Raw genomic sequence first — 140,826 nt, forward strand, 5'->3', positions numbered from 1 at the left:
GTGGAGAGGTGGAATATACCCACTTCATCACCCCAAGGACAGAACCTTACTCAGTGCCAGTGACTTGGCATGCAGCGTTAAAGGCTTTGCAACGCGACATGGAAATACAACACATGTAAAACATCACTGTTATGGGTTTCTGCTGTAAGATAGGGAGGACAAGGGAGCAGTGAGGCTGGACTGGGTCTTTGAGGCATTTTAGGGCTCCAGCAGTGATGCCCAATTAACACAAACAGCCAGTGCCAAAAGCACTCCCAAAGCAGTAGGTGTAGATTACTCTGCAGAACACAGGCATCATCTTACCAGCTTCATGTGGTGTGTTTTCCAGAGGCTTTGAGCATCTTACTAAGTAGAGTTGTTTTCTTAACCTACTGCTGTAGGCTATGGGTTTAGAAACAATACAACAGGAGGAAAAATGAGCGTAACCCAGAGAAAATAAACCTGCATTTGCTCTCCAGGAAACTGCTAGCTCATTCATCAGCTAAGAATTACATGGCAATAGCTGTTCAGCTTGGGTTTTATTGTATTGCCCTATGAAATGAGAACTTGGAGCCTGAATTCACTCACTCTGCATGCTGGGGGGTGTGCATTATTGGATTATTGATATATAGTTGACAAAGGGCAAGTGTTTTGAGATCCACTGAGCACTCCTGCCACAGTCTAGGTCCCCGCACACATATGATGGCTTCTACCTGCACCAAGTCCATAGTGCACTGTGTGCTTCCCCAGATGCCAGCCTCGAGCTGGGACCTCTGTGCCTCTCATTGCTGTCATATAAGGGAGTTAAAAGCCCAATGCTTGGAGTAGCAGCAACACCAGTGTGGTATTCTCAGCTTGAACTTGCTTATCTTTGAAGGCACAAGTAAGAGCTGCAAGATGAGGCACCTTCATGCTGCACAAAGCACACCAGCCCATTGAGGTGTGTACAGTCAGCTGCTACATGGAAACAGACTTCTCCATCCGGTATATAATTTGACCCTAGCAGTCTACATTCAGCCAATCCTGCTATCTGCCAGTGAAAGTAAGGAGGACAGGAGACATCAAGGAGAGTAGGAAATCAAAGATGCTTCCTCTGCATTTCAGAGTACAAGAGTTGGGATAAGTCAGTAACCTTGAGAGCTCTCTAAGTGATAAGCAGGAAAATGAGTTACAAAGCATGCTTAAGCAAAGAAATTGCTCATGGCTGTTGAACAAGCTCTTGTAGCTCAGAAGATGAGACACTGTTAAAGCCCAGTGGCACTGCTGAGCAGCTTTCCATCTCCTGCATTGCAATGTCTCTTCATGCTGAGGTTAATGGATCACAAGGATGGAGGCTCACATCTCTAGGTTAGGCAAGGTGCTTGACATCAACTTGAGATGGGAGCAGATGGGGCAGGTCTTTGGGGACAGCTATGCTAGCTGGCCTTCTCAATTCTTTCCCATTTTGTACTGTACCAGTGCAGTGATCTGAGTGACAGTAGCTGGCAGCTGAGGAATAAGGGTGCAGGACTGCCTTGTCCCCATGGCCAGGATGAATATTTGCTGCAAGAACATCAGGTGAGCTATTAGGTGATAGGGAGCAGGAAGGGTTAAAGGCAGACAGGTTTGTCATTGCAATAGGGTAACACGAATTAGGACCACAGGCTAAGGGACAAGAGAGGGACAACCGGTCTAAGACCCAGCACAGCAGACAGCTCAAGCCAAACTGCTCTGGTTTACAGGGACTGCTGATCCCTGAGTCCCCAGGAACACAGAGCAAAAGGCTGAAAGGGAACTGAGAAAATGAGTAAGGAAAGTAAGTGTGCTAGAGATGCAGACCATGTAATTACCAGCAGACACCTAGCTGGCTTAGAGGTAATTTAACTGAAGTTCATTAAGGGTCTAACACAAGATGGCCAATGACCTCAAGTGGCAGCACTAGAGTGGAAATTAGCTCTTCAGGTTCGATACCAGTCTGTTTTGCATATCAGGATCTCAACAGAGCAGCTGGGAAGGGAAGTGAGCAAGAAGGTTTTTCTATAAACTCGTCTGGAGAGACCAAGGAGAACCAGGAGCGCAGCCAAGGCACTCACAGCAGGAACCCGCAGTCACAAACCTCTGTCTTAGCTTTGCAGCAGCTGGGAAATGCCTCTCCATGCAGCAGCTCCAGCTTATTACGCCAGCTTTGTACAGTGCTGCACTCTTCCTGAAGATGAGTCTTCCTCGTATCTCCTGCAAGCATGGTCCACAAGCACTAGGACAACGATATTCACATTGTACCTACTTTTGGGCCACCAAAACCATTTAAGAGCAAAGGGGACCACATTAAGGGCATCCCTTGCCTTGAAAAGCTAGGAAATGCCCTGCCTCCTGCCATGTGACACTGCCTTGTGCCACCAGCTCCACACTCAGAAAGAAAACTGCCTTTTGAGCCCACAGCTCAAAGCATCCATTGACTTTGTGCTGTCCAACCCCTACCTGATGTGTGAGTGGGGACAGCGCAAGGCAGAAACAGAGAGTTCAGAGAGGCACTGAGATCCAGAAACACACTGGGCTTCTACTATCATCTTCATACTATGTAACATTGCAAAAAGGTGGAGAAAAAGGCACTTTCCCGTATCTAAGCCATTGGCAAAGACAAAGGGAGAACAGGAACCGCCTCCTTGCAGGAGATGCTGAACAAACAGCAAACTGTGCCAGGCAGCGAGAGCACTGAGGGCACCAGCTGCTTTGTAGAGCTGGACAAAGCCATTTATTGCCATCCCAGCCTTGGTGGCACCTCATGTCCCAGACCCTGATGGCAACACAGGCACTGCCTCACAGCAGCATAGTGACACACATAGCACTTGAGAACAAACTGCCTCAGGCAAACAAGAGAACTTGAATTCCTGCCCAGCAAATCACGCCCTAGAAAGGGAACTTTGGGATCAGCGTTTATGAATTCCAGAGTGTGGGATTTGGTTTTTTTCCCAAGAAACTTTGTCAGCTGTGACAATAAAAAAAAAGCTGGTTTGGCAAAGTTTCTGTTTGAGGATTCCAGTGACAGCACAAGTGTTGTGCTGATAACAATAATACACGTTTGTTTCATAGTCACTGCTATTTGCTGCAGACTATTTATGGGATGTACAAACCTCCTGTACACTCAGCACAGCCCAAGCTTTTCCCCCAGATAGGTCTTTTCCCAATCAGATGTTTTGTCTGGATAAAGTATAATGTTACCTCCCAGAGATCCAGACTGGCGCTTCTGCTGCACACGTGGGCCAGCTCCCCTGTTCTCCAGGGGACCAGGACTGCCCAGGGGCATTAGACAGTGCAGGTAGGAGCTGCACAAGACATGTGCTCATCCACATCCACCCAATCCTGTTAGCTGGGGGTTCAACAGTCCCTGCAGGCTAAAGTCAAGGAAGCAGAGGACCTTTCAAAGGGACATCAGCTAACAGGGCTACTGCTGCTTCAGAGGCTCTAGGTTCACTCTGGTTCCTCACAGAGCCTCAGTCCAGGCACAGTAGCATCAGCCAGAGCCCTCCAGTCACATCATTACTTTATCCAACACACAGCAAAACCTTCAAATAGGTCTCACCCGGGAAACCGAGCTGAAGTTTAGTTTAGCCAGAGCAATCACAGTTGTCCTGCTCTTGTGCACAAGGCACATAAAAGCCCACTTAACAGCTCTGTTTCCCTCCTATATTTCAAATCCAATCAACATTAGTGCAAATAGATGCTCTCATATAAGCTGTTTCCAGGCAGCCCAGCTTATGACTGTTTTATCTGACTTGAAAGTCTTTGCTTAAGCACTCCTTGCAGTTGAGACTGGGAGCATAAGGCAATCTCCCACGTTGGCTCTTGCCTCACTCAGTTTGCCCAATAGATCTTGAGGCAAAGCTGCCGATTACTTTACTGCTGCTAGATCTCACATTGCCCCCTCGGAAAAAGTGTGTTGACAGACACTGATGACTGTAGGTCAGAGCAAGCAGCTGGCAAATGGCTACTAGCGCTCCTGTGGAAGAAGCAAGACTATCAAGCCTGGAGTATTTATCAGGCTGCAGGAGAGCTGACTTGCCTGCTAAACAGGGTGGGCTGTGTTTTTAACTCCATTCAGATGAGGAGGGAGTAGAAATCTCATACAGCTGCTCACTGGAAAGGAACAGCTTTCTTGTCTAGCAGTAGCAGCAGTGCCTGAATTACCACTGTCCTGACAGCCAGGATATATTGCCTTACTACTCTAACAACAAAAGTCACAGATTCGCAGCTCCAACCCCTACCATTAATCATCTAGGCCCAGAGGTTTGACTTCTGTGCATCTCCAGCAGAGCTCTTTGACATGCAAAAGATTGCCCAACCCTATGTGATGGCTCCAACACAGAGGTGTCAAAAGCACCACCAAGGACCACGTTTCCCTTTAGACAGAGGACCACAATACAAGTGGGGGGCACTGTGACGGGCCTGGACAACATCTTTGATACTTGCCTTTCTTAAGGACACGCACATGCTGGAGATGCGGAAGTCTTCAACTTGGTTGGGAATTGCAGCCTACATACACAACACCAGGATTCCCTGCTGAGCTGCTTAGGTCCAGGTTTGCCAGGTAAAAGCATCCCAGGTACATGCAAGACAGTGCATTGCTCAGGAGTTGTGATGTATCTGCCATCATTACTGAACACAGCTGGTTTCCTTCATTTCTCAGTTAAGCTCATCAATCCATAGAGAGGCTATTACTGTTATTGATGTGCCTTAGACCCCAGGAATCCTCAGACTTCCCACCCCAAGAGCTTTAAAGTCATGAAATAAGCCCTAAGAGTCATTATTAAAAAAGCTCCAACCACTGCATTATTTTCATCTGCCGTCTGTTTAAATGCTTTAGGCTATACTTAGCTCAAGGTTTCCATCTACAAGAGCTAGAAATATACTTGCTTTTCATTAAAAAAATCCAGTTGTCCTGGAGTTCAGCAAAGATTTGAAGTTTTCATTATTGTGATATTTGCAGCAGAGGCAAAACTCTCCAGTGCTTCCAGCCTGCCTTTGAGAACATATTGCTCAATGCGGGAAAGAATGAAAATCCAGGATCTGGCCACAGCTCATATCACATCATTTGTTCACACACCCCTATGGAAGACAAAGTTAAGACTATGCTACAGTTTACATCAAGACAGTGATTTTAGTGATTTTCACAGGTGTTTGCCTGCACTCCTGGTGACATAAACCAAAACACGAGATCAAGAGGAACTTTGTTTCCCTTAACTTTTCCACTTGGACTCATTTTCAAGCCATGAGAAGTGAATTGGAAAGGAAACCACACCTTCAGTTTCCTAACATGTTCTGATGGACTCACCCCACTCTTCACAGAGAACAGCCTTCATTCACCTGCTTTCACCAAGAGCAACAGGAATGGTAACAAATGTGGGAAAGAGAAGAATATGTGCCCTCAACAATCCTCTTTACTGAACTCCCATTTCCCCCAGGTCCCAAAGAGGAGCAAAGCCCAGCTACAGCCTCTTAAAAGATGCCCCTTTCAGCAGTTACAGCATCTGAAGTCCACCGACCTCAGCCAGAAATAGCCCATTTAGATTTTAATTACTACTTCTAATTCACATAGTAGAAGTTTGTGGTTACAAACCAGGATTCAGTGCTCCTTGGAGTCAGTGAAAAAAATGGCACCGAGATCAATCAGACTTGGCCTTGTAAGGGGAAAAACTCTTTAAGAAAAGCCTAAATTTCTATATCCAGTAGGAATTCAAGAAAAATCCAGTATGCTTTTCAAGCTGAACAGCACTTCAGTTTATTTTCTGCTTTATAAAATAATCCTATTGGAAACATCTCTGTGCATACATTCAGTAACTATTTCAACAGAAAAGGAAACCCAACCCAATACTGCAGATAGGTTTAACAAATATTGAAAGGACTGTTCTACAAATACCACAGCCCTGCACAGCACCGGAATCACGAACAGCAGCTGGAAGGTGAATGCATCATCCCCATACATAAAGCATCCCACTTTCCTTCCACAATACCCTTGCTCTGCAATAGTCCCCTCTATATGGGTATCAGCTTAGTCAATAGCAATATAAAGCAGATTTATAGCAAGACATCCACAAAAGAAAACTGTGAGGAACTCGTACATTCACACTGCTGATAAGGTAATTGCTCCAGAAAGGAATGAGACCATTCACTGAAGTCACTGGAAAAGGTCTTTATTTACAAATGAGAGCCCACAAAAATAGCTGTGCCTTGTACTGTGCTCTGAGCAGCTTCATTTTGCATGGACTGACTCTTTGGAGGATATGAACAGACTTGGACACCCATGGGTCCTCACATTATTGATAAGCACCACACACTTTGCACAGGCCTCACTGCCTTTTTGAGTGGCTAGATACCAATACAGAAAAATGAAAGCAAGAAATTTCTCTTAAGACCCTGAATAAGTCCTAAGTAATTTGTGATGCAAAACATACCCATCCTGGCTGAATCCATTAGTATTTCCTGCTGCCAATACCAAGATCTCCTTTCTGGAGAGCACCAAGCACTCTAAAGCAGCTGTATCACTCACAAGAGCACTAAATTCTTCTAATAAGTAATTTTTAAACCATGTACCACACTCAGCCATTCATGTCTTCAGTGCTTATCTGCTGCTCTACTGAGGCCCTTTGTTAAGGCATGTGATTGACTGGAAGCTCTCTAGGGTGAGCCTATTTTCATAGAATATAGCTTTAACAAATTCTATGTAGCCAACTGGAAAATTAAGAACTGTTGCTTTTTCTCTGGGATTTATTAAGGTTGAAGTGATCTTTATAAGTGTCTTCTCAACATGCCTGTGCTATCTAATCAGTTGAAGAGAAATTAAGGGTTTGATCAGATTTTCTTTCACAGGAATTGACCTGATGATTAGAGACCATGCCCTGTGTGTTACTTCATCTACTGCAAGAAGGAAAAAAAAAACTGTAGCTTGCTACAAGTGGCCAATTTTGGGTGCTTGAGGCAACCTCACCTCCTAAGCATCACTTGCTACTACTAAGAATGTCTGTACAACGTACTTGCTTTGCATTTGATTTTGCAGAACTGTCACAGTTATTAAATAGCTTCAAACTGTGACAGCTTGAAATGCAGCAGGGCAGATTGGACCATGCAAACCCAAGCAGCTCCACACAGCTCACTGGGTCATGACAATGCCTCCTCTAAGCCTTCCTGACAAGAGACAGAAGAACCTTCTGATTTTCCTTCTCAAAAAGAAACAAAAGCACAATCTCCAAGCAGTGAAGGGCAGTTAACAGTGATTAAACCCAGATCCACCTCCATGTATTCAAATTCCCATGTCAGATAAACAGCCATTTCCTAAATCAGGTAAATAAAAAGGCCAGGAAGCCCACACCAACCTTCCCACCAAACACCTGCCCACAGGGGGAGAGAATGAGCATCACCATGGAGGCATCTCCCCAGCATCTATACAGTAATCATTCAACATCTTGCCATTCAGAGCAGCCAGACACCTTAGCACAGCTGCTTTGACTTGTTATCAAGGCATCAGATTTGCTGGACAATATCAACATGTTCAGACTGATATCCTTCACCCTCTCAGTTGCAAGAGATGCTTCTCAGACACACTGTACTGATGGCTGCAAGTCTGCCACGTGCCTGCAGAGATCCTGAAACCAACATGTATTCATTTCAAGGAAATTCCTGGGACAGGAATAAAATATAACCCACAGGAAAAAATAGTTTCTATTTGAGTGTAACAGATAGCCCCCGGGAAGATGACAACCTCTGTGTATTTGTTGATAGAATAAGCCGATGATACGGCTAGGCCACAAGAGAGGCTAATGAGTTTCTGTGATTATTACAGAAGGTGTGCTCAGGAGAAGCTGGAGATTAGTGTCATTGCTCAGGTAGCAGTAGGGAATCTGAAACACAGGATGAGCCCAGGCATCCCAATTCAGTAAAACCCTAATTCAGACTGGAACAGGTACAAAAAAGCCATGTTGTTTAGTTAATCTCACAAAAAGAGACTAAAAATAGCTCATTTAGGTTTGAAAAATGAAAGACCAGGCATACAATTACAGTCTTAATAGATCAAGGAGATTACTAGCATCAGACCCTGCCTATTTTTACCCTGAGAGCTGGAGTGACCCCTGCCTCCACCAACAATGTGTAAGACAAAAACCAGTATTAGCACAAGAGGAATTCTGTATTTAATTTCCAGCACAAACTCAGTTGTTAGTTAAGTGTCTAAGTGTTAGATGAGGGTAAATCTGGAAAAGTTTTCCTACAGGATAAGAGAAAGAAGCAGGCATCCCTCATTCAAGGCCATCTTGTCTTGTAGACAGGATGACACAGTGGCACTGCCAGTAGCAGCCTGGCCTGGACTTTGTTTGCTCTTGCTTCAACAACATCTTACTTTTTCACCGATGACCATCTTTGCCCTGGGATGCTGCCCAAGCACATCACAACAGCAGCACCTGCCTGCAAGTTCCCTGAACAGGACTGGGATTCTTTCTTTGAACCAAGACAGTTAAACTTTCAGCTACCGCCCTTTTTCCCCTGACCCTACACAGCAATTTGTGTGGATACCAAAAGCCTCAGTAACATCTGCAAAGCCACTGATATTTTTCAGTCACCTTCTTACTATTTCCATGAAGCAACTGCAAGGTTTTAAGAAAAAGGGGAGAAGCAGCTTTAACATATTGAAAAATTAAAAATTTAGAGGGGCAGGATAAAACTGATAGAATCTTACATTAAATTATACAACTGCAGGAATGCTAATGCAATTTTATCATTCATATTTAGTCTAATAAAACCCTCAGGCCTTTATCTCCACTCCAGCACCATCCTGCATCACAAAAGGGTTTGGCCAAGGAGCAGAGGTCAGGTGCATTGTAAGGTGTTTAAGCCAGGGAAGCTGCCATCCTCAGGATTTACCCAGCCTGTTCAGTCCAGTCCCACATTGCCTATGAAAGGGCAGGGCTGGGTACCAAATAACTGCTAGCAGGACATCTGACCCCAGGAGATAGAACAGCTCATGCTGGAGTTCTCATAACCTGCAAGACCTGCTGTACTTTAATCCCCAGATCTGTAGGGATATGACAGATATTTTGTGCATCTTCCAGACCACGGATTTATTGCACAGCTACCAGAGCTCAGTGTGCCATTAGCCTCATGTCCCTGTACTCCTCTGAAACCCTGTTCTGAGCTGATTGTCACAAGATCGGAATTCAATGTGTTCTCAAGGATCTGTGTGCCTGAGACCTGGGTAGATTTTAATTTCACACATTAAGTTGCTCACTAAAACCTTTCTACTCGATATCTATTTCCCAGCAGGATTCACAGGACCTTGCACTTGAAGGACTACTGATCCCTTCCAGTCACTCACCCCACTCAAGCCCCAAGCTCTGCCTGTGCACAGTCACCCCAAACTGAGCACGGCATGATTTCCACAATGCACTTTAAGGAAATTTCAACTATAAAAAGCCAACAAGAAAATGAAGAGCTGACTGAACTGCAGCAGAACTGACACATTGCACAGTTTTGAGGAATTATTTAATTTCCCTTATTGATACAAGCTACACATTCGTAAGCAGCTCAGTGCCTCACCAGCCTTGTGCCAGACTGAATCATTTCACCTGAAAGACGACAAACCACAAAAGTTCAAGGTTGCCACAACAGTGATCAGGTTTTAGGTGTGGAAATCCTATAGACAAGCAAAACCTGCCAGTCTCAGGACTCTGCATCATGGGCAGAGAAAGGCACACACTGATGCTTGCTAGAGCAGTAGAGCTTTGCAGTGGCCCCAGCCCAAAATGACATAGCAACACAGCGATTTAGCACCCATGGGATGGAGGGGACCCACCAGGTTCCAAAGGGCACCTTAGAGAGATCAGTACTTTCTTTGCTGTAAAGATGCCCTATAGGCAGTTCTTGCCTTTAAAGTTTTAATCTATCCTAGGATGAAAAGGACCATCAGAGCATCTCCCCCAGACTGAGAAAGGCAATGTGACTGCACTGTCTTGCTGGTCTACAGGGACATCTTGGCCAACAACTGTAGAGCTGCCCTAAGTATGCACATATGGTCAGGGACCACCTTCAAAACGTAGCTTTATTTTTGTTCCCATGCCAGACATATGGCATTTTACCTTTGTTTTAAATGCCATTAACTTCCATTGCCAGATTGTTCCTATCCAAAAATTGTTCTTTTTTTTTCCTTCCCTTTAATATTTTAAACTGTAATGGAACTAGATTTTTCCAAAGGAAAAGTTTGTAGCCAAACAAATACATCCATGTGATAAGATGAATGATTACAGCTAAAGCAGCTATGCTTTCAGGATTAGTCTTACCTAAATATTTCATTTCTTCTTGAATCATCAACCTCTTTTTACATAAATACTGATAGAGTTTATAGATCATTCCCGTATGAAGACAGGCTGAGAGAGTTGGGGCTGTTCAGCCTGGAGAAGAGAAGGCTGCGTGGAGACCTCATAGCAGCCTTCCAGTATCTGAAGGGGGCCTACAAGGATGCTGGGGAGGGACTCTTCATCAGGGACTGTAGTGACAGGACAAGGGGTAATGGGTTCAAACTTAAACAGGAGAAGTTTACATTGGATATAAGGAAGAAATTCTTTACTGTGAGGGTGGTGAGGCACTGGAATGGGTTGCCCAGGGATGTTGTGAATGCTCCATCCCTGGCAGTGTTCAAGGCCAGGTTGGACAGAGCCTTGGGTGACATGGTTTAGTGTGGGGTATCCCTGCCCATGGCAGGGGGGCTGGAACTGGATGATCTTAAGGTCCTTTCCAACCCTAACTATTCTATGATTCTATGAAAGCAAAGTTTGATTAGAAAACCACTGGGGAAGAGGACTTCAGTGTTATCTAAAGGACAGCTTTTGCTATCAACTAAAGAACCCATGGCAAGATGATAGATAGGTCGCTTATTTTGATAGTGTTTTTATTTTGAATAAGAGGACTATCATAAGCCTTTTGCTACTTTTGCCATTGCTGGATTACTATAATGAGGCATTTACATGAGTCTAAAACCATTAGGCATCGTCAGGGACTCTCTGTAACCCTCTGTTCTGCAAGGATTCGGCACCACATGCACCTCCTGTACTGTGGAATTCATTGAGAACTGTCAATACACACTTCCTTCAGTAAATTAGAAAGTATAAGAAACCCTGTGGCAGGCAAGATGCAAGACTGATGAGCTGCAATCAGCATAAATTACCACCTGAAAAGGAGATATATCCAATACACAAGGAAAGAGAAAATATCTATTATGACTATCGGAAAAAATCCAGGTGCAACATGAACTTGAAGTCACAAGATTGTTATTTACAGCAACTGGAGCTTTGCAATAACACAAGACTCTGCTCATGCCTAGACACCATCAAGATGGGCGTACACCATCACAGCTAGGCAAACCCACTCCCTTGTGCACCAAGCTAGCTTTAATCTGCATTTACAGACTCTTTCTGGCAGAATCACACACCCATAATAGATGGATGTATCCAAGTCCTGAGCAGCACCTATGCCAACTGCTAAGGGCAAGAGCTGGCTGTAGCACTGTAAGACAGCAGAGTATCTGTGTTGCCTGTGTGCTGGCCCCGTGCTCTGAAAACCACCTTGTCAGACCCTGCAATGACCTGGGATAGCATTAGAACTTTGCCTTGCCTTAATGATCCAGCTAATATGGAAAAGTCTCTCCCCCATGCTGCTGCGTTTGCCTGGTCCCCAGGTCCTGTCCATGCTTCTTGCACCAAAACCATATGCTCAGCACCCAACTCAGAGGCTGTTGGAGGGCTAGATGGAAATAAAAAGGGTTAAAACTTCCAAAGGAGCAGTTCTGCAGGAGGTTTCTGCATCTCGTACAGGTCCAGCAAGGTCTGTTTTTCTCCTATGGACTGTTGTGCAGCTAGGACTGAGACCCAAACTGGACTGAAAATGCTCTAATAACCCATGAAGATGAGAAAAGGAGATTGGTGACAGGGATAAGAGCAGCCCAGTGTCACCAAGCATCCTAGTGGGTGACACAAATCATCCAAGTTATGGATTTCATTTAGATCTCCCTGTTCTTACTACATGTACACAATTCAGGTAGCAATCTCCTCCAACAGCTCTTGTTAACTGGGTGATAAGTACCACTGGTTACCAGCAGCCCTAATAACATCTCCTTTCCCTACTACCCCAAGTGAAGATGCATTGATAAAGCTCCCTCTTGCAGGAGGAGAGATCATATCTGCGAAGTGTTAATAGTCTAATGCCACTTTCAAAATAGCTTGTGCCAGCTAAGTATATCCTACCTGTCAGCACGTTAAAAACAGCAGCTCCAAATATTTTTCCCCTACCAATTCATCAAGATTTAGATCAGATTTGGGCTCCCTGTTCCAGCTTGACTTGCCCAATTTTTCAGCATTCTGTAATCAAGCCCCGGGAGGCCCATGACTCCTGCACATGACATCATCTGCTTTCGAGATGCTCCTGTGCTCTGAAATGAAGAAGTAAGTGTGTCAGGCAACAAGCAGAGCAAAAATATTTCATGCATACAAAAGAAATAATTAAAAGTCAGCAATTTACTTGGCAACATGGATGTGCTGTTGTTTGGTGGGAAAATGCCATCCCTGGCTTTTTTAATCTCAGGATGCGCTGATGTATTGTGGCACTTTGTGCTTTTTCAGTGCTGTGCATTTCCATCCATTTTCTTCCCTGAAGTGGGGCAGGCTTTCCAATGGATTACCACCTTTTAGTAATTACAAGTATAAATGTCACTGCTGTCAAATAACATAACGCACCTCACGCATCAGGACACAAGCTGTTTAAAATCAAGCTATTATAGTAAAGCCATCGCTGTGTGAATACTCCTTGATTAAAAGCGTAGACATTAATCATTTTTAATAAAAACTGAATTTTGTCAAGGCAGCAATGAACTTTCCAGAAGACAGGAGTGGAATGATGTTTCCAGAAGGCACTGTTCCTCCAAGCATCGCTTCAGCACTGGAATACAGCTCAAGTACATAGTGTATAGCAGCAAGAAGCATTACTTCAAAGTGACTTCCATACAGCAATATTGCAACAGCCCTGAAAGCTGCAACCCTCAACATATGGGAACCGCTCACCTGAGTGCAAGCAGAGCCACTGCAATCAGGAGTGTTGTCTGCATAAGCACAGCCTTGGCAAACCAAGGCTGGGGTCCATGGTAATTGGTTTTACTGCCCTGTCAATCCCACCCCCAGGAAGAGGTTTTCCTGCCAGCCCTCTCAATGCCAAGACAGTTCCTATTTTCCACGCTGTCAGTCTCAAATCCTACCAAGTTTCAGACTGTAGAAGATAGATTATCTCAGCAGCAGCATGGCAGAGGCACTGCTGAGGATGGCCAGTTACTCTAAGAGAAAAGAGTAAATTTTTTCCCCCATGCTTTTCTATCTGTGTCAGACCCATCTGCTGTCCACTGCTGTGCTCATCTTTGTCACGCCTGGGAACCGCAACTCCACCAAAGGGTCTGCAGCACGCATTAATTAAGCGGAAACGTGGCTCAATGGAAGGATTTAGTTTCTTTATCTTTCCAGAGAAGGAATATTCTGGGAAAACAAGCTATGATTATTTCCCCTATATATTAAAAGAGTTATTTCGCATCAGGATCAAATTACAGTCACAGAGTGGAGCAGCCGCTTGGCATGATGATAGATTGCTGTATCAGTTATACCTGTGAACCTTATTTACAGAAGCATCACAAAAACATCTGAGCTGGCAGCCGCTCCATTTTGAGAGCAAATACAGGAAAAATGTTTTCTATTCCACGGAATTTACAACTTCTTAAAAAACGCCCATGTGCAAACCATGTTTCCCTTCAGTCCCTCAGCTCCTGCTGAGTTATTCAATAAAGAGTCTTAAAGGCATCCCCCACTTCAAGCCCAAGGAGAGCTCAGAACCCCCACATGAACTGGGCACAGCCAGAGTGACACCCAGCCCCATGCTGCTCCCTCTACAACCCCAGTACAGCTGCACATGCAGCTGCACAACAACAAGAGCAGACAAGGAACTGTTCTGGGCTAAAAATAGGGGCAACTCTTTGCAAATAGTCTCTTAAATTTAGCTTCAGAAGATGCAGCAAAACTCTGTTTGAATGAAGTTGGTCTGTTAGGGGCAAGATGCATCCTGGCAGGCAGTACCCACCATGGCAGGCTGAGCTCCTCCCGGGAGACATGGGGTTTCTCTGTGGTGCCCTTGTGCACATCAGCATCACACACTGCAGAGCCCAGTGTCCCGGGAGACACCATGGTCCTCCCCTGGGCCACCCCATCACAGGCACAGCCAGCCCCACCAGGCAGACACAAAGCATCGCAAGACACCTCATCTGACCTGCTCTGAGGGTACCTGATGGCTTTATCACAGTCTTAGCCAATAGAAGAAGCCCCTAGATGCTGGGGTTTGCTATTTCATATAAGCTTTCCTGATCAGCTGAAACATGCAATTATACATTCCTCAAAAGTTATATCTCTGCATCCAAAAAGCATCAGACAGGCAAAACGCAAAGAAGGAAGAAGTTGTTATAAATATTACAGCCAGAGTGCACAGCCCTTCCTCTTCCAGGCCCCCTGCCTCAAGTCAAGCACATGAACCAGCACTGCAGCTCAGCCTCCTCTTCCCAACATAAACACATACCAGAAAGAAAGCACACCAGGACACACACCACATTGCCACCTACCAACAGAGCCAGTGCTGCACTTTATACTTGTAAATAAATCCCTTCTGGGTGGTCACTGCAAACTCAGGTCAACATCTGACCTCCCTGGCATCACGTGGAGCAGCTCTACTGAAAGCTGCTTCAACTGCAGGAGTTCAAGCACAGCCCCTTCTCCCCAGGTTTATTCCTCGAAAGACCAGAAGATCGCTTCATATTTAAGCTGGCTTTGCCCACGTACAAGCCCTCTCCTGCTCCTCAGCACCCCACAACTAGAGATTGAGCCCCAAAGGGAAGCAGCTATTTCAAGCAGAAGCAAAACCAGAGCAGTCCCCACCCTGACCTACCACCCCTGGTCCCAAGCTGCTCCTCTTCCCACAGCTACCTCCTCCTCTGGAAAGGCTCTTCATCCTGCTAGCCTTCAAGACAAGCTCCTCGCACACCACAATCCACCTGAGCTGGGGTGGAGCCTTTTATAAACTCATGATGCTTAATGACTATCAGGTGGTCTGGATTCAAGGCACCAAAACAAAGCCTATCTGTTCCACCTGAGGGCTCTTCCCCCAGTCCCCTGGATTACCCAGGGAGGAAATGTGTGACTTCATGACAAATCATTTGTGGTCCTTCATGGAGAACACGTATGGAGAGGCCAGCCCAGAGAAAAGAGCTGATAGAACATCCAAGTTGAAATACTTCTGATGGTTTATGGCGTTTTTACTTTCTTTCTGAACAAAGAATCAAACTTTTATATATGGTAGAAATATAGAAATGTGAGGGGGAGATTCAGGACCAAAGCACAAAAATTAGTACATGTGATGAATACAAGCATCTGCATCTCGCTCTGCACTTCAGTACCAGTGTGGATGTGTCTGCCCATGCCACCAATGACACCCAGCACTGCTGCTCCATCTGTAGAGCCAGGTCAGTGATGGAAGAACAACCTGGAGTCTACTCTGCCTCATAAATCACTGACAAAATTACCCGGTGAGGAAAGACCCTGCTGGAAGAGGCAGAAAGAGCAGAGCCTGATGTTGCCACTGAGCTGTGGTGGCCAGCAGGGCTGGTTGGCAGCCTCAACCTGTCAGAATGGGGTTTCAGACCATGGTGTGCTGCCTTGCCCATCACTGCTCAGCCCATTTTTAATGTGCAGATGTTAAATTCGTTTGTTTCAGAAGAGAGAACAGGTCCTCAGCAGTCTCCTGCACCACAGACCTGTCAGTGCTTGATGCTGGTGTGCTATGAGGCATCCCTTATTTTTACTCATGCATGATGAATGAAAGCCAGAGTGACAGCCGTGCTTTACAAGCAAAGGGAAGCTTCTTGTGGGCCATTGCAGAAATCATGTTCTGCAAACACATGGGTTTACTCTGCATGTGCGAATGTGAGCTCACAGAGATCACACAGGCATTACTTGCAGGAGCTTTGAAGCCTGTGTGTGGCCAGCTCAGGGCATGCACAGGGGCTGAGATGTGCTACAGCATCCAAGGTGGCTCAAACTTACACCGGGGTGGATGTGCACCCAGATTTTCCTCCCCATAGCAATGCAGAGAGCACAACATCCTCCTCATCTCCATAACCTTTGTACAAGAGCAGAAGGAGTGAGTACTGCAGGGGGGCTGGGAGAGGTATGAGGAGGTGAAAAGGTCCTTTTGCCAAAGTGATGGCCATACAGTGGTGACGCAGCCATAGAACTGAGCTCCGATCTCCCCAGACATCATCCTCCTGATCTGAATCTGAAAATCTTTTAAAAAGCCTTTCATACACCTCAATTATCTTAACCACAAAGACATCACATTCCAGCATCGATTTGAACACACACCAATTATTTAAGTCAATTGCCTATTAAAATTCATTTTTGGTGAAAGGTCAAACCTGCAGATTGAAACCAGAGGCAGTGCTTTATGGCTATCAGGATTGTGATCTGCACACAAGTTCATTGTCGTGTTTCTACAGAAGTAATTTCTCTTGTCAAACTGCTCTGTGTGCAAGTGTCGCTGCTACAAGCTCTATTAATTAAGAGGGCTTTTTACTGTTATTAACAGAAAGTTTTAAATACTGCAGTCTCAAATAAGATAGATAAAAGGCATTGAGGCTTATAGCCAATGGCATGCTGCTCCTGATATTCAAAGAGAAAAGGAATTAAATTTGCAGCTGGATGTTCATTTTATTCAGTTACAGAAGATCTCAGGAGCTTTAAGACTCCCTATGGAGAATAACAGTGCTAAGTGGTATCCTCTTCCAAAGCTGCTGTCAACATCCTGGTTGCACAGGCAGGACTGCATCGCTTGTAAAGTGTGGTGGCTTCTGTTAATTCACCTGAAGCCCACCAAAAGGAAAAGGCCACAGCAATGGCCTCTCTGTGTCACCTTTAAACTTCTGTCAAGTCCTGATGAAAGGCAGCAGCAGAACAGCAAAGTAGCCTCAGAGATTTACATTGCTGTCTCCCTTAGCAGCCAGAGCTGGGAAATCCCACCCTGGCTTCCTTTGTTTCCTTAAGTTCCCATCTGATTCTAAGCTCCTAGGAAAATAAAGGCCAGTTACTCATGGGTTGCTCCATCACTGCTTGCATGTGTCTTCCCCCAGCGCACCTGCTTCCCTTTGCATCCTTCTTTTATGTAAAGGGATACAAGAGGCTTATGCAGTAGAGGGGGTATTGGCACACAGGGGCAAACACAGCATTTCCTTCCAGTCTCAGAAGTGTTTTATTGCTTTCGATATTGACCCTGTGACTTTCCCCAGAGAAAAATTAATTTTCTTCTGAACTAAACATCATTTGAAAGGAAGCCAGCAGTTCCAGTGGGAAAATGCTGGCATTCCCTTGGGAAAACTGGAAACAAGCCAAAAGGGAAGTTTTCATCTTAAAACGCCAGCTTGAAATACAACATTTGCATTTGTGCCCCCCAACAGCAGGCATAGCTTTCCTCTTAAGATGTTTTTAAAAGGTTATGTTTTGGTGGAAGGAGGAGGTGTTTGATACTTCTGATAGGAAAACCTGATCTCTGACTGTCTCTGAACATCTGAAAGTGTTTTGAGCTCTTTGCAACACAGCCTACATTATCATTTCTGGGTGCTGCAAGTTGCACAGATCAAGTCAACAAACTGTAAGCATCTTATGGGTAATTCTGTTCATTATGTCTCTTCTCAGCCCAAGGTAATCACTTCACTTGCACATGGCACCAACACAGACCAAGGCTGTGCTTTAATTACAGCTAATTTCATAGTTCTTCCAAGATTTCCTAACAGCTCTTTAAGCCAATCGCCAGGGAATAGTGGAACAGAAGCAAGGGGAGCACATAGGCGTTGCAGGGAGGGTGGGTGGGTGAGTGGGTTCATTCCCATATGAGTCCTTCATCCCCTTATCTTTCACCATGAATTGACTTCTTGTCTGCTGTTGAGCCCAGTTTGGTTTCTTGTGGCATTTGCTGCAGCAGTGGCATGGTTAAATTTACTGGTTCTCAGCAAAGGTAAAAAGAGGGGACATTTGTTGGCATCTCCAAAGTGACCCCCAGGAAACATCTGCTGCTGGATACAGATGAGAAGCCCATCCAGCTCTACGACTGGCTTTATGCGCATAACCAGGAAAGAAAATTCACAGTAAAAATGGGGTTTTTCGTTCCCTTGCACCCACCCCTCTGCTTAAAACTGGGATAAATGTCACTGAAATGAAATGAAAAGTTTTCACTTACAACTAATGTTCGGAGCAAGCGGAGTAGCCAATTTCCAGTTGACTTCTCTTCCCAGCTACTCATGCCCAGGACGGTCTGGGATAGTGGGATTTGCTTAACTCAAAGTGCATGTTATTCTTTATCCTACCAACACCTCCCTTGAAATTAAGCCCAGGGAAGAACATACTTTACAGACGAGTTGGTATCCTAAGTGAGAAGTTCTGGAAAGGCACAGGTGAAGGGGCTGCACCCAGAGTAGACCTCTCTCTGTTGCACATCTCATGGGAAATGAGAAGGTGTCTCCTGAAACCAGGTGCAAACAGCCACACAAAAGGAGATTGAGGATGGGGAAAGGCATCTAAAAGCAAAAGTCTTGTTTGAAGGGATGCAGTGCTGGTCCTGCTTCTGGTTGGGCTGGGCTTGACTCCTCTCTTAAAAATTGTTTGAAAATAGCTCCGTGGACACAGCCTCTGGAAAGGACCAGTGGAGGGGATCAAGCTGCTCTTTCAATGCCCATCATGTTTCCAGTTCAGCTGCAGTGGCTGGTCTAAAGGCAGGTCGGGGCTTCTCTCGCAGTGCGTTTTGTGATACAGGCACATATATGCTGCGAGGAGAGGGGCATGGCCAGGCCAGCAACATTAGCAGATGGTGAGCATCTTCCATCTCAGCGCAAGCTGCAGGGCCATCTCAGGAGGAGGGAAGGCTCAACACCTGCTCTTTGAGCCTCACACAGCTCCCAGCAAGCAAAGGGATGGTCCAGGAACAGGAGGTGCACTACCTAGAGCATCAACTCCCCAGCTGTGGTCTCTGGAGGCCATGGCAAGACGTCTGCAGGACCACGGCTTCTGAGGACTGAAACTGCTCTGTTTGGCTGAAAGAAACCATAGGAAGGGACAGGGCCTTGGGGCTGTGTAACCCAGGGGTTAAATCCCAAACTCCAATATCCTCTCTCCATCTCCCTTCATTCCTTAAAACAGGATAAGTCCTGGGCAGCACTTCACAGTACTGCCTTTCTGAATGTGAGTGGCAAACGGGAGGCCTCTCAGAGCAACTTCCAAATGACCAGCATGGAGGAGCTACAGCAAATTGGCTGAGCTCATCCCAGTGCCAGTGTGAGATGGTCCCTGGGTAGGGTACACAGCTGATGTGAAACTGATGCTACACTTGATCTTAGCTGAAAGGCCATTAAAAGGAAATCAGAAGAGACAGGCTAAAAGCAATTTATAGGGTTACAAAATGATGTATTACATGCACCATGGCTCCAGGTTTGCAGTAATTTAGACTGGTATTGATTGAGGAGCAACTGGGGCATATTCCACCACCTTTTTAATTTCAGTCTGATTTGGCCACTGCTTGCAGGTCAGCAGGCAATTTGCTGAGACAAAAACAAACCAAGCATTAGAGCAGCCTGAATCACCCTCTTCTACAAGTACCTTGTAAATAACTTTTAAGGCTGAACAAGGAGAAGAAAATGAAAGAACTGGTTAATCAAGACTGAAGTTTCAGGCTGAGAAAAAATGGTTTTACTGCATAGTTAAGAAGGACTATCACTCACACATAGCATCATTGCCTGCCTTTGTTTTCCCAGACAAATACACTGTCTATTTCCTCATATTACAGTGCTAATTCCGATTCAATGTGAACTGATTAGATACCAAAATAAAGCCAAAGTACACATGGCTTCTCACAAAGGCCCCTAATCGTATCATTGCAGCAATGGAAAGGATGACTTGGTGGGATTCCAGATTATTCGAACCATGTAATGTTGTAGGATTGTCTCTACACCATGTCTGAGGAGAGGAACAAGCTGTGAATCTGTGTCTAAATGTCCTATAAGGATAAACCTGGGATGACTTTTCTCCTGGAGGTAGTGATTACAGCACTAAGTGTACTGGCACGTGGAAGGTGATAGTGAATAGAGGAAACTCATCAGTACCTGAGGTGGGGAAATTGCCCATCGACTGACATCAGGGAAGAAAACTTGCCACGCATCAGGTGATATTCAGGAGACAAAGCACAGGCAGAGGAAATTGGAGGAAAAGGTCATTTAATTCTTCATTATGTCCCTTTGATTCTGGGGTTGAAGTGGTCCCCTCCTCACAAAGCTGCATTAATGTGCATGAAATCTCAATCCTTTTCCCTGCTCCTTGCTAGAAATCTGCCCCATGTAGGGGCAGAAGGTGGAGGAGGGACGTGGAAAAAAGGGGAATCACTTCAAACCATGGAGTGTATCTGACTGCAAGCTGCCTTCAGCGTCAGCAACAGCCCCAAGCTCACCTCTGCTGCGTGTGCGTATTGATCACATGCAGGTCATAGGCAAAGGTCTAAGTAAAGAAGATCAATTGCGTAGCTTATACCAGCAATAACGTGCTGGATATAAATGGATTCTCCAAGTTTACTGTGACTATCAAAAGCTTGAACTCTGATATGCACAGGTAAAGAGAGATAAATCTCCGATTGGACTAATTAGCACTTTCCTGAGAGAAAAGCTCCTCTGATCTCTAATTGCATGTTCATTTCAGTCTTTTAATATCGTGCTTGCGAGGCTTTTTTCTGCTTCCTACAGGTAAAGGGAGCTGTGTCGTCATATTCTGTCACATGTGTTGGTGGAGAGGCAGATGTGATGTCCAGGTTTGTGGAAGCTTGGGAGGAAGCAGGAAAACCCTCTGCATTTACTTCAGACCAAGCAATTGCTAAGGACCCATTTCTGGCTAGTGAGGTGTTTGACCTTATAGCATCCCAGGCAAGATGAAGCGCCACAGTTTTGGCTCATAATAAAATCAATTTGGGTGAAGTGAGGCAAGATAACTCCAATGGCCTTATGGAAATGATAACCTACTCCCAAACATCCACCTGTGTTGGGAAGGCTCTGATGGGCCCTCACAACTAGCATGGAAACATGCTCAGCTTCCAGTGAACCTAATCCCACCCTTCTAATAAGGAGTTGTATAATCAAATGAAACCACCTGAGCATCTCATTCCTTTGCCTCAACTCCAGAAGTCAAAGACCTCAAAGGTTATTGGCAGCTTTAATTAAAATTAGCTTTGAGATACAGAGCAACCTATAATGGTTATGGCTCATTCTACATAGCACTGTAATAACCCTCTCCCATATTAAATATAGCAGCAATATTGTTCACCAGAGATGAGGACCTTAGCACAAAAAAGCAGCCTCGTTGTCGTGGGGAGGGCACTGAAGCCAAGAAGGGGTCTAAAATGAGTGCATTAAAGGCATTTACTCCTGAAAAAGAGGTATCCCACAGCTCCCTGCCCTCTTCAGCATCCTTCCCAGAGTCTCCAGCAGATTGAATTCAAACTCCCCTTACTCTCAGCAAGGTGCTGCCAGTAGGAAGGCAGTTTCCAGGTTCCTGCCCCTGCCTGAGCAAAGGCTGCATTGTCTTTTCTGGAGGATCTCATTCACATGAGCCATCTGCCACTGGCACAGTGCCGGAGGCACAGCCATTGCAGATGTGTCCACAGTTTCAGCCCTGCTCAGCTTTTGCCATTCCAAGCCCTTGGCTCTGTCCAAGAGGTTGCAGCAAACACGAGGCTCAGGTCACAGTTTACTCAGAGCTTAATGTTCGAGTAGGCTGACAAATAGAACCACTGCTTTGCTGCATTTCAGATCTGAGATGGCCACACTGCTGCAGTAGGGCTTTAGTTGGAAGGCTCTGTCTTGGCCTGGAGATGCAGAGAGCCACTGCAGATTAGCAAATCCTTGCTCCGAAGCAGTGAAGTCCGATGGCTCTGCAGATGTACCCCTGATGCAATGCCTAAGGGACATACAGAGAGTACATCAGTAATACCTACCCTCTCCTCACTTATAAATCCATGGTGTGGATGCAATGTAACACCTCCTGTTCCCTCCTGTTGATTTAAACAGAAATGGTTTTTACATGGTGTAAACCCAGTCAACACATTTAAGGAAGCCACATGAGGAGTGGATTTGATCCACGTAAGTTCATTTCACGGGTGGACATGGAAACTGCCCAAGTCAAATGGCCCTTGCAGCATTAGCCCAGTGCATTTTAATGGGTAATAGAAAATTTAGTTGCTTCTTCACATGAATGACAGCCAAACCTCCAGTGCATTTTCAAGGCATCTGAAAAACCTCGAGAGACTCCGATTTGATTCAAAGGAGGCCTTTTGGGGATGATGAAAACAGACCATCTAAAGGAACTCCAGTTGAGTATCATGAGGCAAAGCCATCCAAGATCATTCCTTTCTTTTGCAAACCACACTTCTAAGCTTCCCGAAATACTGAGCATGTGCATGGAACTCATTGAATCAAGTCTTCGCTTGAAGACCATGTCAGTGAAAAGGGTTGTGGTTTTTTAAACTAATGAAACAAAATCTGACAATATTTCCCCTTTTAGAAAAATAAATAATAAAACCTTCTTCCTTGGAGTCCTTATTCCTTCTTCACCCTGTGCTTCCCATTAAAGAGAAATGGAGAAATACAGGGTTCGTTTTCAAAGCTGAAAAAAACTTCACAGGCTTTTTCTAAACTTGGGGAAATGCTTTGCTTTCCAATAGATGATACATTCCTTACTTATAGAACTATAAGCTCCTGCTAACTTGAAATCCCTCGCATATGAAATGCACTTCAGTGGCCATTCTGTTCAGGAACAGTTCATCCTTGGGAAAATATTATTACAGGAATGCTAAGTGAGTCCACAGCTTAGATCTGGAAGATGCATTTAAATTCTCTAAAGAGGCTTTAGGAATTCATAACCATTCTTGATCTATCTTTAGGGGAGGGAATACATCTTTTTTGCACTGCAACAGCTAAAAGCATTAACTGGTTGATCTTTCCACTGATAACCCATTGTATTTCATTATGTGCCTTTTATGGGTCTGTTCTGTTGCCCCAGCGCCTTGCTAAATATTTCCTAGCTGCAGGATGGCATCTTTGGAAGAGGGGGAGGAGCTCTGGGCATTGCTCTGTTCCCAAAGAATGAAAGCAAAATCAAAATTAAACGGGAAAACAACTGTCACCACAATGATAATCACACTGCAGACTCTTTCAGCATTTTTCCTCCGGAAGCTCTGGAATGAGGCAACAAGATGCATGTCTTCCAACAGAATCATTATGTTATAATGAGACTGCCCTAACGCATTCAGAAAGAGAAACAGTTGTTAAAACTGACTCAAATGGAAGTGCACAAGCAGAATACATAGCCTAAACGACAGCTAGGCTCTGTATTGTTTTCCCGAATTTGGAAGATTAGGATCAGTGTGGTCATACAGAGAAGCAAGTGTAAAATCCAGATCTGGATTTCAGGTTTTCCCTCAAGAGGTGGAGAATATACAGAGGAAGGCTTTCAATTCTGATTCATTTTGAAAAGGAAATGTGTAAGTCTCTATCTGTTCACTCTAGTTCCAACAATAACCTCAGCCTCTCAGATCCCTGAGGAATGACAATTTACAACACTAGTGATGTGCACTGAAGAAAAATACAACTTGCTACTGAAAACAGCTGATTAAAGTGATCATAGTAAAGCCAAACAACTCAGGGCTTCCTCCTTTTATCATTCATACCTGCTTTACCCCCTGTTACTCCACTCAGCAGTGCTGGCTCCCATTTAACCTGCAGGAAGGGTGCTTGTCTGCAATGCTGATCAACCCAATCAGCCTTTGCAAACATTTACCAGTGCCAAGGGACCTTCTGGGAATGCTTTTAGCAGGAATAATTTCAAGGAAATTAATTGCTAAAACACGAACTTCCACAGAGACAGCACCAGGGTTAACAACAGAGATGGCAAACCTGTAGTATCCACTGCCTACTCACTGCAAAGTAGCACTGCGAAGGGTAGGAGCTATTGAAGCAGTAGGGAAGTACAACCCTGTTTGGTCCTGTCTCATCCACCATCACTGCCGCAGTCTCTGCCAGGATTCTGCCATGGACAAGATCCATAAAGGGCAAAAGCTACTAGTAACAGAATTGAGCATTCAATTCCCACTTGGGCAATGGCAAATCCTTTTCCTGCTTTGTCTCCCCTCTCCTGTTGCACTGCCCCAGGAACTGGGTGAAATGCTTTTCACATTTTCTTCCACCACAATAGGAATATAACACACATGGAGAGCAAGGATTCAAGTTCAGTCTCCCTGCATCTGCTTTGCACACACACATGGCTTGTAGCTCCCTCCACACAAACCTCACCTTTTGCTGATGGACCTTCCCATCTCCCAGAGATCCAGCACGATTCAGTGACTAGAAGCTGGAACGTGACCTATTTGGATTAGAAACAGGGTGCAAATTCCAACAGCACAAGTAGTTTAACAACTGGGACAATTTACCACAGTTTGTGCTGGTATCTATGATGGACAGCTTAAAATGAGGATACCGGATGTTTTTAAATGATCACTGTGTTTCGAAAAGGAATTAATTCAGACATCCTCTACCTAGTGTTTACCCTGCATTACCGTGCTGCATTATCCTATAACTGGTTGTTAGGTCAGGATTGTAACCTGGCAGGTTCCTCTTCCTTGTCTAATTAGTGTTTCTTCCTCATCACTCAATGCAGGATTTGGTTTTTACCCCCTACAGATCTCCATGTCCTCACAACACAAACTTATTCCCTCTTCCCCCTGCAGCAAACCCTGGCACAGAAGAGCAGTGTTTGGGTTGACGCGAAGTCTCTAACAAAACAAGCTTGACACAGTTCAGGTGTTGCAAACTTGGCAGCAGAGGCCAATTTGCCATCCAGATACTGTACATCTCCCTCCTTCCTAATCAGCAACCCTGCAGTGACATGAGTCAATCACCTTCCCTTCCTTTTAAAGCACAGGCTTTCTTGGGGCCGAGCCAACACATGGCACTGCACAGAGGTGTGCCATGTGAAGACATGGCTCTTGCAATGACACATCCTCCCCTACTGCATGACCAGTCTGCTGTGCCCCAGCACTTGGCTTAGGTAGGGTGTGAGTTATTGGTAGCACAAGCCCTTGTCTGTCTTCAGCTGTGTGAAGTGCCTGTAAATCCACAGGGCAATAGCCAAAACACAGCATCACCCCAGCCATCATGCAAATCTCTTATCTCTCTAGAACCCTCAGCTAAGCCAAGCCAACTTCTTCCTGTATTTTGGCCTCGAAAACACAGCTTATGTCTTATCCCAGCCAGTGGTTCTGCTCTTGCAAAATCAGGTATAAAGGTCAGCAAAATGGCTCCCCATGCCTTGAATTGTACTAGGTCCTAGACAGAGCAGTACCAGAAACACTGGACAATAACAAACTGGAACAGAAATGGCAACAAACTGGAAGGCATTTGCAGAAACCCCATATTAAACCAGACTGAGATGTCTGGCACAATGCATTAGGGAAGATTAAAAGACTTAATCTGCATAGCTTGGCTGAGCACCACAACTCGACAGCTATAGCCTGGCCCCAAAGGAAGATGAGAAACTGCATCCTGGTCCAGGGAACTGGCATTAGAGGTAATGAAGCGACACTAGTTTGGACAACGAGAGCTATTTAAGCAATTAGGAATGGGATGCGGTACCTGGTTCACCTATATCTAGACACAAATCTGTAGAGCAGGAGAGGAAGCTTGGCCTTGTGCAGCCCCTACTTCAAGAACAAACACTTGCTGGGACTGCCCGCCCCAGGCACCACTGCATGTCCCACAGTGTCTTGCAGGGACATTATTTGCCCCAGATAGGACACAGAGATCCTTACAGATTCCTCCTTAGGGTGGCTTCAGGTTGTATGTGGCAAGGTACTGAGGGATATGTGGGTTGTTGCATTAAAGCTGGCAACATGGGTGTAAGGAGTAAGGTCCTGAAGCATACAACACTTCAGCTCTTCCGAAGGACCGCACTCCTAGCAGCACAGATGCGGCTTACCCTTTTGTTGGCCCTCAGGAGTGGGGGAATCTTATCAGATCAGCCTCTGATTTCCTCTGTTTCCACAGCACAAGCAAGTATGCAAAGAAGCAAGATGATATTTGGCTTCTTGCAAAGAACAGCAGATAATTTAGTGAGATTAAAGTACAGCCTCCTTTCCCACAGAAACCATCTCTGCTTGGCCTGACCTTGCTCCGCTGGAAGGATGCAGCTCGAGCGCCTCTCTGTGGATCTGAGCTTTTCTCCTCAAGCTCTCACAAGCCCAATCTGCAAACTCAGCTTTAAGATTTATTTTACTCTTAAAATACAGAGCCAAACTGCTCCTATTATATATACCCAGGCAGCACCTCGGAGTTCACCGAGCTTGGCGCTGAGCTAGGAGTTGGCGCAGCCAGAACTCTTACAGTTTCATCTTTTGATGGTGATATGTATGATACCTCTCAAGGCCTTTCTGTAGTTTCCAGCAGCACAATAGCTCAGACTGGTTCAGACTTACAGCTGCCAAGGGCTCATGGAGTGACTGGGAATAGAAGAAGAGCTGGCAAGGGCATCTTCTTAGGAATAAGCAGTCAGGTGCCTCTGGTCCTCTCCAGAACATGCTGTGGAGCTCAGCACACAGCTCCATCACCAGCACATGTATCAACACACTGATCATAGCAATTTTTCTGCATCCCTTCGAAGTAGCAGGAAACAAATGGTCCCCTGCTGAAGTCATAGGCAAAAACAAAGGCTCTTCATCAGCCTCCTGCAGCTGCTTGTTGTTTTCCTTTCTCTGTGGAGCCTGCCAGCTCCTGGTTATCTTGGCCAAGCACATGATTAGAGTTCTAGAGCGAATTCAAACTGCAAACAAACAAGCACACCTTGGGATGAATACACACAAACTGGTGGATGCACAGTACGTCAAACTGATTAGCAGATCTTGTCCTGCCTCTTCTCATGCTAGGCAAGCCCTGCTCCTCTTCTGGATGGAAAGCAGATGGGGTAGGATTAAGGGCACAGATCCCCAAGCCCTTCACATTTGCACAAATAGCAAGAACTAGACCCAGTGCTCTTTGAGGGGCCACAGATTAATTGTGCTGGGTCTCTGCAGCATGGGAAGCAATGTAGGAATAGGAATTCCTGCCTTGAATAATTCCCTGTGCCCAGTTGTGGCAGAAGGCCCATTGTTTCTTAAAGAACCACAGAAACACAATAATAGTTACTGCCACCACAGCGAGAACAGAGGAAAGGATCAAGGATTGTTCCTTGTTCACTTCAGTGCTGAACCAAGTGGCTCAGTTTAAACAGGCATTGAGGGTGGTTTGAGCTAACCCTCTTGACTTTCCACTGAAGCAGATGGCAAGTGCTCACACAACCCAGTATCAATATCCGTAACAATTAGAGGAGCTGTGAAGCTGTAATCTGTGGCAGATGGAAAATGACAGCACAAAAGGCTTTACTATGGCCCTCAAAGCCTTTCACAAAGGTAGCAAATAGGAAGGTTTAATTCAGATAGTTTTTCATCCTCCAGAGCAAAACCAGGCATCTGGGACTGAAACAAGTGGGATGCTTCTCTTTCCTACCTCCACTACACACTGGGTGACTTTATGTCCAGAGGATGAGCTGAGGCCTCTCATCAAAACCCAATCCAAAACAAGACAACTTGCTATGATAAAATTAAATGGGTCCTTGACACTAGAGCGTCTACAGAGCTGAGCCTGCTGAATTCCTGGCTCCCTGCATTGATGCTTTGCCAAACCTTTGAGGGCATCACTAGGATGAGACTTGGAGAACACACAGCTCACCTATGCACATGGGTTGGAGGGGTTCCTGGCAGATTTGTCAGATTCCTTGTGGATTAGGCAGACATCCTGGAAGCAAGATCAGCTGTAAAAGCATGGAGGCTTCCTTGGTTTTTATGCCCAAGAAATCATAGTCTGGTCTGCTTGAGAATGGGTATTTTGGAAGATACCCAGTACAAGATGCAGGCAGGCTGAGAGCCCCTAGCTGAGCAGTCAGACTCTGCAGTTAATGTTTAGATGCTGTCAGTATCCCACAGGACTACAGACTTGAAAATATTGAAAAACTGCCCAGGGAACCTGCATAGTTTTTTGCCCAATCTATCAGGTACACAGGGCAAGCTGCTAACTTAATATACTTCTTGAGTAAGAAAAAAACACATGGATGCTTGGCCTTGCATTGTCCCTGCTAATTCTTTGCTTTCTGTTGCCTGTAAGAGGGATGCTTCAGCTTTTTATGGTCTTTCACCTGGCCATGCTCCTGGCCTGTCTTTGGCTTAGCGCAGCCATAACTTCTGTGGACACCTCAGCTTTGGTCCTTGGCTCAGACACCAGTCCTAGTTTGACCTCAACCCAGAGATCTCGTCTGCACTTTTCGAGGCTGCAATTCCTTAGCAGTCTTATCCCAAAACTGCCTGCTTTGAAGTCAAAAGAAACACCTAAATTGCAGACCAGCCTAGCTCACACTGCAGAGTGTGTCCCTGCTGCTCGGTGCTGCTGTGCTCTGGGGGATGACACTTTCAAGGCTGATTTGTTGCCTGGTTTGCAAAGAGCAGGTCTCTTGCTAAGCACAAGGATGTTGCTGCCCATCTGGGTCAGAGCAGAAGATAACACACATTGGTGAGCCCTGGCAGCAGCAGGACAGAACATCAGTGACAAAATACCAGCCCCATGAAGAGCAAGAGACTTTTACTGGAAAAAAAGCTTTATTAAAGAGGGACATTGTAACACACCATATATCTGTGATGCTCCATGCCTCTGGGAGGATATCCAGCCCAAATGCTTAGCTGAGCTACACAGTGGTTGGGCCTGCCACTCCAATGAGAGGCCTTTCCTACCTCTAGACTCTTCCATCAGTAGTGCTTGTGCGTGATGAAGAGGGGCTTAGGCTGAGGGTTAGGTAAGGAAAGAGGCAGGGTGCAGATTTTTGTGGCTGAGCAGTGGCAGGCAAGCAGCTATTTGGGATGACAAATGCCCTAGGCTGAAAAACAGCAGGATAGATTTAAATAGAGTTGCTGTCAAACTATCAGTGCTGGACTGTGGGGTTGCTGGACTGTGATAGTGCAGAGCCTCGCCCTCAGGATGAAAGGCTCACTACGGCTTCTTCTGTCCCTTCTTTTTCTGTCTCTCCTCATCCATGGCAGCTGCTTGTGCCTGCAGCCGGCTCCAGAATTCAGGCAACTGCTCCCTGAGTCCCAGCAGGCTCTGCTGCCTAATGAGGGAAGAAGAGGGTGGTTAAAACAGTGCCTGTCATTGTCCTGGTGCCCAGACAATCTTAGCTGGTTCCCCCGAGGGTACCTGGAGCTCACTACAGATTAAGCAGCTCAGACTTTTTGTATCCAAACCCCCTCTGTGATTCCCTCATGCCACTCAGCACTCAAGTTTGCTGCTCTTGACAGCAACAACCTCCACATTCCTCTTTGCCTCTTAGCTTCTGTAGACAAAGGTCTTGCTGTAGATGTATTTGCTCTGCTCTGGCATCAGCTCTCAGTATCCAGGCAGCAACATATCCCTGGTTGTGATGTCTCCCCAGTTTTTTCTGGTATAAGGCAGAAAAGAATCTCCTCTCCAGCTTTATGAGAAGAAGGGACAGAACTGATGGGTGGTAGCATAGAATAAAACTTTTCTGCACTTAACTAGCCAGACAGCACCAGAAGATTCACCCTGGAAACAAGGAATTAGGGAAGGCTACCACGTAATATCTGCTGTAAGGTCATACCTGCACCCGCCTGTTCCATTTCAGGTTGAAGAATTAAGGCATAGTGAAAAGAACCAACAGAAGAATATCATTGACATGGCTCTGGCTCTACGGTCGCAAAAGAATTCAAGGAAAAGTCACTAAATAAGAGATGTCACATTGCCATCTAGTGACGGCATGGACCCAATGCAGCAGCTAAACTACAACCTCGGCCTGAGGGTGCTGGGGACCTTCCCAAACGAGAAACCTGCAACACAAATCTACTTAAACATCAAATGGAGCTATGAATAGAGGGGAGAAGCAAGGTACAAAGAGTTCCCAGCTCTGCCTGGCTATTAGGTCAAAAGGAAGATGCAGACACTTAAATGAGGATCATATTCCCTGACAATGTTCCCTGAACATCAAACTTACCCAGACACAAATCTGTCTCAGCACACAGAAGAACCCAGAAGATCCAGGGTGAGATATTGCATGGACCTGAGCAACTCCACAGCTTTCAATAATGTAAGAGCACTTACCTATCAGGCAGAAGGAGAACCTTACCTATCACGTAAGAAAATGTTACATCTCTCAAACCATGTCAGGTTCTGTGAGGATTTGAGAGGCAAATCTGGTTCCTGTGGGAAAGCCTCCTTCAGTGGGTAGGAGTTGAAGTCAAAAAGGAAGATGGTGCAGCGACTGGCCAGTGCATCTGCCTGCTGCTGCTTATCTCCTAAACAGAAATGAGAACAGTGAGCCATTGCATCAGGAGTCAGCCAGTAAGAAGAATTACCAAGGATCAGTACACAGCTGAATGCATCCAGTGACCATGTATCTAAGACCACCCCAGGGGGCTACCCACCTCGAAGCAGCAAGCACCAATTCACACTATCCACTGTGAACACCGGCTGCCAGGGGGATGCTACAGAATGAGAAGGTGGAATAATGAAGCAGTAAACAATCTGTGATGTGTCAGTGTTCATTAGGGACACTTTGCCATCCCAGGAGAAGATCAGCACCTGAAACAGCAAGTTGACACTTAGATGTAAAACAAGTGAAAAGCATTTCCTGGGAAGAATATGGAATGACATTCAGGACTTTATATCCCCAACTATGATGCTGGGGTTTTTTGCTTGCCCTGTCAGTTGTCACCAGGCCTCAGCAGATCAAAAAAGAGGCTGTGCAGGGAACCTGGACTGAAATTGCTGCATGCTGGGATTGGAAACGGGCAGCAGAGCAGGTTAGAAATTAACTAGATCCAGCCTCTTGCATGGCTGGCTCTGGTGAGCAGCTTTAAGTCCTCTTCTCCCCATGCCTGAAAGCTTTTTGAGGCCATTTGAAAAGTCTGGCTGGACTTCTGCTTGTAACTTCCTCACTATGATGCCTTCTCATATCTGACCCTGACGCCTGAAGCTTCACAGCTTCCCCTCTCATCCTTGCAGCTGGACCTGTCTCATGTGTCTCTCACCTCAGTGGTCAATTAGAAGACACTGGTGCAAGTGGATGCTAAGTAAGATCATGGAAGAGAAATCCTTTGAGAGTGACCAGTTACATACAGACCTGTAACTGGTGCAGGAAGTCCGTATGCTAAAAATAGCTGGAGAAGGATGTGAGGGCAGCACCATCTCTGATTGCTCTGTTCTTCATCTTCTTGGCACCCAGTTACAGACATTACTGAAAACAGGATCCCAGGGCAGATGGACTTTTGTTCCCACCCAGTTCTTAAGAGAGCTGGCAGTAATACTCACTGCACTGGGGAATGCCAGGACAGGCACGACAGCACTGACAGCAAGATTTGGATCTTGAGGCCTGTAAAGCAGATGCAGACTTTTGCCGCTATCCATGTACTTGACATGTACGGAGAGGCTGTGATAATGACAAGGGCAGTTTGTGCACACTGGCTGGCCTAAAGTTCCAGTCAAGCTCCTTCCCTATGGAGACAAAGCCTGTCTCCTTCCAGGCAGGAACCCCTGAGGCCCATTCCTGTGCAAGCCTGCCTAGGAACTATGTTGCAGATACAAATGCCCTGCCTGCCATGGAGGCATGAAACCATAGCCTTTAGAGCAGCACTTCCCTCCAAGTTGACCTTTCTTCTCAAACCAAGGGCATAAGTGAACATAAAATTTACAGAAAGATGGCAAGAAACGCTTATTCTGACTTCAGGCAAGGGCACAAAAGAGGAGCAAAAATTCCCCTGAGTATCTGGCAGAGACCCAGCTAGCTGAACATCAGCCTCAGAGCAGTGCTAAAAGCACTTCTGTTCTGGTGCATAGAATAATTCAGAAAAACCCTCATTCTGCCATAACCGTCAGTGGTTACTGGAACTGATTCCTAGCAAAACCACACTTGCTGCTGACAGCAGCATGGCAGAGCTATCTGGGTAAAAGCAGTAGAAAGTTCTCTATTCCATAGAAATGTGGGGTTCCCTGCTGGACCTGACCACTGCTCCACATGGTTTCTTTGGCTGGAGTGAGCTCTGTCAGAATCAACCTCACCTGTTTGCCAGGAGCGTGATGCTGGACTTCTCAGCCCTGGGTGCTTTCACCAAGTAGAGAGCACTGTCTGTACATAGCACTAGAAGCTGCACAATGGGATAGGCAGGATCTGTACCAGGACACGGTGTCTCATCACGGGCAACTGCAGAACTCCGTAGGAAGTGGATACTACGGATGAGGCGTTCCTCTAGAATAGTAGTCACAGACAGGGGGTATCCTGGGGAAGCAAGGGAAAAAAAGGGACAGCAGTTTAGGAAGAAAAAGAAACTGACAATTCATTCAAGGAAAGCTTAAGCACAGGTATGGCCTGCTCAGGGGCAGCAGCCAGCAGAAAATCCTGATGGAAGAAAATTCTTCTGCCAGAACAATCCCTGCATCATGGCAGAATAACACTGGCAAGGATGGCAGCCTGGACTGCAATGCCAGGACAACCTTAAAGATGACCTGTGGGTGCAGTGGCAAAGCAGTGACTGTCACTGTCTCACAGCCTCAGGGGCAAGACAGCTCAGTCATGGCTGCAGCAGTTCACAGCCCCTTATTGTGGATAGGAATGGTTCTGCAAAGGCCAGAGCAGTGATGCTGAGTTGGCAGCTTCTGGACAAGTATCCAGTGAACAAATGAGTCCAAACTACTTTCAGATTTGCTTGTAAACTCACTGCCAGTCCCTTGTTCCCATCAAGCCAGAACCTTAAACTCCTAGGGAAAATAGCATCTTATCCACAGTGAACCCAATACACAGTTCCAAATGATAGGCTCACCTAGCTGCTTATCCCAGATAGTTATTGCTGCATCTTCACATGCCAGTGCCAGGTACCTGGAGCAGGAACTGACAGCTGAGCACACAATTGGAGCTGCACATGGCCACACAACATCAGGATTCGGATTGGAGTCTGAACAGAAGGACATGAAGAGAGCCAACTGTAAAAATGTGCAGAGCAATCTAATGGTATTAGCATCCAGTTTCCCAATTAAACATGCACCATTTTTGGTGTGGCTTCACTAAAAATACTGCCAGCCTGCGCAAGATAGAGCCCCATATCCAAACACCAGCCTAACCCACACGATATGAGGCAGCTCTCCTCCCCATTCCTCATTTCCCTGAACCATGGTAATCTGGCTGAATAACAGGCACTGTCCACTGACTACTCCCACTCCCCACAGAGAGCTCTGTTAAAGCAAGCAAGACATCCTTACCAACTTTCTCCTTAAGTGAATAGTTAAGTAAGTAGAAGCAGAGATTGTGGCTTCCATCCCAGTGCACACTGATGCCAGCTGGAACATCTGGTACAGAGAAGAGGATGACAAAAGAGAGAAAGAGACTGGAGACAAAGAAAGGAACAATCCAGGACACCAAAACAGAATAAGAAAGCTCTCCTTGAGCTCTCATAGTTTCTCTGGTGGGACAGAAACTCTGCTCACACAGAAACTAAGCCAGAACAAAACTTTTATCCAGGCTTACATCCTTGGAGGTGGAATTGTTATAGTGAACCCCAGCCAGAGCCACTGAGCTTTAACTGGACCTCAAAGTCATGCAGTGAAATGCTTCAAATGGGCAAAAAGCTGTGAACCTATGGATTACCTGGCTGTACTTTCATTCCAGGATGAACCTGCAGGACCTGGCTAGGCAGGAGAAAGTGAAAAGTAGCATGTCTGAAAAAAAGAAGGGAAGAAATTTATCTATAATAAAGGTTTTGCTAAGTAGGCAGCACTGCAACAAGACCTGGAATGGCTCTAGCCCCTGCCCTGAAGCCTTGGGATGAAGAATCATAGAATGGTTAGGGTTGGAAAGGATCTTCAGATCATTTAGTTCCAAGGAGGCAAAGCTAATACAGGGGCTTCCATCTACACTTGAAAAGTGCCCTGTGTTGGTGTCTCATGGACTCAAATCCTAGTTGGTGCTCTCACTGACCTGGGCATCTCCTCTCTGCTCTCGCTCTCATCCGCAACCTCCAGGTACTCCCGATATGTGCTGCGGAAGATTGCTTCCTGCTGCTCCCACTGGGTATCTTTGATTAGGTGATTGTACCCCAAGCCAAGCACGCTGTCATCATCCACTTTCTTCAAGGCATCCAAAGGGGTTTTAAAACTACTGCCTGCATTGGGAACACAAAGGGGAAATGCACAGCCCTGGAGAAGCAGACACCATAGAGTGCTCAGAGGCACTTTGACCATCCCTCCTTCAGGCTGGCATTATCTTGAAGAGGGACACACTGCATCTCTGGTGGGACTTTCCATATCACTAGCCCATCTTAGAATCATAGAATCACAGAAAAGTTAGGGTTGGAAAGGACCTTAAGATCATCCAGTTCCAGCCCCCCTGCCATGGGCAGGGACACCTCACACTAAACCATATCACCCAAGGCTCTGTCCAACCTGGCCTTGAACACTGCCAGGGATGGAGCATTCACAACATCCTTGGGCAACCCATTCCAGTGCCTCACCACCCTCACAGTAAAGAATTTCTTCCTTATATCCAATCTAAACTTCCCCTGTTTAAGTTTGAACCCATTACCCCTTGTCCTATCACTACAGTCCCTGATGAAAAGTCCCTCCCCAGCATCCTTATAGGCCCCCTTCAGATATCGGAAGGCTGCTATGAGGTCTCCACGCAGCCTTCTCTTCTCCAGGCTGAACAGCCCCAACTTTCTCAGCCTATCTTCATGCAGGAGGTGCTCCAGTCCCCTGATCATCCTCGTGGCCCTCCTCTGGACTTGTTCCAACAGTTCCATGTCCTTTGTATGTTGAGGACACCAGAACAGTACACAATACTCCAAGTGAGGTCTCACAAGAGCACAGTAGAGGGGCAGGATCACCTCCTTCGACCTGCTGGTCACGCTCCTCTTGATGCAGCCCAGGATACGGTTGGTTTCTGGGCTGCGAGCGCACACTGAAGCCGGCTCATGTTCATTTTCTCATCGACCAACACCCCCAAGTCCTTCTCTGCAGGGCTGCTCTGAATCTCTTCTCTGCCCAACCTGTAGCTGTGCCTGGGATTGCTCCGACCCAGGTGTAGGACCTTGCACTTGGCATGGTTAAACTTCATCAGGTTGGCATCAGCCCACCTCACAAGTGTGTCGAGGTCCCTCTGGATGGCATCCCTTCCCTCCGGCGTATCAACCGAACCACACAGCTTGGTGTCATCGGCAAACTTGCTGAGGGTGCACTCAATCCCACTGTCCATGTCACCAACAAAGATGTTGAACAAGACCAGTCCCAACACCGATCCCTGAGGGACACCACTCATTACTGATCTCCAGCTGGACATTGAGCCATTGACCACAACTCTTTGCATGCAGCCATCCAGCCAGTTCTTTATCCACCGAGTGGTCCACCCATCAAATTGATGTCTCTCCAATTTAGAGGCAAGGATGTCATGTGGGACAGTGTCGAACGCTTTGCACAAGCCCAGGTAGATGACGTCAACTGCTCTACCCCTGTCCATCAGTTCTGTAGGCCCATCATAGAAGGCCACCAAATTGGTCAGGCAGGATTTCCCCTCAGTGAAGCCATGCTGGCTGTCACCAAGCACCTTGTTGTTTTTCATGTGCCTTAGCATGCCTTCCAGGAGAATGTGCTCCAAGATTTTGCCAGGCACAGAGGTGAGACTGACTGGTCTGTAATTCCCTGGGTCATCCATTTTCCCCTTCTTGAAAATGGGGGTTATATTTCCCTTTTTCCAGTTTTCGGGAACTTCACCTGACTGCCATGATTTTTCAAATATGATGGACAGTGGCTTAGCAACTTCATTCTCCAGCTCCTTCAGGACCCGTGGATGGATTTCATCAGGTCCCATGGACTTGTGCACGTTTGGGTTCTTCCAGTATTTGAAGGCAGGGACTAGGGCAAGTCATATGAGGACACAGCTCACCCTGCATTTCTGTGGCACTCTCCCTGACAGTGTCCCAGCATAAGGTCTGCTCCCTCCTCATCCTCAGCATTTACCTATAAACTCCGGACTCTGACAGCTGAGCTGGGGGTGCTAGGAACTAGGAAACAACCTCCTCGCCTTCCAGTGACAATGAAGCCAAGGGTATATGACACCCACTTTGAAACACACTGAATTATTTTGTGCTACAAAGGTGACACATGAAATGGTCAGGTAAGAAATAACTCCTGCTACAGGGTTACATTTAAGTACAGAAACAGGTCAGGAAAGGACCAGGGAGCACATTACTGAGAGTTTCTGACTTGTCCTGCAGCCATAACGGCCATTATTCCTTTGCCACCTGAAGGAGGCTGCAAGTTGCAAGTACAAAATCAGTCCTGACCTGTAATGGGTTTGGGTGGCTTCACTGTCAGCAGCAGCACTGGGAGACTCAACTTTAGATCAACTTTATTTGCAGCCACAGGAGACTCCTGCAACAGAAAATGTCAGCCTGAGAACTGTGTCATGCCCTACACTGCTAAGTTTTCACCTGTTCATGGAATCAAATACTTTCTAAAGAAAGCATATGCAAAGGTTGGCTGACACTCCCTAGGAGATACTGGGTTTAGGCTCATTTTTCAGGCCGGAAGCTTGAGGTAAGTCACTACTTTCTCAACATTACAAAAGATGTCCTGCCCAAACACCTCCTATCTTTGTGTCCTAAATAACCTCCCCTTCTGATCTTCCTAATCTCTCTAAATTACTCTTGTTGCAGCACAGGCCTCCTGTGGGCCCAGCAAGGCTCAGAAAAATACAGAAGGGAAAAAAAATAAGCAAGACCAAAGGTTGCAGAGTGCTGCTGAATACAAGAACCAGATTTTACTCCAGAGAGACTGGAGGAAGTCACATATGTGCTTGGCTGGGAACAGAAAGTCCTAACAGGGGACCAGCACCAGCGTGTCCCCACCACCACCCCATCCCACATACACTGACACTTAGCTAAACAGAAAAGGTCTGGCTAAATAATCAACCATGCCTGGGAAGGAAGAGGCAGGAACTTGGGTAGTTTACATGGAATCAGCAGAGGGAAAGCCTGGGTGTTTGCTTTTGGCTTGGCTAAGTTAAAGGGATGTTTGTCCTGAAGACAGGGCTGAGAAGCAGCTCCCTCTTAAATGGCCAGGAAAGTCTTTGCTGAAGGAAGAAGGAAGAGTTACAAGGTAGGTATCACAGAGGGGTATAGCTGGAGGTGCTGGGCAGAAAGTGACTGTGTTGAGAGGTGAAATCCAGCAGAGTGAAAGTGATGCAGGAGAGGGTTGAGCACTGACTCAGCATTTTAAATTCCCCATAACAGTTCAGGACATTCATTGAGGCCAGTTACCATCTGTGCAGAAGCGTCTTTATGCAGCTCCAGACTTTTCTGCCAAAGAACCAGAGATGACAGTAGTTAGTGCAACCAGGCAAAGCCCCTGCCCTGCTCAGGCAGATTCATTCATGATCCCACCAGGGTCCTCTTGTTGTTAGTCTAAAACATAAACTCTGGTTCAGGACAAGACTCCCAAGTGGAGGTATCAGGCCCAATTTCCACTCTTTCTCACCTTTCCCCAGTAACATAAGGGAAAAGCCCTGTGGGAATACTCTTACATATGGCCTCCTCAGATGGGGCAATACTGTTGGGAAAGGAGCTGCCAGTTTCAGGGAGGGGCAGCAGGAGCACTAGCCCTTGGGACTAAGGGAACCTTGTTGGGAAGCCTGTTTTGGGAGAGTAAACACGTCCAAATAATACAAAGGCCTTACGAAATGTGGGATGGGCAGCTGTAAAGACACATACTCCATCCCCCTGGGCCAACAGACTTGTTCAGCCTGTATCTTGCTGTCACTGTCTGCAGGAGAAAGGCCTGGGGACAGACCTATAGGCAAAAGGCTATAAGAAAAAACAGCACAGTAGGAGATGGAACTTGTTTGTACCACAGATGCCTGGCTTGACCTCCTCTCCCCACTAGTCAGCCCTAATGCAGCTCCTGGGCTCTCCTCCATCTCCTTCAGCCAGGAATCCTTAGGCAATCGGTAGATCTCCAGCCGAGCTTTTGTGCTGTCTGCATTGGGAAACCATGTTGAGCAATTGGAAACGAGAGGAAAAGGTCTTTCAAGCAACCAGCCCCTGTTTTCTTATATCCTTAAAAGAAGATTTGGATATTTTTGGAAATATAAAATCCCTGTGAGCTCCATGCAGCCCAGCTCTCCCCTCACTTCTGGCTTGACTAAGACTTACATCTCAGCCTCTAGCTCAAGTCCTAAAGATCCCACATCCACCAAAAAAATTCCATGGAGTGACTCAGTCAAATAATTTGAACTGTACCCTCTGAAGTAAAGTAGAAAGTGGGATGTGGTCACACACTGGTTCTCTGTGGATGCTACCTATGTCATTCTCAGCATATATTCAGGCAGATTCCATCAAACCTGGATCCAGAAAACCTGCTGGCAGCTAATGGGTTGACAAAGGCAGCTGCCAACAAACAGAAGAATGTTGTAGCAAGGAGTTTGCTGTAGTGTTTTCAGACACTGTCTCTGTGCTGTCTGGCTTATGTCTGCAGAGAAAAATGTTCAGGTCTACATAGTTCCAGTGTAAAAGTGAGCCACAGTAAACCAGAGAAGGAACTGAGTCTGGTACTTCTGGAGAGGGAAAACTGTTTTCACTGAGCCTTCTGGGAGCTGGGAACTACACTGGCCAGTTCCAGAGACCTTGCTTTTGGGATCAGTCTTGATTCACAGCAGCCCATTTGGAGAGGGCAGGGAGTGGCAGGAGCAGCTCTCTAAGATGGAAGAGGGACTGGGAGAGTTAGGAACAGAATCCCTATGAATCTAGAACACTTGGAGCATTTTAAAAGCACTGCTGCTGGCCCCTCTGCTACAACACAACAGCCTTCATCCATCACACCATGTGCACTTGCCTTGCAGCAGGACTCCTGCATAATCACCTCGTGGGGACAGCACCACCTCCACACAAGTACTTCTCTTGCTGATATCCTCCTGCCAAAGAAAAACAGGCATTAAAGGAAGGTCCCTGATTCAGAGAGCTCCATGGCCTTACACAGCCCTCAGTGGGGTGAAGGCCAGACAGATTGTTGAAGAACAAGAATAAATACTTGGCAGCTGCTGCTGCCCATGACAGAAATTACTGAGGGCAATTAGCCCTCCTCATGATTGATTACTTACCAGCCTGTGCCCAGTCTATGGAATTAATTCAGCACTTACCACTTCGTTTAGGATTTTTATGAGTAGGAAGCTTTCCTTGTGAAAGCAGAAGAGACAGACAAGCCCTGGAATAGAAATACAGAAGTAGCATTAGGAGGAGGAGAAAAGCGAACAGATTGTAGCCATGCTCTTTGAGATGGCTGTGCTAGCATGTGCAGGACAGTGAACAGGATGACATTTTTTTCCTGGGCTGAAGGAAGAATATCTCACTGCTTCCAACGCTAAACTTTTGCTGGCTTCCTTAAGCCAGCACCAGCAAACATTTGATTGTACATAGAGATGGCTAAGCCAATTTGAAAAGTATCTCCACCAGAATTTATAGACTTGAGATGAATCAACAAACTAACCACAGGGCTGTGCAATTACAGCTGCAGGAGACCATATCAAGCAATAGTTCTTTCTGTCCAAAGTGTTCCTAAAATTTACTGTGCACCACCTTCAGCTCTGCAAGTGCCTCTGCTGCTCCACACAGGACATCAAACCCACACCCTCTACTAATCACAAGGCCCTAGGGCCACCCTGCCACCCTACAACCTGTTATCTAACACTCTCTTTGCAGGGCTTTCCAGGAAACCTGTCAGCCCTTCGATGTTCCTCCTTATTTAGCACTCTTTCCTAATGCAGCTGCCAGCTCCAGAGCACAGCTGTCCCAAGCTAGGTCAAGGAAATCCACACCACACTCACCCATTTCATCCACAGCAAACAAGATGTGGCCCTCATTTCCCAAATCCAAGGCATGGATAGCACAAATCTCTGTCTTGACTGCATCCCAAGCACAGACCTCCGTATAGTCAGACACCTTGAAGGCAGCCAGGCCCACAGACAAGCCAACAAAGATGTATTTCCCAGACACGGCAAGGCAAGTGGCAGTTCCAGTTACCTACCAAGAAAGGGAAAAGAGGAGAGTACCCCACTGCTTCCCCAGTGGAGGATATACATCAATACTCTGAATCTTTCACCAAGAGAAAATGCTGATTTATTCTACAAGGGGGAAATTTTTGCCTGAACTTCCATCAGAAGAGCAAGTAAGGGGCTCTCATCTCTGTCCCAGATATTGTCCTGTGTTGGCAATGAGAGAGTTTGCTCCCACATTTCCCCTTCCAATAAACAGAAGGGGCTTTAAATGCCAAGAACTCAGGGACACTCAGCCCTGCCATTGAGCCCAACCACAGAACTCCAGCAGACAGCATCATATCCTCCTGGAATACCTCCACATAACAATGGGGAAGGCAATACTGCCCTTCTGCTCACAGTGCTTCCATTAGGGTGTTCACTACAACACAGACTGAGTTTGCCCATTTATATGCTACTGACTAATCACCTTCTCCCCAGCCAGCAAGGGTGGAGCCAGCCTGAGAAGCAGAAGGTGAATTTAGTTTAATGTCTGCTTCTCTGTTTTCAGAGAGGTGTGATAGATGGGCGGGAAGCAGAACCTGTCAGGCAAGCTCAGAAGTTGCAACGTTTTGAAGTGAATCAGTGAGCTGGTGCTGGATTCTGAGGAAGGTGATGAACAGAAGAATGTGAAATCAACTGAATGGCCATTCTCCAGAAAAACTGCTACGGTGATTAATGCTGTCTCTGCTGTGAGGGGCTGTGTACCTGGAATTCAGCTGTAGCAAAGCATTCTGTGGCCTTGACCTTTAGTTTTTCTGCTTCTCGGAGCCTTTCCCTTCTTTCAATGATTTCCATCGCATCATCAAAAACCAGCATCACCAGTTTGGTGACCATCCTGATGGGCTGAGGCAGCGCATCTCGCTCTCGCTCGGGATCCTGCAGGAAGAAGTCTTCCTCATCATCCTTTAGCCAGTCCTTCTCAGATGGCGGAGGAATCTCCAGGGGATGCTTCCGGATATACACAGCCATGGTGGTGCCCTTCCAGATGCAAACCACACCAGAGATTCAGGAAGCACAGCGGATGCAGAAGAACGAAGAATCAGGCAATATCTGCTTTCATGAGGTAATGGGGCGAAAAGATGATTAATGATTTCTAAGAGGGAAAGGAGATCATTTCAGTATAGATAACCCTGTTCTGTATATAGATATATAGAGATATAGATAACCCTTCTTTCAACTGGCTGTATCACCCCTGTGACCCGGGGGCTTTGTCATGCTCTGGGAATATCAGCCACAATGACTGCAGGAAAAGGGAGTATAAAAGCTTTGGCACTGGTTTGTATTAGAATTATGCTAAAGCATTAAAAACTATAAGTTTGTTCTTCATTAAATGATTTCTTCGGCCCGGATCAAACCCCAACACTTAATTCAGAGCTCAGGTGATTACACTAGAAGTTACAAACTTCATTTCGGGTGCTTTCTGAGCCTCCCACTGTGCGGCGGGGCCGGGCTCCACCGCCGTGCCCTCACACAGCGGCCTAACCTCGGAGCGAGAGGCAGGACTCGAGGGGCCGGGCCGGAGCGAAACCGCCGCAGCCGGTGGCAGCGGTTACCGGGCAGCCGCGGCCCGCGGGGGACCCTTCATCGGGGACACCTGCCCCACCGTTGGCGGTTGCCGGGGCAACGGGGCGGCGCCGCGCGGTCCGGCCGGGAACGCGCTCCGCAGCGGAAGGTTCCCCCGAAGGGGCGGGGCCCGGACGGAGCGGGGCGGGGCGGCCGCGGTCCCCGCACGCTTCCCGCGGCTGCCGCCCGTTCGCCGCTGCCGCCATGGAGGCCTTCGTGGAGTTCACCAGCCGTAGCCAGGGCCGCGATCAGCTCTTCCGGTGAGTGCGGCCTCGGGGTCGGCTTCTCGGGCACCCCCGTGGGCCCAGCGGCGCCGTGGGGAGCAGCATCTCCAGTGGCGCTGCGGATGACGGGGCCCTCAGTAGGGCCCTCGGCCGCTTTAGGGCGCCCCGCCTAGGGCAGGAGAGCTGCCTGGGCGCGCATCTGATCCTTCTTGTGCCCCTGCCCCATGCTGGGTCTCGCCCTGGCACTGCCGAGGTGGGAGAGGGGTGGCCTGAAGCTCGGGAATAAGCGCTGCCCTGCTTCCGCCGTGCCTGTGAATTGTCCGTGTTCCACCTCTGTACCGTTCTCCTCGTTTTTTCCATTCCAGAGCAACTCAGTACACATGCATGTTGCTTAGCTATTTAATAGAGCATAAGGCTGATAAAGAGAAGCTGGTAATGAAACTCAAGCAGTTGGAGTCTAGCATGAGCTCTGGCCGCAAAAGTAAGTACCTGGTGTCTAGGGGGTAAGTCCTTCTTCGCTTGCTCCTTTCAGCAAAACAGCTCCTGGCCTTGCTTTTCCTGTAGTTAACTTACCTTAGGCCGCAAAACCTCTTTAGTATGTTCACAAAGTGGTCAGTGGGCCTTATCCTGCCTCAGCTTGCCAGGCTAGATAGGGCCAAATGGGTACTTATTACTCCCTCAACCTCTTCTCCCATCAGGCAATCTGAATTACTGCTGGGAGAACTAGAGAAATAAGTTAAGTCAGCTGCAGAGATCAAGTTGTCAGCTCTGTCCAAGGACAGACCACAGAGTTACCATGCAAGGCTGCCTTGCTGCAGTCTCATTAGTCCTTCCAGCTAATGGGTTGAGACAACCTGACATTAAGGATCATCATCCCAATAAAATCATCTCTGAAGGTCTATCCTTCAATATGCCTTTTATATCCTACTTCACATAGTAATTGTCTTTAGCCATTTTTCTCTACTAAATCATACACCCTTCCATGCTTTTCTCATAGTCTCACTGTTTACACCACTTTATTCTGTGTCACAGTTGCATCCATTACGGTTAGCCTGTTGCTGTGGTTGCATTGCTTGCTTTCCAGTTGACCTTACACCTATTTACCAATTGCTCGATCTTGGAACAACTTCAATATCTGAGGCAAATATTCTAGTTTAATGTGTTACCATGGACATGTTTTGTTATTCCACTTAGCTCCAGTGTATGGCAATTTCTAGCAGAGAGGCCAGCTGGTTTATCAGCATAGCCATAATTCTCTTGCTTCTGCTAAAGAAACAGCCAATAAATGGCAGTCCTGAATTCAGGACTCTTGTAGTTCCACTAAGTTTGGGTGCTGCCAACATCTGTCACTGTGTCACTGCAGCAGGTTCTGAAAAGCATTTTGCATAATATTGCATTAACATTCACAAGGCAAACCCCAATCTGTACAGTGAATGAAATCAGGCTTGTGATATGTTACAGCTTAAAATGGGATACACTGTTCCAGTTTGTGCAGGACTGTGACAAGTTGATGGTTGAGGAGGGATTTGGGTCTTAGTGTGCTAAGCATGTGAATCAACAGCTTTCACAGAAGCTCAGGAATGTTATAGCTCATAGTTGCAGCAGGGTTAGTGCAGTAACATCTCCTGTCCACAAAGTTAGGTGAGATCCAGTGAAACAGCTGAAATTGGAGGCTCTGTTTGTGTTATATTTGTTGACACTGGCTGGCGCAGAGCTGTGGGTCATACTGGTCCAGAGGGCACCCAGGCTCTGAAAATGGAGCAGTAGGAGAAGGCTGCAAGTCCTGGCTAGTAATAGAACTTGTGTGTAAGTCCTGGGCTGCTGCAGGGCAGGACTGGGATGTGTACACCCCTTTTCTTGATGATAGTAGTTATCCACACTGTGAGACGAAAATGCGTAAGGATGCAAATGCCCAAAGGCCACTAAGTTATCTAAAAGTACACATGGACAGTGACATGCCCGTCCTGTGCAGGGCTGTGTCTCTGAGGTAAAGACCATGCCATGCTAACCTTTGTGGGATTTCTTGCAGTGCTCAGACTGGGAAACATGGTACATGCCTTGGTAGCAGCCAGAAGAACTACACAGCTGCCAGATATGGTTCCTTGCTTCTGCCTTACAGCCTCCAACCTGACCCGAGCCCTCTACTTCATCTGCGATGCAGTACTGTGGTTGAACGGCGTCGGGCTCCAACCTGATATTGATAAGCCAAAGTGGCGGAATTGGGCTACCAAGTGCTACTACATTTCGCTCTTGATGAATCTAGGCAGGGACTGGTACGAGATCTCCTGGAGGATGGAACAAGCTATACAGGAAGAAAAGATAAAGGAGAACTCCTTCTGGGACAAACACGATCAGAAACTTAACGGTGTGAAAAGTGATGGTGTGCATGGTTTTCTCCTCCTGCTGTTTCAGATATTGAAGAAACATCCTCCTTTGCTGCTGGACTTGGTGAAGAATCTCTGTGATCTCTCAGGTCCTTTGGATACGCTAGGGATCTACAAGACCAACTCAGGAGTGATTGGTTTTTGTGGCATCCTCTCCTCCCTGGTGGGGATCCTCACATTAGCAAGCCCACATCTGAAGCTGAAACAGTGACATAAAAGGAGCTGTATAGTATGCAGCAAGCCAATGCCTTTGGTCCGCTGATAGGTTTTTATCCTCCATATGGCACTTTCAAAATGGACATGTCTCACAGCAACCTCAAGATTAATTTTGTCCTCTGAATAAGTGATTTCTACCCTTTATTCTTCCCTGTGTCTTTGCAGATGAGTTTGGTGCCATGACACACTCCCTGATGGAGTAAGTGGAGATGGAAGAAGGCATAAACAGGACTTGTAACGTGGCTGCTAGATAAGGAAATATTGATGTTCCTGTATTTTAATACAGGGTTGTGAAATAGCTGCTTAGACAGCTGCAATAGGTATATGACTCATAACTAATCGTGTTTACACTGGAAAGCTGGAATTCCCTGATCAAAGGTCCCTACAGTCAGATTTTCTATAGTGGGCTCAGGCAAGTTAGGAGCTGTTGTTAAAATGGCCTGAACTCAAGTACAGGTGTTCTGATGGGTTTGGGTTGATGGATCCTGCTGTCTGTAGGTAGTGGTTTGAATGCAGTGTGATGGTAACTCAAGAGTGATACGATCTCTGTCACATGCAGTGATGACACTGGATCTGGAGTCTAGTGAGTGCCAGTGTCCCAAGAAGTTAGCACTGTGTTCTTCTCCTTCAGTGATGTGAGCCAAGGACCATTGGCCGCCGGCTCTGACTTCTTCAGCAGCCCATGGCTGTGGGTTTTGGTGAAGGACCCATGAGAGAAGCTTGTCTGAGCGCTGACGATGCTGTGATTTGTTGGGAACTGGGTTTCCAAAGCTGTGAATCTGAAACCACTCACAAGCACTAAATATCCTAATACATGCACCTTAACTCCCAAACCCCTGTGATTGCAAGTGCAACAGTTTTCCATTAATTATATTGTGATAAGGAGCTTGTTTTGCTGTTTTAGTTTTATGTGAAAAGTCCCAGTACAATGAGGAGCTTTGGAACATGCAGTTGAGGAGTTGAGCCTGGCTTAGAGCTTGTTGAGTCAGGAAAACTGCGAGGGAGTGTTTCTAGTTGTGTAAGCTCCCAGAGGGAAGGGAGTGGAGTTGATTGTGATAATACCAAAATCCCCTGTGAGAGCTGAAGCTTATAACTGGATTTGGGCATTCATGGTTTAGATTTTCCTATCTGATCCTCCCTCCCCTCCTCTCTCATGGCCACACGGTTTCTTGTGTGTTACCCCCCTGGTTGAATGGGTTCTACCATTTGAAATACCTTATGCTTGCCCTGCAGCTGCATTATTATTCATAACTTCCCTCGCTGGGAATGGTTGCCTGACAGTGTCATCTGGGTTAAAAGAGAAATGCTGTGTCCAGCTGTCTAATGTGGCATGAAGTGTTTGTTGCTCCTGACTTTGCAGATACCAGTTCTGACACCATGAAGGGAATCTGCACATTATCTAGGAGATAAAATGGTCATTCTTCATCAGTTAGGTCAGTGTGTTCTGCTGCTTTCTGGTATGAGGACTCCGTGTTTAACCTGTCAGGAGATGTGCACAGAGGTTACTCTAACCTGGACCAAGGTACTTTCTTATTATTTCTGATACTGTCTAAAAACAGAAATGAAAAGGTGCTGGTTCCCTTTATTAAAAAGCAAAAGCTCTGGAATTGAGTAGGCACAGTAGGGCAGAGCCCAGTTAAATCGTTGTGGTCAGACTTGGAATTACTTCCAGTTTGAATCTGAAGTGTTAGCCTGCCAGTGAAGTGTTTTAGAAACAGAGGTTGCTGGGCAGGATAAGTGTGCCTGAAGACCAGATGTGGCCTGCAGCAGCTCTTCTTTTTGGTATGGAAATGAATACCATTAAAAGTAGAGCGTGCTGGCAGTTCAGACTGTAATGGAGCATTGTGTATGGGATATGTTGTCTTCAAGGGCTTCCTCTCCTTTATAACAATGGAATATTTTTTGCTGCCTTTGCTCCTTTTGCCTTTCAGCTCCCAGCAGTGTGGAGCCCATCCCTCCCTTGGTCAGATTTGATCCTTATCCCAGTGAGTAGCAACTGCTGTGAGGAAGGAAGAGGAGTTTTGATGATCTGGAAGCAGAGGTTTGGCCACCTTTCGTCTACAGAATTTCATCTTCTTGCAAAAAAATAATGTATTTTGAATTCCTCTCAGGGAGCTCTGATACAAACCACTTCTTTCACTGGTTTGTGAACTCATTTCTCTTTTTCTCTTGTACTTTACCTGTAGGTAGAGGGAAACTGGTACTGAATAGTGCTGTGGCCCCAAGGCAGCTACACCTCCCTGTGCCCTGTGGAGGGAGAAGAGTGTTTTTTCCCTTGTGCCAGGCAAACACTGTGCAAAGCCCTGAGCCAGGCTTTGATGTTTCTCCTGTAGGGGCTGGCTTGCGCTGGCAAGTACAGACTTAATGTGGGAGATGGGGCAGGGAGGTTTCAGCCTCTCTCAGCCTTACCTGTCCCATTCTTCATGATGTGGGTTGGAACATGCAGGAATAACTCCCTTTACTGCATGTTAAGCACTAATAGTTGCCTTCTGCTCCCTAGCTGGAGGGTAGCAATTTGATGTACTTTAACATAATGTGACTGAAGCCATAGAATCACAATCATGTGGAGAAAATCCTTTTAGTGCCTTATTTTTGTATCTAATACAGCAGTTGGAATAAGGACAGCTGTTCGAACACAAGCAATAAACTGAGATGAGCCTGACACTGTGTCTGTTTGTGTAACTTATATGGTGGTGTAAAGTGATGGAAGGAGGAATCCTCCCTCCCATCTTTATGGGGAACTTTATGGGGGATGATACTGCCTATAGTTCACCTGGGCTTTAGAGCTTTTTTTGCTATAGCAAGGTGGCAGCCGGATTCTTCAGACTAATTTACAATCCCCATTTCAGTTGCAGAAACATGAAGTAAGTAACAGTAAGTTACAGGAGTACCAAGTAAAACTGCATATATGAAATGCCCTGAAACAATGTGCCATCAGTTGCCCTTGAGTATCAGCAGTGAGAGCTGGAGCCTTGTGCCCAGCTACAGTGAAAGGAACGGCTGCACCTGCATTTTAGTATCTTATAAACAGCTTTCCGTTGGGGTGGACCTGAAGTCGTTTAACACCAAATGCCTGTTCAGGGCAGGGAGTGAAGGGTGACATCTCCAGATGAGGTGGTGAGGGACGGAGCCAGGATAACATTAAAACGAAGCGTACTGTTAGCTCCTATTCCCTGCAGTAAGAGTCTTGTAAACTTGGAAGCTCCAAAATGTCAGTTCCTGAACAATGCACAAAGCATGGCATTGAGCAGTGTTTTAGCAAGCGTTTCCTTCTGAATTACTGATCTCTTACACATTGTGTAATGGAAACAGTTGACGGGAGAGTGGCCTTTGTGAGATGTGCAAAGTAATCCTTTTACAGACAAGGCCTTCCTAATGTTAATACCATGCTTGGTGTGGTATCTCAGGACATGAATGAGCCATTTGGGATTCCCAGATGAGTGGCAAGAAGGATCAAAGGTCTAAAAACCAACATCTCCAGGGAGGGACCAAATGAACTGGTTCCGTAGAGGAAAGGTGACTGTGGGAGGATGTGAGAAGGCTTCAAGTGTCTAAAAGGGTGTCAAGAAGGCAGCAATAAATTGGTCTTTAAATCCATCCAGGAAGCAATACATTCATATTGCAGCAAGGGAGAATTAAGTCACACTTATTTTTTAACTGAAAACACAATAGACTAAGTGGATTGCCCAGGAAGGCAGTCCTTCAGAAGAAACAGGACAGACATCTGCCAGCAGTGATTTAGGGGGTGTCAATCCTGCCATAGGGCATGGAAATGAATTAGTCACCCCTCCAGACCCAAGTGTAAAGATACCTTGCAGGTCTGTGGGGATCTGGCCATATCGTGTAAATGGGTATGGAGCAGGCTGCAGAGACCAGGGTATAAAACAGCTTCCCTGCACCCAGCTGATGTAGTGAGCTCTTGCTATTGCCTGCAGAAACACAACATGTTTCGAGGTGGAGGTGGTGGTACCTTTGCACTGCAGAGCTGGGGCTGGCACAGCCTTTGCCCTGGAGGAAAGGGAAGGGATGAGCGTTAGTAGGGCAAAGGCTGCATCGATCCCGGCTCCAGCCAAGGCAGAGGGAAGGTTGGTATGCCCCCTGCACTGTGAGCAAGGCCAGCAGGGATGGAAAAAGTCCCAGTGCCAAGACAGCAAACGTTTGCTGCCCTTTGCCCCCACTGGCTGGAGAGCAGTGACTGCTGAGCTGGAGACAGCCCAGGACACCCACTCACTTCTGTGCCCAGCTTGGCAGAGCCCTGCGCTGGAGGCAAACTTGAGGCTCTTTGGGAGGAAAGGGGTTATTTTCCTCCCATGCATTGGAAATGTCTCATCTTCATGTATAAGGGAGCCATGGAGCTGTGTTGGATGCATGCCTCTGTGTCCTGCACAGGGGGTGTTCAAGGACTTCGCTCTGCTGCCGGGGCCTCCCTGATGCTGAGCAGCATGCCAAGGGTCTCCCTGCCTCATGGCGGCTGGTCCAGGACACAGAGCAGCCTTGTGTCAGCCTTGAATCATCTGCACTGATCCCCTTGACAGGGAGCAGCAGCAGTGAGAGCATTGCAGCAGGTCAGGGGGAGCAGTTGTTCCTCTCTTTGAAGCACATCTGGGGATCCATCTCCTGTTTTGGCCCCATCAGGACAGGAGAGATCTTGTCTCCAGCAGAGGATCACTGTGAGGGTAAGGCATTAAGGGCACAGAGCACATGCTGAACCAGCAGAGACTGGAGCCCAAGCTCTGCTCAGAGGTGCACAGAGCCAGGATAAGAAATGGCAGGCACAAACTGCAACAGAGGAAATTCCATCTGGATATAAGGAAAAATTAGTATGGTTAGCACAGGAACTGGGCCCCAGAGAGATGGGGATCTTATCCTCGGAGACTTCAAGACTGCAAGACCTTGAGCAGCCTCTTGTAGCTTTGAACAAGAGCTGGATGAGGTGACCTCCACTTTCAACCTGATTTTTTCCTCCATTTCTGTCTACTCCAAACGCCTGGAGTTTTCCTAATGCAGTGTCTGACCTAGCACTCAGCTAAAAGCCTCCTCACCAAAACCATCAACGAATTCCCTTCCTTGGACTTGCCCAAACCAGATTGGTCTATGCAGGATGCATCCCCCATGTCCACCTTCTGCTCCTTGTGCTTAGTAAACTCTCCTGGGGAGAAATTACGTTCTTGGTCTGTGTTGCATTTCCCAGCAGGGTAGGATCCTGGTCCACCACAGGGCATAACAGGGGCTACAGAAACACAGGGAGGGTTTAACCTCTGAGGAAACCCTGCCTGGCTCTTCACCTTCTCCCTGGCTGCTCATCCGTTGCTTTTGAGGTGATGAGGTCCAAGAGCGGCTTCTTCTCATCTTCTCGTGATGAAGCTGCATTAAACCCTGGTGCATCCCAGCTGGGCCCCAGCTTTGCAGGGAAGACAACAAAGGGGATTTTCGGCCATCATTTGTTCCGAATTACTGTGATTTCATGGAGCTCTTTGGCCACTTTCCACTGCAACGCTCCAGCTCCCAAACCCCACGCAACCGGGAGGTGGGGCCTGGTGGTGGTAGTGGCTGGGGCACGGTGCATCACTCTCAGAGCAGCAGGGTGAAGGGACAGTGCAGCCAGCACCCTCTGCTCCTGCTCTGCTGGGGACAGGCTGCCCTCGGTGAGTAGCGTGTCCCACCCAACCCCCTGAATTTCATCTGCTGCTAAGGAAAGGGAATCCATGGCTGGAAGCTGGAGCTGTGCTTTGTGCTGGCACCCACTAGGGAGCATTGGAGATGGGTGTTTTGCAGTGATTTTGCCCACTGGATGGAGCTGGGGCTGCACAGGGATAAGCACTGGCACTGCGAGTGGCAGAGCTGCAGATGTACAGGAAGGGGATGCACAGTCACATCACCACTTCCCTACCTGCAGCTTCTCTCTCTGCTCCCATCCTGCTGCCTTGCCCCTTCCCAGCCTGCAACTCCCAGCCTCCACGCATATCTTAGCATTCCGGTTGCTCCGAGCTTGCTTTACAGCCGTGACATTTGTCCTGCCTGTAGCTCCTCCACACTAGATGCCTCTCAACTAATACTTTGCATCTTTTGGGTGTTAAGACACACAAGCAGGGAAGGGCTGTGTGGAGACATTGGTTTTGCAGCTGAACTGGTAACAAGTCAAGCATTGGGCAATGCCGCATCCATTGCACCCATGGGAGATGCCTCAGCCCAGCTCCCTGCCCTGCCATGCTCAGAGGGGAGCAGTAGCGATTGGAGGAAGCCCAAGCCCAGTCCCGCCCTCGCAGCAGGGTCTGAGGCTCCCGGCTTTGCTTTGCAGGTGGATGAGTCACGATGACAGCCAAGAAGAACCAGACTCTGCACAATGGAAGTGCCAAGGTGGGTGCGGGAAGAGAGGGGAGGGCAGAGGGTGCTGGGTAGCACGTACCAGCTTGGCCAGATGAATACAAGTCACGTCTCATGCTGTCCCATGTGCCCACCTCTTTATATAGACCTTTACCTGCAATAACACAGAGCATCAGCAACGGAAAAGGATAAAATATTTTGCTTGCTTGAAATCAAATAGTTCAGAATCAAGGAAGTTAACCCTTGGTGGTGCCTGACAGCACTGCCTGTCCCTCATCTATGTCCCCACTGTGGACACCAAGCCTCCAGCAAAGACAGCTGAGCTTCCTGCTCTGTCCTGTGCAACCAAGAGAGCTCTTGCCTTCTGATTGCTGCATGAGCCAGTGTTCACCTCGGTCTTCCCTTGGGGCTGCAGCATCTCTCTCTGTTGTCTCATCTCACCAAGTGGGCATCAGGTGAGAGCAGGAGCAGAGGGCTGGAGCTGCAGGTTTATCCTGCTCGCCCAGCTAAGAGGGACCTACCTCCAGCCATGCCCTGGCACTGGCAGCACACATGGTATCCCCCATCACCTGTGCTACCAGGATGCAGTGCCTGGCTTCCTCGGAGAGCTCTGGTGCCCTCTTCTCACATCAATGGCTTCTATGAACACCCTATGAACACATATGCCCTCAGGGACAGACCTGTTCCTCTCCCCTTCTCCTTTTTGAGGTCCATTTACCTTACTTGTCACAGTGGTGATGAGGCAGACAGGACAGAGGTACCACATAGGCACTGGTCTTTGCTGGTACAAGGACAGGACCAAGGGATGGGTCAGATGGAAGAAGCAGCAGAAAGCCAGAGGGAGCACGAGATGCGGGGACACTGCCTGTATCATCCCTGCTCCCGCAGCAGCAGCAGCCAGCCTGCTTGTCCATGGCTGTGCCAGGACCCTCAGTGTGGTTCAAGAAATGTCCTCCTCCTCCTCCAGCATCCTCTGTGGCCACTGCGCCACACCAGTGTCCCCGGTGTGTGGGTGATGGGGTGCTCCTCAGGGAAGGGCTGCTGGTGACCACTGCCCATCTGCCACCCACAGGAGAACGTGCTGCAGAGGGTGCTGCAGCTGCCGGTGGTGAGCTCAACCTGCGAAAGCCTCCAGCGGACCTACACCACCACCAAGGAGGCCCATCCGCTCATGGCCTCCGTGTGCGAGGTCTATGAGCGGGGTGTGCAGGGCGCCAGCGCCTTGGCCATGTGGAGCATGGAGCCGGTGGTGCGCAGGCTGGAGCCCCAGTGTGAGTGCAGGGGGGACACAGCAGGGATGAACCCGCCGTGATGGGACTGCGCTGGCACTGGCATGTGCCTGGCATGGCCCCGGTGCTTTCCTCACCAACACACCCCATGCTTTCGCCCAAGGCAGTTGCTGTGGCGAACAACCTGGCGTGCCGGGGCTTGGACCACCTGGAGGAGAAGATCCCTGCCCTCCACTACCCCGTTGACAAGGTAGGGCATAGGTCAGTCTGGGACTCACCAGCCCTCTGCTAAGCCCACAGCGTGTCTGCTCTAGGCTTGTTTCTGGATGGCAATGAAGGGGGAAAACAAGGCAGCACCTCCAAACAAAGGCTCCTGCAGCACAGGGGATGCTCCAACCAGTTGGGGTACTCCCAAATATGCATCAACAGCATCTTATGTCCCATTCCTGCCAGTTACCTCCAGCCCTGACTGGAGAGAGCTGTTAATGCCCCTCTCAGAGCTATCCACTGGCATGGCCATGGCTGAGGTCTCTGTGGTTCCTCCGGCTGTCCCATGCTACCCCAAGCACACCGCAGCAGGGCTGTTGTCCATCTTTTCACCCGCAGCTCGCATCTGAACTGAAGGGCACCATCTCCACCCCGCTCCAAAGCGCCAAAAGCACCATTGGCAGCTCCATGGATAAGATCATGGAGCTGGCAGCAGAGGGCTACGAGGCCACCAAGAGCACGGTGGAAACAACAGCCAGGTACACGAGGAGGAACTCGGTGAGCCAGATGGCAGCCGCCGGGGTCGACACGGCCCTGGGAGGGCTGGAGAAGCTGATGGAGTACCTGCTGCCGGAGGAGGATGAAGAAGCAGGTAGTCCTAATGCCCTAATCCCCCCCTGAGGGTGTCTGGCAAGGGCTGGGTCCATGTGGCAGGAGGAAGTCCCTGGGTTTTGTCATAGGGTTGCTTAGGAGCGTTGTTCCACCAGGATGTAACCCCATCCACCACTCTTCTACCTTTAGATCAGAAGCCCAAAGATCCACGTGGGTCAGCAGCAAAGGTGTCCCAGCAGCAGCCCAGTGCTCCCAGTGCTCCCAGCGCCCTGGGCCGGATCGGCACCTTGGTTAGCACTGCCTCCCACCGTGCTTACCAGCAAACCACCCATGGCCTCCAGCGTGCCAAAGCCAAAGGGCAGGAGCTGGCCACGTGGATCCCCATCGTGGTGAGTGCCGGGTTCCTGCTTCCCCGTACCCTCTTTTGGGCTGATTCTGGTTTCAGATGGGACATTTCAGGCTCCTTGGAGCACATCCTAGGGCAGGGGGGTGGATGCTGCTGTTCCCGCAGTGCATTCACACACACTGTGCTGTGTTAGCAGGACAAGTTATTTTTAGCCAGCTCTCAGTGTACATTGTTGATTTATGGCCTTGCCATAACATCCTTCCTAAAGCAGAAAGTCCCTGCAGGGACCCAGAGAGGATGGAGAGAAGGAGGTGCCCCTCTTCTCACACCAAGTGCTGCCATGGGATCCCCTTCCCCTGGCCTGTGCCAATATCCCAACACTCCCAGTTGCCCTCAGGATCTCTTCCCATGTGCACCAATGACCCTCCTGCTCCTTGAACACCCCAGGCCCCCCTGAAACTCTCAGGATAAGCAGGATGGGACCTACCAGCTCCCTCTGAGCAGTGGAGTTTTGCTCCTCTTCCAGGGCAGCCTGGCCAAGCCTGAGGCACCGCAGGTCCATAGCGATGGGCACAGCACCACAACCGGTCAGCTGAGCCAGCGGAAAAGCAAGGTGCCAGAGCAGAAGCAGGAGAAGGCAGGGAAGAAAGAAAACCACCACAGTAAGGAGGTATGGAGAAAGGGGGAGCAGTGAGGTAGGGGTGCCCCAAAGGATCCTCCTGCCCGTGGACCATGCCAACAAGGGGGATGTTTCCACCATACTCTTGGGGCAAGGCTCATCCCTGCTGAACTTCAGCTTGGAGGAGGCGAAAGGAAGTTGGAAAAGCCCCAGCAGCTCCCCTTCCCTGCATCCCCAAGGCTAAGGGCATCCTGGTTTGTATATTCAAGACTCCTTTGCTGCTGTAGGGTGTCAGCACTGAGCTCCCTCCTGCGCCTCTGAGACTCCCCCTCCATCATCCCTACAGCAAGGGATGGTGTGAGCCAGCGGGGCTGGGAACGGTCCCCAGCAGCAGCTCCGCTGGGACATGGGGACAGGAAGCAGCAGGTTGGGGTCACTGCCCTTCACCTCTGCCTGCAGCGGAAGCACAGCCGGGGCAGAGGGTCCCTGGGGGCCGGGGAGTGGGGGAGACAAGGAGTGACCCTGCTGCAGAGGGGATGGGAGCACAGGGACACCCCTGCCCTGTCCGGAGGGGCCAGTGCCTGAGCTGGTTCCTCCCGCAGGCAGGGGATGAGCCCGGGCTGGTGGGCAGCGTGGCTCACAACCTGCAAACCGCCTGCGCCTCCGGCATCTCCAGCGTGAAGAAGGTCCCGGCGGTGGCCTGGGATGCAGCAGAGGGGTTGATCCTCTTCACCCCCCGCAGGCTGTCCAAGGCCATGGAGACGGTGGATGCTCTTGGGGGGACCCTCGTCAGTGCCCCCAAGCATCTGCTGGGCACCCTGTACAGCTACGTGCCGGTGAGTCTGAACCACCCATTTCCAGCAAACCCCGTCTTGTCTAACCTCCTCCCATGAGCACCCCTGAGCTCCAGGAGGTACCAGAGCAGAGAGATGGGGTTGCTGCCAGAACACCTCAGTCCCACCCTCCTCCTGAGCATCTCCCAAGCTGTGACCATGAGTCTCCCATAGAGCCAGCAGGCTGGCCAATGGTGGCACCTTCACATGGTTCATGCCCAAGCCAGAGTGCGACCACAGATTCCTGGGAAGTTCAGGTTGAGACTGTGTCCCCTTTCCTTTCCTGCTCCATCCCTGGCAGTGCTCAAGATCAGGTTGGACAGAGCCTGGGGGAACACGGTCTAGTGTGAGGTGTCCCTGCCCATGGCAGTGGGTTGGAACTGGATGGTCCTTTCCAACCCAGACCATTCTGATTCCTCCACCGCACTGCTCCCATTGGGACCATCTCTCCACTGCAGCTGCCTGCTCCCTTCCACTGCAGACCCCTCTGGGGGCAAACTGCCTTGTCCTGAGGCTCCCTGGTTCCGGGGGGCTGTGTAGCACAGGCAGAGCAGGGCTGGCAGGCACAGCCTGGCTGTGTGCTCACCCCATCTCTCAGCTCCGCAGGCAGTCAGCGAAGGAAGAGGATGCGGCCGGGAGCAGCAAGCCCAGCGCAGAGAAGGCGCAGAAGGAGGAGGAGGAGGAGGCCAAGCCTGCCACCCCCCCTGCTGAGGAGAAAGCCCAGCTGCGGGGCGACTGGCGGCTGTACCGCGGCCATCACCCCCTCTCCTTCCTGGGGCTGGAGGACCCCTTGTTCCTGCGGCACAACTTCTACCGCAGCCCTGCCTTCGAGCCCGAGTGTCCCCTCCCGCGGAAATCCGCCTTCTCCCCCTACAGCAGGCGCGTGAGCGAGGGCTCCTACCGCTTCAGCCCCGAGCCCGTGTACAGCCGGCCCTACTACACCGGGCTCTACAGTCCCGTCTTCAAGAAGGACTGAGCCATGGGGAGGATGAGCGCATTCCAGCCCTGCGCTAATCCACTCTCCTCCCCAGCACGCTTTGCCGGCCCCTGCCAGCCGCCTGCGCACACCCCTGTACTGGGATGGGAGCTCGAAGTGGTAGATGTTGCCATGGAGTGTATTGGGGCCAGGGTGGGGGAATAAAGGCAGCCAAAAGCCCTGCTGGTGGAAGGAGAAGGAAGGGGGAGGTGGGATCAGAAAGGTGAAGGAGATGCAGAAAGAGCAGTGAGACCCTAAAACAGGGACCAATCAGGTCTGGCACTGCTCTACCCTGGTCCAGGTTAAGCAGATGGTGTGGACTTCAGATGGTCTACATGTTGAAACTGAAACAGAGCAAGAACAGCAAAGCCACCAAACATCACCATACAAGCTTGGTTCCCATCCCTCCTTCCTCCATCCCCCTTTGCAGGGCTCATCCCTTGGCCACAGATTGCTCTTCCATGGAGGAGCTGAAGGTCCCCATTGACCAGCAAGACTCATGAGTCGGAAAGCCCTGTGCACTCACCCCCAGCTGATGGTGGGGTCAGGAAGATCAGTGAGAACAAACGGAACCCCTCTCTCCCGCAGGACCACCTGGCTTCCCACAACACGTCACTGTATCTGCTGCAATAATAAACCTTCCCGACCTGCCGCTCGCCTGCTTTAATAGCATGAGCCACCAGAATGAGGGAGCTGAGTGGGGTGAGACACCCAACCCAGGGCCAAGGGAAACTCATCCTCACAGCAGCAGCGATGGTGGGTGCTGATGCCAGCACACTATGTGTCTCTTCCCATGCTCCAAGTACAAATTCACAGCCCCAAGGAGCCAGGGGCTTCCTGCCAAAAACAATTTATTGCATCTCACAGCAGACACCAGTGTTCGTACTGCACACACAGACCCTGTCCCTACACGCTGCTTTCCCAGGGGAAGGGGCTTGGGGAGAGGCAGGGAAAAGCCTCCCAGCAGCAGAAGGGCTCAGAGATGAGCCCAGTGACCCCTTTCCCCACCTCCCTTCCTCCCCAGGGACAGGCAGACTTACAGATGGAGCAGCTTGGGAAGGCACACGGTGCGATCCCAGTCCTGGGAACAAGCCACATGCCTGGCTTTTCCCAGGCACAGCCCGTACGGTGCTTGCACAGGGGAAATGGCTGCGAGCACTGAAAGGCTGTGGGAGAGATGACCATGAGCAGGACGGTTCTAAAGCAAGGCGGGTGGGATGGGGTCCCACTGAGGTCCTCTGGGGTCAGCCAGGGATGGGGACATCCCAACGTGGTAATGCACATGTGGGAACTGCCAGTGGCTCCCTGACAGAGAACCTCCCACCTTGCCAGCTCATGGGTGCTCCAGGGGTACCAGAGAGGACCCTGACGAACATTAAACAGGAATAAGGATCCCAGGGTAGGAGTGGGAGGACCAGGAGCCAGGCAGCCAGGCAGAAGCAGCATGAACTCCCTGCTCACTGACAGCTCCTGCTGAAGGAGCTAGGAATGCTGCTGCCTGGAGTTGTGTCAAAATCACCTCACGGTTTCCAGTGTTGGAGGATGGAAGGAGAAAGCAGGAGGTGCCTAAAAAGCTGGTACAGCAAAGGGTAGAGACTGCCTCATCACAGAGCCAACACTAAGGAACTACAGTTCTCAACTGCACTGCTGTGTATGGCAGGTCACCCAGACTCTGGCATTAGGAGGACAGCAAGAAACCCATCATACTTATGCAAACCCACAGACCATCTCCACGGGCACCCAGGAAGGAGACTTGGTCTAGCACAGAGAGAAGCAACATCCATGCCATAGCTCAGAGGGAGTCTGTTCGCTTACGGGCAAACACAGCCGACATAGTCTTGACGATGCCACGGATCCCTGTACCCTTCTTCAGTGCCAGTTTGGTGTCAGGGATGCGCTCGGCCAGTCCATGGAAGACCATGAGGGCCCCGTGATAAGCCTCGGCTGCAGAGACCTCATAGAAACCACAGTCTAAAGAGAGGGCCAGGAGCCGGCCCTCCTCGCTGGACACCACCCGCTGGTGGTGCAGGTCCCGCTTGTTGCCCACAATGACGATGGGCACCTTCTCCTGGCTCTGCCCCTCCTTGGCCGCTTTGATGAACTGGATTTTGAGGGGCAGGATGTTGAAGCTGGCACGGTCGCAGATGCTGTAGACCAGGACAAAGCTGTCTGCCCACTGGATTCGCTTCTCCTCTGAGGAGCCCTCCTCTGCCTGCTCCTGGGGAAAGAGGAAAGGGAGAGGGGTTTTCCAGCTGCGAAGCACTACAGGCTGGAGGTGATAACACCATGGGGAATCTCAGAGCAGCACTTCCACTTTGTTCCTGTGCTCCGTCTGGGCTGGTAATACTAGTGCATCAGCTCTGAAGTCCTCAGCCAAAGGACCATGGGCTACGGTGATGATTGTTACCCTGCCAGCAACACTGCAGACCTGTGCTCTGCAGTTGCTTACAAACCATCTGACACAGCAGCTTTGCTCAGTGGCAGCCCCCCCAGCCTGTGGCTCCTCATAGGTAACTTTCAGTAGAGGGTTTTTTGCCCCTGGGATGAAAACAGATGATGGGAGCAGAGTCCTCTCACCTGGGAATTGGGGACGTCCCAGATGTGGAAGAGAATCTCTCGGCCATCCATGGTCAGGTTGTGGCTGTAGAGGAATTCTGCCAAAGAAAAAAACCAGTCATTTTCATGGACCCAGGAGATGCTCCCTCAACCCAGGTCTTCTCCTGGGGACAAGCCTGTCACGTCCACCCTGGGAGACCGTGCTCCACAAGGACACGTCCCAGGGCTCTTTTTGTGCAGCAGCAACCCCAGGGAGCACGGTGGCCTTCACATCAGCCCAGGCACACTGGTGCCACCAGCTGCCAGCCAGGACCTTCTGCACCCCAGAGAAGCAGCTGTGGAGCAAGGAGATGGGTCACTGAACAAAGACAACCATTGAGCCCCCCCGGGGAGCAGGCAAACGCAATGGAGAAAGGCAAGAGGGGATGAGAAGCAATGAAATCCCGCGGGCAGATCCTCATCCCCATCCCTAACGGGAAACAGCCTGGCCATGCCCTGGCACTCACCCATGTCTCCGTACTCCCCGATAAAGCGCCGGGTCAGGAAACGCACAGTCAGAGCTGCAGAGGGAAGGATGACCACCATCAGAATGACCCTAAACCTGAAGGATTTTCCTTTTCAAATCCAGAGCAGTCACTCACTGCTCCCCTGCAAACTCCGACTAACATGAACGACCCCTGGCTTTCCCCCAGCCACCAGCAGGTCCGTTAGCAGAGGCACAGCACAAACCAGAGCATCAGCAAACTGCAGCTCAGCGGAAAACACCTTCCCCATCGCTCACCCTACAAGGCTGTGCTCAGTTTCCCCCCTCAGATCATGGCTGTACCCAAAACACGACTGTACTCAGCCCCATCTCCCCAGCTTGCTCCACAGGGCTTCTCTCTGCAGCTTGTTCTCCAAATGCTGCTGCAGTTTTCAGCCTCTTTTGGGGGTCTCCCTGCCTGGACCCCCTGCTCCCAGCTCACGGACACTTCTTACCTGATTTCCCCACGTTATCTGCTCCCATGATGAGGACGTTTGCTTCCATCTTCAGGGCAGTGGGGCCAGGCATCTCCATGAGGGCAGGGTGGTCGGGGGTGAAGCTGGTGCTCCGGCGCAGCGGGAGCCGCAGCCCCATGGCCGTGCCTCGCCAGCAATCCCAGCACCGTGTGCGACTCCTCTGTGTGCAGCCGAGGAGCCAGCGCTTCCCACAGCACCCAGGGGACCCGCGAGGGCCATCCCCTCCCCGCCGCCGCAGGGGCGGTGCAGCGGGAGCTGCGGGCGGCCGGATGGAAAAGTTCGCTATTGCTCAGATGATCCCAAACGAGCGTCAGTGTCCTACCAGCCCCCGGCACAGCAGGCGCACGGGAAGCACCGTCTGTCTGTACCAGCTGCTCCGCAAACTGCACCCCAGGAGGCTGCCCACGCCTGAGCATCCAGCACACTGTCCCGCGGCAGGGCCACGCAGCTCATTGTCCCTTCCCCACGGTGATCCCACATGGGAACGGCTGTGAGGAGTGATGGAGCATCTTGTGAGTTGAAAGTTGTCTCACAAGTAATGGTGCACCTCACAAGTGATAGAGCATCTCACGACTGATGGAGCACCTCACGAGTGACAGAATCTCTGTGAGCAATGGAGCATGTCACGACTGATGGAGCATCTCACAAGTGACAGAATCTCTGTGAGCAATGGAGCATGTCACGACTGATGGAGCATCTCACGAGTGATGGAGTCCCTGTGAGCAATGGAGCATCCCGCGAGTGATGGAGCCTCTTGTGCGTGACGGCGCACAAGTGACGGAGCACCTCGGGCTCTCCCCGCTCCTTACCCCGACCTCCGCACCCCTCCCGTGCCCGCCCCGCACCGCGCTCCCGCGCTGGCCGCTCCCCCTTGCGCCGCCGCCTGACGCCATCGCTGCGCGCCGGGCCCCCGCATCCCCCGCCCCGCGCTGCGCGGGCCATGGCGGCGGAGCGGGCGGCGGTGCGGGTGGCGGTGCGCGTGCGGCCGCTGCTGCCCCGCGAGGCGCTGCGGGGGCACCGGCCCTGCCTGCGCGGGGACGCGGGCACCGGGGAGGTGGCGCTGGGCCGCCGCCGCTTCCGCTTCGCCGCCGTGCTGCCCGAGGCCGCGGGGCAGGCGGCCGTGTACCGCGCCTGCGTCCAGCCGCTGCTGCGCGCCTTCTTCCGCGGCTTCAACGCCACCGTCTTCGCCTACGGGCAGACCGGCTCCGGCAAGACCTACACCATCGGGGAGGCCAGCGTCGGTGAGTAACGGCACGGCCGGCGGTACCCTGCCTGCCCCGCGGCACCGCTGTCCCACCGGCAACTCCTCCATCCCGAGCCAAGCCACCGCCTCCCTCCATCCCAGCCATCCCTCCCACCCCACCGGCCTCACATCCCCACCATCCCCAGCCATCTCATCAACTTTGCGCTCTCCACCATCACTTCCAACATCACCATCCCAACCAGTCCTTCCACCCTACCCTCCCTCTTGGCCCTGCAAGCCCTCCAAGCCCATCCCCATCATGCCTACCCCAACAGCCTTCCCACTTCCCACACTGTTGTAACCACCCGTCCCTTGGACAACACCACCTTTGGAATCACAGCGTGTAGGTTTTCTCCTCCACCACTGTAGGACATATGAGGGGACCATGTCTGGTCTGGAGGTGGTGGTGACCTTCCCTGGGCACCGTTACCTTCATCTGGGTTGAATCCATCAGCTTTGTCCCAAAATTAGCTGTAAGGAGAGGGAAGTTTACAGGGGTTAATGCTGTAGCTTGTTCATGGGAAGCAGCTGGGGGAAGAGGAAACCTTTGCCTCCTAGAAGTTGAATGGCATTATGATACCTTACAGAGAACGTGCTGTAAATCTTTCAGTCAGCTTTAGTTAACTGCATAGTTTGTAAACACTAAATTGTTTCCATACTTCCAGTCTACCTCCAGTTTCCCAGCTGGGGCTATCACTGCACCAGGTTTGGGGATTGCTGTTTTATCACATGGCTGTTAGAGACAAAAGCAAAACCATTTAACATTCAGAGAGTGCTGCAAGCACGAAATACCTCAAACTTCTCCTAGCTGGGAAAGGTTGTGGAATCACGCTGGCTTCAAAGGACAGCATGCTGTAGCTGCAGGCATGGTGTTTGCTACCTGCTGAAACACTAATGGGACTTTTCCTTCTTGAGGAAGGACTGGAAACAAGCAGCATTGCTGGAATCCAGTACAGCAGTAGGATAGGATTTGCCCCAAGGTCCTGTTGTCTTGGAAACACTCAGAGGGATGTTTAATCCAGGCTGTGGGATGGTTGTGAGGCTGCTCCTTTCCAAATAACAGATGCTGCAGGCAGGCTCCTGCCCGTGGCTCTGTCCCTGCCCACCATGGGCTCCCCGTGACCATGTGCATCTCTGTGCCAGCTTCCATCAATGAAGATGAGCAGGGCATCATCCCGCGAGCCATGGCTGAGACCTTCAGGCTCATTGACGAGAATGACCTCATCGACTACACAGTTCGAGTGTCCTACCTGGAAGTGTACAAGGAGGAGTTTCGGGACTTGCTGCAGGTGGATACAGCCAGCAAAGACATCCAGATCCGGGAGGATGACAAGGGGAACATCGGTATGTGTAGCTGTACATGGGCTCACTTTTCATGGCCAAGGCCAGGGTTGGGTTGTCTGCCTGTAAAGGCAGAAGAAAGTCTTCTCCCTCCATCCCTCTCCTGCAGCAGATTGCTGTGCTTAGTCCTGTTTGGTGTGGGTCTGGGGTGACATGAGGCTGTGGAGAGGAGCTGTATCCTCAGGCAGCCCGTTCCTCCCAACCACAACTCCGTTTGCTGTTGCAGTGCTCTGCGGAGTGAAGGAGTCAGAAGTGGAAGGGCTGGACGAGGTGCTGAGCCTGCTGGAGATGGGGAACACAGCCAAGCACACAGGAGCTACCCACATCAACAAGCAGTCGAGCCGCTCGCACACCATCTTCACAGTGACGATGGAGCAGCGGCGCGGGGCCGGCCGCATCCCCCTGCACCGCCACCCGCCCTCCGTCCCCGCCTCGGGACAGGTCCTGGTTTCCAAGTTTCACTTTGTGGACCTGGCAGGCTCAGAGCGCATTGTGAAGACGGGAAACACAGGGGAGAGGCTGAAGGAGAGCATCCAGATCAACAGCGGCCTCCTGGCCCTGGGCAATGTCATCAGTGCCTTGGGAGACCCGCGGAGGAAGGGCAGCCACATCCCCTACAGGGACTCCAAAATCACCAGGTACAGCTGGGAGCAGGACCCCCATGTGTCATGGGTTGTTGGGCCAGCAGGAAGGAGGTGATATTTCTCCCTACCTTTCTTATGCCCAGCTTGCCAGGTTTGGTGCAGAGTCCCCAGGCTGCCTGAGAGGAGCGTGCAGTTTTCCCTTCTGCTGTCACACCAGGGCTCTCAGACTGACTGCTCAGGTTGCTCCCAACCTCAGGAATTATTCAGATGAAAACTTGCCACACTGCAAGTTGTTATTATTAGGAACTGTGATTCCTCTGCTTAATGATTCCGCTCACTTCACTGGTGCCAAACCAGACACAGAGCAAGAACATTGTTTTCCTTGGATGCAACCTCTGAAAAGGGTTAGAAACGTGATTCCTGCGTTATTGTGTATTTCAGCTATGTTAATCCCTGTGCTCTTCTCTAGGATTCTGAAAGACTCCCTTGGAGGAAATGCCCAGACTGTGATGATAGCCTGTGTCAGCCCATCCTCCTCTGACTTTGATGAGAGCCTCAACACCCTGAATTACGCCAACCGGGCTCAAAACATCCAGAACAAGGCTGTGGTGAACTGCGGCAAGGAGACAGAGCACGTGGAGGAGCTGCACCGGCAGATAAAGAGCTTGCAGAAGGCACTGGAGCAGCGGCACCGCTCCGAGACCCGGATCATCAACCGCTCATCCACCGCCAAGCGATGTGCGCCAGACCCCACGGCTCGGCTGCTGGCCGAGTGCGCCCATTACCGCACCTGCACTGATGCCGCGTACCGGCTGCTGATGGAGCTGCAGGAGGACAGTAACCTCACTGTGGAGCAGATCCTGCGGGTCAAGGAGTGGCTGTGCACAGTGGAGGGTGAGAGGAGTGAGCTGACCTCCGCTGGGCTGGACAGTGGCATCGAGAGCACCTCTGCAGAAGACCAGAGCCCCGAGGCACAAGACTCAAAGGTGGCAAAAGCCCAGGTAACGGTTGGGGTGTTGTAGCACTGAGGTTGGGTTGTACCTGGTTCTAGTGGAAGGTGTCCCTGGCTGTAGAACTAGATGAGCTTTAAGGCCCCTTCCAACCCAGATCGTTCTGTGATTTTATGATCTGATGGCCACTGAAGGCAACAGCCTCAGCATGGCATGGTAGAAAGGTCAGGAGAAGGAGAGAAGCGACCTGGCCAAGAGGCCATAGACAGGCAGAAAGATGTCCTCACAACAGGCAGGGAGAACCTGAATTCAGTTGTGTCTGAGAGATCTATTTCACAGGAAGAATCTGGGTCTGCAGAGCTGCTGTGCCCTTGCAGCATGTGAAGGGAAGGACAAAGGTGGATGCTGATGCTGCCTCTCTTATATTTCATGGGGAGCAGGTGAACACAGAGAAGAGGTGTGAGTCCATCAAAGACGAGCAGGTGGCCAAACTGCAGAGGCAAGTGGAGCGCCTGGAGGAGGAGAACCGTGATTTCCTGGCTGCCCTGGAGGATGCCATGGAGCAGTACAAGCTGCAGGTATTCCTGGGCTCTGCTCTTTGCAGGGACCTGCCCCACTCTTCCCCTTCCTCCTCAAGAGAGCACAGCCCAGCCTTTGGGTTTCTTTGCAGTGGGATCCAAGTGTATGTAACTGAGTTTTTCTCATTGCTTCCTAGAGCGACAAGCTGCAGGAGCAGCAGGATAAGATCTCAGAGCTGCACATACGCTTGGAGATGGCAATGCCAAACCTGTGTGTGCCGGGGCTGCTGGAAAACCTTCACCTGGTGACTGCTGGCCAGAGACCTCACACAGCCCCACTGGATGCTGCCCCATCCCATGGCCTCAGTGGGCTCCCCTCAGTGCTCCTTCCTGCTAAGCAGAGTGGAAAAGCCCATGGCAGGAAGGTGAGGGCACAAGTCTGTGCTGTTAAGGAACTGCTGCCTTTTCACTTGCGTGTCCTCCAGTGTAGGAACTGCTTTGTCTCCTCACTGTTGAACATGAATCTTATCAGAGACATAGCCCAGAGCTTCACAACTGGCAAAAAAAGCTCAGCTTCAAAACTGAGGCTTTTACTTTGGTTTTACGTGTGGGTCCCAGATTTGCTCAGTGTCTGAGCAACAGGAGGCAGGGTCTAGCAGCACAGCAGCTATCCTGACAATATACTTACTCCATTGTATTGCTTCTCTTTGTGTGTAGCAGCAATGCCCTGCCGAGAGCTGCATTTTCTAACACCAGCTCTCACACAGCATGTTTCCTCTCTCTGCCCCAGCAGCTCGACAGCAAACCCTCCTTGCAGGAGGAGGACCCTGTGAGCTGGCACCCCAACCACACACAGTGCCCAGCTGGCAATCCAGAGCTCAAAGATGTGGTGCTGAGGAGAGAGCTCGTCCAGGACCCAGAGAAACCATCAGAGCTGTCCTCAGGAGAGGAGGAGGAGTGGGAACAGAAACGGTCCCTGTTGCAGCGCCGGTGAGTTGGGGTTGCCCCAGCGCTGTGCAGTGCCCTGGCAGTCCTGAGACCTGCCTGTCCCACCTCTGCAGCACAGTTCTCATGCAGGATGTAGAAGCAAATGCTAAACGCTGCATCTGGGGTCAGTGATCTTGATGCTGACAGCTGCCTGTTCGCTGGGGAGTCAATTACCATCTTTCCCAACAACCACTACTGTTCCTGTCTCCTTCTGAAGCCTGTGGCTCATGAAGAGTCCTTACTGGGAACAGCTCCAGCAGTGCCCAGATCCAGCTGATAAATCCTCTGCTCCTTTTAGAAATGGGATCCAAAGCTGGAGCAAGAAAGAGATTTGCAAGCTGAGCGAGGAGCAGAGTGGAGGCAATGCCCATTCCATTCAGGAGGAGCAGCTGGAGCTGTCAAAAGGCAAGTGAAAGGTTGGACAGTCTTCCTCGGGCTGGGGGTGCTTTGTTGGGTGCTGTTGATGTGAGCCCAGAGGACATGAATGGAGCAGATGACAGTCTAGCTGCTTTTGTTAAGGAGAAGCTTGAACTGCTGTGGTCTGGCAAGAGTTGCATGCATTGTTGGAAGCTGCAGGTGACTTTGGCAATGCTGTGCCAGGTCTTGGCTACAGCTCAGAGATGGGATTTGTCCTTCTGTCATCTGGCTGCTAAGGCAGGACATTCCTTATCCAGGACTCTGTGTTGCAGAGGTCTGTAGGAGGCGGCTGCCAGGGAAGGACTCCGAATGGAGGCTGGTGCAAGCACAGCAGAAGATCCGAGAGCTGGCCATCAACATCCGCATGAAGGAGGAGCTGATCACAGAGCTCATTAAGACAGGTGAGAGCCGCTGGTGGGAATGCACACCCATGAAATCTCCTCCTAGTCATGATGCTTGGTTCCTATTCCCATCCTATATTGCTTGTGTTGTTCCTTTGCCTGTAGGCAGCAGAGCCCTGTTTCTCCATCCCTCTGCGGTATAGTTAAGGGAAAGGGAGCATTCATCTCAGTAGGCCGGGGGGAAAGAGAGGAAAGGTCCATCCCTCAGCAGGATGCTGGCTGCAAGGGAAGGAGCCCAGAGGTCACAGCAGAGGGGATATGTTGCAGGCAAGGACGCCCAGGCTCTGAACAGGCAGTACTGCCAGAAGATTGGAGAGCTGGAGCAGGAAGCAGAGCAAGTGAGGGCAGAGCTGAGTGACAGCCAGAAGCAGCTCCAGGAGCTGGAGGACAAAGAGGCCTGGGACCCTGGGGAGAAGCACAAGCTGCAGGAGTACCGCACACGAGTGGCGGCCGCGCAGAGCAAGGCACGGGTGAGTGGGAAGGGATCTGTGTAGCCAGGGAGGTGGGCAGGGGCAGTGCTGGGGGCATCCCTGCAAAGGGCATGCAGGAGACAATGCACCCCAAGGGCAGCTTCTGCCTCCACCAGGTTCTCGGCAAGAAGAAGCAGGCGACGGAGAGGCTGGTGTCGCTGTCAGCCCAGAGCGAGAAGCGAGTGCAGGAGCTGGAGAGGAACATTGAGCTGATGCGGCGGCAGCAGGGGCAGCTGCAGCGCCGGCTGCGGGAGGAGAGCGAGCAGAAGCGGCGCCTGGAGACGGAGGTGAATAAGCGGCAGCACCAAGTCAAGGTAGGAACAGGCAGGAGCAGCTCTGCCGCTGTGGTATTTGTGAGAATGGCGATAGGTGGGCTCTGCAGGCTGCTGGGCAGGCCGGGGTAGCTCTGGTGGGGTCTGTGGTTGTCTTGGAGAGCATAGGACCTTAGGAGCATCAAAAGAGCTAGCAGAGAATATAACCTGTCCCTCAGCCTGTAGGGCAAACAGGTTCTGCCTCTTGGATGCTCACTGCTGCTCTTCCCCGCATAGGAGCTGGAACTGAAGCACGAGCAACACCAGAAGATCCTGCGCATCAAGACAGAGGAAATTGCGGCTTTCCAGAGGAAGCGGCGGAGCGGCAGCAATGGCTCCGTGATCAGCCTGGAGCAGCAGCAGGTACAGACACAGTGATCCGGCCTCCTCCTTCCTGTGCAAAAGGGACTGTGGCACACTGCAGGCTGACAGCGGAGATCTGAAAGCAGGAAGCTCTGTTTGAGATGAGACATAGCCCATCCTGTCTTTGAGTAGGACAGTGCATAATGTCAGTTGTACCTAGGAGCAGAAGACTTGTCTTATCACCAGGACCTCTTCTAAATCTCAGTATTGGTAAAGAAGGTGTGAAGTCTTGTCTGTTTGTAGAAGGGTGATAGGAGATGCAGTTCCAATGACTCCTGGGGGATTTAGCTTAGCTCTGCCTCTTGGAGGAGCTGGAAAGATAAAACCATTGAAGTCTGGACTACAGGGATAGCAGAGATGGAATCGAGACTCTTGCTCTGATCTAGATCCCACTGCTCTATAGTCTAGCAATCCTGGGCATTGCTGCTGCTGTCTGCATTCACACGCATGCCCTTTGCTCTCCCTCCATCAGAAAATTGAGGAACAGAAGAAGTGGCTGGACATGGAGATGGATAAAGTTCTCGAGCAGCGCCAGGCCCTGGATGAGCTGGAAGACGAGCTGAGGAAGCGGGAAGCTATTGTGGCCAAAAAGGAAGCCCTGCTGCAGGAGAAGAATGGCCTGGAGAACAAACGACTGCGCTCCAGCCAGGTAGGACAAGAGTGTGACACCTCAACCCCTTGATTTCCAGCAGAGCTGGGAGGCTGGAAGGCCTGGGTGTCACTCTGGGTCTGGCAAGGGGCTGCAGGTCAGGATGAGGTAGTGGTGGGAAGTGGGGAGGAAATCTGCCTCTACAGAAGAGGCCTCTGAGCTAGTTGGTTTGATAGCCTTTAGCTTATTTGTGCGTGTGGAGTCACTTGACCTATGGAGGGAGTAGAAAGGGCCTGAGGGCCTGACTTGCCTTCAGAGCAGATTCCTTGAGCATCTTCTGCTGCAGGCCCTGACAGATGACATAGTGCGTGTGTCCAGCCGCCTGGAGCACCTGGAAAAGGAGCTGACAGAGAAGAACGGGCAGCTGCGCCATGGCAGTGCCCACAACCAGCAGCAGATCCGACAGGAGATCAACAACCTGCGCCAGGAGAAGGACCAGCTGCTCAAACAGAGGTTGGAGCTCGACAACAAGCTGCGCCATGGCACCCTGCTGTCCCCAGAGGTAACTCTCCTTGGGCTGTCATGCAGGAGCATGAGGTAGTGAGAGAAGGAAAGACCTGAGCATGGGGTCATTAGCAGATACTCCCCCACATCCCCAAACTGTGCATATCCTGACTTCTTGCCAGCACTGTTGAGATGACAAGTGAGGTTAGGGGTTGGAAGTAGATGATCTTAAGGTCACAGAATCACAGAATCCCAAGGGTTGGAAGGGACCTCAAAAGATCATCTAGTCCAACCCCCCTGCAAGAGCAGGGTAACCTAGAGTACATCACATAGGAACTTGTCCAGCCGGGCCTTGAATATCTCCAATGTAGGAGACTCCACAACCCCCCTGGGCAACCTGTTCCAGTGCTCTGTCACTCTCACAGTAAAGAAGTTTTTCCTGATGTTCACATGGAACCTCTTATGCTCCAGTTTACACCCATTGCCCCTTGTCCTATCACTGGACATCACTGATAAAAGCCTAGCTCCATCATCCTGACACTCACCCTTTACATATTTGTAAACATTGATGAGGTCACCCCTCAGTCTCCTCCAAGCTAAAGAGACCCAGCTCCCTCAGCTGCTCCTCATAAGGGAGATGTTCCACTCCCCTAATCATCTTTGTCGCCCTGCGCTGGACTCTCTCCAGCAGGTCCCTGTCCTTCTTGAACTGAGGGGCCCAGAACTGGACACAATATTCCAGATGAGGCCTCACCAAGGCAGAGTAGAGGGGGAGGAGAACCTCTCTTGACCTACTGACCACACCCTTTCTAATGCACCCTAGGATGCCATTGGCCTTCTTGGCCACAAGGGCACATTGCTGGCTCATGGTCATCCTTAATTATTCTATGATTCTATGAGACAGAGCAAACCCTTTGCTCCCTAGTAACTGCAGCTCTGCCCTGGCAGGAAGAACGGATCTTGTTCCAGTTGGACGAGGCAATTGAGGCTCTGGATGCAGCCATTGAATACAAAAATGAGTCCATCACATGCAGGCAGCGAGTCCTGCGGGCCTCAGCCAGCCTGCTGTCCCAGTGTGAGATGAACCTCATGGCCAAGCTCAGCTATCTCTCCTCCTCTGAGACCCGAGCTCTGCTTTGCAAGTACTTTGACAAGGTAGGACACAACTGCCCTCTTTTGCCCTGTAAAGTCAGGCCACAAAGCCATAGCACTGTGATCCCCACATGGCCCACAGACTGGGAGATGAGCTTAACTAGTCTTAAGATTCATGGATCCCTGCAGTGGCTCTGCCACATGATTGTAGCCATGTATTTTTGTTCCATCCTGGGACAGCTGTAACATCCCAGAACTACTAACCTTCATTCTTGTACCAGGCAACTAACTAGATGAGGCTCAGTGGGGCAGGAAGCCTTCCCAGGCTCTGCAGGAGCTGAGGTGTCCCTTGCTGTTGGCCCTGGCCAGGTGGTGACATTGCGAGAGGACCAGCACAGGCAGCACATCGCCTTCTCAGAGCTGGAGATGCAGCTGGAGGAGCAGCAGCAGCTCGTGTACTGGCTGGAGGCAGCTGTGGAGCGGCAGCGCCTGGAGATGGACCGGCAGCTCACCCTGCAGCAGAAGGAGCACGAGCAGAACATGCAGTTACTGCTCCAGCAGAGCCGTGGTAACCACCCAGCTCCTGACACAGCAGTGGTGCTGCTTCTATCTTTCACAGAGCTCGAAATGACCTTGTCTTTCCTTATAGAGCACATGGATGAGGGGCTGGCCAGCAGCAAGCTGCAGTATGAGACAAGGATCCAGGTGCTGGAGAAAGAGCTGAGCCGTTATATGTGGGCAAACCAGGAGCTGAACCAGAGGCTGAACAGCATGAGTGTCCATCCTGGACAGACCAAAGGTGAGAGGAAAGCCAAGCTGGGGCTTTGCTGTTCCTACCAAGCTAAAAGGAGGGAAGTTTAAATGGAGTTTAAATTCCTTCCCCTGGCAGCAAGAGCTTGTAGCAGAGTCAGAAGCAGTGACCTTGAGCAAGCACTCTGGAGGTACTTTGATGAGAAGAGTAGAGATGTGGATACTCATCTCAGTGTACCCTTACTATCTTTCAGCAGGGATGGAGAGAAGCATTCATGGGGCTGGAGACAGAGCTCCCCCTGCACTCGGGACCTGTGAGGAATCCAGCCTCGGGGAACAGCCCATGCCTCTGGCTATCACTGAAGAAAGCCATCGCGTCAGAGATGAGAGCAGGGACCTGGTGCACGCACCTTTGCCATTGACATGGAGACGTTCCTCCCTGCCCAGTGACGGCCCTGGGGACGTTCGGCAGAGGGATGTGGAGCACTTGCCGAGAGCAGGGCAGCCTCACGAGGTGCACCCGCCCCGCAGCCTCCCTCCTGCCTCCAAGCCCCGGCGGGAGCTACGCAGGGCCAGCCTGACAGCAGCACCTCACCACCCAGCCATGATCGATGTGAGGAAAAACCCCCTCTAGGTACAGCCTTAACACTTACCTGGCACGGGGCAGGGAGGAGGGGATGTGGCTGACATGAGCTTCCTGCCCCTCGAGCCACCCTGGCTACAGACCTGTTACATTTCAGAGGCCTGAGGAAGAGAAGATGTGACTTGTTATCAGGAGAGAAGCACATAAGGTGTGGGCCCATCAGCCTACATTGCTGCCCATCCAAGACAGCACTGCCTGGACATCTCTGCTCCTGCACCCTCAGCAGCTTAAACACTGGGAAGTAGGAGCTGGACACCTTCCACCCTGGCCTCTAACACTAAAACATGTTTACAGCTTGGAAACCTCTGCAGCCTCAGAGGAGATGCTCTGCACTCCTGCAGAACTTGTACATAGATTTTTGTAGCAAATTCGGGGTTTTTTTACATTTCTACTGTAACTTTTCTAATAAAGCAGAGTGTTATGAAGCAGCCACTTGTCAGAGGGTCCTTAATGGTCCTAACTGGTCACTTACTCCAGGTATGCAGGAAAGGATTTTAATTTAAGAGAATTAGCTTGCTGTCAGAGTGTTTTCTTAAATATCAGCTTTGTAAATGCTCACAGCCAGAGCTGGTCAGCTCTCTACATCATGTTGCTGCAGGAAAAGCATCTCCAGGCAGCAGCAGCAACACTGGCTGAGGCATCCAGGATAAAAGTGTCTTTGGCTGTGTCTTAATGTTGCAGCCTATGAGCTACTTCAAGCCATGTTTCCAATTTTGAGGAAGAATTCCTGGCTGGATGTAAGGGAGATTAAATACAATCTTCTAACTTAACACTGACACCATTTCCCTCAGGAAGGGGGACTTAAGTTTAACCCCTGCAGAGCAAATGATAGCCAAGGTCCCCACTTTAAGGGGGGAAACAGCAGCTTGGCTACCTGATCCCAAAACAGCCAGCTCCTTGCTTCAGCCCAAACCACAACCACTATTTGAGGAGTAGCTCACACTAAGTTCAAAGCCAACATCTGAAGTAGGACCCACCTCCTGATCTTCCTCCTACATAATTCATCTTGCTTTGAGGGTGGACATTACTGAGGGCTCTGTGTGTGGTTGAGAGACTTTATTTCCTGCTGTTGAAAACAAAGATCTCCAGTAGGTAAAAGAAGAATCCATCCTACTTGTAAGTAGTAATCTTGGAGCTCTATGCTTGTGTATCCATCCTCATCCTTGAAGCAAGTGCATTTCTCCCACAAGCAAAACAATCACTCGTAATCACACCATTCCTCCACATCAGCAAAGTTAGTTTTCCTGCAGAAATAGTATTTCCAGGAAACAAATTCCAACCAATACCATCTAAGCCCCTCAAAGCCAGGTAACAAACTTCTGCATTGCCATGGTGACCTTAGGTTTTAGGGTGACCTCACACTGTCTTCATAGCTCTCTGCTTCCTGTGCATCCACTAGACAGAGTGGGGTGACTTCCCCTACATCCTGCTGGGCACAAACAGGTCACTTTCCCAAGGGGAAAAAAAAAAAAATCAGCCCTTGCAAAGTAATGCAAAATTTCAGCCCCTTTTAGGCTGCATTTTGAGCACAGTCACAGCTCCTGCTGTCTTCATGGGGTTACAGCACAAGCACATGTCACAGGCAATTGAGTCACTATTTAATCAGTGACAGAGTCTGGTAAAGAACAGTCTTCAACGTGTCATCTCCTGCTATTCCATCCAACTCCAGCCCACTGCAATATGCAGAAAAGGACAATGCAGTTAACTTCATCAGCACCAGCTTACCCAGCTGTGGCCAGGAGCTCATTCACCAAACCATGCATGATCTACAAAGAGGGAAAATTCAAACTCCTCCTCCTCTTCCCTATTCCCAGCTGTCATCTTTCCCCTCCTCTGTACTCTTTTGGCATTTGTCAAGTATTTCTGAGTAATTTACTCATTAATGCAGTTCATCTGCTTGTTATTTTTCCCATTAAGCTCTCAGCAACAGAGAGGATCCAGTGTCAGGACAAGATACAGAGGAGGAGCATGCAGCTTGTTTTGTACCCACTCACCACCAACATCCTTCCTGCAGCCCCAATCCCTTACCCATCACTTGGGCTAAAGACAGATTCCTGATTAAGTGACACAATGCAAATTCACATCAGTTTATTTCACAAGGAAGTTGTAGAAAAGTGACAATTCTCCCTCTTTGGCAGAATTGAACCTTCACTGCAAAACTCAGCTACCACATGCAGAAAGGCTTTGACTGGATGGAGAGATGCTGTAATTGAGGTAAAAACTAATTCAAGCACACCACACTTCTGGAGTGGTCCCTATTTCCACTGTCATATGCCATATGCTTGCATCTAGTCTCCTACCAACACAAGACAGCTCCAAGCCCAGCACCAAATACAAGGTCCTTGTCACAAAGCACATTGTACAGCAGGGATAATGCGAAGTTTCCCATACTGTTCTGGCTCCAAACTTCAGCTGAGCAGCTTTTTCCGTGAGTAAGTCCTGCTAAGGGGACGCTTCCTAAAAGCCGGGATGTGGAATGGAGACAGCTCCTGGTTGGCACCAATTTGGAAGACATCAGATTCTTCTACAAAACAGAAAGAAGGAATTAAAGTTACACTTTGCCCAAGTTTACTGGTGGCTCCAAGAAATACCAACTGGATACAAAGAACGGTAAGCTGCACTTCTGACTAAGCTACTCTTTCTTCACTGCTACCTCCTTCCCAAACTTCCCAGTTCATGCCAAGCTTCTTGGAAGCATGCAAGATGGAGACACTGAAAATGACATTGTCATTTAGCTGCAGGCAGAGAGCACTGCCTTTCCTCATGGCATAGGGGTTACCTTGAACACACTTCCTCCGAGGCGGCGGTGTCTGTCCCTGGCAAAGCAGTGGAGACTGGGTCAGTGCTACAAGGCTGCTAGCAGAGAGCGTGTTCTTCACTGGTGGGGTTGAGCCTGGAAAAGCACAGTGAGATGCTGCAGCAAACTGACAACTTAAGGGTGCTGTCAGATCAGTCTCATGCACAGACATAGTTCTGTCTCAAAACTTCCATCACTACAAGTGATACTCAGTTTATCTGAAAGAAAATCTAGGCTGGCAGAGTGGGTTTCTGCATGAAGAAAGGTAAAGAGCAGCCTGGAATTAGCTCCTACAGGACTAGCTTGAGGCTAAATACCACTCATTTCCTGTCCTGAATATGGACTAACATTGCTTTAACGTTTGCCCATTTTTTCTCAGTGATATCCGCTCAATGACTAAGACTGCCTCTATACAAAACTTTCCTTGAAAAATGAAACAAAGACTGAAGCTTCAGGGCATGCAGTCACTATAGAACAGTATCTGCTGCAGTCCCTTGTAACATTTAGTTTTAGAACAATACTGGGTGAAGTATTTAAAATTCACAGGGCCTTGCTTAGAGAGCAGAGACAGCCTGTTTCACCATGGTCAGCTGCCTCATCTGTATCCACAACAAAAGCAAAGAGGTACCTTAAGCTTAAATACAAACCTATGCAACACAACCGCTAGCAAGGCAATCCTTTCTGATACCCATTTCCAATAGGCCTGCCACCATGTGCAGACAGAAAGCACCAATAAGTACCAACATCTACAGGACTCACCCACCAAGGCTCCAGTCTATACTGAAGCAGCCAAACTTTAGGCTTAAGACAGTCAGTTTCAGTGCTGGATGCTGGGCAGAAACAGCTAGCAGTATCAACACAAACCCACATAAATTGCCAGTTGAATGCAACTGGGATCCTCCGTCCCCAAGTTCTCAAAGTTTCCTTTTCACTCCTCCAGCCTCCTACTCCTTATTTCTCTGATCTGTCTCTCATCACTAATACTCCATCACATTCAGTCTGCCTCTCCACATCATTAACTCCCATGTTATTTACAAGCCACTCTGCCCCTCCACCACCTTCTCCCTCAGGTAGTCAGACAGAAAATAAGTGCGCTCTTGTTTTTGTCTACCACCCCCATTTTTAACCATCTCAATTTCAATAGAGGGTCACTCATGCCACTGAATTACCTGACAAAAGGAAGACATTGTCATCCCCTATGCAACTGTGCTGCTCAAGAGTCATGAGCGCACATGCTTCTGGTTTCTCAGGAAGCACAGAGTCTATCCTATATTTGTTTCTGTTTCCATCATCTAAGGGAAAGCCAGTGAGATCCACACTGCACTTATCAGTGCAAGGTCTCTTGGCATCATGATTCTCCTCCTTCTCTGGCGACAGATGCATTAAGACCCGTTTCCGCGTTTTCAGGCCAAAAGTTCCCTTGGCAGAGTCCTCATCAGCCTTGGGTTCAGAGTCACCAGGAGATGCCAGATCCTGGAGCCTGCAAACCCCTTCCACCTCAAATTCCTCAAGAGTATTTGCTCCTTTGCTGCTGCAGTGCTCCGAGATCTTCACCTCTCTGTCTGCTGACACCATTTTCCACTCATCAGCATTCCTCTCGCTTTGAGCACAGCTAACATTAGCAGTGCTGCCTGCTGCTCTCTTTCTCCGAGGCCAGTCATTGATAGCATCAGGGGTAGTCTTCCCCTTCTGCTTTGGAGAGGGTGTCCAGGGAACCCCTGCTTCCAAGGGGGATGGGGAGGTGTTAGAGGCACAGCTTGTTGGGGTGTATGACTGGCATATGTAGGTCTGTCCTGCACCTTTCCCAGGTGTACTGTGGGAAGAGCGGAAGCAGGACGGTGAAACACAAGCAGCTGCTAGTTTTCCTGGGTGCTTGCTACACCAGGTCCCAGCCAGTTCACCAAAGGGGCTTTCTCCCCCCTTGGGTTTGCTGGCACTTGCTTCAGGTTGAACTTCCAATGATGAGCAAGAGCCGATTTTCTTGATGCGAAGTTTGGGCAGGCCCGAAGCTTGCATTTCAAGTTCAACTTCATAGGTTGGTGGGCTAGCAGAAGGCAGCTTGCAATAACTTTCAGGAGTGGAGAACTTGGCTAAAACCTGAGGATTTCCCATCCGTGCTGCAGCTTTCCGCTGCCTCCTGTCTGCAGTGCAGCGCAAAGAATAGGCAGGAGGAGACTTTGGCATAGGAGGTGAAGTATTCAGGGCAAACCTAGAGTGTCCCTTAAGTCTTGGAGCCTTCAGCCCCGTGTATTCTTCTCTCAAGGTTTTTGGTTCCAAGTCCTCACTAACTGTTTGAGAACCACTTAAGAAGGACCCATGAGTGTTTGCACTGAAGTTCCCCTCTTTAAACCATTGCTCACCCTCTCTCTCAGCATTCTGTGCATGGACCTGCTCTCCAGCAGAAGGCTTTGGAGATAGATTCTCCTCCAAGTTTTCAGAGTCCTCTCTTGGAGAAAACTTTTGAGACACTAACTCCATCTGTTTATTTGTCTCTAATACAGAGGTATTTTGAGTAGCCTGGAACTGACAAAGCTGAAGGTTTTCTACAGAAGAGTTACCACCGCTGTCATGATGATTGTCCTTATTTTCAGGTGTTGCACATGCAATTGTGAGATTCTCTCCTCCAGGGTTCAGTTCACATTTGGCCTGCTTGGATATGTGAACCAGAGACCTCAGTGGAGTGCCAGCAATACCTGGAGATCTTTGAGAATATGGTTTGGATGCACAGAGTTCCCAGTCAGACGGCTTAGCCTCCACATGGGAAGGAGAGCATGTTATTACACTGTCCATGGAGCGCTCATTGAGAGAACTGAAAGGAGGCTCTAACCTCACAGTAAGCTGTGCTATCTCTGTACTTGGTGGGCTGGTACATAATTCAGAACCTGGATCTTCAGGTTTTCTGGGAGTACTTTTAGTTGCTTGAGATAATGAATCTGACTGCACCTGAATTTCCTTTGGGAGGATTTGCCTCCAAGTACCAACTGGAGATGCTAATTTTGAGAGGTACCTCAAAGAACGTCTTGGAGTTTGTAGCTCTGTAGAGCATCTTTCCTGCACGGCAGAGGAGGGTGAAGCAGCTGGATTTGAATCTGGCAGAGGTAACAGTGAGGCACTGAGCCCTGTGAACCCTTCGTGTTCCAGCATGTGTAAGCCAGCCTCTTTGCAAGGAGGGGAGAGTCTTTCTGCTGAAGAACAGTCCTCAGAAGTTCCTTGAAGTAAGTGAACGCTCTTACTTTCAGCTAACGCAGATGGTGACTTGACCCTTTGTGCAGGATGAGAAAAGTACTTTCCCAAACACTTAACTGCAGTTTTCTTTGCAGCTGGGCTTTTGCCAGGAGTCTTCTCCATCCTCTGTGGTGTCCTGTGAAGGATGCGAGGTGATCTCCTTGGCAGCTTACTGGCAGAATTCACTGGCTTCTGGGCAGGTTTATGAGGTGTTTTTCTGGGAGTCTGCAGGGGACAATAAATAAATGAAGAAAGAAAGAAAGAAAGAAAGAATCAGGCTTGCTCTATTCCAGCAGTATTATCTACCCCTCCTGATATTTACGTCAAGATTTAAAACAAAAAACATTTAGACTTAACAAACATTAAATTGAAGCTATGCAGGTCTCATCAAATATGAACAGAGAAAAGGGATAGAAAGAGAGGTAAAGTGTTTCTACCTGACAAGCAGTCAGCTCCTCTGACTGTAAGGAATCTTTTCTTGTTCTTCTCCTTCCAGGTGAAGGATTCACTGCAGGGCTACACATGTCAATCACAGCACCAAAGAAAAACCTCTTGGGGGTCTGGACAGGGGCACTCTGTGAATGCTGCTTCATGCCTAGAAAGTAGAACAGTACAATTCAACTAACAGCAAGTGACCTGCCACAAACAATTGTCACAATCACCTCAGCTGCATGGACAAGTGTTGTACAAAGCCTATAGCCCTGGCATGTTCTTCTCTAGCCAGATGTTAAAGCTCCTCCAGAATTATTGTTATTTCCCAATATGAAACTAATGTCTACCTGCAGAAAAAGTGCTATAACAGGAAAAAAATAAGTCCAAAGTAGCTCAGCTTCTTAATAGTATTTATAGCTTGTACCTTAAAGTTCTGGTTTGTGACTAAGGATTCTAGTAACTACAATACAAAGAACTAAACATCACCATTTATAGCTGATAATCCTACTGAAATAAACAGCAAAGAACATCCCATCAGTCACTGCTTTATGCTACCATAGAGTAGACTGAAAGAAAGGTTTAGGATTTCTGTCCCACATTTTACAGGGATTTCATTGCATTTGAGGAATGCAGACTGACAAGCAGCAGTGTTCTGGCAGATGGGCCAGACTGGTTTCTTAAGTTGGCAGTGTATTCCCCATAGGAATAGCTGCCTCACCATCCTCCAAACTCAGATTTCCAATTAAAAAAATTACTAGGGATTAATTTCTGTCTACAGAAGATATTACATGATAAATCTTAGCTTCTTGCAATCTCTTGTAGAGCCAAATCAAATCAAAATCAGAGCTATCCATGCCAGCTTTTCAGATCAGCAACACCAGCCTGCTCAAATCCCATTCAGTACCTTCTACATCCTGCAGTGTAGAGCTCTCCTCTTCTTGTCCTTGATGGACAAGCTGTGAATTTTGTGAGCTGGGCTGTGTAGTGGAATAGAAAACCCCAGAGCAGGTCCTATTCAAAGAGAGCTGTTTGATGCGTGGGCTTCTTCTCAACCCTGCTTCTGCAAAGGTAAGGAGATTGGAGATAGAGACTTCTGTTTCCCTCAACAACGAGGACATCTTCAGGAACAGTTTGTAACTGAACACACCACAAAGAAACTTCCATACAGCTAGAATATCACATGCAGGGCAAGCATTTCAAAGAAATGCATTTCAAATACCACATTTGCAGGCAAGCATTGCAAAGATTTAGCTTTCCTGGAGATTTGGAATATTAACGCATATAAACCTTTCACATCATATTGCTTCCCTCCTTCAAGGCATGGTAACTCTCATTCCTCTCTAGCAATTATATGGAAAGCAATGCTAGAAAAGCCACGTTCAATGCAAGTTACATCCACGTTAAACAACTAGTTAATTCTTGTGTCTCTTTTCACTAGTGATTTCATCTTCCTGCTTGCTCAGCCATGCTGTTTTCTTCCTTTCTGGGGACAAGAAACAGCAGTAGCCAACGTAACAGTCACTCCAGAGAGCCAAGTCGCTATTACAGCAGAATTCAGAGCAGCGTTAGGGTCACAGCACACCACGTTGAAGATATATCAAGAAAAACCATCCATGTGCTGGTTTGACAGTAAGTATGGCAGCTCAGAATCTTGTTCACCCTCAAAGTCCTTCATGTATTTTCCTTTTAAAGAGTTCCTATCCCTTTAACTTACACACTACAACACAGCAAAGCCACCTATATTAAAAAAAATAGTGTTTACCATTTATGGCCTTCTCTGGAGATTCTTCTACAACACCAGTGTCACAACCTGGATCAGAAGACCTTGAGAAACAGCAAACATTTTGGACTTGGCATATTGTTCACACTTACAAAGCCAGAACTTCACACAGGCTGAAAAGCAGTACATTCTCTTCTACGTTGATGTATTGCTTTGTGGGCTCCTCTAAGTGAGCAATTAATAAGTACACTGCCTCCTGTTTACACAGGATTGAGTATGGGTAACTCAATAGCTGTATAGGGAACAGCACCACATGGAAGCAAAGGCTGAATTTCAGCCCAGAGTCCACAAAACACAGCACAGGCCTCTTCTTCAGAAGCCCTTGAAACAGCAACTGAGCCTAAACAGAAGTTAGCTGCAGGAATTAAAGCAGCCTGACTTACATGATGAGTCAAGCAGTATTTCTCCCCACTCAGACAACGGAACTTAGCCTCCACTGGTTCTCTTACTATGTTAGGTGAAGGTGACCCTTTGATCACAAAGAAGATACCTGGTCCCTGTGCTCACAGCCATTACTTATACATCCAATACTTGAAGAAATTCAGGAGAAGCTTACTCACCGGCCTTTGATCTGCTTCTGCAGTAGCCTCCTGGAGACCTGCTTATGCAGTGGTGTTTCTGCAACTGTTCTGGTCAAGAGCTTGCGATGATCTAAAAAAAAAGTCAAGCAAGAGCTGTTAACATCACCCATTTATAAAGCAGTTAGGACAAATAAGTAAATAGCTTTGTCTAGGTTTCAGTTTAAGAATGACAGCCAATACAGGATCCTTGTGCATCACTCTCCCAGCACTCATAAGCTATTATTTCAGAGTCCAGTGTCTACACTTCCTTCCCACTCCCACAGTATTATCATCAGTACTTTGTGTCAGACATAATTAACCTACTGAGATTATTTTCATTCTTCACCTTTCATTCACAGATCCTTTTCTAACCAAGAATTTTTACATCAGTTCTGAGACACAGGAAACGCATTAAAAAAAAAAAAAAAGGTTTCAGTTTCAAAACCATCCCATTCAACTTCCAACCATCACAGCAACGATCTAGAATATTTTCTCCTTCATTAAAAGCACATCATAATTGTTTCATAGAACTGAGGATGCAAGAATAGGGATTTTAGGAAAAGCTCTTCCACAACAATCTTACACGTGTCAGTCATGTCCTACCTTTAGTGCCTTCATCACTGCATTTGTATCTTAAGCCTTCCACAGCAGATACTGACTGGCTTCTAGGCATCTTTTTCATAGACCTTTTTGACGGTGAAAGTAACTCTTCATTGAAGAGGTTCCTTCTTACCTTCGTAACCTCTGTGACACAAGACAAAGCAAGAAATGATCAGATTAAAAGGGTAAAAACAGGGAAAAAGAGGATAACTTTGTCAGGCCACTAGAGATGGGAACAGAAAAACAAGTACTCAGAGGCCAAAAAGCATTGAAAATTGTTTTTCTGCTACCGGAACATACTCCTCTGAATCCACCCTGGACTTGTCTTACAAAGTTGCATTATTCCAGCAATAAGCAGATGTCAGAGCAGGAAAAGCAGCCAGTCAGTGTCTCATATGGAGCAACATTAAGTGAGCTACAAAATCTCAACTGAAGCACATGTTGGTTCAGAGAACATGTGGGATTTAATTCCAAGTACTTTCCAGATAGAGATATCCTGTTTCCCAGATACAGGAGTTCACTCTTGTCCTCATTTTCTTTACAGGACAGAGAAGACTGAAATAATTGCAAGATCCAAGGAAGAATGGAAAGGTTCTCCTTTCAGGATACATGATTGACAGCACACACAGAACACAGCCATTATTCTTTCTCAAAGTTTTTGCGGAATTGAGCAGAACGTTGTCCATATTTCCAGCATGCTTCAGCATAATTCCATCATGGCTCACTCAAATTTACAGGGAGAACATGTGCTGAAGACGCACCTTTCCATGGCAAAGCTAGAAGTCAATATACCTTGCACAGCTTCTTTCTGCAATGAAGGCATCTGCTGGGGCTTCTCAGAGGCAAGGTAAGAACGCAAGCTCTCCTGAAACAAGAAGTATACATTAGCCTCACCAGAAGTGTAACATTATGTTTAATTATTATGAATATTAGCTGTAACCTCTGAACCACACTAATTCCTCCTTCAAAACAATTTTAATCTCTGTACAGCTGATACAGGACAACTGGCTAAATGGATGCAGAGCAAGTGTTTTTGCACTCAAGTGTCACTTTACAATGTTGCTGCATCCCTGACAGAAACAACCCACACACAATCCTTTGGAAGGGTTTTACCTTTCGGATGGGAATCTTGGCTGTCTTGGGAATCTCAATTTGACGCAAGTTCTGTGGTGCTTCTGTCATGCTCCTGTGTCTGGCTAACACGTTTTTCCTTTAGAGAGTATATAAAGCTTAAGTTAAAATAAGATCAGAAGCACGGTTATCAACCTAATAACAACATAGGTTTGACTCTAGAAATACGAAGTCTTTACCTAAATTCAGACTGCAGATTATACCTTACTTATGTTACAACACTGAAAGATGATTTGCAATTTGAAGAGCTATACCTAAAGTTAAGGTTGGTATTAAAACTCATTTCACCATTTGCAAAAATGTACTTAGGGTCCCCAACATTGAGATCTACAGTAAATTGCAGTTTTAACAATATAAGGGTCACCTACTGCACAGTAGAACATCCTCTCATGGAAGATGCTCACAAACTCTGCTGCACATACAGAATCCATATTACACTTTCATATAGCCAACCACAGCAAGTTAAAATGAAAAATAGGAGCCCTTAATGCAGAGCTATCAGCAGCTTGCCCCAACTATTTATCCAGCAACAGAAACAGAGATATCTGAGCTGTAGTTTAGATAACTCCTCAGTCACAGCCCAGGCTACAACAAGCTGCTGCCTATTTGGAATTACCTTCTCTTTTTGGCAGATCTGGTGCGCAGCTCCTCCAGCTGATCGCTCTCAGTGGGCAGACAAACAGCAGCGGGAGTTAAGGCAGATGATAAAGACAGTGGAAGGCCTGGAGATTTGCTATCCAGAGTCATGGAGTCATCACTGAAGAAGTCTGAAGGCAGAACAGATGCCAGCTTTGCGGGTATTTGTGTACCAAGACCATAGTAAATATCTCCAAGGGTCTTGGGCATTGAATTCATATACCTAAAGTGTCAAATAACACACATCAAATACAATCCCCCACAAAACTTTGTGTTTCAATCCCAAGGCTTGAACTAAATCTTTGTTCTCAAATGTCAATTAAAACAAACTGAAAAATCAAATAGGTTTTTTTTCATTAGCTTACTTATCAGCTACTTTTTCTTTAATCAAGTATAACAAACAGAACATGTTTGAACTTTTGACAATTACAAGACGCAGAAAATCAAAGCTGCAGATTGCTGTTTACTCAAAGAACATAATCCAACCAAAAACAGTCCCCAGTAACACTTAAGCCATGCTCAAGAACTTACAATTCTAATATTTCCTCTAGAAACTTTGTAAGATACCCTGAGTCTTCAGTGAGACACAAAATGCGCAGCATATCTGTCATCTGGAAGAGAAAGTTAAGTGGGAAAAGGGATTAAGTTGTGACAGCTGCAATACCAAATTTTTTGAGCAAGCAATATTAAGTGTTACACTAAAATCAGGGAAAAAACTACAAGTTCCAGGTCTCCATATCTAGTGCCATCCAGAAACACAACCTGGTCTATAATTTACTTGCCTCTTCTAACAGCTGCTCCATTTCATCTGTGTTGCTTTGCAGTGAAGAGCACTGAAGACATAACTCAAGGCGTAAAAATACCTGAAGTCGGCACCTAAGAAAAAAAGAGATATCATACACCACCTTTTTTCTGGTGGAAAAAGGATATTTACTGCAAAAGTTGTGCTCAAGAAAGCAGTGGGAAGGGAAGTGGCTCCTTTTGACAGCATAATTTGGTTAGCATTTCATTTTGGTGGCAGGAGAGATGCCTTATTTCAGATATAGGTTGCAATACTTAGCACACAGCATATGTGTATCTGAATTTAATGAGGTGTTTTTACTGTGACCAGGGATTCTCCTTGAAATATTTACCCCATCTAAATACTTTTCCACTTGCACAAAAAAAAAAAGCCACCATTAAAAATTGCTAACCAACTCCACAGTATCCCAGCAGTTGAAGTAAATAGAGCGTCTCATACTCTCTGACTTTGGTCTCCTTCTGTGAGCCATGCTGTTGTCTGAGCACTTTGCTGGTCTTCAGGAGATGGTTTCTGACTCTTTCCACACAGGCCACCTGCAGAGATACATAATTACAGCAAAAACTTTAAGTCAGTTCTCTGTCTTTTGGGAGTAGCTTCATTTTTCCCTTCTCCTTCAAGGAAAGGAATTCTTTTTCCTTCAGCAGCAAAGTCACACTGACATGAGACATGGAACAACTTCTAACTTGAAATCAGAGGTCACCTGCTTGCAGCTTCAGGCCTATGGATTTGGTTTTCATAGTACTTTTTACAATTACTCACAAGTTTACTAATTTTTCAGTGAGTCACTTTAAGTCTATAACTAGTGTTAAAGACTGTTAAGAATCAGAATTCAGAATGAGGTCACAGAAAGACACTTGTTGAAATCTTTACCAAAGGGGTAAGCCAGTAACTGAACTGGGTTTTCCTGTGCTCTTTACAGCTACCTACAGTATTTTCAATATTGAGCTGGCACAGGTAGAAGTAGTTTGCAGTGGTTTTGACTACGTGCAACTGTGCATAAAAACTTTAGGTAACATGAAGGAAAAGTAGCCTGAAATAGTAAAAACTTTAATTTCTAGATCAGTAACAACCCATATGCATTTACCTACCTCTTTCTCTTTGGCATCCTGTATTTTCAAGAACCTTTTAATGGCCATGATCATATTCTGGGCACACACAGATGTAAGAACTCCCTCAGCAACAGCTTTCTGGTAGCTTGCAATTAAATGGGACTGCAGTTCCTCCTCGGTTTTGAAGTCTGCAAGGGAAATGGTCAAAGTTAATTCAAATCCTCTTCACCGCCATTTACCTTACTGATGAAATACTCATTCCAGCTGAAGAGGAGAACAGAGGAGGTCACCAAAGGTTTTCACCAGCAAAGATGCATTCAGATCCCAGAACAACAACAGAAACAGTCCCAGGTTCAGACCCATGACAAATTGGCAGGCTTAGCTCCAAGCAGATCAGCAAGCTTTTAGGTTACTGCAGCAGTCAAGAAATGTCCTTTATTTCTGCATGATGATTAAACAGGACATTTAGAGTTACAACTTGATAGGTGCTTCCCTCTACTACTTTTGCTTAACACTAAAAAGCAGAAAGATAGTTCTTTATTGCTTTTTTCAGATGGAGACAAGGCAGGAAACTAACCCCAGGAGTAGCTGGAACATGAGTATGTTAAACATTTATAGAAACTAACTGAGAGAAGGGGAGACAAAAATAACCACTCTGTGCCAAGCTGAAGATGCAGAAACCCAAACATTGATCTGCTCCCTAGCACCTAATACTCCACTATTATCCTTCTCTCTCCCTTCCATAAAAATCCCATATGACCTCCTACAAATATGAGGACTGAAATTCAATACACACCTATTGATATTTTAAGCGCCTTTTCCTTTTCTTCCACCTTCTCATTCAATCTTTTTGCTGAAAGCTTCCATGGAACCTTCTCATTCACTGGTGGTGGCTCAACATCAGGTTGAAGCTTCTGAGCTTTTACATTTAGTCTTGCTACATTGAGCATCTGTAGGGATCTGGACATGGTCTTCATCTTCTGCCTGACTGGAGTTCGGGGAACCCCACCTGCAACACCACAGAAAGGGACTGCTACTGTCACACACACTGGGCCAGAACTCCATCCAAGGGAAAGCACAATATAGAATTCAGTGTTACTGTCAAGTGAGATTAGTAATCTTCTATTGGAAAACAGAGGGTTTGTACTTCTCCATTACATAAATGTACACACAGCTACTTCTCTAAGTAAAATACAGGTGAAAACTTGTTCTGCATAAGAACTTATACCTGTATAAGTTACACCTATAGGAAAGCAATCTTACATCACAGAAATAGCCAACAGAGCAAGACTTGGGAACACATCAACTGTGGTTAGTGTACTGAAATGCAACAATTAAACTCTCTTCTAGAAGAAAGCATTTTATTTCTCCAAATTAGAACAAAGTTGAGAGGCTGCAGTATTTACTAGTAGTTGGAGCAGTCCCTATTTTAACAACTAGTGAAACTGCAGAGCTCTGCATGCTGCTCTGGAACAGCTTTGTCAGTCACTGAGCAGCCCTGAATCAGAGCATTTGGGTTGCTCTTAAAAGACAATCCTAATATTAATATGTAAATTATGCCATCTCCAAATTAAAAAAAAAAATCTAAAGCATGCCACTGCTCAGAAAAATACAGCTCTCCAGGGTTCATGTATTACAAAGGCCTGCTGAGAAGTCTTTATCATCCTTAATTGACAACTGGCACACGTAAGCCCAAAGCATACATACGTCTCTTTCTGCTATTTCCTGGTCCAGCTGCAGCAGATGTTTCACTGGATTTTCTCTGGTACAGTTCAGACAGACTTTCTAAGAGTTCCACTTCAGACTGGTCCACATCATCCTTCCTGCTGGTACAAGGAACCTGCAGGAGCCTATATAAAAGACCCATTCAACACAGTTATCAAAAAAGAAGCGGGTGGGAAGCTTACGCCTTGTTCCCAGTGGACAGGAATCGCATTCTTCTAAGCACCAGTAACATATACTAGTACACTACCAATGCCTGCTCCCCAAAACTCTTCAGATACTACAAATCCACACCACCCCCTGAAAAGGGTCACACAAAGTTGGAAACAAGCATGACAAGAGTTGCCTAAAGTACAGTGGATATGCCACTGACACACGCCACAAAACTACATGAGCAGCTTTGTGCTAAGCTATCTTGCATTAGGCTTTTGTTCATGTTCCATTCAGCCACCCTTCTGAAGAAAGCAAGATTATTCATTCCTACTAGATACCAACTGTGATAAAACAACTACTATCTTCAGTACCTTGCAGTGAATCCTATAACATAAGAAAAGCTGAAGCCTGACATTTCCCCAAGTAGCTTAGATCATTTTAAATTGCCTGTATCCCTCCTGAAACTGTCGAAATGTTAATCCACTCAAAGTACTACCCTAATATCCTGTTTCCAGATCCTTTTGTCCATACACCAAGATAAAATGAAGCAAAAGCACACAGGAAACTGAGTACAGAAATAAACGTACTAAGAGGAGCACTGAATTCCAGAATTCTCAGCAACACTACAACCATACTACTTATCAGGAAGCAGAAATCCTCAATGTCTCCTACTCAGAGACATGTTTCAGAAACATACCTGAATGACTCCATCAGATCTGAGCTCGCCCCGCAAGCATTCGACGTAGGATACCATGCTTCTAGGACTGAAGGATGCCAGCCCCCTGTATGGGACAGTTCCCTTTGGACCCACTCTGGCACAGGAGCTTCTTCTTCTGTGAGCAGACACACAGAGAAAATTATTAGAAAGAGCTAAATGAAGTGGCAGAAGGTCCTTGCCTTCACAGAGACTCTAAAGCAGAGGTTTCCAAACCTTTAGTCCTGGAAGTGCAACTTAATGGCCAATACATCAGGTGTGGAGACTCATAAGAAGATTCACTCTAACACAAAACAGTTGAGCTAGAAGCAACCTCCCTGAAGCCACTCCCAAAGGCTCTACTGGCCAAGGATGGCTTGTGACTCACTTTAGGAAGCCTCAACCAACTTGTCCCCAGGCACAGCATAGCTGCACTTTATCTACAAGCTAAGGGAAATAAAACAGAAAGATACATCACTGCAGATTTCTGTATTGTATCAGAAGGTGTGAGCCACAGAGGACAAGGCAAAATAAGCAAGTCCCAAAAAAGTGAGAGACTCCCCACAAAGCAAACCATTAACTTTCAATCCTTCCACTCCAAAACTGATCTAGAGATGATCAAAAGATGCTAATTGCATTTCCTGACACTTACCCATGCTGGCCAGAGAATCCTCCACCACTGTGTCAATTTTACTCAACACACTATTTACAACGTCTGGGATGTGAAAATCATGGTCTTGGGGACAGTTCTCCACTACAGCTCCTTCAAGGTTGCACCACTGAGCTTCAGCAGTCTTCTCAGTACCAAGTACAGTCAGAACTGCAGTGCTCTCAGACAGGGGTGATAAAACAGCCGTGCAGGAGCACCAACTTGTAGACAGCGATACCTCAGCAACCTACATTGAAAGACAGAGTTTACGTTACCTAGAAATACAGAGACTTGGGGGTACAGATACTTTACAAGCAGGTTATAGACTTACATGATCTCGTAAAGAACGTTCTGAATCTAGCTCTGAATGAGCAATGTGCAGTGTCACAACATGATAAACTGTCACCCCTTTTGTTACAGCTCACTTCAGAATAGGTGTTAGTTTAAAGCAAAGGAAAAGAGTTACCATGTGCAGTTCTTCAGTCACTAAAGTCCTTAACAGCTGCTGGAACAGTGACCTGTTGTGCTCTGCCTGCTCAACCTGTGAGCTCTGCAGTATCCAGCTCTCTGTGAGGAAGTGCCCAGCCTGTGCCAAGCTCCAACCTGACAAGCTGCCTTTCAGGAAGATATTGACTGGACAATGCAGTTGCTGTTGGCTCATGGCAAGGGGTTCCAGGATCACAGGACAGCTTTCCTGCATCTTTCCTCCTGGATAAGATAAGCAAAGGATAAGATAAAGCAAAAACCCTAAAACAAGTGAAAAAAAAAAAAGATTTTCATTGACATGAAGGGAACTACAACGCAAAAAAACCCCAAATTTCACGGCTAAACAGGGAACAGCTCTCTAGTAAGTGGTTGCAGACCTAACCTCCTCCCCAGGCTCTCAAGAAGCCGAGTGCACCAAGGGACCACTAAAAGAGCCAAAGCACACCGCATGCTGCTTTGAAGCTAATCTTTCTTTTGATAGGGCTTTTTATTTGTATTCTAAATTTAGGTAAATTGAAGCTGAGGCAAAGCATGTATAAAAGCATATATACACCCATATGAGGTGGGACCAGCAAGCAGTCCTTCATACATCCAGACTTATGGAAGCACAGAAAACTGAACAGAGTAAATCAGAAATATGGGCTAATAGCTCTCATATCAAAGGAACTAGAACCCATGCAGGACTTCTGCTTTAAACTCAGGCCCTTAAATATCTGAAGTTACTTCTACACCTCCTGTTCCCAAGGAAAGCTGGTCCAGGCCCTGGCACATCACAGTTACTACTATGCCACTTATCTGGGTGTTATTACCAGGCATACTGAGAAACAACGTTCCTTCTTGCTGGGGGAAAACTGCTTGGAATACAGAGGGCTTCAAGAACAAGCAGTTCAAAGTCGCGTCCAAGGGCAGCAGTGTGGTCCAAGGGACAGTCTGTGGCACTGGGGAACTGGAGTCAAAGGTGTGGGGACTCAAAAAATGCACCAAGGTGTCAGCTGGCAAAATGGTTCCTCCGGTCTGACAGAGCAGTTCCAACATTGTCCAGTATCCAATGTGATCTGGGGATTCCATCACCTGAAATCAAAGAACAGAGATGTTTCCAGTTAGTGTTGGCACAGAGAGAACATTCACATGAATAAAACAAGACGGACGCATTGAGAACAACCAGAGTATGAAATGGCTATACAGCATCTAAACCCAGTGCTTCCCAACTGGGTTTATGGGCCTTATTGGCCTCCATAGGAATACAATAGAAAAAAATACCATTCCCACTAGATTAAGAGCTGCCAGCACTTTAAACGGGTTCAGCTTCAAGTCCAGTCTCTCAGACTGTTCATTTGCAATTCCGAATAGCTGCAGCTCCCACCTAACTCAAAGCCCAAAACATCCCCCAACGAACACTTCACAGTCAGCTGCAGCTGTATCTCATCTCCAAGAGGGTGACCACCATCAGTTTGCAGTCTCCTGCTGGACACGATCCTGTACGCACCAAACTGCGCTCCCTTCTTACCCGGGAGGCAGCGCAGGAGAGACCCCATCGGTGCTCCTGACCAGAGCTGTGCGGTGCCAGCGTGTTACCTGCGTGCACTCAGCGGTGTCCACCCAGAACAGCGCGATCCTCTGCTCCGCGATCAGCTCCCGCACGCTCTTGGGCAGCAGCTTCTCCGCCAGCTCCTGTGCCGCGGGGGGGTCCGCAGTGAAGGCCGCGGCGTCGCTCCCGGACACGAACCGCCTCAGGTCCCTCCGCGAGCGCGGGCAGGGGGAGAAGAGGAAGACAGCGTTCACAAAGCCCTCGGGGGGAGCGCGGCTCTCGGGGGGCTCCGCGGCTGCCGGCCCCGTCCTGCGGCTCCTGCGCAGCGGCTTGGTGGGCGACGCGATCTCGGGGCGGTCCCACTGGAAGTCGAGGAGCGTCTCCTTGAGGCCGTGGTGGGTGAGCGCGGCGCGGGACGCAGGGCCGGGCAGGACGGCGCCGAGTCCCCGCGCCCCGAACCGCTCCGCCAGCTCCTCCTCGAAGCGGGCCCATGCGCGGGGATCGGGCGGGCGGAAGCCGCCACCCCGCGAAGCCCCACAGCGCCCGCCAAGCGAGTCGAAGAACCTGAACGCCCAGCGGAGGCGCGGGAGGCCGAACCGGCAGCACAGCTGCGTGAGGAGGCGCAGCGCGCCGCGCTGCAGCCGCTCCCGGCGGCCCGGGCTGGCCGTGTCCAGCAGGAACACCACGCTGTGCGAGCACGACATGGCGCTGCCGGCTCGGCTCCCGTCACAGCGCGGCCACCATGGCCCGCTACAACCTCTGGCGCTCCGCTCCCCCCGCGCTCCCTATTGGGCAGCGGCCTTAGAGGGGATGTGACGCGCTTGCGCAACGCAGCGCGCGCGCTGGCGGCCACCGCAGCAGTTCAAGCAGTGCTCTCCGCTGATTGGCTGCCGCGGTCTGCGTAGACAGGTAGAGGGAGAGCGCGGCATTTCGATTGGCGGAGAGGCCCGTGACGACACCAGAGGGCGGGGCCAGCGAGAAGAGAAAGCAGGTTTAAATTTTAAAGGCGGCGGAGCGCGCCTGGCGGTTACGTCACTGTCTTACTCTCCCCTCATTGGCCTTAAAGACGATGACGTCACGATGATGGCATGGATGGCTCCGTGACAGCTCGGAGCTAGGCTCTGTTCCAGTCCAGTTTAGCCCAGTCCGGGTCAGGCTAGCACAGCACAGCCCAGTGCAAGACAGCCCAGCTAAGTCCAGCCCAGCTCAGCGCAGTCGAGCCCAGTTCAGCCCAGTCAAGTCCTGCCCAGCATAACCCAGTCAGGGCCTGAGCTGAGCTGGACTGGGCTAAACTGAGCTGGACTGAGCTAAACTGGGATGAGCTGAGCTGGGCTGGGATGAGCTGCTCCAACCCAGCTCTGTCCAGCTTATGTCCTCCCAGTCCAGCCTAATACAGCTCAGCTCAAACCAGTCCAGTTTAGCCCAGTCAAGCCCAATCTACCCCTTATGGGTGCAAACGCAGGGGGGTTTGGGTGGACAGAAGCTCATGGCTGGGGGGGTGAGGATAAAGTCCCTGGGTTGTCATTCACACCCTTGCCCCTGAGCCCCGTTTCCTGGCACACCGCTTACCCCACGGATGGCAGCAGTCATGGGGTGATCCATGTGTGTGTGCATCACACCGGGAACCAGGAGGAGGAGGAGGACACCCCACAGACCAGAGCTACCCAGATGTCCACAGCACCCTTCTCGGCAGAGCCTGAATGCCCCAGCACAAACCAGTGTCACCAGCAGCACTTGTATTTATAAAGCAACAAAGACCAGTGGGCAGCAAACACCATCCACTGTGCTGCTGAACTGGGCGGGTGTAATGAGCTGGAGCCAGGAGCTGACCCGCTCGGCTGCACACTGAGAGCAAGGGAAGGGCACCAGGGCTGCCTGGCTGGAAGGGTGGTGGGCAGCCTGTGGGATGGGGGCTCCTGCTCCTCTTGGCCCTATATAAGACATTGTCGATACATCACTCCCCTGTCAGAGCTCTGAAGAGCAGCACCCCACCATGCTCCTGCTTGCATTGTCTAGCCACTGGCGCCCGTTCCAGCAGCCAGCTGAGGACACTTAGCAGAGTGTGACCAAAACCTGCCTTATCACGGTCCAACAGGGACCACAAACAAACTGGGGGCAAGGGGGAGTTCCCCAGCAAAGCCTGGCAGCTCCTGACGTGGGAATTGCCACCGGCTGCTCAGCCCCCTCCTCCTTTCTTGCTCTCCAAGGCCATCCATCTCTCAGGAAAGCCATCAGAGATGGTGGCTGAGCCCCAGTGACCTGCATGTTTCCTTGTGTGACAGCTAGAGTTGCTCACGCCTCTGCTCGCCCTCGTGCCTGCTCCCCAAGGACACTGACTTCTCTCTCACACACAGCCCTTGGCTTCTTTCTGGACAATCATTTACTTGCTGATAAATGCAGCTTCTTGGAAGGAAGGAGAGAGCACAAGAAACATCGTTTGTAAATGGGGCTCATGTTTGGTTGGCACTTTGATCCAGATGGGATTCTTTTTTGTTAAACTTAGAAAAAGACTTGCTTTATTTTGACTGGTATTTAATGGTGAAGGCTAAGAAAAGGCCTGAGAAAACTCAGACCTAAATGAATTTGTGATCTCCCCCACCCACCACTCTGTCCCGCCCCGAGGTGAAGTTTGTTTGCCATTCTGCTAAGGAAGCCAAAAATGGTTTGGGTTTGGATTAACTCAGATGCTTCACTTTCGAGGTACTCCTCAAGGACCTGCACAAGCAGTGAGTCACCTTTGATGCCGGTGGCTTCTGCTCCCCAGTGAGCTAGGCAAGACAGTGTGTGCTCTGGGGTAGATCCAGCCAGGAGCAAAGATCACTTGCCCACTGCATGTGGGCATGTCTGTTCCCTGGGATTACCTGGTTTTACCTGGTTCTCCTCATTCTAGTGAATCCTTGGAGGTGCCAGGAGATAAAGAAGGGAAAGGTGAGGGTAAGCAGGCAAGCACTGATGGGACAGTTCACAGTGACCCAAGGAGCCCCCATTCTCTCCTCTCTAGGGTGAAGCTGCCCTGAGGCCTCCAGACAGGAGAGAGGGATTTCTGTGTGCTTTTAGATTTTGTTTTTTACATCTCCCAAATAATTTTAGTGCTCATAAAAGTGAGAAACTGGGAGAGACCCAGCTGGGACCAGTCCTATACAACCCTGCCAAGATCTAGTCCCACATCTCCAGAGCAGAAGCACAGACGTACCTGCCCCTATTCCCCCAACAAGTTTTTGGGGAAACCTTGCACCTCTTATGAGTGCTGGACATGATGGTCTAAATTTGGTGGAGCAGGCTTGGTATATGTGACTGGGCCACCCAGAAATCTGCCCCGTGCATCCTACCAGGCAGCTAGGATCCTTGTAGGACAGATGCAAAGGACCTGATCTAACCCAGCATAGGAAGTGCTGTGCCAGCATCACTGCAGGTAACCAAGCTGGCATGGCCCTGCCAGCCTTTCCAGTGTTAGCCTGGCCCTGCAAAGAGACTGGAGAGAAGCTGGTCCTTTAACGGGCTGTCACAGCATGGGCAGGCAATGGAGCATTCCAGCTCTGAGGAGACTGCAGTGGTGAAGTGCTGATCTGCAGGTTGATAAGAAGGGGCAGCGAAAGGCAGTGCAGCAAGGTGAGACTATCAGGCCAGGAGAAAAGCCATTAGCCTTTGTCCTCGGCCTCCAGACACAGGGGAGAGGGGCTGGGGACAGAGCTGCTGCCTCCTGGGCTGTGCAAGGGTTTCACAAGCTGCTTTTCTGGGGATGCTGCCATTTCAATGAGACCATGGATTAGAGAAGCTTTGCAGTTTGGTTCCTTCTGCTAAAGAAGAACCACAAAGTACATTGCTGGTGGCTATGCTACCTTACCAGCATGTGTTCTGTTATAAAATGTCCCTCTATGCCTCTGTCTTGCCTTTCTCAAGGTGTCTAAGAACTGCTCTAGGGCAGGGCTGAAGACTGGTCCTACCACACAGCTGGCAGGAGAACATGCAACTATCAACAGTGCTTCTAGTGATTAGAGCTCAGGTATTGTTTAGGGATTTCAGCTTCTTTCCAGCTGAAGATCTCTTCTTTCCTGGTGCATACACCTGAAACTGTCCTGCAGAAACCACATGTAATGGGAGACCCAAAAATATGCTGGCTGGGCCCTGAGCAGCATTGCTGAAGGAACGGCCAGTCCTCAGGACAACAGCAACATCCATTTGCTTTATGAGTCCTCACCAAGTGACCCCAGCCACATGAAGCTCTGCTCATTCACAGCAAGGGCAAGGCAGATGGGGTCACTTTTCCTCAGCCACATCATTGGCAGGAAGAGACGGGTGCTGGTTCGAACCCTTGCTGAAAAGCACAGCACTGATCTGCAGCCCCGACCAGTGCTCCCCTGATGCTCTGCCATGGTCTGGTGGTCATTCGCTGTCCAGGTTCACTTGCTGTCTTACTGCTGACCCTCCACAGTGTGTGTCTGGTCACTAGCTGGTCCCTCTGCCATACAGAAGTGCTCCTGAGATGCATCTCCCCAGCTATTCCCAATGCTGCTTCTGTCCTACAGCCAGAATGGGGCCCAGATGAGGTTGGAGAATGATTTTGTATGGTCGTCAGTCTCTTCAAGACCATCCACAGCATTTTTCCGCCATCTGTCACTTGGAGAAGAAAGCAAACAAGGAAAAAAATAACAATAAACTCAAATTATTGCCTAATCACCACAGCAATCAGTGATGCTTGCTCAGCCTGCAGGACACAATTAGAAGCCATCAGCAGATTTGGGCAGCTTGCCTGGGCTGCTGTCTTTCATCTCTTGAAGACTGACTGACAGGCATCTCCGAGATCTGCAGGCAGAGGAAGGAGCTGGCTTTGAAGGATTTGCCTGGCTCTTTAGGAAAAGAGCATATGGTTCAAAACCATGGGGTAAAAAGGAGTATTGTGTTTATGTTTATTAATTAAAGGAGGCCCCATACCAGAGGAGGGGACGTTCAGGCTGCAGCACTGAGGTTTCCAGCCCCATCTCCAGCACTACCTCAGAGCACTGCCCTGGTTTTATGGAGTCCCAGCTTGTCTTGCTGGGAGGATGTGCTGGGTACATCACTTCAGGAAATCACGGCACATGTCACTTAAATCCTTCTGGATCCATGGCAGAGCCACTGCACGTCTGTGCACGCATGCAGGATCTTGGTATTTGGTTTGAAGCATGTATCTTCCTCTTCCTCCTGGGACTCCCCCACAGACTGCTTTCGCAAAAGCAAACAGCAGCACTTGCACCCAGCCTAGTGACTCAGGCTGCTTCCACAGGGATGTGGGATGGCCCCACACCTCGTCTTCTGGTCATCACAGGGGAATGTGATCCCTGGGCTCAGCCCCATTTGCTCTTGGTCAAAGAGAGCTAACTGCTCTGATTATGGGATAAGCAGCCCCAGGCAGACCCCTGCTGCAGCACGGCTGTATCCCTCAATTTCTGCACCCAGGACAGAGGCTTATGAGAGGAAACAGACCCTGGTGACAATGGCATTGCCCAAGAGGCTCTGGGAGTTGCCTTGCATGGGATGGCAAGCCTGTTCCCGCTTATCTCCACCATGGTTTGCAGGGTGCAGTCAGCTATATGGAGGCATGTTGCAAAGCAAGGAGCCAACAGTTTCATCTTGGTACAAAGGGCCTTGGGGCTGCTGCAGTGCCCTGCAAGACAGGGGGGACAGCAGAGAGCTGCAGCAAGGGGCACTCTGCCTTCACCCTCGATGCTCACTGGGGAAGGTGCCTGCAGGGCGCTGCAGGGTGGCAGGAGGAGCACCCAGTGCAGGGAGGCAGGATGCTCAGGATCAGCGTGCTTCTGCAAGGGGCAGGGAAGAGGTGTGTGGCCGGGCAGAGCGGGGGGCAGGACGCCCAGGCTCCACTCCGCACTCTGCTGCCCTCCACATCTCCTGGTCTCCGGGAAGGCAGGGCTCAGAGGTGCTCTGAGCAGCGCGGACGAAAGCTGCTGGGACCTGTCCCTCCTCCCGCGGAGGAAGGAGAGCGACAGGAGCTGAAGCTCCCGGGCTCTGAAACGTGATCCTGCCGCAGGCACCTCCCTGGGCCCCACCTCGCCCTCTCCTATATATGCCGCCGGCCTTGACCAGGCTCAGGGGATGAGAGTCCCCGAGGATCCCTGCGGATGGAGCGGCCGAGGCATCAGGGCATGGCGAAGAACACGTACATGCGCTGGCGGCTCCCGCTCATATGCCTTCTCTGGGAGGTGGCCATGATCGTCCTCTTTGGGGTCTTTGTGCGCTTCGGTCCCGAAGCTGATGCACACTGGGAGGAAGAGAAGCAGAAGAAGAACATAACCAGTGACATGGAGAATGATTTCTACTTCCGATACCCATGTGAGTATTTGGGAAGCCTAGTCCTGGTGCTGGCTGTTCCCCATCCCATCCCATCCTATCCCATCCCATCCTATCCCATGGTAGAGCCTGCCAGAAGCGATGTCTCCACTGATTGCTGGAAAGTCAGGCTCTTGCCTTGAGGCTGGTTTGGGATACACCAAAGAGTAAGAGAAGAGCTTTGCAGCCCCTCTTGGGGCTGTGTCAGCAGGGTTCCATGACGTCTTTTTTCCAGGAATAGGGCTGACGTGTTCCCAGCACCCAGCAAGTTTCGGCTTGCTGCCCCCTCCCTCAGCTCTGGATCAGAGTGAGCTTTCCTGTGCATACGGAGGAACGGCTGTTGAGATCCTGTGACATCTTCCTCCCCTTCCTACATCCTCCCCCTCGCTTGTAAATTACCCTTTAGCTACTGGCATTTCTATGCCAGAGTCTTCCTAACCTGCCAGGCTCGTAGGGCTCTTGGGTCGCTGCATCTTATTGCCCCGTGGATTATTCAGGTGGTTAAAGCACTCCTGATCATGCAGTGCCTTTGGCCAGCTTTGATCTCCAGGGCTGGTCATCGCTGTGAGCCATTCAGAACAGGCTGCTTCTGTAGGCAATTGTTTCCAAGGAAGCAACAGGCCTGAGTCATGCGTCTATTTAGAACATTTCCATTAAAAACACCTGCTAAATCAAAGGAGCTATAGCAACCTGTAGCTGCTGAGGATTAGCAACTTCAGAACAGGATTTGCTTACAGAGAACCTCTGCTTAGCTGGCCTCCTGGTTAGTGTATGGCTGGGGTGCCCTTAGGACTAACCTCAGGCGGGTTGGCAAGAGGCAGCATCAGTGCCTGATGGATGCTTTTGTCACTGATGTGCTGGGATGTCCTCATCAGGGGTCCAAGAAAGAGCTTGTAGGAGCTAAGGACATCACATCTCTTCTGTCCTCATATCCCACCCCTGCTTGGCAGTGCCAAATATTCCCCTTCAAATGGCTGTATGGATTCACACAATTAAATGAACCCAAGAACAACTGCTTAGCTCAGTTTAGGTTTGCATTACATTTCTGTTGCGGACCTGAAGATGGGTTCATATGCCCAAAAGCACAACTGGTCTTTGTCCATTATCTAATTACAAATGTTCTCTCTCTGCAAAGATGGACAAACATGGCAAGGTGGCCAAGCCCTGGCATTTTGATCTCTGTGTCCATCCAACGCTCTTCAGGAGAGAGTGTGATGGTGGAACACTCAAGGACCAGTTATAGTAACGTGCCTGCAACCTTTGCTGTCCATAGGACCTGTCCCAAGTGCCAGTGGGATAGGAGTGATGAACTGGCAAGTCCTTCAAGCCCAGAGATGATGGGGAAGGCAGGCAAAGGAGAGCCTATGCTCAACCGTGGTGCCCATTGCCAGGTCCTGTCAGTGTGACAATTCCTTCTCATTTTGGATCGCACATTGATATTCCCTAACGAGTGACTCATTTGCTCTCTAGGGCAAAGAAACCAGATTCTTTGGTACAGGTAGCATTCCCAAAGCCCAAACACTTCCTCTTGGTAGTGATGCCGATTGTCCTCCCACACAAGCAGGGTCACAAAACCTTTAGGGCATGACAGCACCTGAAGACTCATTGTCTCTGAGTGATGCCGATGTTCTTCTTCAGGGAAAACAATTGCAAGGGTTAGAAAAAGGTTTTAGACTGGGTGCAGCCTGAAGAAAGACCTGGTCTTCCTCCTGGGTTTGTACAGGGTCTAACACACAGTGGGCATCCTCTGTGTTTTCAGAGGGCACACATTCCCTACCTTTGACCTGTGTATTTCTGCTTCTAAGGATGAAAGTGGGAATATATAATGCAAACGGCAGCAGATAATTCTGGCTGTGTATTGTGCAGATTGCACTGGAGGAGAGAGGTGGGAAGAGTAAATACAGCTGCAGAAGGAGAGTCTGCAGGACTGTATGATGAAACCAGAGTTAGGAAGACTAGTTCTTTGGCCATTCAGAGAAGTGTTTGAAGTGACCTGTGCTGAACAGTGCCAGCTCCAGATCTTGTCTCCTTCCTTTTTTTATGAGTGATTTCATGGGCATGAAAGCAGATTAACCTGTCCCTGCAATGTGACTCTGCATTGCTGGAGCCTGTCCAAATGCTTGTCCTTAAACAAGCTGCAAGATCTTGTAAAGCACCAAAGGACAAAAGCCATGGCCTCTATAGAGCAACACCTCATCCAAATCCTTACTCAGCCCTTAGTGGAAGCAGCAGGTACACCACCATTGTCCCTGAAGGAGTGGATCTGGGGCTGCTGGATTTCAGCACAGGTATGGGGTATAGCAGGTTCTCAGCCTTTGTCCTGAGCTTATGCTTTCTTTGAGGTACACAAACATTACTGGTTTTAATGGCTATAATGGTTTGTGTGCTGCATAACACAGAGCTGGAGTAGCTCTGTTAATGCTATGTTTACCTGTTGTAAAGTGAGGATGTGCAGGTGGGAATATCCCAGCAGGAGATCCCAGCTTTGAGTCTCCTGCTCTTTTCATAGGCCTCCACTGTGAGGGCTTGCATGGTTCAGTTGTACCTCTGCAGAGTTTCAGCTCACTTAATTGCAAAGCGATGCTTATCTGGTAGAAACATGCAGCATTAAAAGTACAGCAGGTTTATACAGCAGGTTTATTGCACTGAGAAGGTCTTTGAGGAGGCTCACACAGGTTTGGTTTCCCCCAGGGAAGGGCATCTGAGGGGCTCAAGTTAGTAGGTCAGAGCATTTATGGCAAGAACTGGGTCTCTCTGGTTTAAGCACTCCAAATCTCACAAGAGGATCCTGGTCTCAAGGGTATTTTGCCACTGATTTCAGCAACATTGAAAAATGTCTTTGTGAACTTCCCTTGTTCCTGGACTCTTCTTGCTCTGAGCCATTCCCCCAGACTCTGCATGAGATGGGCCTACCCAAAATGACCTTCCATGTGTTTTTAATAAAACTTAATTGCTCATTTTGCATGCATTTTCTGAGGATTTTGTAAAGGGTAAAACTAAGCTGAATTGAAAATGCTTTCCTCTGTACACTCCATTAGTCTCCGATCTTCTCTTGCATGCATACTTTCAAGACAAAGCCTTTCAACCAGAAGCCATTTTATGAAACCTGAGCCATTCTCAGACTTAGAAATGTGAGGACTTGGGACAAACACATTTTCTCTTGAATTTCCCCCCTATGGCCACTGATGCAGGTAGTTTCCTTACACCACTTCAAATGGCACTCACAGCCCTGCTGTCCCCCCATAGCTGACGGTCCCTTCACTCTGTACAGCTTTCCAGGACGTTCATGTGATGATCTTTGTGGGCTTTGGCTTCCTCATGATGTTCCTCAAGCGTTACGGATTCGGAGCCGTGGGTTTCAATTTCCTCCTTGCTGCCTTTGGGATCCAGTGGGCTCTCCTGATGCAAGGCTGGTTCCACTCTTTTGAGAATGGGAAGATCCTCATTGGAGTGGAGAAGTAAGGAGGAGATGGGCTCTGGGGTGCTGGCCAGTGGAAAAGCTGGGATGGGAGGCAAGCAGCTGCCATCATTTGTCCCTCTATGGTGTGCAATCAAGTCTCTATGAATGTTGTCTTCCCTCCACATACCTCCACTTGCTTTCCACCTTTCAGCCCAAATGTACCTGCCATTAAGGTGCCCAAAGGGAAATGTGAGACAAGCATCACCCCTTAATCCCAAACTGGGCATTGTGGACGACAGTGCCGGGAACACATATGATCATGTTATTGAAATAATATGGGAAAGCACCTTTTCTGGACAGTATGTAAGGATGGGAGGAAGGTCAATGGGAAATCCAGGGGTGTTTCCTAATGATGAATCTCTAGAGCTGGGGTGGGTGAGGGTGATTTACACAAGAGTATTTCCTTATTAAACCACCATTTGCCTTCCCCTTTTCCAGCCTGATCAATGCTGATTTCTGTGTGGGCTCTGTGTGCATTGCCTTTGGGGCCATCCTGGGCAAAACCAGCCCCATACAGCTCCTTATCATGACTCTGTTTCAAGTCACGCTCTTCGCAGTGAATGAGTACATCCTCCTCAACCTGCTTCATGTAAGGCTTTAGGCAGAACTAGGTTGGTTCTGCTCCTTCCTCTCTTTATCTCACCAAACGGTCTCCCTTTGCCATGGCTCCACCAAGCCACTGCCTCATAAGCATTTGAAATGCAAGCATTCAGGCAGAGAAAGTAGACAGATTATGAAAGAGGGGGTCATCCCTCCCTGAGAAGGGAGATCTTCTAGGGCTTTACACACAAGCCCGGCAATTCAAGAGCACTGGGTCCCTCTGTTGCAGCAGCAGATGATGAGTCTTAATACAAAAGACCAGTCACTCTCTTTGCACCTGAGATTTCCCTCTCATCTGTTTCCCCTGCTGGAATATGGGTGTTGTAGAAGGAAATTAAGTGACAAAGAGGACAAGAAGTCTGCTGACAGAGGCAGGGTTCCTGCCCTCTGAGAGAGGGCTTACATGGCTGAAAAGCGAACAAGTTGCCAGGAGAACTGAGTGCACCTAGAAGCCAACCTGGCTATTGCTGCAATCCATTTGCCATTGGGACACATCAGAAACTCCCTTCTGTCCTGATGCCTTGCAAGAGGAAGCTAAAAGGAATGTCATGGTCATGTACAGGACCAAGAAAGCAGGATAGATAGCAGGACCAGAGCATTTCTGTGCACCTCTCCCCATGACTAAGTGCAGGCTGGAAGGAAGAGTGGGAGGACAATCTGGGCATGATGCAAACCAGACCTCAGCTCCAGAATGAGCAGTGACTGCAGAAGCAAACCTCTGTTCTCCCATGGCTGCAGGTTAAGGATGCAGGTGGCTCCATGACCATTCACACCTTCGGAGCTTACTTTGGCCTCACAGTGACATGCATCCTGTACAGACCCAACCTAGAGCAGAGTAAGGACAAGCAGGGCTCTGTGTACCACTCTGACCTCTTCGCTATGATCGGTGAGTCAGCCACTGCCTCAGGGGTGCCGGTACATGTGGATCATTTGGCTGCAAAGGGGTGGTCCCTCAGGTGTCTCTGCGAAAACCAAACTGAAACCAGGATCTGGGGCTGAGAAGCTCTGTATCCCAGTCTTCTACCTCTCTAAGCTACTCAGCTCCCTTCATCAGTGGCTGGGCTGCGATGGTACCTAGGAAGACAAGGATGTATTTTGGTTCCCCCTCTCTGCCAGATGGTCCCATCATGACGGATGCAGCTCTGGGGCAGCAGGACTACAAGATTTAACTTCCCACCGGGCAGAAAGATCTTCTTTAGAGGGTTTTATTCAATTCCCATATTCTCTCTTTACCCTTCTTTGTCCCCTCCTCCCCATCCCATCAGGAACCCTGTATCTATGGATGTACTGGCCCAGTTTTAACTCAGCAGTATCTGAGCACGGGGACGCCCAGCACCGGGCTGCCATTAACACGTACTGCTCACTGGCTGCTTGTGTCCTCACCACAGTGGCCTTCTCCAGCATGCTGCAGAAGAAAGGCAAGCTTGACATGGTAAGCTGGGAACTCAGGGGACTTATAATGAAGTTGATCAAGGGTCCAGGAAATGATTGGCACTTGTCCTTTGCTGAACAGATGCTGGGGTTTAGGGTGTGATGGTGAAACCAGCATTCAGGCTATACTGAATAAGCAAGTGGGAAGTGAGTCCTGCAGTGCTTGAGGTGAAGGGTGATGCCTGCATGTGGTGGACCTAAGTCGCAGCAGGGATTGGACTTGCTACGGATGAGCACGTTGCAGAGCCATGTTTAGCAGCCCTCTCCAGCAAGCTGAGCAGGGCCTGCGCAGCAGCTCGTGAGCAATCGGGGGGCTGACTTGTACGTGTTATGTGTGTGGGTGACATGTCTCTGTGACAGCAGAGCTTGCGTGACACACGGGTGAGACAATTTCCATCTGATCACAACTCCCCACCCGGATTTGTGGATGCAAAGAACGTGTGTGGTACGGGGAGTGGGAGTCTGTGCGCCTGTGCTGCAGACAGAGGCTGCCTCTTCTCTTGTTTTTCACCAGTGAGCAGGAAAACAGGCCCTGAAGTTTCCTCTGGGAATGCTTTCAGTGCTGATTCTTCCACATTGCCTTTTGCACTATCCCTGAGCAATTGCAGTCTCCCCGAGATGCCAAAACAGGGTGGTTACTTCTGCAGGTCCACATCCAGAATGCAACGCTGGCGGGTGGCGTGGCCGTGGGCACCAGTGCAGAGATGATGCTGACTCCATACGGTGCCCTCATTGTTGGGTTCATCTCTGGGATTGTGTCCACGGTGGGGTATGTCTACCTCACGGTGAGTGCTGTTTTAGGGGTCTGCCTGCTATGCAGGCCAGAAATGGATTCACTTCCCTCTGAGGGTTACTGCTTTCCACCATCTCTTAAGTAGATGCACTTCTGACTTCATTTACTGCCCCAAAGTGCCCAGGAAGGTTCAGTCTCCCAACAGGAGAGTGTTTGGAGGATATGTTGTTATTTTGTCTTGAGCTTGGCTCCCATCTATGTCTACAAGCCTCTAGCTCTTTAATGGGATACAGTATCTCTCTTCCTTCTCTACTTACCCAGTCCTCCATGGAATGAACTAATCCTTTCCAGGGCTGTGCTCATGTCCCTCATCTCTCTCTACCTCCCTTCCCCTCAGCCCTTTTTGGAGTCTAGATTGCACATCCAGGACACGTGTGGCATCCACAACCTCCACGCCATGCCGGGCCTTATTGGAGGCATTGTGGGGGCCATCACGGCAGCCGCAGCCACAGAGGATGTGTATGGAAAAGAAGGGTAAGGCAGCTTGAAAACCTTCCCTGAGAACAGATGTTATCAGGGGCTTCTAGGTCTGGGAGCAAGGAGCAATTAACAGCCCTTGTTAATTGTCCATATTTGCCCCTTTGCCCCTCAAAAACATGGGGCGCACTGGCCGTGTCAGGCTTACTGAAGTGTAAAAGACTCATCTCTCGCAGCTGGCTTCTGGTGGCCTCAAAAAGGAGCCACAATCCTATTGCTTGGCATTATTCTGGAGCATGGTGGGTGGGGAAGCCTCCTCCCTCCATCCCCGCATTGTCTTGTGGGGTCAGGTGAAGTTGAAGGTCTGAAATACAAAGGAAATATTTCTGTTTGGGCTCCTCCTGAGTAAAACTTTGCCAGGGGGCAGAGGAGAAGGAAGTGAGCAGTGCTTTGTGTCCTTGTGACACTCTCCCGGCCCATTGCAGAAGAGGGATGGGGCTTAGGGAGGAGTCCCTCATGGAGCAGGGCCAGAGCCCCGAAAGCTCTCCTGCCAGGAGGAATTCTCGCCCTTTCTGCAGGTTCATCAAGGCCTTTGACTTCACTGGCCCCTACCAGACGCGCACACCCAGCGTTCAAGGCGGGTTCCAGGCAGCCGGCATTGTGGTGTCTCTGCTGATGGCCTTTGCCGGGGGTGCCCTTGTGGGTAAGCAGGAGGGGAGCCCGGGGAGGGGACACCCTGCAGTGGGATCACCGCAGAGGAGCCAGGGGAACCATGGCAAAAGGATCGAATGGGGCTCGATGCTCCTGCGTTTGCCTCCTGTGCCGCCGGGACGGGTGGGCTGCAGCCACCGCACCCCGCCTGCTCCCCACAGCCCCATCATCGTGCTTCCAGGGGCCATCCTGAAGCTGCCCATCTGGGGCGACGCCTCGGACGAGAACTGCTTCGAGGACGACATTTACTGGGAGGTGAGGCGGGGGCTCGCTGCCCCGGCGGGGTCTGTGGGGCCGGCGGCGGGGGGCGGGCGGCACAAGATGGCGCTGTCGCCCCGCGGCGCTGAGGGGGCTGTGGCGGGCCGCAGGTGCCGGAGGACGAGGAGAGCGATGTGTACCACATGCACAACCCCGACAAGCCCGCCTCGCCATGAGCCCCCATGAGACACGGCCGCTGCCCCCCCAGGGCGGAGAGGGGCTGCCCGCCATCTTCCCGCCTGCGGGGCTGCCCCCCACGACAGGGACCCGGGGCCTGCTCTGGCAGGCGATGGTTCATGTTCTTCCCATGAGGACAACGTGCCCGGCGCTGCCTTTCTCTCTGCTTTTGTAACGAGCTTTGTGAATAAAATGGAAGTGTGTTCTTTCCAAGCCTCGTGTTGGTAGTGGTGCAGAGTGGGATGTAACCCAAATGCCGGCGGCATCTGGGCTGCTCATGGTCAAGGGGAGGTGCTGAAACACTTCGGCGTGGATGCACAGGCAATGGCACTGTGAGGATAGCACAGGCAGAGGGGACACTTGGCTTATGTTAACATAAATGGCAGCAGCCAGACCTGCACGGCCATAGCTGAGCCCGTGTGGGAAGCAGAGGCCTGGGTGAGGGCCAGATTTGAGTCTGGCTACACTTTACATGCCTCCGCCATCACCTTCTCTTGACCTGATCTACTGAGGCCTCTGTCAGCTCCTTGGGAGCCTTGTCTGTGCACACAGTGCAGGCTGGCACGACCCTGCCCTCTGCTTTGGTTTCAGCCATTGCTTCATCAGAGCATTCCTTCTACTCACTGGTGCTCTCCTCATGGGAAGAGCCCAAAGGCAGAGTACAGCCCTGGGTTCTTAACTGAACCATGAGGATTCAACCAGAGTTGGAGGAAACAGGAATGAAATCAGGCCTAATAGCTGTGTGTTTTCCAAGGTGCTACGGTGTGAGGAGCAGGAAAGGAAAAGGGGAGGAATAAAAAGGAGGTAGGAGGGCTGATAGGTCTCTTCACTGCATCTAGCTGTAATTCTCACACCTGAGGGGGGGAGTCAAAAGTAGCTATTCACATCCCCTTGGGATATGACACCCTCATTTTCCATGCTGGGTAAAGACAAAAACCCTTTACAACATGTTTCTGGAATTTGTCAGCGGCTGCCAGCAGCAGCATGTTAATTAAATGTCGGCAAAGATGGAAGCAAGAGGCTCTGCTCTAATTGGACACTTTACTTGGTGGAGCTGAAAAACATTGTGACAGAGGAGGAGGCACTGAAACACTCTGTTCCTCCACCATGGCGCGGGGATGGGGACAGGCAGGCGCAGGAGATGCGCTCTTCGGAGCCTGCATTGCCTCTGTTTGGCCTGAAATAACCTCCCTGTTGAACAAAGAAGGATAACAAAATAACATAATAAGGCCTAAAATCCACTATAGGAATGCTCCCAAGCATGGCAGCACTATGGGATGCAGGGAAAGGGCTTACTGGCTAAAGGGGAATTTGGAAATACCATAGCTGCGGCCATCAGGAGTTGGTGGTATAGTGTATATGCTTTCATGATGGCAAAGGCAGATCTGAAAGTTGTTAGATGGTCCCTCAAGCAGAGTCCCTGCAGAGGCTGGCTGTGTGTTGAGCTGCATCCTTTTGCCAGGGCAGGGGTGGGAAAACGAAGGGCAATTCCTGATTCCATGTGCTGAAAGAAGGAGATCTCCTCCCGGCCTCTTTGCACTGAGGAAGGATTTAACAGCTGTTTTCTGCTCAAAGCTTCATCCAGAGACCCCATCACAAACCACCACAGGGATGTTTACTGACAAGCACTGTAGATGATCTCATTTCAAAAACGGAGTCCTGAACTCTTTGTCTCAAGTCTGCAAAACCTTGAAAGCAAAGCAGGCCTTTCAGGCACGCATTTACTACTGTGTCACTGGACCAGCATCTCTCTATCCCGTACCGTTTGAGCTCTGGCCATGCTCCAGATGAGCCAGCATCCAGCTGTGCATCTGGCCCCCGTGGTCTCTAGTCCTTCCACTCAGCAGTTTGCACAGGGCCATGAGGATCAGTAATATCAATGACTGAGTGACCTTCATTGCTTTAGCGAGGTGGCCAGCCCATATCTCTGGTGGAACAGGTCTGTGAGCACCAGGAGATGCTCCTGCCCCATGTGCACGTGCTGGAGCCCCGATCTCACTCCCCGTCCCTCTGGGCTCTGCCTCCTCCTCGTGGGAAGACCCTTAAATTGCCCAGGCTGCTGGGCAGCGAAGCGTTTTATTGCCCGTGCTCTCGCAGGGCTAAGTCTGGTCTCAGTACCTAAATCACTCGCTGGGGCTGGCCTTGCACTTTTAATTCCCTGGCAAACAATGCCGAGGTCGGGCTGGCGCGTTTGAAGTGCGGTTGCGGCCCCAGCGGTGGACGGAGGGTTTCTCAACGGGGGAGCTCGCGGAGCAGAGGATTGGGCTGCTCTAGCAGGCAGGAGGACGTGTGAGAAAGGGGCTGTCGATACCCGCGGGGATTAGGTGGTACAAATTGGCTGGGAAGCACTGGAGCCATTGACCAAAGTTGTCCTGGGGCAGGTTCCCATGGGGGGGGTGGCTGAAACAACCTGCCTTCAAGGAGGCTGGAAGGCCCAGCCTGGCTGCTAATCCCCTGGGATCTATGGGCACGGAGCAGAAAAGCAGTTAGAAAATAAAGAGGAAAACCTCATGTAAAGGTGGTGGCTTCCCCAAGGGGATGATGGTAGAGAGAGCGGGAAGCGGGGGGAACAGCATCGTTTAATCCCGCTTTTAATAGGCAGGTGGTGGCTTTGCTTGTACTCCTGCTCCTGGGAGCTGCTGCAAAGAATTTGGGGAAAGCTTGCCTCTGTTGTTCCCCACTCCTGGTGGGGACCCTGTGCCTCTGCCCAGGAGAAGGGGGTGCACATGCTTCCATGCGTGTTTTGGTGTGTGTGGTTGCAGGTACGCAGTCCAAGCCTCAGATTTGGGTTGAAATGAGCTTGTTGCATGCCCCATGTACTGGCCATGGTGGATCACCTGATGGCAGTCTGTCCATGTGCACAGAACCCTGTGTTTCTACAGATATGCCTTCAGCCTTCTTGACCATGCAACTGTGACACTGAAAGCCACATTGTCCATGTTGCTCATGGTGTCAGTGTGCCCTCGCACACGTATGCCATGGTGCCACTGTGTCCATCCACCTCTGCTGTGCATGTCCATCTACCTTTGTGCTGGTGCAAGCGTGTGCATGTTGGACCCGGCGTGTCCACGCCTATGCAAGCACTGCTCCAGCCCCTTCTTGAAGGAGTGCTCTAAGTTGTAATCAGATTAGGGCAGCCGGTCGCTTAGAGCCCTTGAAAAGGGCATACGTCCCCTCATCAGTACCTAGCATTGAGTCGCACAAAGGGTCTAAGTAACTCGGCAGGGGTCGGGCCCTCTGGAGTGCAGGGGAGGGGGCTCGCCTTTCTTTTCTCTCTGTCCCTTGTAATTATGTCAATTTGCTAGCCAAATTGTTTGCTTGAGTGGACAGTGGGGGCTTGCCCCCCTTCCCACCTCCCCCCCACCCCTAACCCCATTCATGTGCTAATGTGGGAAGGAGCATGGCCTCCTAACTTCGGGAGGTGGCTGTCAAGGAGCAAAGCACAAGGGGGGCACGGGCTGGGAGCCCCACATTTACGTGCCCATGGATGCCTTGGCCTTGCAGCCCAGACGAACATGACACTCCTGTTTGCTTTAGCCCATGACGGAATGTACAGTGCCCACCCAGCCCTGTTCAGCCCTGGTTTTAACTGGCCACTCCTCACCTGCACCACATCCCCACTTGGGTCATGGCATCCGCAGGGCCGGGAGCCATGCCCCACTGCACGGCAGCTTTTTGGGCACACCTCCCCACCCACGCACCTCCCAGCATTTGCATATATTCTGCCTGCAAATCCTTGTCAAGGGGAGCCTCTTTATTGCCTGTATAGATCACAGGGTGTTAGTTAAGGGGCTTCTTTGTATTGCCTCAGACAGCTGGGGTCATCAAAAGTCCTGCGGTGGGAAGGAGAGACAGGAGGAGGGGGGAAGCTCTGACAATACGGACTGAAGGATTAAAGGAGCATATAAAGTTCCTATTGAGTGAGACAAGAGGCTGTTCACTCCCAAGATTGACAGCGACCAGGAGGCGATTCCCAGCACAATGTCCAATTAATTCTCTACCCTCTTCGCTGCCGTCTCCTCCCTCCCTCCTCTCCTGGGCTGGGGCATGAGCAGGGAAGGGCTGAAGCTGAGATCCTCGAGAAGGTAATTAATTATTCCTGACTAAGAGGAGCCTGCCACTGTGCGGGCCAGTCCCCAGGCTCCTGGACATCCATCGTCCTCCTACAGGCTCCCATCAGCTTGGGCCACTTTGGGGTAGTTTTCCTTTCCATCTCAGACAGAACTGTCCCACCAAAGGTCCATCGCCACAGCACATCCTACATAATAACCATAGTTAGTGTTGAGCCCAGAAGAGGTAGAGCTAGGGCTAAAGGCAGGCTGGCAGCAGTCTGTCGCAGGGCAAGGCAGTGACAGCAGAAGAGCTAGAGATGAACGGGCAAGATGCATGGGCATGCAGAGCATCTGGGGAGAGGCAGAGCAGGGTGTGCCAGGTTGGGGTCAGGTCTGACCTCTGTGTGCGGTGGCAATGTTTAAAGTAGCTCCATCTATGCTGGTTTTGTAAGGAGAAAGATGCTCCTGGCAGTTCAGGTGCATTGCCTCTGTTCCCTGGGCTGGCTGCCACACTGACCTCAGTGCTGGGCATAGAAGGATATGTAGGACATACTTCTGAGTGTGCTCTTACTTGTGCTAATTGTATCTCTTTGATGTACCCCCATGTACAGGAGCAGGATCTGGGCTACCACATGACATTCCTGCAGACCACTGAGTATGAGTTGTTTGATATGGCTGGTCTATTTTCTCCGTTGCAAACATCTCATTCCAGAGGGAGGGAATAACCAGGAAAACACCTTTCCCCATGCTGGACACCTTTTTCTTGGTACTCTCTGCAAATGCCAAATGTCCTTTCACAGTGACAGACATCTCCAAACTACCTTGTTTGGGAGGAAAAGCCACACAACCAGGAGAGCCTGGTTCTCACCACAGGGGACACTTTTGCGAGCTTATCTCCTCCATTCCACTGACCCCTTCCCCTCTACCATCCCTGCCCGTGGCACAGAGGACACCACCAGCCCTGCCAGTGCAGAGTGGGGACCCATTTCATGCACCTCCTGAGCAGGAGATGCCCTCGGGATGCCGGAATGGGGCTGCCAGTGGCTCGGCATCTCCTTCCAGCTCGCTCCTGCCGCACACGCTCCCAGTGAAGTTGTTTGAAAGTCTTCTGGCAGTTTTTGCGGCCAGGAATAACAGATTAGCCATGATCTGATCAGCCCAGTATCTAAGCTGTATTCTCCCCGCTGACAAGTATTTGAAAGAGGGGAGGGGCCACTTTCAGCCCAACGATGAATCTTTCACCGACAAGAAAAGACCCTTTTTTCTCCCCGCCAGCCGCAGGCTGCTCCGTGCCCTGTTGCTAAGCGAGACCTGGGGCCACCGCTTGCACGCGGCCAGCTCCAGCAGAGCCCTCGGGTTAGCAGGATCAGGAATTTCACACCAGACATCTTGGGTTTTAGGGGGATTGTTTCTTTTCTCACCCCCCCCTTTGGCTGGCAGATAACAGCTCGCTGGCGAGGCCTGGGGGTGCCCCTGCTGAGGCAGCTCACCCTGGGAGGAAAGGAAAGATGCCTTTGGAGGGTGGATTGGGGTGTTGGGGTCAGGGGCTCAGCCCTAAATGCATGGGGTTTGCTGCATGAGGTGTCCCCAGCCAGGCTGCAGAGGGGCAATCACCCCACACAACCACAGCCCCCATGTCCTAGTGGGCTGGGGCACAGTGGGACCTTGGGGACATGGCCTTGGAGGATGCTTTATGCTGATGGCCAAGAAAAAGCCTGACTTGGCCTCGTGCAGAGGTGGCTCTGGACATGGGCTTGCAGGGGGACATATGGCAGAAGAAACAGGAAGATGACCTCTAGGCTTGATCCAGCTTTTTGGCTCCTACATCCTCTGTCTGCTTCAGAGCATCCTCTACCCCTGCCAGCACAAGCCGGGGCAAACCACCCTGTGAGAGATAAGGGAAAGTACTAAAACAAAGGCTTTCCAGGCTATTTCTGGAGCTGCCAGCATGAGGTGCCCTCGCCTAAGACATGGTGCTCACATCCTCCTCTCCTGCAAAGCAGCAGTGCAGCAAGGCAGCAGTGCAGCAAGGTTGCAGGCTGCCAGGCCCTGGGCTGGCACCTTTCCAGAGCCCTGCCTGCCCTCCCTCTCAGGCAGGGTGCTGGGGGGAAGGAAAGGGCTCTTCTCTGTGCATGCGCCCCTCCAGTGACTCAGTGCGCTGCCAAACCTCATTAATGGACCCCAAGCAAAGGCACCCCTGAGTATTACCAGTCCTCGGCAGCTCAGGCTTTGTGCTCAGCCCTGTGCAGGGAATCCTTCCTCATCATTCCCTCATCTCTATCTCAGCCTCGGAAGACTTGCTTGACCTCAGGGCCCTGCAAGCCCTTGATCTCATGACAGAAGGAGGTGACCAGGGCTCATTGCACTGACGTGCAGGAGGGCTGTGGAAGAGGCCAGCGGGGAGGCTGTTTCCCTTTCCACAGGGAAGGGGAAGCACTCTGGCACAGCACCACAGGCTGGTCCCACCCCACAGCATGTCCTGCACCCAAATGGTGAGAAAACCCCGGGGAAACGTGCCAGAAGGGTTGCAAAAGTTACTGCTGCTTTGAGCACAAAAAAGAAAGAAACCCTGAGCCTTCAGGTTTGAAGCACAAAAGGCCAGATCCATGGCTGTGATACAGCCCCTTTCTGTAGCTTTAGCAGTACAAAGCAGCTGAAAAACTGACTTCTCTGGTGAGCTGAGCTCTCCTCCAGTTTCGGGGGGTCCCTTGGTACCTGTGCTGATGCCACAGCCACCTCTAGCACCGTAGGCAGTGGGACAGGATTCCCAGTGCCCTGAGGTTGTCCTAAGTCACATCTGAGGCATGATGATTTTTTCCAGCCTCCTTGGGAATAAGAGTACCCACGTTTGGTGTTCTGGGGGAAGGTGGTGTTACAGTGCAGGTGATAGCCCCGTCTATGCTTGCCACAGATAGCAGTGTCCAAGGCTCTCTAGGCTTGAGCCAGCAAAGCACAGGCAAGGTCTGATGACCTCTGAGATATCTCCCAAGCTCCCACCTGTACAGCTATGTCTCTCTTTTTCCCTGGCTCCCAGTTTGGGGACCTTACCACTGTTCTGCACCTCACTGTTTTGGGGTGACCAGATTTCTCACTCTTTTTGGGTGGCTCTGCCAGCCATAACCACAACCTCCACTGCACAGACAGGTCTCCTGCCTTGTTCTGCACTGTGCAGAGGAGCAGTGGGAGAGAGTTGGAGGGCTTCAGCACACCCTTCATCTCCTGGTGAGGCTGAAGGACTTCTGACATTCATCTTACTGCTTCCTGCTCATTCACTTCATTGTCTGCAATACAATGGCTCAATGCTCAATCCATGGACCCATGTCTGACTGTCACCAATCTTCACATCATCATGGCACTGACCAAGTTTCTAGAAGCTCCATGTGCTACAAACAGTAAATCTCCAGTGACAAAACTAATTGTTCCTGATCTTTATTCCTTTTGCCTCTGTTGTTTCTCCTGGCTTTGCCTCCAAGTTTTGGCTTTGCCTGGACTTGGAAGGTGCTTTGTAGGTGAGAGTGGCAGCATCCTATTTGGCTTCATTTTCCTCTGGGGAATCCTGAACCATTAAAACTAATTGACTCTTTAACTCTGAGTAGTCTTTCCACTGAGAATTCTTTATCAAACCCTCTTCCGGGAAGGATGTGGTCTGCAGAGAGAGGCCTGACTGTCCTCCTGATGGTCTGCTTATCTGTGGGAGAGCACGGGGCCTGGGCAGCGCCCCATCTTATGGAGCAAGAAAGGAAAATACACTTTCAAGGACTAGTCAGTAAAACCTGACCTGAGAATTCACGTCCCAGTGCTGAAATAAACCATTGTGCAGCAAAGAATAGTACACAATGTAAGCACTCAGGAAAGAAGAAAATAATTTTATCCTGATTTCTAGTGTCTTCCTGACTTGTGAGCACCCTTCCATACTCACACATGTCAGCAGAACACCGCGGAGATATATTTATATGAAAATCTGGCTGTCTCCACAGCTATCTATAGCATTTCTTCCTGTGCCCTTCACTCTATCCTATGACTATGGGTTTAGTTTGCTTTGGTTTGCTTCCAGTGCCTGGAACATCCCCTGTGCAGAAGGGATGGTATCAGCACCCTGTGTCCAAAGAGGAACGAAATACAGAGCCATCATGCTGTCAACCCAGCAATCTGGATGGGTTGGGAGGCACATTGCAGCATCTTTTTCTGGGGTGCTGCCGGTGGGGAAGGGGGTGCCCCCACAGGCCTCCCTGCAGACGAGGGCCCCCGCTCAGGAAGAAGTGGCAGCACATCAGTATGCAGAAGTGGTCGCCTCTCGCCAATAAATTAGCATAAACCACTCTAGGAGGTAAATAGACATACAAGGCGCCAGTGTGTGCAGCGTGGGCTGCGGCTTTGTCTCAGCACCACTATTGTCACGGCCCCTGCTGCACACTGACCGAGTGGGGCCGGTGTGGTGGGCTCGTACACTTTTGACTGCTGGATAAAAGGGGGGAACATAAAGAGAGGGGAGAACTTTCTTTCGGGTTTTTTTTATAAGTCCAGACGAAGTTACAGACGTCTGTTAAACGTCAATTACAGCTGAATAAAGACGTCTGCTCGAGGCTTAGTTATGGCTCCTTTCAGCCACTGAGATTTTTCCAGGGCTGGCCCGGGATGCCTTCGGCAACCTAATTTGGAGATTGTAACTCTATAAACAGGCTCTGGCATTAATCAAGGCTGGTGAAAATGCAAATGATGGCATGGAGGAGGCTTGGGGACGGGACAGGGTCCTGTGCCTTGCAACTCAGGGCATGGAGTAAAAAGAGGAAAGCAAAGAGGAGGAAGAAAGGGGCAATGCAGAGGAGTGGGGATCCACAAATAGAGAGCTTGGTGGGGTTTGCTGACTTTCCTCCTGGTGCTCTGGAAATCTGGTCCCATCAGGACTCTGTACCTGACTCCGCTTCTCACTGGTTAACCCTCATGGTGCCTGGCTGCATAGCTTTTTCCCAGCAATACCAAACCACCACCAAACCAGGGATTTAACGCTTTAAAATCCTGGAGGATCACTGGGTGCTTTGTAGCATTCAAACTATGTAAGAGAGGGTGTCAGAGCAGCATGAAGACTGCAAGGAGTCACTCCTCTGGGAAGCGAGCTCATGCTCTGCGAGGCTCCCCATTGCTTATTATACGGATTGTGGATATTGTCTCCATTTTGTCATGGGAAAAAGGCCTCTGAGCTCCAGCGGGAAGAGGGGGGAGGAACAAAGTCTCAGGTCAGTGTTGTCCACACTGTTGAATGCATCATAAAGACCAAAGCATTCTCCAGCAGTGACAAGATACCTTCTTCCCTCCTGAATACATCTACATCAACAGGACAAGGGTAGAAGGTTGGAACTCCTGTTGGCCTCCTTGGCAGTATTGCCTTGTGTCCTGGGACAAGTACTGGTGAGGAGAACCGCATCCTATTATAGCCATGTCATAGCCAGACATTGCAACTCAGAATAAAAGGAATAAGCCTGAAAATCAGAGCGATGCTGAGATCTAACAGTGTGGGATGGATGGTCCAGAGGAGCTCCAATCTCTCTCCCTTCCTCAGATCTTCTGGGAGTCTTCTTTTGTTTGGAAACATTTGAGAGGGCAAGTGCAGCATTTTAGGGATAACAGTAACACAGTAACACAGAGCCCTCGTTCTATTCCTTCCCCTTGGGAAAGCATTTTCTCCTCTCATTTTCACTCTGTGAAGTGCATCCTCTCTCCATCCCAGCCTCTCATTTTTTGATTGTCATTCCCTTTCCCCAGTCTCACATGGTTACACACTTTCCTGCCTCCTCTCTATTTTGGTATCAGAAAGATCAAACTGGCAGAGAAACACAGAAGCTCTGGAAAATCCTTTCTCTGATTCCTTGGAGGAACTCTGTGTCTATTGTACTGAATTCAATACACCCAGAGTATCAGGTTCCTCTTTGCCCCATGGTGATAGAGGTTGGAGTCTCGGCCACCTCCATGGGACACTGACACTGCTGGGGGCTGAACCCATATGTATCTTCTCCTGGTTGGTTTCTATCCGCTTACTGTTTCACCATGAAAACGGACTGTGTGCTTCTATAGAGCACCTGAATGGCTGCTACTGACCTGGAGAGGGTCTACAGGAGGGATTTAGGCCAGAGGACCTTCTCTGGTTCTGGTTCCTACACAGCTGAGCAGTTTTCCTGCTGAAGTATCCTGATATCCTCCCAGGGAAGTGTGAATGAAAGAGCCAATGTGCTGAGGCTGTGGGGAACCCCTCGCAGGGAGTTGGCACATGTTCATGGGTGTCTTTTGTGGGATTTAATTTTCCACAACAGGACGTAGTTCAGGGAAGAGCCGAGGGAAGGACAGGAGAGTGAGGCCTCAGAGGGCTGCCACACTGGCATGGGCAGAGATGCAAAGCGGCAATCCCCAAACAGGCAGCTGGTTATTATGGGCTGGACTGGGATTGCTGGTTGACGTTACCATAACCCTGTGTTCACATCTTTTTCCCCCTTTCATTTGGGAAGAGGGGGACAGACGGCTTTTTCGGAAGCTGACAGCACCTCCAAAGAAAGGAAGGTCAGACCTTGCTGTGAGGAGGTATTGCTGAGCTCAGAAACCAAGAGACAACAGAACAAGAAGGGATGGAGGTGGGGAGGATGGAGATGAGAGGATCAGAAGGGGAAACGTGGATGAGGGCACAGAGCCAGCCTGGCGGACAACGCCCAGGGCTTCCTGAGGAAAAAAAACAGGAGGATGGGGTGGACCAGCGACAGCTGGAAGATTTAATTGCTCCTCTCTGCAGACCTGCTCGGCTCCCTCCCTCTCAGATCTGCATTTCAATATGAGAGCAGCAGTAAGTGGGATGCCGCTGGAAGGGGTTAGAATGATTAATCATTTAAAAAGCAAGATCTTAATTACAGGGTGCAATTTTTGCTATTTAAGGAGTCCATTAGTTTCCAGAAAGGGAAAAAAAAAATCACACATATATGTATATATATATATATATTGCAGGTTATTCTCCTTTGGAAGAAAATGGGCGTGAGGGGCCGGGGGGGGCTGTGGCACCCAGGCTGGTGTGGCCGCCCCTGCTGTGGTGAGGGCGTTGGAGTGTGAGGATGGCGAGGGGGAGGTGGTGTCATTTGTTCCCCGAGTGATATTTTTGAAGGGTGCTGGCTGCAAGCGCTCGCCGCGCTCAACCACGCGTTGGCACAATCTGTGCCGGAGCATGCAGACAGCTCCCGCTCAGCATCCCCTCCCCGATACGGCTCCTCCTTCCCCGGGGGCAAGGGAAGGATTCGGCCGCTGTCGGCGCTAACTGACCCCTCGGCCGAAATAGCTCCCAAAGGGCGTATTGGGGGGTAATTGCCGTGATAACAGCTTGTCTGCCGGGAGCCAGGCTGAGACCTCGCACAGCTCGTCTCGCCTGTGGTTGAGGCAGCTCCGGCCACGCTGAGAGGCTGCACAACACGATGGCCCTGACGAGTGACACTGCGCATGGAGGCATGAGGGGACACCAGCTCAACTGATGCCCGCGGTGCCCCGTCGGCTGCAGGCTCAGCCCTGTCTCACCCCGCGCTGCAGCCTGGAGGGAGGTGACGGGGGTTAATCGCCCACCGCCTCCCCTCTGACCCCTCTGTGGGTTTTTCTCTTGTATGGTCATTTAGCCGTCCCCTGACACAAAAGGGAGCGATTAAACACAGCTCAGGCCCTTCATGCTTTAGTGGATTAATTTGCTGATCCCCCACGGATTAAAGGTCTCGACAGGATCAGCGGGAGCAGCGGGGCAGACCCCGGCAGGAGGAGGCCAGTGATAGTCCCGGGAAAGCCCCAGCCCACAGCAATCCCCCTCTCCTGGGACCTCACGGTGTCACCGAGCTGTGTCAGGGTTCAAGGCATCGGAAGCTCCTCTAAATAGCGCATCCCACAACCCTCCTGCTCTCTTTGCCAAGCAGCCAAGGAACGAGAGACAGGAGGTACCCATCACCCTGCTCGCTCCCAGGAGCAGAGCCTGTCCCCGATGCACCCAGCAAAGGTGGATGGAGTGAGCACAACCGGCTACTCCAGAGGAAAGGGGTGACAGTAGTGACTTTGGGGGCTGGACCCCAGTGGGGATAGGGCACAGTTGCCCTCCCCAGGCCTGCGGGAAGCAGAGATTGCATCTGCCTTTAATTACTCCCTCTCTGCATATCAGATGCTCGTGCACCTTCTGCACATGAATGCTGATTAATTGCAGGGTTAGGCTCCGAGGCAGGCCGGACCACATTATTTCTGATGTTTGCTCTTTTCACGAGGAGAATAAATGCCATGAATCCACAGTAATCAGTGGCTTTTAGCTTGTCACTCTTATGACACTCTTTACTTAGACCAGGAAATGGCAAATGTGGTGGAAATAAGAACTTTATTATCTCTTTTTTTTCCCCTCCCCTCCCAAAAGGGAGGTGTGTGGTGAGGAGGGGGAAGAAGATGGTGGGGGCATCTCATGGGAGAGGGAGAAAGAGGCTCCATTTTCCCTGCGCCCAAGGAGCCATGCTTCGCTCTGTTCAGCAAGGGAGAGAAGGAAAGCAGCAGCATCTTCTTTGTGGAAGGAGGCCGGGGTGGTACGTCAGGCTGGGGCTGTCCTGGAGCAGTGGCAGCACTCTGGGGATGGAGGGCAGAGGGATCTCTGCTATCTTCCGTGGTGCCCATGGCCTTGAGTGAAATACCGAGTGCAGGCATGCACCGTGCAGCCACCAAGGGGGACAGACATCCCTGTGTGTTGTATCCAGCCTGGGAGACATCCCAGAGAGAAACAAGGCTGGGGGGACACCCAGAAGGGTGCTGTGCCTCCTGGCAGGGTGGGTGCTGTGGGATGAAACAGCATCTCCCATCCCTCATCCTTTGCCTTCCCTCCCAGCAAGCCCCGCTCTCCTCCCGGCCGAGCCCCATCGGCTCAGGTGGGAAAGTCTTTCACCGCCTTCCTCAATGCCCTGCTACCGATCTCATTGCCACCGCTTAGCTCAGTGCGAGGGCAGCCCTTTGCTTTTCAGCAGCGAACATCTGGCGTGCTGCGGGCGCCCGGCCACCGGCCCCCTCCCCGCGCCGCCCGCCGGGGATGCCCACAATTAGGCAGACCCCGAACCCCCCGCTCAGGTGAGCGCCCAGTTCCCGGCGCTGGAGGTGTAATTAAGGTTAATCAGAGGGCCGGGGGGTCAGGGTGGTGGTGGGGAGACCCGTCGAGCCTAATGGCGGCCGTAATTAGGCAGCTGTGGAGAAGCGGTTAATGAAGACGGCAACCGTTAATAAAGCTCTTCCTGAGCAGCCTTCTGGCCCGGGTAATTGAGGGATTTGCAAGTGCCATCTCCCCCTTAACCCTGTAATGAGCAGACCCGTGGCGGCCCGCGTTAACCCTTCCAGGGATGGAGGCGGTGGCGGCGGGGGCGTTTGGCTGCCCCGTGGCAGCAGGGATGGGGTCGTGGGATGTGGGTTTGAGCCTCTCTCCTCGCCACCGGGTCCCCGGGGCTCCCTCTGCCCCGTGGCTTCCCCGGGAGCCCTTTGAGCCATGCTCAAAGCGGCTGGCAGAGCCTTTGCTCGCAGATGCTGTGGTTTCCCACGCCTGCTTCGGCATTATGCAATTCCCCCCCCAGCCCTCGCCACCCCCCCGGCCCCACCACCCACCAGCGCCGGGATGTCATCATCAGCCCAGGCCCTGGGAACCCACATTGTTAGCTTAGTAAATAGAGAAATCCCCACTCAAGCATTGCAAATGAGGGCAGAGGGGGAGCCGGGGAACCGCGCCGGCCACGGCGGGCCGCAGGGTCTCTCCCCTCTCTCTCTCTCTTTGAGTTGTCAGATGAATTCAGTGGTTAACAAAGAGCAAGGGAGGGAGCTGAGCTGCCGTCGCAGCTGGGCAGGGCGGTAGGAGCAGGCAGGACTGCAATGCCAGCACTCTAGAGAGCAGCTTCGGCCTTGTAATTCTTGCTGCAGGTGGGCATACACCCAGGGCTATGCCTGCCGGGTACCCCAGCATCAGCAACTTCACACCCTGAGGCTCGTACTGCAACAGGGGGTGATGTTTCAGAGGGCAAGACAGCCAGGGGAAAGGCTGAGAGGGAGCGCATCCCATCCTCACTTTGCTTCTCTGCTCCTGGTTGTACCAGTGTGGCTGCAATTCCCCAGGGAGACCTGAGGACCCTGCTGAGCTATGGAGACCCACTGTACCCAGAGCATCCTGGAAGTGTCAGTAAGGAAGTGAAGCAGATCAAAAGACACAGAAATGCTTTTATTTTCATCTAAAATAGAAAACAAGCACAAAAAGACCGCTTTTACAGAAGGGTGATTCTGTTTCTTTGAATGGAGCATGAAAACAACCCAGTTAGTGAAGTACCCAGTGCCAGTTCTGGCAGCGGTGATGCTGCTTTGGCTATAACACAGCCAAGCATCTCTTGGCCTTAGAAGGAGGTTTTCCTTCACCTCTCACTAGGGATCCTGCCGTTTCCCTCTAGCTCTGGGTTTCTGCACACACAAAGAGGTGTTGAGAATGGCACACGCCTCCCTTTGCAAGGTGCACGAGGGCCCAGAGGTGCTGTAACAAGTAGTGTCTGAAGCCAGCCTCTGTGCTGAGGCCGCGGTGTGTTTGCCTCTGCAGCAGCCTGCATTGCAACTGGTGGGGGTTTCAAATCTTTATTAAGATGTGGAGGTGTGGATGCCCTCCTCTGCTGGCTGCCTTCGCCTGGAGCCTGAGAAGGTCATGGTAATGTGTCAGCAGCTTGGCAGGCATTCTTTCCTTTCTGGCGCTGTGAGCAGTGATGCTGATGCTGTTGCTGATGCCAAGCAGTGCTCAAGGACCCACTGCTGCAGCGCCCAAAGCTGCTGTCCACAGGAATCCCATGGGTGGGCACAGACCAGGGTCAGGAGAGCCCCTGGCTGGGAGCAGACACCCATGGGGTTAGACGGGAGCACAGCTTCAGGGCAATTCTCTCTCCTGATTAAAAGCTTTTACCATCATCACTGGACACTCAGGGAAATGTGCCCAGAGATGTTTGCTAGGAAAGCCAAGGGCACGTTTCCCAGGCCATGGTGATTTGTAAGGGGTTGAAAGATATCAGGCTTTGGTTTCTTATGTTAACCCAGCTTCATTGAACTGCTTTGTTAAACTGTCTCTAAACTGTGTGTTTCTATTATAGTAACATGCTGTGTTTAAAACAAAATAAAGACCTTTCAGTGGTGACAGCAAAAACGTTTCTCTCTGGGTCCCTGCCCCTGGTTTGTGCCGCTGCAGCAGGACCAGCAGTGTGTAGAGGAGGCTCAGGAAGCCCCTGAAGTCCTGATGGGGGATTCAGCAGGACAGTGGCGTCTTGGTCACCCTAGTAACTTGTGCCATTGGGTGCATGTTGGCTACCAAATCCTTATTCAACATAAGCAGGGGCAGACCTGCTTGGATCCTCTACTGGGACTGAACCCCACACTCTACCCCATTTGGAGGTACAATGGGCACCTGGCAGTCTGTGCCATGGGTGCTGATCCTTGTGCCTGTCCCAGGCAGGGACAGCTCCAAGCTTCATCTCCAGGGCTTTCCAGTGCAGTGCGTAGATTTAGTGCTGGTTATACTGGGGGAATTAGAAGGAGCCAAAACCCACCTCTCTGAGACAAACCCAGAGAGGGAATGGATGTTTGCCCTGCCCTATATGTCGCGGGGTGTGTGTAGGGGTGGAGAAGGTGCTGAGAGGAGAGAGCAGCTTAGAGCACCTCTTGCATACAGGAAGGATGATGAAGCTGAAACCTCTCCCTACAGCCCCAGATTCTCAGGGCCCAGGGGCTCCAGGTGCTTTGCACCCCATGCTGCGGGTGCAGGCGAGCTCCCAGGATTTCCAGCCGCATTCCAGCACTTGGGAGACTGGTGGTGGCTCCAACCACATCCCTCCATCCCTCCATCCGTCCCTGATCCCATGGGCTGCCCCTGCAGCGACACCCCCAACCAAGCCCTGCAATACATCAGCTCCTATGGTGCCTGCTTTTGGTCTGGCACACTGAAGAATCACCTTGCTGGGAGCCACAAGTGGAACAGCACTTCCAGGTATTTTAGGGTGATTTTTCTTGGGAAAAGTAAATTTTTATTAAATCAGAGATAAAAAAACAGGGCAAAAAGGGTTCGGGGGGACCAAGCAGTCTCCAGTAGCTGGTATCTCCTGGTGATGAGCATCGCCAAAACAACCTGGTAACAAATACATCCTCTCACTAATTATTTACCAGCAAACCTGCTTGGGCAAATCCCACAAAGAATAAAATATGTGGATTTCTCATGAGAAGGTTGATTTATTTCATTTTTGGCTCCGTGCTCCATAAAACACATTTACCCAGGCACATACAAAATACATCCATCCCGTTCCCTTAAAACAAACAAAATAACCTCTCCTCTCCATCTGGCCCCTCTCTCTGCTCCTTTCTAGCCTGGTCTGCTTCCCTATTCCTCGCAATATGGAACATGACAGGGTATTTTCAATGCTATTTTTGTCCGTTGTGTCATAGCTTATATTTAAAATAGCATTTAAATCTGCCAAGTAGTGCAGTGTTTTAAACTGCTGTCAGACTGAATTTCTCCTCCTACATACCGCAGATTTCAGCTACGGCTTAAAGACAGCTGAGGGAAGCTTTTGAGGAGGGGGGTGGTGGTGGAGGTGGTTGGGGACCAGATTGTCTGCAGGTGTGAGGACAGTAAGAAGATATTAATAGGGTAAAGAGGTGCTAAAGGGGCTGGAGGGAAGGAACAACCCCAAAGAGATGCAGGGAAGGTACAGATGGGGGTGAAATTGCCTTCCCAAAGGAAGCTCTTGCTCGGGACAAAAGGCTGTGTTGATTGGATCAGCAGCTGTGGAAATGGGGATCCCTGGTCTGAAGCTGAAATGAAAGACTCCCATCAATTGGTATTTGCTCTGTGTTTGGGGTTTGCCTCATGAGTCCATAAAATAGGGTCAAGCCTTTAGAGAGAGCAGCCCTAAGGCAGAGCGGGTTGTGCTTTCTTACTTGCACTGGGGTTTGTTCTCCCTTTCTTCATCATCTATTTTTTGGGACGTGGCTGACGTCTGGGAAGCCCTGCAACGAAGTAGTACAGTCATGGCTCAAACTCAATATCTGGGAAAGGGCCTGTTCCTCTTCCTCACGCTTGCTGGGATGTAAAAATCTGCTGGTCTCTTCTTTTAACCACCATTGATAAACATTACATCCACCCCCAGCAGAGTTGGCTTGGTTGCAATCAAGTTAGAAACATCATCCTAACTTCACCCAGCCAAACCCTCAGCCAGATGAGACCTCCATGACCCCTCCAAAGTCATCTCCCACCGGAGGAGGTGCTCCAGAAGTGGGTTTTCTGTCCCATCTCAGCCATTTGCTTTGTGTGTTCCACCTTCAAGCCTTTAAGTGCTGGAGCAATTGTTTTCCCCCTTCACACATCCCACTCTATCTGTGGGCACATCCCAGTGGTATGATGGTTCCTTAGTGGCATGTCCCAGCCGCTCCCCCTTTGCTCTGCTCTGACCCTGCGAGCATCCTCTCTTGCACATCCATATCATAAGATGCTCCATGCCACCATGCTCCCAGTTGCTGGTACTGGGATGCCCAGGCTGTGATCCCTGTTCCTGCTGCCTCCCTCCTTCCCTTCTTCTCTGGCTACTCCTGGCTCTGCCCCACTCAGCTTGGCTGCCTGCATGGGAATTGGTGGCCACTGGATCCTCCTCGATGCCTGGAGGGGTTGGTGCTTCATGGTGTGCCCCCCACCTTCCAAAGAGGGGTTGGGTTTCTTTCCTGCAGCCATCCGAGGCTCACTTCTTGCTCTGTCTCCACTTGCGTCTCACCCTCTCCCGGGACACGTGTGCCTGCCGTTGATATCTCCTCCCATCCTCTTCTGTCAACACCGCCTGAGGAAGGGACAGATTTCATTTTTAGCAACGTGTCCTCCGTGTCAATAACTCCCCCTCGTCCCCTCCCGGGCGGCAGGGCTATCTGCTCGCCCATCTCCTCCTCCCTGCCTGGCAGGCAGCTTTCCCCTGCCTCCCCACCCTCTCTCCTTCACCATTTTCCCTTCTGCCTGGTGTTTTCCACCCCTCAGAGGGAGAGGTGACCCTTTCCTCAACTCCTTGCTGTGTCACTCAGTGCTGCATCCCTCGGCACATCCTCGTGCCAGCCCCAAAACCAGCTCAGCCACCCCTGGACCAGGTTGGCAGGGGCATCTGCATTACACCCTGGGCTGAGACAGCATCAGGATCTTTCCCTTTGGGATCGCCTCGTGCCTCCAGCTCAGGACGGTGCAATGCCCGTGGATGGGGATGCCTGGTTGGGTTTGGTTATTTATCACACCAAGGCTGGGAAGGGGCACAGCTCCACGATTGCATTGTGCCACGTTAATCAACCGCATTAAAATTCCAAGACAGCTCCTGCCAAAGTGACTGCGCGCAGTGCAAGGTGGCTGGGAAACGCCGGGAGCCGTGACAGGCAGGCGCGCAGGCAGACAAAGAGCTCGCTCCGTCACTCCGGGTCTGCTCCGGGAGGAGAAAACCATCACACACACATGAATACACACCCCTCTCCATGCCACCACGCAGCCCCACGCCACTCTGCCATGCAGATACCACCAGACAGCCCTAAGCAACCACGCACGCAGTGGTCAGCCAGCTTGGCATCATCCCAGCATCCTCCCATGGGGATGTCCAGGCTGGCTGGGCATCCCGGCTAACCCCATGGCCAACCATGGGGGTGTGTGGTACCCACCACCGGGGACTGGGATGTCATGGACATGGGGACCACCCGCTGCTCAGCCCCCAGCATCCCATCCCTGCCTGTGAGAGGGGTATGTGTCCCCGTGGGGCTGCGAACCCCCAGAGTGAGGGTCCCCCCCGAGGCCTTATGTCCCCCTCCACAGCCCCTGCCAGCTGTAGTAATGCATTTTGCCACAGGGTGCCACTATGGCAAAGCTGTAAGGCCGGCCGGGCCTCCAGCCCTGTTGTATAAGCGATACCTGGCGTTACCCGCGATAGTCGTGGTTTCCTTCTTCCCCTCTCACCCCACTCCTCCTGCAAGGAAACTGTGGCAAGAGCACCCCAAATACTCATCCGAAGGGGATGGTGCTGCCAGGGGATCCTTGTGCTTAATGGCAGAGAAGGGGATGCTGTGATCCCCTTTGAGGTGTCCTGAGGTGACACAGGGAACAGTGGGGACCCACATGTCACCAGTGTGATGGCATTGCTCTGCCTCCATCAGACCCGGCAGGGGGATTGATCCTGGAGGGACCATGTGCCATGTCAGTGAGTGAGGGCGATGCTGAGTAACACAGATGCCCAGGAAAAAGGTGCTGACCCTGCTCCTCTCCTGCATTTGAGGTGCTGGGCTCTGGGGATGCAGCTCCCTGATAAAGAGAGTCTGGCTCCATTCCTGGGGGTCAAACAAAGGGCCTGGCAAGGCCATGGCCACTCGCCTCCTCCAGCCTTTCTCCAAGCCAGCCCCATCCTCCTGCAAACCAGGCCTGTGAACTGCCTGTGGGAAAGGGGATGCTATAGCTGGGGCACCCCCAACCCATCCCAACCCATCCCATCCCATCCCATCCCATGGAGACAGTGCTATAGGAGTGAGCAGGCTGGGTCATGCACCCCATGTTTCCCATCTCCCTGGCACACTCCAGCCCCTTCCCGAAGAGGAAGAGGTACCCAGGGCGGCACAGCCCTGCACCTACAGCAGCACCCCAGCAGACCCATCATGCACCCACATCACGGCTCAGCTTAGGAAACAGAGCTGCTGCGAGCTCTGCAGGATCAGGCCATAAAGAGGAGATATTTTAGGGTGAAAAGCACTATGCAAATGGCAGGCGGTGGGATCCTGCGTGCTACATCCGCCGCAGGCAGCGAGAGAAAGAAGATTCGCTTCTTCCCTTGCTAATAAAGTCTGGCTGAAATGACACAGTATAATCAGTGTTTACCTGGGAGTTTACATATGGTTTGTTGTAATTATAGTTTCAATTCCTGCTTTTGCTTTTTTTTTTTTTTTTTTTTCTTTTTATTTTTTTCCCCCAACATCTATTTTTCAATCAGTAAAAGTAAATACTATTTTCAGCCCAATGTAATTCTTCCACTCCCGTGGCCACAAACACAGCGAGGAGAGCGATTCCATTTGCGCGCTGTGCAATTGAGCAGAGAGAGAAGCCCGGCGGCTGCGGGGCATCAGCAAAGCCACAGCGTGGGGACATGGGGACATAGGGACAAGCCATGAGTGCCCTGGGACCTCCACCCCGTCTGGCACGGGGTATCTCTGCCAGTAAAAATCAGCATCAGGCCCAGCCACTGCTTCCCATCCGCGTTGTTCAAACCCTAAAGCTGCCTGGTCAGAGGCAGCAGGGAAGGGATAAGAGCCATTAGGTGCAGCATCATTTATTTCAGGGCTGGCAAAGCTTTGTTCCAGCGTGGGGATTGAGTTGGCACTAAAAGCACCGCGATCACCCACATTTAATACTTCCCCCCTCCTGCTTTTACTGGTGTGATTTATAACAATTCAAAGATGCTGGTGTCAGGTCCCTTCTTCACCCAACTATTGTCACACACATACACAGACTGATTAAAACAGCCTGGCCCCCGCCAGTTCCTCCTTGTCCATCCATCAGCCTCTCCGGAGACAAACTTAGACATCCTGCTTCCAGCCCTCATCTCCATCCATGTGTGTTCTGGGGCCGAGGGGTGTAACCCAATGTTGGGTATTAATTTGGTATGCAAATACATACCCTTAAAAATGTATTTATAAAGGTGCCCCTAAATCCTTGGAAAAAATAATGGGGAGCTCTGTCTGAAGGAGGAGTTGGACATTATTGGGATGCAGAATAAAAACGCTGCTCTAGAGACACACAGTTGAATGTTTGCTGGTTATGGCCCCAAATCAGGCACTGCTTGAGCTCGGTGCCAAGGCACAGCCGCTGCTTGAGGCCAGCGGGCAGACATAGGAGGGGAAGCTGGATGATGCTGTGGAAAAGGGGACCCTTCTCCTGCCCTGAGGGTCTCATCCCCTCGGAGGAATCAAGCAGAAGCCATCAGCCCTGCACCCCTTTACACCCAGCATCCTCATCATCACCATTTTGGAGTTAAAAAAGAGGTGATGAGGATGCTTCTCCCGGAGCCACATCCTTGGCCTCCGCTCTCCACCGTGCTCCGCTCCCCACCAGCACAATCATTTTTGTTACCAGCCCCAAAAAGGGCTGTTTTCTCCCCGGATGCACACACTGTCCTTGGAATAGCTCCAGGCCAAAAGGGGAAATTACAGCAGGATTTTGGAGGGGCCCAGCAGGGCATGCAGGGGATGCGGCCGTGCGGGAGCGGAGCAGCTCCGCAGCAGTTTCAAGCGGGGCTCCTCAGCGTTTGAAGTTTGCTGCACTGATCAATGCCTGTCCCAGGGCAGGGGCAGCTTTGGGTGATGCATTCCAGAGAGGTTGAGTTTGGGGTTTCCTAAGACAAGGGGAAGGAGGGTGAATACTGGCCGGGTGGAGAGCAGCATCCTTCTGCCGCTGCCTGACACTGGGGAGAAACTAAACCCCAAGCAGTTTCTTTAATGTAAAATAAATTGTTTTCACAATAAAATACCTATTCTCCCCAAACATGAATATATATTTTTACCATATTCCTTAAAGCCAACCCCACTCAACCCTTTTCCCCCCAAAATTAAGGGTCTGCTGGATTAAACTCTCACCCAAAATATTTATCGTGAGGAACAAAGATAGTGGGATCGTCTCCGGGGCTGGATTTCAATTCTCCCTTTCAGGCTTTCATCTTTTCAACCCAAATTTCAGTGACAATAATCCCATTTTGATTGACGTTAAAATTATTTATTGTTACATTGTAACTGTTTAATAAATTGTGCCTGCTTTATTTTTGGGGGGCTCATAAATACCGTATCTTTACTACCTTGGTGCTTAATGCAAGGGAAGGAGCCACTTGTGAAGGCAGGCAGCACTAGTGTTTGCCAAGACAAGATGTAAAAATGCCTCATTACATGCGTGACCCTGAAGAAAGAGCTGATTCCACCTCTTTGCTAATTTATATATTTAAAATCTCTGGTTTGTAAAATTTTTGCTGTATTTCCTAATGGTAAATATGCTGCAATACCTAATGGTAAAAATCCTGCAAATTCAGAATGATTTTAATCTCCATCCAGCTCCTGAGCAATGAATTTATCAGGAATATTCCCAAAAATCAGGAAAACAATTCAGGCCACTCTCATGGTCCTGATTTAAGAGATTTTTCACCATTCTGGGAGGAAGTCCATCCAAAACCAAAATTAAAACAAAGCCCCGAGACATCCATTCCGGAGCGCCATGAAAATCTGGGTCGCGTTGCAAATGATTTCTTCTGGTTTTTAATTTCCACAAATTACTGGAAGTTACAAGAAACATCAGCACATTTTATTGTCTAAAAAAAAAATAAAATAAGCGGAGAAAATTAAAAAATAACACAGGAAAATGCAGCCCTTTCAGAATAAACCAAAAGCAATTTCCCTGGCAAAAATATTTCCCTGGGTGGAACATTTCGATGAGTCTCGCAGATGCCTTTTGCCAGGGGGTCTCTGCCTTTTCTCCCTTGGTACCAGGGGATGCTGGGGGTGCTGGTGGATGCAGGGCCCCACGGGTGCTCCAGGGCCACAGCATCTCCCCTCCTGCCTGCAGCGGGCAGAGGAGGCTGTTTGCCCAGTCTGAATGCCCTGAAAACACTTTACTGGGGGAGCCTTTGGCAGATAAAGGAGGTGTCTGTGAAGAGAGAGTGAGTTTGTTCCCTGTGACCAAACCAGGGTGGAGGTGCCTGGACCTCATGTGGGCTCGTGGGACTGGGGAGGGATGCAGGGCAAAGCAGAGAGCAAAGATGCTCTGATGGGGCTCAGTCCTGGGCACCCCGTGCATCTTCTTCCCTATGCACAACCCGACTACTACCCATCCCCTGCCACAGATCCCCCAAATCAACCCCAAATCTGCAACATCCTACATCTACACACCACATTGTTGGTGCTGCTATTTGGGGGTGGCATCATGGCCCCATAGGAAAGCCCCTAGAGAAAGGCAAGGCCTTTCCCATATAGACATAGGGTGGCCTTGGGGACTTGGACCCTCACCCAGTGCCATGGGGTTGTGATGCTGCCCTGGTTCTCCTCACTAAGCTCCTGTGCTGCCGCTCGCAGCGCCGGGCGGCCACAACGGCTCTGGCAGCCGCGTTTGTTTATGGGCTGAATTTGTATTAAAGCGGTTCATTATTTCCCTGACTGGCAGGTTTCCAGGGTCCGTGCTACTTCATAATTGCAGCCAATTAAACCTCCACAAAATATGCATTGCGGGGATGGGGATGGGGGGGACACAACACGAGAGGGTTTCTCACAAGCCCACGGGTGCCTCGTGCCGTCACGGAGGAGCTCCATAGCGGGATTGGGGATGTGGTGTCGCTGCTGGGCACAGGGACCTCGTGGGGATGGTGGGGCAGATGCTGGGATGGGGATGCTGCGGTGCTGGCACTGCAAAGGGGTTTTGTCCCTTTACAGGACAGCACCAGCAGGATGCAGCCCAGCTCCTTGGCCTTGCGGGTACCAACCTGCCCGCTCATGCTGGGGATGGGTGTTGCAGGCAGGGCTTGGGCATGGCTCCAGCCAAAGGCATCCCATTGCAGCTGCTCTTTTTCAAAGCTCAGTCCCTCTTTTCCTGCCTTTCCACTCATTCCCTTCCGCACACTCTCTGCCTCCACAGGCCAGCAGAGCATCGCCTCCAAATCCCACCCCAATCCGACTCCAGACACAACCTAGGAATAAAATAATCCTCAGGGCCAAAATAGAAGCAAAACTTCCATGATCCTAAACCCACGAGGGGCTGAGGCTGCCCAGCTCCTTCCACCTATCACCTCGGGTGTCTTTTACAAGCCAGAAGGGCTCGAGCACGTTTCTCACCCGGCGCTTGAAAAGCAGCCAAAGGACGGAAATAAAGAGACATTATTTAGCAATCGCTCGCCCTGCTCTTTGAAGCTGGGAAGCTCGGCAAAAAGGCTGGTGCTCAGGATGGGTGTTCAGGATGGGTATTCAGAATGGGTATCCAGGCTTTGGGAATGCTGGGGGGATGTTTCTCGGATGCTAAAATCACTCAGAGGGATGCAGGAGTGCGTTCGAGGGGAGGATGCTGACGGGGAAGCGCTGCCTTTCAGAAAGGCAAATAATCGCAGCCTAGGTTAGCTCTTCTGTCGAGAGAATAATTGTGCTTCTAAAGGCCCTGATATGATGAGGAGCACTGCTTTGAAATCGAAATAAATACATAAATAAATCAGGGATCTTGGACTGATTAAGGCAATTGCTTCCCTTGCTTTTGCAACCCCTTTGGGTCCTGGTTCCCAGAGCCAATTACATATTTAAAAATTTCTCTTTTTTTTCTAAAAAATAAAATACTTGCAACTCTAAAATAAAGTTTCTTTGTGGTTGCCTCATGCACAGCGAGGCCGCGGCAGTTTGCAGTTATTAACTGCTTTTAAATGGCTCCAGCTTTGTCTCGGAGCATCTTTATGAGCTGGTCACAATGTGGCTGTGCCCTCTGCAATGCCCCACACAGGATCAGGGCACGCTGGGCACTGATGGCCCAGGCCCTTTTGTGCAGGCAAGTGGCCACCGCGCCCTCCTCATGGCCTCTCCTCCTCCTCCACCCCCTGGTCAGCCCCACAAAAGCCCCCCAGGACCTGCTGAGATCCCCCTGCCTGGGCCGGGGTGTGGATGCGGATGGAGGGAGGATGCTGGGGATGCTCAGCCATTTCTTTCCCAATATATCCTAAATTTCTACCCCCCCTGTATGGCCATGGGGGAGATTTGCTTTGCCCGCTTTGCCCCACCACTGCAAACAGCTCCTTGCAGCCCAAATCCCAGCTTATTCTTAGGCTCTGCATGGCCACATGGCACAAGCCCAGGGGCTGCCTGCGCATCGCTGGGCACATCACACCTAACACCACCGTGCACCTCTGGGCACCGAGCAGGCTCCATTCCTCACCCCAAAACCACCCAGTGGGGTTAATTCAGCACACAGCTTTCTTGCCATAAGGAAAGGGGGGAAATAAATCTTTCCTGCAGCTCACAGAGGCACAGAAGCCTCACGAGGAAGGGCTCTAAGGTACGTAGGCCTCCTCGGATGTCTTCTCCCCATAAATGTGCATTATTGACAGCAGAAACGATGTTGGATTGGGGTTGAGTTTGGAATGTAAGGAAACACTGCTGATTATTGATATTTTCCAGAGTCACTTCCAAACCTATTCTTGGGCTTGACTGTGCTGCGTGTGTCATCTCCGATGGATGGCTTTAAGCTTTGACTCAAAAAATAGCGTTATTTCTGTACTACTATATAAGGTTTCCTCCTGGCTGTGAGCACGGGATTATATATGTATGTGTGAGTGGGTGCGGGTGTGTGTGCAGGGATGTCAGGAGACAAACAACTCAATCTGGAGCCGGTGGGGAGGAAGAGCTGCACACGCAGCCTCGAGGAGCTGCTGCTTCCCTTTGGTACCAGTTCAGTTTCTTCCCTCCCAGTCGGCAGAGTCATCTGAATAAACACGTTATCATTTGGGCCGATCCGCAGATAAACAGGCGGTGATGTTGTAGGTGCAGGTATACATCTGGGGGTGCGTTGGGAGGGTGTATTCACCAGCTGTTGAATGCTGGAGACGGGCTGGTGCGTGACAAGATGCCAGACGCTTTTCAGCACGTCAAATCTGTATCTCAGCACTTTTCAAGGCGCAGGAAAGGAAACAGTAATTAAGCGACAGGACTTGCACTGCTTCCGCGCCGGAGTCGCGCTGCATCCCCTTCAGCCCTGCACACGTGTGCTCCCACCACGCCGAGGACAGCCTCAGCCCTTCCCAAACACAACCCTGGCTATAGTTCGTATGGTAACAGCTGAATTATCCAGCAGAAAGAGTGTTTCAGCCATTCTAGGATTCTCCCAGCAGCACCTTCCTGGTCATTTCTCTTGGTCCCTTCCCAGCTCTACTGGTTTGATGAAGTGCTTTGGAATAATACTGGGAATAGCAGCATGTGGGAAGGAGGAGGAAGGTTTTAACTGCATGGGGTCTTCCATCTTCAGCTCTTGTTTCTATGGATATCCGAATGGAGTTTATATTTATCCCTCCCGTTTGAGCCATGTGTGCAACTTTGGAGGAGGAGGAGGAGGTTGAGAAGGAGGAGGAAAAGGAGGAGGAGGCCACAAACAGAGCAGCTCCGCTGCTGGCTCTACTGAGCCCTGACCCCTTTGAGTCACCAGTGAGAGCATCACCCCAACATGCAACATTAGGCTTGTCCTTTCTCCCAAGCCCAAAATGTCATTGAGAGAAGGGAAACAGCAGAAATACTTGAGCTAGAGCTTAATACAGCAGCGAGTACCATGTCCAGCAGTGAAGCATCCCTCTCTGTGGCTCCCAGCTGCCAGACAGGGATGCCAGGGCAGGAGCATCACTCCCTGGTCCCCAATCCCTCATGCAACAACCCTGTAAATGGCCAAATTCCCTGGGAGAAAGGGATTTTTCCATCCGTCACATTGTCCTTTGCTGTCAGGAGAGGAGCTGGCACAGCCCCGGCACGGGGGGTGCTGGAGCAGGTAGGAGTGGGAAGGCGAGCGCGTGACTCGGCCTGGCCCCGGCGCACCGGCTCCCAGAGCATTACCATGATGGCTCCATCATTAATTGATCAATCACAGGATGACAGTTAATTAAGTAGAAAATAAAGCTACTCTGCCCAGCCTGGCATTAGCAGGCAGCGGCATTAGGATTTCTGGAGTAGAAGGAGGGAAATTGGAAAACAAAGGCACAGCTGGAAGAATAACCCCATTGCTGGTGGCTGGGAGTGGCAGCCTGGCACGATGCTCTCTGGGCTACAAAGCACCCGCAGCCCCTGCACGGCTGCCATGGCCAGCTCACGGCTTCTTCCCTCCTTCCCAAGGAGCCAGATCCCACCCAGGTACAACCCCTGTTTTCCTCATGGCTCCTTCTCCACTGGCCATGCTCCTGCTGCCCAGGCATCAGCCACGGGACCCTCGCCGTCCAAAGATGCTTTTCCTTTCAATCCTGTTTTCCCACCTCCCGGTCCTGCCCCGTGGTCTAACCCAGAGCTAGGGTGTGGAAAGAGAGAAAGGCAGAAAGCAGGCGTCCTCCTACCCCCCCCCCCTCATGTGCCCGGGATTGTCTTGATATGAAAAATTATGGGTTTTGTTAAAAACTATTACTAATGAGGCGTCTTTCCTGCCCTTAATTGTTGCCAAGGCGATGACCCCAGCCAGCCATCTTTAATTAACTTAGACTAGATCTCCTGAAATGAGTTCCTCGGGTAAATTGCTCACCATGGCTTTCAGGCACGGAGCCGTGTTTGCCAAGCCCACCCGCCCCGGAACGCTGCCACAGCCACTGCAGAGGTGATGGCATGGGGCTGGTGTCCCCCTCTGCTTCCCCTTGCCACCACCAGGCTGGGTAACCCCGACACCTATAGCAATATAGGGATGGGAATGAAGGCGCAACCGATGCCTGACCACAGGGTGAATGTGGATTTCTCCATAAAGCAGAAATTCAGCCCTGCTGATGGCTTCTCCCAGGATCATGGAGCTGTGGGACCGGCCATGCAGCGGCTGGCACCTCTCCAAGCGAAAATCACATTTCCTGCCTGACAGATAACGCCGGTCAAGAGAATGCCAGGACAATTCCTGAAAATGCCATAATTGTTTTAATCTGATGGCAGATAAAAGATAATGATGCTAACAATATTTAAACGTAATTATAGTTTCCTGCGGCTGCCGGGCTCTCTGAATCCTCTCCACTCAAGTGCCTTTGTTTACCAGCGGCTTCAATAAGGCAGGGCCCGTTTCCTTCTTCTATCGCCTTCACACCTGCACCTCCATCAAGGCAGGGGGTGGATGCATGCCAAGGGGATGGCTCTCCTTAGGGACCAGCACTGGCCAGCTCTGTGCCCCCAATACCAGGCTATCCTGCCTTTGGTCCACCATCTCCCATCCTCTGCCTCCTGGGCTATGATGCCTGCCTTGGGAATAGTGGTGCATGGACCACCATGAGAAAGGGGATCTGTTTGGGGTGGTTTAGGAACAGTAAATCCCTCCACTGTGATGGAGTAGGTGGCTGGTTTGTATTGGTCACCTCTGTCAGAGCTGTTACCCCTCCTATAGCCCCTAAATCCCATCCTTATCTCCCCTCCAACACAACTCCTCAACACGGATATAAAACTAAGCAGGACAAGGGTATTTTTCAGGCATGATTTGCTGAAACAAATAAAAAGCACTGCAGGTGGATGTCCGGAGGGGTTGGCATATGCAGGAAAAGAAAACAGAGGAAGAATAAAACAGGAATGAACCCTCTGCATTGGAGTCCTCCTTTTTTTGGATCCTGCTACCACGATCTTAAAGAAATCCCTCACAAAAGAAGCTTTCTTTATGGGGATCTAGGTGCTCTGATGGCCTAGGTAGCAGTAGAAGAGGCTGGAAAACAGCTCGATCAAGTGCACAGAAACGAGGAGTGAGAAAAGGCAGGATTCAGGCAAGGCTTTCAGAAGAACTTAAATATGAAATGGCTATTTCAGGAGCTGGAGTTTCGCCTCCTCTGTGAATCGGTCTTTGTAAATAGGAATGGAGGATAGCCAACTTCCCCAAAAGGGCTCTACAGGGGGTCCGGAAAATCACAACGTCCTGAGTTTAATGGGGAAAACAGATAGAAATGGTAACAAAGAATGGGGAGAAACAGCAATAAACCTGATTGTTTGGTAAATAAGGCCGAGGCTGTTGTGGAGAAGTGAAGTTTGAAAAGCAGCTGGGGAATGAATAACCGGTTAAAAGTTAGGAGACAAAGTGGCACAACAAACCCAGGGGGTTCCCAGCACGGAGGGGTCAGTGCCGCAGCTCCTGTGGCGAGCAGGAGCATGGGCCTTTGGAAGTGCCAGGGAGGAGGGAGGAAGCAACAAGAGGATAATATCCAATGTGATAAAATCTGGCACTGTACAGAGGGATATGGAAGGGTCTCGCTGTGCTGATGAACTTGGCCTTCAAATGAAGGAGGGACTCAGTGCTGAGCACAGAGAAAACAAGTCCATTGCCGATGTGGCAATGAAACAGCTACATCCAGCAAGTATGAGCGCTCCAAGGCATTGATGGGACTTCGGGAAGATCAGCTCAGTCACTGGCAGGGGGCAAGTGATGCACAGTGTGTCAGGAATGACCGAGGATAGACCAGAGGAGAGGGCAGGGATCAGCTCACCCTGTGCCACACGAGTCCCTTTACAGGGAGCTGCTTTGGCAGTTCGGAGGGATTGGGAAAGCAATCGGAAAATCAAGAGCAGAGAGGCACCGGGATGCTGTCAGGGCTGGGAGCCAGCTGGGAATAGGGGTCCTGCAGGACACTGGCAAGGCATGCACCCCTCCGTGCCACTGTCCTGTGCCCTGGCCTGGCCTGGGACACCTCTGGGGAGGGGGTGGCTCATCCCCAGGGCTGCCACAGGTTTGGGGGTGGCTCGGGGTCCTCTGCTCATCCCCAGAGCATCGCTGACCCGCAGAGCCAGGGACGCACCTTGGGAGGGGACCTCGTTCCTAAAGCAGGACCTGCTCCCTCCCAGATGCACCTCCAGCTTTCCCGGCGGGAGGGGGTCTCACAATTCCGCCGTGACTCCAATGAAATCCGTGAGAGACACACAGGGAAAGCTCCTTAGACGACGCACACCACAGCGGGGCTTGCCCACCTTGTTTGCCCACCAGGACCGAACCTAGGGTGGGTCGGGGGGGTGGTTACCGTGGAAGCCCGGCCACTGCCCTCCCGGCCCCGCAGCCCACGGACACGCGCGGCCGGCGCGGAGCATCTCCACGGGCTCGACGCAGCCCCGACGGGGCTCGTTGACATCTGTAACCAACACGCCGGCTCCGGCAAAGGCAGGGCTGCCCGGCCAGGCGGAAAATTAACACTGACATTGAGTTTAATTAAACAAAACAACCGGGCTGCGAGCTGGAGCGGGGACGTGGCGGCAGCTGGAGGAGCCGGGCTGGGCGCGTTTTGGGACCGACACCCGCCGCCGCCCCGCCGGGACGAGCCCACTTCGGCCGGCCGGAGCCACGCCGGGTCCGTGAGGCCGAAGCCGGCTGGGGAGAGCCGCTTCCCGCAGACGCTGCCGTCCAGGGCCGGGAAGCATCATTTTCCCTCCCCGTTTTGCCCGTCCCTTTACGGGCAAAGGCGGCGGAGGCCCTCGCGTATCCCGGCGCCGGCGGGGAGCTGGGGGGTGCCTGGTGGGCTGCAGTGCGGGGGGAAGGTGAAGGAAGCTCCGGGGAGCGGATTTCGTTGAAGGGGGTTTGGGAAGATGCTGCTCTGGAGAGAGCGAATCACACACACATCCCCCCCTTACTGGCTCCGGCCCCGCTTCCTCCCCGGCTCCAAATACAGGAGGTGGGAAGGGCCTGATCCGGGCAGGGAAAACCCCGGCAGAGCACCTCCCGCAGCAGCAGTACCAGTGGCACCAGTGACACCAGCCCTGCCCGGGCCGTGGAACGCTGAGGAAGAGCTGCCCGCCGGGGCTCGGGTTTTGTATGGCACTGCACGGGAACCGCTCGGCTGCGGGGGCCAGGGCTCGGCCACCGGCTGCAGCTCGCACCGCAATTCTGCCGCGGAAGAGCTGAAAATAGCGCGCAGCCGAGTCGGGGCGCAGCCTCCTCCAGCCCCGGCAGCCGCAGCTCTGTGGCCGCGTTCGGTTGTCTCTGTCTGATCCCTCCCCAGCCCTTTACCCTCCTCAGGAGCTCTCTCCAGTACCAAAGACTCCCCCTTTTCCCTATGGGTCCTGGAGGTGAGCAGTGATCCCTGTGCAGCAGGACTCGGGCTCATCCTGCCTCCCAGTCCATAGCTTTGGGGCTTTCAGTCTGGTCACTTTATTTTATTTTATATCTCTTTTTTCTTTTTGGAAGGGGGGGGGGGGGGGCGTGAAATGTCGGCTTTGAAGGATATTTGTAATAACATAACCAGCAAAATGAATGTCATATTTTTGCTCCAATGAATTGGATTTCCTGAAATATTGTCTCCGTAATGATGCCTTTAGGCTCCTCTGGATTAGATAACTCTCCAACCACATCAAGAAGGCTAATTATCCCGCAGCCACTTTCCCCCTCGATTCCGTGTATCCGTGTATGTACACACGATATTCTCCTGAAATACCAGGGGCTGCTGCTCTATATGGACTTGGTCCAGGAGCAGAAGGGGATGGAGGGGGGCTGCGGCCTCCCGCGCCCATCACCGTGGTGTCCTCCCCACCCTGGCAGGCGGGAGCCCCGTCGAGCAGCCGTGACGCCATCAAGCCCGACCCCCCCGACAGCCAATCCGCAAAGCCCGGCCACGCATCGTCAGCCCCTTGCTGACCAATAAGGGGCGAGCGGCGCGGTCCCGGAGGGATCCCCTCGACGGCTCGAAGCACTCGTGGGGCCGTGTGGGACCCCCCCGCGCCCCGGCGTGGGGAGGGGGTGACACCCCGGGGCGGGAGGGGAGCACAGCCCCAAAGCACCCTTCACAGGGTTGCCCAGACCCCACGGAACCCCCGACGGTGCGGGTGGAGTCTCGGTGGGACACGCGTGGGGACCCCCGGCGGCATCCCCGCTGTCACCCCCCCTTCCCTGCAGCCCCGCTCCGCCCGGCGCGGCTTCTGTCCCGGCTCTTTGCTGGGGCCGGGGAGTTTGTGCTCCAGGATTATTCATCTCCTGCAAGTTTTTTGTTAGGCGGCCCTGAAAGGCCTCAAAGGCTGGGAACGCCGTTCTAATTACGGGGAAGCACAGCTTATTTAGCAGATAAAAAGAGACTTGTAGTCTCATAACAGCTTCTTATACCCGTCAAATAAGGATCTCTAATGACGGGGTGAGAGCCAGTGAATGCCTAAAACAAACTAAAAAAAAGGAGAGAAAATAAAGCAGCCAGGGGCTTAAGATATATTAAATTACCCTGATTAGGAATTTAGGCCGTGGCTCGAGTCTGCTGGAGAGGCTGGCGAGGGGGGGACACGGAAAGTGCTGCTATTCATTTCTGGGGAGAGGGGTCAGTAGGTCGGAGGAGTTCACAGGGCCTGGCTCTATTCTTATGCTAACAGAGAATACAAGCGCTGGCCTGGAAAATAGAAATGAATTTGCAATAATCCGAGCCCCTCTGTTTGCAAGGCGAGCGGCTCTATAGCTAATTGCAGCCCGGCCTCCCCCGCCTCATCGCGGGCAGTTGTAACGATGCATAGGAGATTAGAGCCCGAGGGGCTGGTGGGGGGGGGGATTTAGGCTGTCTCTCCCCCCTCCTTTCCCTCTGCCCGACGGTGAAATATTCCGGGGCAGGCGCTGGTGTTTGGGCTGGCTCGGCTCGCAGGGAGGGGGGCCAGCCAACTTCTTGAACTTCCTCGGAGCCGCGCAGGGGAGCGGGGCCGCGCAATGTGCTGGGGATGGGGGGGAAAGAAAGCGGGAGGCGGCTCTGCGCGGCCCCGCGGCCGGCTGGAAGGAGGCGGAGGGGGAAAGGCAGAGAAGGCCCTGGAGAGGGGGGGACCCCCATTGAGCTGCCAGTGACAAGCAGTAAATCGGGAAAGAATAGCGCATGGAAACGCGCCGTCGGGGCCGCTCGCCGGCCCTACAGCTGCCGCCCCGTCTCGCCGCCAGCCGAGTCACTGGCTCCCCGGTGGGATACCCGGCTCCCGCCCCGCACCCCGACGGCTCCCGCCCCGCATCCCACGGGGCTCCCGCCTTCGCCCTCCCAGGTCCCGCCCCGTCGGCGGTGCAGTGGCCGCGGCGGCCGCGGACGGTTTCAGGACCCTGGACAGGGGCGGGGCCGCCGTCGGGGCGCGGCTCCGGTCCCGCGCACCCCCCGGCCACGTCCCGCCGAGCTGAGCGGGGTGTCCCCCTCGACGGGACCGATCCTGGCCCCTCTTCCCCTTTTCCCTACGCTACTGGGCCGGGATCAGCTCCCGCAGGGGCCGCCGAGCCCCGGGACTGTGCCACGGGCACAGGCTGTGGTTTGACAGCAGGTTGGAGTCCACCCCAACGCAAACGCACCCGCCCGTGCGGGGACACCGTGTCCAGGGGAAGCAAATATAGGCGAAGGGCTGTTGTAATGAATCCCGAGAGGCTCGGCCAGCCTCTACCGCCCTCGCCAGTATGCGGGACTGCTCGTAGTGCTGGCGACAGTGTGGACTCTCTGCCTTGCCCCAACGGGGAAACAAGGTGGCAAAGTCCGGGGGTCGCCCTGGCTGGTCCCAGCGATAAAAAGCCGGCCCTGCTGCCCGCAATACAGCCTTCTTTCGTTAGCCGCGACTTCACTCAGCTCTTCCTCGGCTGTGGCTGGCCCCAAAGCCGGAGCCAGCGTTGCTCCGGGTGAGTGCTGTGCCCGGGGCCGGCGGCACAAGGTGGTACCAGCCCTAGACCCGGAGACGGGGACCGTCTTCGTAGAGCCGGGAGGGATCCTGAGCCCCACATCGCCCTTGCAGCAATTGTGCTGAGCGCTGCAAACTTCGCCCCGCGCCCAGGGCTGCCTCTGTATCCCGGTGCCACCGCAAGAATCGGGCACAAGGGAAAGGAGAGCGGGTTCAGGGGCTGCGGGACCGGGGCCGCGGGTCTCAGCATCTCTATAAATCGCTTTTTCCGACTCTCTGAATTTTCTCACTCGAGACTGAAATGAAAAGGGCGATTCCCGTCAGGGCACACACCGCAGCTTCAGCCCCTCTCGGCATTGGCTTTGCCACCGGGCTGCTCCCGAGCTTTGCCCTAGCACGCTGGGCATTTTACAAGGCGGAACCTCTGGATTTTACCCAGCAGGTTGCTCTGAAGGGCTGCTACGCTTACAAAAATTTTATATCAGCTACATTAAAAACATGTATAGCAAAAAAAAAAAACCCAAAACAAAAAGAAAACCACAAAAAATAAAATAGAAAATATAAAAATAAACCGCACACATTTTTTTTTTAAAAAAGAAATAAAACCCCAAAACAACAACAGCACAACGGTGTTTCTAATTTCCAATTGTATATCGAGTCGCTAAGGAAAGAGGCAGCATTATAGATTATAAATTATAAATTATTATTTGCACTAATAACCTATTTACTGGATTTGGGAGGAATTTTCAGCGGAAAGAGATAATATAAATCATGGTGGGGCTGCTCTGTGAATTTTCTCCCTCCCGAGGAAATGAGGGAAAGATCCACGCGAGCTTTTAGGAATTGTTTTGGAAACCAAATTTGCCGCCGCTTTCCTCTCTCCTGCTCTGGGATACGGATTTGAGCCGCCGAGATTTGATTTCTCAACACCCGCCAGAGTTTGAGCATCCCTCTCCCCAAAATAACGCCCGGTCCTTCCCCAGCAGAAATGACCGCTGAGGCGGGGACGAGCCGGGTTCTTTGCTAGAATAAAACCCGGGTTTATCTGCAAGGGAGGGGAAATAATTGTATTTACTTACAACAATAAAAAGTGAACTATTTGCAGGAATAAAACCCAGATTTGTTTCAAGCCTAAAAAGCGGTTTCTTTGCAAGCGCGGGACCTGCTGTTTTGGGACGTTGGGTACACATGGATGCACCGCGGCTTCGGCGGACGCAGAGAAAAGGAGGTGATCTCCCCCCGAGTGCTCTCTAAATGTTGCCGGGGTTCACTCCCCAGCGGGTCCTCCCGGGCTGAGGGGTACACAGGGGCCCGCACCCATTCCCTCACCGGGGCAGCGGGGCGCGATCCCGCTCCCCCCGTCTCCCCGCAGCCGTGAGGGGAATTTTTTGGGGTGAAGATTCCCGGGAAGTGCCCCCCACATCCCCCGCGGGTTGTGGATCCCAACGTGGATGCTTTTCCCCCGCCGCGGCCCGTTGCAGGCTCCCGCAGGGACGGGCGCGCTGTTCCCCTTCAACGAAAACCCGGCGGGGTGACGGCAGACTCCCCCGCGGAGGGGAAGCCAGGCCGGGAGGGGTGTCCCAGACTCCTTCCCTGCACCCCCCGGCCGTGGGATGCGCCCCACGGGTGCCCGGTACTGCCCGTGTGTGCGGGCACCCCTCGCTCGGGTACACACACACGCGTGTGCCGGAACAAGCAGAGATCCCATCTACACCCCCCCCAAGGTGGGACACGCACACCCACCGGGGTGGGTACAGGCGTGCGGGGTGGGGGGGATGTAACACGCGTGTGCAGGGGTCGGCACATGCCCAGGTCGCGGATACACCCGTTTCTGTGCACGGACACCAAACACACACCCGCAACTGCACAGACACCCCCCCAGCTGCACCTCTGACACCCCCCAGCTCCAGGAGCAGCGGGGACCCCCCAACCCGCCTCGTGCTCCCCCCTTGCACCTTCCCCTCCCAAATCCATCAGCTTCCTCGTTCCTTTTCCCCACTCAATGAAGGGCAGCATTGGAGCAGGGCTGCAAGAGGCTGCGGCTGAACGGGCCGGACAACCCCTTCCGCTCCCCTATCCTGCACAAGGTGAAATAATGCAGAAAGAGGTTAAAACACAGAAATAACCCCCAAAAAAGCTCTGTCCGAGGTTTGGCTTTATTTATCCGTATGTGTCCCTGTGCCCTGCAGCCGCGGGCCGGGCTGGACTAGCCGCGTACCAGCCCGCGGGGTCGGTGGGGTGATAGGGGGTGATGGAGGGATAACGGGGGTCCCATTGCCCCCGGCTGGGGGCTCGGGGAGCCGCAGGTGCTGGTGTGAGGAGACACCAGCAATGGCTGTTTGGGTGTTGCATTAAAGCACGCTGCAGTGCGCATACAGGCGGCCCCTCCCCCCCCAATCTGCCTGTATGCTAATGACATGCAAAGAGGCTCATTTGCATGTTTATCTCTGTCAATGGGCGAGCGTGGCGGGCGAGGTAATACGTTTCCCACCGTGGCATGGAGGCCTCCCCCCCGCCCCGCGCCCCTCACCGCCCCCCCCGGGCCCCGGGGTGGACAAGGCGCAGCGCCGGCCCCACCGCCCAGCCCTGGCACCACGGCAGGCCCTGACACAAAATGGCTGCCGGGGGGGGGCCTGCCAGCCCACCTCTGCCCCCCAGAAGCCCCCGGCCCACCAGAGCCGGATTTTGTGCTTAAGCGGCCAATCGGGGGCGCGGCACCCTTCCCCCCGTCCCTCCATCCTTCTTTCTCCCCTCCATCCTTGCTTCTCCACCTTATGCCTCATTCTTCCCCTCAGTCCTTCTTTCTCTATCTTCATCTCTCCTCCGTTCCCATCCTTCCTTCTCCTCCTCCATGGCTCCTTTTCTACCTTCCACCCCTTCTTTTCCACCCTTCATCCCTCCTTTTCCTCCCCCATCCCTCCTTTTCCACCCTGCGTCCCTCTTTCTCCCCCTCCATCCTTCCTTCTCTCCTTCCATCCCTTCTTCCCTTCCATTCCTCTTTTTCTACCCTGCATCCCTCCTTTTCCACCTTTTCCCCTTTCTCTTCCACCCCTCCTCTCTCACGTCCACTCCCCTTCATCCTACCTCTGTCCCTCCTTTTCCACACTCCATTTCCACCCTCCATTCTTCCTTCTCTCCTCCACTCCTCCATCTCCTCCTCCAAATCTCCTTCTCCCTGCTCCATCCCGCCTTCCCTGTGCCCAGAGCCAAATCCTCTCTGTTTCCACTCGCAGGGCAGCTCCGATTCCCCACCGCCCCAAGGGTAAACCCCTTTTCCCTCCCTCTGAGGGGTTCCGACACCGTCCCGGTGCTGAGACCCCACAACTCGTGACCGCCGTGGGCTTAAAATCAGCAACCAAAACCCGTGCAGCCTCTTCCCCCAGCCCCGCCCGCTGGTGTCAGGGACGTTTTGGGGCGCTGGGGGGGTCCCCAGTGTCTGAGCACCCTCTGCAGGGGCACGGCACATCGGACACCCCGTCCACGGGACGCGGGGTCCAGTGGCTGCAGTGCAATACAGAGTTCTACACACCCCATACTCTGTATGTACATATAACAGGTATATTCTATGCTACGCTGTGATTTATGAGGCGGTATTGTACCACACGTTGCTGCATGACGCGGTGCCGTGTGCCAGCACAGGACCCGAGGCATGGTTCCCCACTCCGCACGGTGTTCCCGGCCCGCAGCAACCCCCCAGCCGGACCGCCCCGCCCCGAGGCGCCGGTGAAGGGCGCTCGCCTCGCCGCGCTGAGCATGGGGATGGGTTTCGGGGGAGCCCCTCCTGCCTTCCCACCCGCTTCCCACCCCTTCCCCGTCCCCTCTCAGCCTCTTATCCCCCCCCCCCCCCCGCTTTTATTTCCCCTTCTCCCAAATCTCTTCCCCTTCCCTCAAGAAGGTGTTTCCGCTCCCTCCATCCCATATCTCTACCTGCACCGCGGGAAGGAGGAAGGGGAAGGTTTATTTCTTCCTCCTTCACCCGAAATTGTCTTAGAGAAAACCAAAACCAATCGAAACCCCAAATCTGGAACCAGTGCCAGAGGCCTCTGAGCAGACGCCCCCCCCCGCCACGCCTAGACCAGTTTGTCCCAGCACTGCCCAGCCGCCGGCATTGGGAAGGGATTTATCTGGAATACTGGTCAGCTCCCCCCTCGGGCCCCGTATGGCCTCCCCATCGCCAGGTATCACCCCTATAGAAATGGAGGTGTGTCCCCAAAGGGGTGCTCCCGGTGCTCCGTCCCGCAGGGCAGCGGTGCGGGTGATGCTGGTGCAGGGAGCTCCGGTCCCCTCCAGCCCCTCGGCCCGCTCCCGGGTGGGTGTTCCCCTCCCGAGGGGGGCGGAGAGAGGCCGACCGGGGCAGGGGCAGGTTTGGGAAGTCCCCTTCCTCCCCTGGCTTTCCTGCTGTCCCATCCAGGACGTGTGTTCCCAGCACCCCGGTACGGGGGGTGTCTGCACCCTCGGGGGTGTCCGCATCAG

The 140,826-nt window shown here is 50.6% G+C and overlaps 7 protein-coding genes across 7 annotated transcripts; 4 read left to right on the forward strand and 3 right to left on the reverse strand.

The window, feature by feature from the left end:
• Nucleotides 1-30,358: 30,358 nt before the first annotated feature.
• On the reverse strand, nt 30,359-41,273 carry WDR93 (WD repeat domain 93; the record flags this gene model as incomplete). Its single annotated transcript, XM_080626754.1, has 13 exons — nt 30,359-30,531; nt 30,661-30,817; nt 31,547-31,607; nt 32,294-32,510; nt 33,052-33,183; nt 33,488-33,612; nt 34,203-34,386; nt 36,562-36,649; nt 38,124-38,247; nt 39,103-39,185; nt 39,411-39,475; nt 40,095-40,290; nt 41,010-41,273. The coding sequence occupies 13 exons, from the start codon at nt 41,271-41,273 to the stop codon at nt 30,359-30,361; spliced, it is 1,869 nt and encodes a 622-aa protein (XP_080482880.1).
• Nucleotides 41,274-41,920: 647 nt separating this feature from the next.
• PEX11A (peroxisomal biogenesis factor 11 alpha) lies at nt 41,921-44,686 on the forward strand (the record flags this gene model as incomplete). The annotated part of the gene is made up of 3 exons (XM_080626189.1): nt 41,921-42,127; nt 42,457-42,572; nt 44,121-44,686. The coding sequence occupies exons 1-3, from the start codon at nt 42,072-42,074 to the stop codon at nt 44,684-44,686; spliced, it is 738 nt and encodes a 245-aa protein (XP_080482315.1). The 5' UTR covers nt 41,921-42,071.
• A 6,317-nt stretch (nt 44,687-51,003) lies between these two features.
• Nucleotides 51,004-55,837, forward strand: PLIN1 (perilipin 1; the record flags this gene model as incomplete). Its single annotated transcript, XM_080626240.1, has 8 exons — nt 51,004-51,048; nt 52,088-52,286; nt 52,412-52,494; nt 52,851-53,103; nt 53,253-53,452; nt 53,936-54,079; nt 54,631-54,864; nt 55,460-55,837. The coding sequence occupies 8 exons, from the start codon at nt 51,004-51,006 to the stop codon at nt 55,835-55,837; spliced, it is 1,536 nt and encodes a 511-aa protein (XP_080482366.1).
• A 1,767-nt stretch (nt 55,838-57,604) lies between these two features.
• LOC308225430 (ras-related and estrogen-regulated growth inhibitor-like protein) lies at nt 57,605-59,699 on the reverse strand. Its single transcript, XM_080626345.1, has 4 exons — nt 59,372-59,699; nt 58,900-58,953; nt 58,415-58,491; nt 57,605-58,055 (listed from the first exon to the last, which is right to left on the reverse strand). The coding sequence occupies exons 1-4, from the start codon at nt 59,508-59,510 to the stop codon at nt 57,630-57,632; spliced, it is 696 nt and encodes a 231-aa protein (XP_080482471.1). The 5' UTR covers nt 59,511-59,699; the 3' UTR covers nt 57,605-57,629.
• A 632-nt stretch (nt 59,700-60,331) lies between these two features.
• Nucleotides 60,332-70,546, forward strand: KIF7 (kinesin family member 7; the record flags this gene model as incomplete). Its single annotated transcript, XM_080626452.1, has 18 exons — nt 60,332-60,633; nt 61,779-61,979; nt 62,203-62,614; nt 63,030-63,561; nt 63,951-64,088; nt 64,226-64,453; nt 64,822-65,018; nt 65,314-65,420; nt 65,705-65,833; nt 66,101-66,303; nt 66,420-66,617; nt 66,852-66,977; nt 67,450-67,626; nt 67,913-68,128; nt 69,019-69,225; nt 69,532-69,730; nt 69,812-69,961; nt 70,167-70,546. Exons 1-18 carry the CDS (start codon nt 60,333-60,335, stop codon nt 70,544-70,546), a joined length of 4,101 nt encoding a protein of 1,366 aa, XP_080482578.1. The 5' UTR covers nt 60,332.
• Nucleotides 70,547-72,660: 2,114 nt separating this feature from the next.
• On the reverse strand, nt 72,661-89,572 carry TICRR (TOPBP1 interacting checkpoint and replication regulator). Its single transcript, XM_080625949.1, has 22 exons — nt 88,847-89,572; nt 88,081-88,342; nt 87,252-87,493; nt 86,789-87,032; nt 86,140-86,275; nt 85,275-85,417; nt 84,364-84,576; nt 83,607-83,755; nt 82,957-83,051; nt 82,499-82,592; nt 82,248-82,327; nt 81,697-81,939; nt 81,063-81,159; nt 80,742-80,814; nt 79,953-80,093; nt 79,350-79,440; nt 78,772-78,833; nt 77,914-78,069; nt 77,015-77,172; nt 74,522-76,802; nt 73,335-73,448; nt 72,661-73,079 (listed from the first exon to the last, which is right to left on the reverse strand). Exons 1-22 carry the CDS (start codon nt 89,501-89,503, stop codon nt 72,964-72,966), a joined length of 5,847 nt encoding a protein of 1,948 aa, XP_080482075.1. The 5' UTR covers nt 89,504-89,572; the 3' UTR covers nt 72,661-72,963.
• Nucleotides 89,573-94,915: 5,343 nt separating this feature from the next.
• Nucleotides 94,916-102,969, forward strand: RHCG (Rh family C glycoprotein; the record flags this gene model as incomplete). Its single annotated transcript, XM_080626524.1, has 10 exons — nt 94,916-95,126; nt 98,395-98,581; nt 99,022-99,172; nt 99,922-100,069; nt 100,449-100,615; nt 101,262-101,399; nt 101,745-101,881; nt 102,403-102,527; nt 102,717-102,790; nt 102,904-102,969. The coding sequence occupies 10 exons, from the start codon at nt 94,916-94,918 to the stop codon at nt 102,967-102,969; spliced, it is 1,404 nt and encodes a 467-aa protein (XP_080482650.1).
• Between the last annotated feature and the right edge of the window lie 37,857 nt (nt 102,970-140,826).

The sequence above is a fragment of the Psittacula echo genome, assembly GCF_963264785.1.
Source record: "Psittacula echo genome assembly, chromosome: 10".
Taxonomy (NCBI): Eukaryota; Metazoa; Chordata; class Aves; order Psittaciformes; family Psittacidae; genus Psittacula; species Psittacula echo.

What these genes read in the sequence shown, in the direction of transcription:
- LOC308225430 (XM_080626345.1), bottom strand. Translation starts at nt 59,510, where the DNA reads ATGGGGCTGCGGCTCCCGCTGCGCCGGAGCACCAGCTTCACCCCCGAC. An exon ending in AGATAACGTGGGGAAATCAG is followed by an intron (nt 58,954 to 59,371) that starts GTAAGAAGTGTC and finishes TTCCCTCTGCAG; the next exon opens with CTCTGACTGTGCGTTTCCTG. An exon ending in GGGACGTCCCCAATTCCCAG is followed by an intron (nt 58,056 to 58,414) that starts GTGAGAGGACTC and finishes CTCTTTCCCCAG; the next exon opens with GAGCAGGCAGAGGAGGGCTC.
- TICRR (XM_080625949.1), bottom strand. Translation starts at nt 89,503, where the DNA reads ATGTCGTGCTCGCACAGCGTGGTGTTCCTGCTGGACACGGCCAGCCCG. An exon ending in CCAAGATTCCCATCCGAAAG is followed by an intron (nt 80,815 to 81,062) that starts GTAAAACCCTTC and finishes TTCTTGTTTCAG; the next exon opens with GAGAGCTTGCGTTCTTACCT. An exon ending in AGGAGCTGACTGCTTGTCAG is followed by an intron (nt 76,803 to 77,014) that starts GTAGAAACACTT and finishes TGTCCCCTGCAG; the next exon opens with ACTCCCAGAAAAACACCTCA.